The sequence below is a fragment of the Eupeodes corollae genome, chromosome 2 (genome assembly GCF_945859685.1).
Source record: "Eupeodes corollae chromosome 2, idEupCoro1.1, whole genome shotgun sequence".
Taxonomy (NCBI): Eukaryota; Metazoa; Arthropoda; class Insecta; order Diptera; family Syrphidae; genus Eupeodes; species Eupeodes corollae.
Window position 1 is genome coordinate 88232864 of NC_079148.1, and position 144179 is coordinate 88377042.

The 144179-nt window shown below is 31.9% G+C and overlaps 1 protein-coding gene and 1 long non-coding RNA gene across 8 annotated transcripts; one reads left to right on the top strand and one right to left on the bottom strand.

Moving 5' to 3' along the window:
• Positions 1-12720: 12720 nt before the first annotated feature.
• Positions 12721-30622, top strand: LOC129947964 (uncharacterized). The gene is made up of 3 exons (XR_008781797.1): positions 12721-12828; positions 12892-13217; positions 30492-30622. It is a non-coding gene; the product is annotated as an uncharacterized LOC129947964 (long non-coding RNA).
• Positions 18811-103226, bottom strand: LOC129947963 (insulin-like growth factor 2 mRNA-binding protein 1). Of its 7 annotated transcripts, none has more exons than XM_056058748.1 (7): positions 54226-54424; positions 52466-52719; positions 30502-30672; positions 29822-30196; positions 28996-29704; positions 27779-27931; positions 18811-26975 (listed from the first exon to the last, which is right to left on the bottom strand). In XM_056058748.1, the coding sequence occupies exons 2-7, from the start codon at positions 52477-52479 to the stop codon at positions 26757-26759; spliced, it is 1641 nt and encodes a 546-aa protein (XP_055914723.1). In that variant the 5' UTR covers positions 52480-52719; positions 54226-54424; the 3' UTR covers positions 18811-26756. The 7 variants fall into 7 exon arrangements, with proteins under 7 accessions (XP_055914723.1, XP_055914721.1, XP_055914720.1 ...); XM_056058746.1 differs by having other exon boundaries at positions 52466-52893; XM_056058745.1 differs by lacking the exons at positions 52466-52719; positions 54226-54424 and adding an exon at positions 102750-103226.
• Between the last annotated feature and the right edge of the window lie 40953 nt (positions 103227-144179).

A 144179-nucleotide genomic window follows, 5' to 3' on the forward strand; every position in this document is an offset into this window, starting at 1 on the left:
CGCGTTTTCGGCGACTCGACCTCTGCAGGATAAATGCGGTCACCTACATGTCTTTCGAAACTTTATTTGAAATCAGGGAGTCGTAGGCGTCAACATGCAATGAATTTGAAGTGTTTTCCATCACTATTTCAATTTTCGGAAAAGTTGTACTTTTGATTCGCTTTTTCTCAGAATCGCGGTCACTATGTGCTAGCAGGCTAACGATTCTGTTATCACCTTTACTAAGGCTACCTACAACTTTAATATCAACTGGTTTTCTTTCACGCCAAAAATTAGCCCTCAGCTCTACTAACAAATTAAGTGTGGGTGCAAAGTCTTACGACTCATTCTTCTAATTTGCGAGTTGTCTTTTTTAAAGATTCAAATAAGCATACATGCATACATACATAAGGGAAACAGCTTTGCACTTTTTTACCTGTATATCTATTTAAATAGACAGACATATAAACCAAATCGTGAAATCTCATAACTCACACTTTCAGTTAAGTCTATATTAATTGAATTATACTTAATTTATCTTAATGGCACGTTTGATTCACTTAATAGTTTAATTCAATCAACAAAGAATTATTGTTAAAATTTGTGTTGTTTATTCTTATTGTTTAAATTTTGATTTTTTTTAAATTTGCTCATAGCTCTGTCTGAAATGTAGATGTCGTAAGAATCATTCAAAAAATGTACTAGTACTAAAGTTTGTTTGAAATTAGGGTTCGGGTGTTGGGTAAGTAGAGACACGAATCATTTAGCTCTTTCGAAACTCGTATAATAATACCTTAGAATGTGTTTCTTTTTCTTTGTATATACGGTTTCCATATATGCAATGTACTGTCAAGAATTATTGTTAAAATTTGTGTTGTTTATTGTTATTGTTTAAATTTTGATTTTTTTTTAAATTTGCTCATAGCTCTGTCTGAAATGTAGATGTCGTCAGAATCATCCAAAAAATGTACTAGTACTAAAGATTGTTTGAAATTAGGGCTCGAGTATTAGGTAAGTAGAGACACGAATCATTTAGCTCTTTTGAAACTCGTATAATAATACCTTAGAATGTGTTTGTTTTTCTTTGTATATGAATATACGGTTTCCATATATATGCAAAAGTTTTCATATCCAAATACACAATAAAACATAGAATATTTTCCAAAAGGGTACCAACAAGTCTTATACAGCTGCGTGTGTTTCATTTAAGAGATTCAATTGTTCTTAAGACACGTGAATATAATATATGTAAATTCTTTAACAGCCAGTACCCGTGGCATGATGGTTAGTGCGTTGGACTGTCATGCAAGGGGTCTTGGGTTCAATCCCTGCCTGTGCCACCTTAATTTAAAAAAATTAATTTTCGCGGGTACTGCCTCTTGCGAGGAATTGACAAATCCTTCAAGAGTAATTCTTTTCATGAAAAAGTGCTTTCTCAAATTAGCCGTTCGGATTCGGCCTTAAATTGTAGGTCCCTTCCATTCCTGAGAACAGTACTCGCACACAGGAATGGTTGAGAGTTGTAAGTCACTAGGCCCTGGTTCACAACAGACTGTTGCGCCACCCCATTTGATTTGAAATTCTTTAACAAAGTTAAAATATGTATATTATTATAAAATTAACGCTATTTGTACAGTGAATGCAAACAACTCGATAACCAACAGGTCATTTTAATGAACTCAACTTTAAGGAAAGAAATGAAAAAAATATATGAAGATACTAAAAACAAGATTAAACAATAACATACGAGATTTGGTGGCCATCGTCAAAAGAAATCTTACGTTGTGCTGTAAACATTTTATCTGGAACTGTTAAATGATAGAAAAATGTGATGAACTGTCCGAAAAATTGAAATGAATGGAACAATAGGAGTTCCCATTAAAAAAAAAAAAACAAAAGAAACTCACAACTTTAATTCAGTTTTGTTTAATATTTGTTTATTGAAAGATTACATTTATATTTACATTGGAATGTACCGTATATAAAGCCTAAAGTTTAACAAACTATAGGTAAGTGTATAACTAATATGTCAAGACATTATCAAGAACATTAGATTTTCCTTCCTATTCTTTTCCGCCGAAAATAGGGGTTTAATTTTTAAACATGAAAGTTTTTATTTGGCTACTTAAGATAATTACATTCAATACACCATCACTGTTGATATTATTGTTAAATACTGTCTAGCTACTTGAAAACATCAATCTTCGGAATCAAGAGAATTAAATATAATTAAAAGGGCATAAGGGTAGTACCCGTGGCATGATGGTTCGTGCGTTGGACTGTCAGAGGTCTTTGTGTCGATTCACGGGTACTACCTCTTGCGAGCAATTGATAGATTCTCCAAGAGTAATTCTTGTCATTGAAAAGTGCTTTCTCAAATTAGCCGTTCGGATTTGGCATATAAACTGTAGGTCTTCTCCATCCCTGCAACTAGCACACAGGAATGGTTGAGAGTTGTAAGTCACTAGGCCCTGTTTCTCTACGGACTGTTGCGCCACCTAATTTATTTATTTAAAATATAACATATTAATGAAATTTTAATCACAAGCCGTATAGTATAAAAAAAGCAAAACGTATAGCATAAGCTAACAAGTAAATAACAATTACCGAAACGTGAAATAGCTGAGCGGCTTTTAGTCCATAAAACTTGGTATATTGGCGTTCCCGGCGACTAATTGGTTAACAAGTGAGAAAACCTCGTTAATACGTAACTTTTCTTATTGTTCGGTTCAATTTGGTAAAAACCTAATGTGAACTAATTCCAACTGGATCTGTTTGCCAGATCCTGAAAAAAGGAGACTGCACCAACTATAGAGGAATCAGTCTACTTAACATCGCTAACAAAATCTTCTCTGCCGTAATATGTGAACGTCTAAAGCCCAACAACCTGATAGGTGCTTATCAGTGTGGTTTTAGACCAGGAAAGTCCACAGTTGATCAAATATTCACATTACGGCAGATCCTGGAAAAGAACCAAGAACACCAAATCGACACCCACCATCTTTTCATCGATTTCAAGGCCGCATATGACAGCATCTACAGGGACGAGCTGTATAGAGACATGTCTAATTTTGGCATCCCTGCCAAACTCGTCCGTTTTTTTTTATTTTTTAAAAGTCTTTCCAATTGCTAGCACATGCTGATGACATTGACATAATCGGAAGAACTCAGCATGATGTAAATAGGGCTTTTGTGAGTATTGAGACAGAGGCGACAAATATGAGTTTAATGGTTAATGAGGCAAAACAAAGTACATGCTGTCGTCAAGAAAGGACCGACGCCTTGGTCAAAACGTCACTATCGACAGACGTATGTTTGGAGTGCAAAAATGGAAACATTTAGCTAGGGACCGAGCTAGATGGAGAATTTTTTTGGATATAGCCCTAGTTCACACAGGACTGTATCGCCACCTTAAGTAAGTAGTCGAATAATTAGTCGGTTGTCAGTATGTAAAGGGTGATTTTTTTGAGTTTAGGATTTTCATGCATTAGTATTTTACAGATCACGCGGGATTTCAGACATGTTGTCAAACAGAAAGATGCTCAGTATGCTTTGACATTTCATCATGAATAGACTTACTAACGAGCAACGTCGAATTTTCAGTGAATGGGCCCTAGAAAAGTTGGCAGAAAATCCGCTTTTTTATCGACAAATTTTGTTCAGCGATGAGGCTCATTTCTGGTTGAATGGCTACGTAAATAAGCAAAATTGCCGCATTTGGAGTGAAGAGCAACCAGAAGCCGTTCAAGAACTGCCCATGCATCCCGAAAAATGCACTGTTTGGTGTGGTTTGTACGCTGGTGGAATCATTGGACCGTATTTTTTCAAAGATGCTGTTGGACGCAACGTTACGGTGAATGGCGATCGCTATCGTTCAATGCTAACAAACTTTTTGTTGCCAAAAATGGAAGAACTGAACTTGGTTGACATGTGGTTTCAACAAGATGGCGCTACATGCCACACAGCTCGCGATTCTATGGCCATTTTTAGGGAAAATTTCGGAGAACAATTCATCTCAAGGAATGGACCGGTAAGTTGGCCACCAAGATCATGCGATTTGACGCCTTTAGACTATTTTTTGTGGGGCTACGTCAAGTCTAAAGTCTACACAAATAAGCCAGCAACTATTCCAGCTTTGAAAGACAACATTTCCGAAGAAATTCGGGCTATTCCGGTCGAAATGCTCGAAAAAGTTACCCAAAATTGTACTTTCCGAATGGACCACCTAAGACGCAGCCGCGGTCAACATTTAAATGAAATTATCTTCAAAAAGTAAATGTCATGGACCAATCTAACGTTTCAAATAAAGAATCGATGAGATTTTGCAAATTGTATGCGTTTTTTTTTTTAAAAAAGTTCTCAAGCTCTTAAAAAATCACCGTTTACATATAAAATCAAATGTACGCAGGTGATGAGTTCCGCCTCTGTAATTTATATGTACACAAGATAGCAAATGAGGTGCATCAATTTCACCATTATTGAGTTGATGAAGAGATTGCATTTCAAGAAGAAGAATACGATGGAGGCAGATCATAAGGATAATCCCAGGAAAGACTCTTTAGGGCAAAACGAATGGAATTATGTTGAATTGATTCAATAACGACAAGATGGCTTCCCTGGGCCATCATGTAGTTGACACCACCAGATTGAGCAACAAAAGGTTCAGAATAGCAATTTCTAAATTTAACCTCAAAGATTCTGTTTTCAAGGTATGATTTGATCCAAGCTAAGGAAAAGGCGGAAAGCCAAGAGCTTTAAGTTTAAATAAAAAAAAGGATGTATACAATACACAGTAAACTTCATAACCTTGTTCTTAAGCGTTTGAACATATGTTTGAAAATGTGAGAAGATTTGTAACGTTTGATCTTTTTTTTCACAAAACCATGTTGTTATATATTCACAAACAAGTTCTTCAAACAATTTAGGAATGCCAGAAAGCTATCGGGAGAATACAATGGGGACCGGGTGAGCAGTCATCATTCAACGCGGATAAAAAATCAGGGACCGTACTCTACAGCCCAGGGATGCGGCTACACTTAGTTTGCGAAAAGAGGGATCTATCTTCCCCAATTACTTAAATTAGAGACAACATTTTAAAACAAAACAATAGAAACACTACTTAAGCCAGAAGTTCGTTCCATAATCCGAAAGTTAAATCATATGTCAATATTTTTTGAAAAATTCGGGTGCAAACTCAAAATTTTGTACCCATGTATTTTGAAATAAAATTTTAATTTGGCTTTAATTATTAAATATTACTAATAATTCTTAATTAAAAACTTCAGACATTTATCCGATGCGATAATCATTAAGAAGAAGGCTTATGAATTTGCGCTGTATAGATCAGGGGTGGATTCAGAAATTAAGTCAGAGAGGTAACACACTTGATATAAAATCAAATTATAGATTATGAAATGAAATGTCTTGTGAAGGCAGCTGAAAGAAATTGGACTTTTATTTAAGTTAAATATGACGTATCTATGTTAAAAGCTATTTGCTATACAGTTTTTAGCTATTTGCTATACAGTACTTTGACAAAGTGAAATAGACCAACATATTCTTACGGTTAGGTATGTTACAGCTGGGGCTTCTGCCTCCTCTAATTTGGAGTAGGTGCATAGTTTCTTTGTATTTATGAAAAACCATACTGTTGAATGTAGAATAAAACGAATTTGGACTTTCACACTTTATTAAAGTGTAATCAAATTAACTGTTGGAAATTGGCTTTATTACTAAGGTAAAGTAGGGGTTACTTCACGGCACCAAATAAACTACTTGAAAAAGGGTATACAAAATAGGCTGGGATGCAACCCACACCGATAACTTCCCACCCCATCTGTCGATTTGTCTGGTTTAAAAGTTTGTAGCTTTTCGTGTTGGGTTAAAAAAGTTGTTAGTTGAATTATTTCTCAACATTTTAAAATTACCAACAACATTTTTCATATAAGGAAATAGTTTAGTTTTAAAATCTAGTTTTGTTAAATAGATTTTTTCTCGAAAACAAATGTTTACTAATTTATGTAACATTTCTTAAATTTTTAAAAATTGGATGAATGAAATTAGTTTGAGAGATATCAAGAACTGAATATGAATGTTTACCAAATTTGCGTACTATTTCTTGTAGATTTTATTTTTTTTTTTTGAAAAAACCGACTGTTGGATTTTTATAAAAAAACTAATGAATACCGAAAACAATATTTTCTGTGAAATAAAAATAGTTTGAAGAAACTATTCTTAATTTTTTAAAAGCTAGTAAATTTTTAAGAATTTTTTTGTATTGTTTTTTTGTTAGGTTTTTTTTTGTAAAAAAAACTGTAAATTAGATTGTTCTCAAAGTTTTGAAAAGATATTTGAGCCGAAAATCAATTTTTACCAAATTTTATAAATTCTTTTGATTAGGTTTTTATTTTTTTTAAACCTGTCAATTCGATTTTTCTCAAAATTTTTCCGAATGTTGAAAACAATATTTCTCATAAGTTGAAGCCATAATCCAAAATTTTTGAAAAGATATTTGAGTCGAAATTCAATTTTACCAACTTTGAGGAATTTTTTTTTAAGGTTTTTATTTTTTATAAAAAAAATTATCAATTCGATTTTTCTCAAAATTTAACCAGATGTTAAAAACGTTATTCTTCGATGCACACAATTGTTTTGGAGATAACATTTTTGGACTGAAAAATTTTTTGTTCAGTATTTTTGATTTATAAAAAACCGTTAATTGGATTTAAAAAAAAATATATGTTAAAAAATCACCCACGCATTTCCTTGAGAGCACTTTCTGCCTTATTATCTGTATAACAAAATTTATTTGAATTCGATATTTTTTTTCATTCTTGAGCTATAGACAACACGCACAGACATCTTTCTAAAAATCTTTTATTTCGACTCCAGGGACCTTGAAACGTCGAGAAATGTCAACATTTTCAACTTAACAAATCAGATCCATTACAATAACTTCCTATGCGAAGTTAAAAATTGATTCACTAGGTTGATATGCAAAATTTCAGAAAAAATATTGGATATGACTCCTTATTTTTTAAATCCTTTATTTATTATATATACAAATAAAGTTAAAATTTTAGTGGTTTTTACTTTGTGGCTTAAAGTGTAATTTTTATAGCTCACACAGTTTAGTTGTATGAACAAACATTTCATCTTCAGATTTTTTAATAATTTAATGCACCAAAAAAGCGGTTTGTCAAAAAACACTTATATATTTGTAATGAATAGTCTGAAACTTATTCAAAAAATTTTAGATTTCAAATTCATCCTTCCTCCGGAAAGTCATTTTTAACGTTGAAATATTTGATTTATTTTGGATGAAACGGGTCAAATATAAAAAAGTGTCATTAAATGGTATGTGTGTTATACAGAAACCAAGAATTCCATGCATGCATATGCCAAACGTTATGCCAAAGAGACACATCACACAATATGATTTCACCTTTGTATAAGAAAAATATTTAGTTTTCATATACAAAGATTTCATTAAACATGTCACATAATTGATCTGATTATAAAAAAGATGTTAGAAAATCGAGCCACGCAAATAACTTCCCATCCCGTCTGTAGATTTTTCTTATAACTTTAACAAAACATTCATAACAATATTTTGTGTGACTTAAGAAAGATGTTGACTTTAAACAATGTAGTTTAAAGTCAACATCTTTCTTAAGTCAAAAACCATTTCTTATCAATTTTTTGCTGTTTTGTTTAAAAAGTTGTTAGTTGAATTTTTCCAAGAAATATTTGAAAATTACCAACAAAATTTTGCGTTTGATGTTTCAAAATCTGTTTTTGTTAACGAGATTTTTTAGTCGAAAACGAATTTCTACCAATTTTAGTAGCATGTCTTGAAAGTTTTTATTTCTTATATATACAAAAATACAGATTCAAGAACTAGGCACTGAATTAAATCATTTTGAAGTCAATACCTTTATTCATTCACGAGATATCGAGAATCGAAAATCAATTTACGTAACGTATTTTAAAACTAGCTGTTGCTTTTTTAATAAAAAAAATATTGAATGTCAAACACAAAATTTTCTATGCGATAAAATTAGTTTGAAGTCAATATCTTAAATTTAGAAAAGATATTTAAGTGAAAAACTTTAAGTAATGTTTTTTATAAGATTTTTTTTTGCAAGAAAACGATTTTTCTCAAATTTTTTCGGAGACTCAATCGTTTTATGTTCATTAAGGTGCACTATTCTATAAGCTGTATAGTGTATAGTCTTGGGATATTATTGAAGTTTGGTCGCGTTCTTGAGCACCTATATAGAGGAACAAGGGCGGCTGTATGGCAGGTGAAAAACTCTCAGACTGGTTTGATACCTTATCGGGAGTGAGGCAAGGTTGTACATTAGGCCCTACCTTGGTTGCATTATTCATAGATGACATTTAAGTCTAACTACCCGTTGGAGTGGATTTCGTGGGGATACGGATTAAGGCACTTCTGTTCGCAGATGATATAGTCATGTTTGCGCATTCACCGGAAACTCTGCAGCTCATGATTAACAGGGTTTACCATTATTGTCAGCTATGGAATTAAATAGTAAATATAGATAAATCGAAAGTTGTGATTATTAAAAGTGATGGTGGGCGTAATGCATCAAATGAAAAATGGAGCTTTAATCGCGAATATATTAAATGTGTGCGAGACTGCAAATACTTTGGCATTACTGTTACAAATATTTTAAATAAGGTTAGGCCGAAAACTGCTATTAATATGACCTGGAAACAATGCTACATGAATAAGTATATAGCACATAGTAGCAAGTTTAAAGTATTTGAAGCAGAAGCTGAGATTGAAATCATACTTTTATATGGATCGCAGGTATGGGGATGTAAAAAGTACAATTCGGTTTTAAAACTTCTAACGCACTTTATAAAAAGAATATTTCATTTGCGAAAAATACGCCAATCTACGTAATAATGCTGGAAACGGGGTCTCTCCTTTGCCATACAAGATCAAAACAGTTTGTATGGGGGGGGGGCAAGAGCTTGCTGAGGAATCAAATTAATTTTAATTTACCCATCGAGAATTTAACAACAGCTAAAAACATCTTGTATGAAGTCATTTTAAAGGTTGATGAGAAATGTAGAGCTGAATATATCGCTGAACCGTCTAAATTCTTGTACATAACAACTTACAGCAGATTAAATCATAACCTTGAAGAGAACAACTATTTTAAGGATTCCAATAAAGTCCATGTGATTTCTATGATGGTCAGACTACGTAGTGAACTAATAGATTTGAATTTCATTCCACACCGACCTGATTTACCCCTAGAGTGTAATATATGCAACCTATCAGAAAGAGAGGATACTGTACACTTCTTGCGAAAATGCCCCATTCTCAGAGAAATAAGAAGGAATGTATTCAGAATAGACTTTTTATCGCAAGATCAAGTGATAAGTTCATTTAATGAAATGAATGTTGTCAATCTTTACGAATTTTGTAAAACTGCGCTTAAATGCACGAACATTTCTGATTGTGTTTCTATTCACTGTTTCTTAAATTATTTGTAATCTATCATGAACTGTATATAGTTAAAAAATTATAAGAGCCTTTTTTAATGTTGAGGTCTTTTTACATTCATTGTGTTTTGTTGTCGGGCAGACGGCCATCGCCATGCTATAATGATTTTTGTAAACATTTGTGAAGTGTAATGTAAATTTTACTTTAATCTATCTGTTCGTAAAATGTTCGATATGTCAGTTTTTTTTTTAATTATAATAAAACCGTTAATTGATTTTTTTGATTGTACAGTATAAAATATACAATTTAACACAAGTCGCATTACTGGTTCGTGAGATATTTTAGATTCCCCAAACCTTTCACTTTTTTTATTTTTATTTTTATTATTATTATTATTATTATTATTATTATTATTATTATTATTATTATTGTTATTATTATTATTATTATTATTATTATTAATATTATTATTATTATTATTATTATTATTATTATTATTATTATTATTATTATTATTATTATTATTATTATTATTATTATTATTATTATTATTATTATTATTATTATTATTATTATTATTATTATTATTATTATTATTATTATTATTATTATTATTATTATTATTATTATTATTATTATTATTATTATTATTATTATTATTATTATTATTATTATTATTATTATTATTATTATTATTATTATTATTATTATTATTATTATTATTATTATTATTATTATTATTATTATTATTATTATTATTATTATTATTATTATTATTATTATTATTATTATTATTATTATTATTATTATTATTATTATTATTATTATTATTATTATTATTATTATTATTATTATTATTATTATTATTATTATTATTATTATTATTATTATTATTATTATTATTATTATTATTATTATTATTATTATTATTATTATTATTAATATTATTATTATTATTATTAAATGTTTAACAAAAAGTCGATATATCTAGTGGTTCTTGAGATACGGACGTAAAAACGTACGTACGCACACGCATAGGCATCTTTCTAAAAATCTTTTATTTAGATTAGGAACCTCGAAAGGTCAAAAAATTTTGAAATTTTCAATTCGACAAATCAGACGGATTGCAATAATTACTTCCTATGGGAAGTTAAAAAAAACCTATAGATAGAGAAATTACTTGAGTTAAAAATATATTATTGCAAAGGAATATGTATACCGCCTACCAACAAATAGAAAGCCATACGAGATACCACTTTTAAAATAATTTTAATCATTTAATGTTCAAATTTTATTTTCCCAAAACATAATTTGTGTATATTCATATTTCTGACTTTATGAAGGTATAGTCAATCGGGCAGACGGCAGTGCCACACCCATAACTTTTTATTTATTGAAATTTTAATTGTAAATTTTGTAAACTTTATTATTGAAAAATAAAAATTTATCTAAATCTAAATCTAGTTAATATGTAATTAAATTTTGTGTATTCAAAACACAAACAAATAAAAAATGTAGAGTTTGCATAGCCCTGTTGTTACCGCCACTGTCAAAACCCTGTAACTTATTCTACTACATTTCGTTTCAAACTTTCTTATACCCTTTCTTTTTAATCTTTTTTAACTTAATCTTATATATTATATAATTGTCATTTTCATTTTACTTCCGATGTCTTGAATTACTTATAATTTAATCTTACAAATTCAATCCAAACTGATTATACTTTGTCTGATTAATAATCTTAAATTTGTGCTTTAATCCTTGGTTTCTAAACCATAAAGTAAGTTTATTATTAAATCATATTCTTATTAGTTTAAAAGCTTAACAATATATTTCAGGAATTTTAATCTTCTTTAAACCGAATTCATAAATAAAGAACCACTTGTTCTAAATTGCATTTGGTTGTCTTTTCTTACAAAGAGATTCAAAATCTTCAAGAGCCAAGCTGATTAATCCAACATCTGTCGTGTTCCTAAAAGTATCTTACAGAATTGACACAAAATAATACGAACATCTACGCTACTTATTGGAAGCAATCAACATGGTTCTTGTATTCATCGAATGTTTAAAAAACAAGTATAAACACAATTGTTCCGCAATATCGCAATATAAACAACATTGTGTATGGCAACAGAAAACATTGTGTATAAACCTCACAGTTTTGATACAATGTAGACAATTTACTTGGAAACCAAAATTTCAGCATTGTATCAGAAGCATGCTGAATACTACTTAACTTGTCAACATATCCCTTAGCAGTATGTTGCGTTCCACAATTTACCCATTGATAATGTTCCTACATATATTCGCCAAGCCACAATATTGACGAAACATGTATTGTTTCATTCATTCTCACCGTCTCTCTCTCGGAAAATGTATCACATTTATGAATCACAATGAATTTTTGCAAAAAAAGCTTCTAATAGAGGCTGTTGCTGGGCAAAAATTAAACAACTATTACTATTCTTTAAATTATACCACCAACATTTGTATAAAACAAATTCAAACAGAAAAGAGACAGAGAGCAATAATTTTAATCACCGAGCTTTATGTAGGTAATGTTATTGTTTTATTTTGTTGTATTCTTTTTGTGTTTAAAATTCTATCTTTTTTTCTTCAATAATTCAAAAAAAGTTCGAATAGTAACGCATTCTGCACTATATCTTTTTATTGTACACCTAAGTATCTTTATTATTGCGTTTGTTAAAATATTACAATAGATATGACGTACATTTCGAATGGTATCAAAAGTTCAATTAAAGAGAAATCATTATAAAGGCTATTATTTGAGTATGCCATGTCTGTGTCTACCCCTACATATTAAGACAAGCAGCCAAACGTGTATCTAAACTCCGCTCTACTCATAGACCAATCTATGAAATTTTAGATACACGCAAACAAATTCAAACTGAATTCTGGGAAACGAAATCCATTACCTATTTGCTGCTGCTGATAACAATATACTAACCCCCATAATATTAGTATGTCGGTATGTCTTAGTGCCGGTGCTTTATTAACAAAATATACATTCTCAAAATTAATTTAAACACAATATTATTTATTTTTATTTTATATATAGATAGGTACATAGGTAGGTATCTGCGGCGAACGAAGATGTATATTTTATATTCACTCTCGGTGTTCATACGAATATTTATTCCTCTACAAACTACACTTTTTGAGTAGAATAAAAATACAGTGTTTTTGTTTATTCTTTTGTACTTACTTGAAGAGACATATTCGAATCAAGAATACCTAGATAATTTTGTATTTGTGACGGTAAAAAACGTTTTCATACTTTTTTTTTCCAACAAATTAATAAGTTGTCCGTATGGGAAAATCAGTTTTATTAAATACATACCTACAAAGTATGTGAAGTTAATTATGTACGTTAATTATATTATATGTACCTATCCTTTGAATTGTTCTAGCTGTTTTCAATCAGTTGCCTGAAAGTTTAAGCTTGTGCTAAATATTGTTTTGGATTGATACAAAATTTTTGAATATACACCTTTGAAGCTATAAGGACATGTATTATTGCATTATTAAACTTAAACAGGAAGCTGTTGCAGAAATAAAAGCATGTCTTCTTGTGATGGACGTTTTTGCAATTTTTCAAGTGGATTATATTGTGAAATGTGCTTTCATTAAATAAAAATGGTTAAGGCTCGTTATTTAGAATTTATAAAAAAGTGGCTGGGATGCGACTCACACTGATAACTTCCCATCCCGTCTGTTGATTAGTCTTGCTTAAAAGGTTTGTAGATTTTCGTGTTTTGCTAAAAAAGTTGTCTGTTAAATTATTCTAAAAAATTAACTAAAAAGAGGCTGGGATGCGACTCACACTGATAACTTTCCATCCCGTCTATTGATAAGTCTTGCTTAAAAGGTTTGTAGGTTTTCGTGTTTTGTTAAAAAATTGTCAATTGAATAATTTAAAAAAAATCAAAAATTAATAACAATATTTTGCATATGATGAAATAGTTTGATTTCAAAATCTATTACTGTTAACGAGATTTTTAGTCGAAAACCAATTTTTATCAATTTTAGTAGCATTTCTTAAAAGTTTTTATTTCTCATATAAACAAATACAGATTGGATGAGTGAAATTAATTTGAAGTCAATACCTTCTTTTGTTCATATGATATCGACATTTTTAGATTTTATTTTTTTACTGAATGTCGAAATCAATACATTTTTATGTGAGATAAAATAAGTTTGAAACCAATATTTCGAATTTTTGAAATTTTTGATTTATAAAAAAACGTCTGCATCTTTCTTCATTATTATCCGTATAACAAAATTTATTTGAAGTCTATACATATCTCTTCTGGTTCTTGAGCTATGGACGACGAAAAAAACGTCACGAACGTACGTACACACGCACGCACAGACATCTTTCTAAAAATCTTTTATTTCGACTCTAGATAACTTGATACGTCCAGAAATGTCAAAATTTTCAATTTGACAAATCGGACATATTACAATAACTTCCTATGAGAAGTTAAACATTAGTAACAATATTTTGCATATGATGAAATAGTTATATTTACAAATCTATTTTTGTTAACGAGATTTTTGGTCGAGAACCGTTTTTTACCAATTTTAGTAGCATTTCTTGAAAGTTTGTATTTCTTGTACTTCTTGTAAATTAAACAAATGAAATCATTTTGAAGTCAATACCTTATTTAATTCACCAACTTTTAGTAATGTTTGTTTTTAGGGTTTTATTGTTTGTGAAAAATGAAATAAGTTTTAAGTCAATATCTTCGGGTTTAGGAAGGGTTTTTGAATAGAAATTCTATTTTTACAAAGTTCTATCATTCTCAAAATTTAACACAATATTGAAAACTATATTTTTTATTATTTAAAAAGGTATCTTAGTCGAAAATTAATGTTTACCATCTTTTAGTAATGTCATTATACATATTATATAATTGTATTCAATTCGCTAGCGTTACTGGTTCCTGAGATATGTTGGGTTACCAAAAATTATAACTTTTTTTTTAATTGTTATGGTAAAAAAACTGCATCTTTGCGCATTATTATCTGTATAAGAACATTTATTTGAAGTCGATATCTCTTCTGGATCTTGAGCTATGGACACACGCACATTGACTCTAGGGACCTTAAAACGTCGTGAAATGCCAACATTTTATGTTCGACAAATCGGAATATCATTGGACATTTTTGCAAAAATTATCCAGAAATCTATTGCATTTTAATTTTGTTATTGATGAATTTTGTACAAGGAGAGTTTGCTGTTCTTAATTTTTTAACTGGTTACAAAGATTAATAATTTAAAAAACAATAATTGTATGAAGACGAATTTAAATATTAATATATATAATAGACATTCACTAAAATGAGTTTTTCAATTTCAAATAGTTGTATTACTTCAAACGAATTGTGTTTTTACATTTACAATATGCTGACATGAGGTTCTTTCCAAATTATTACTTCTTTCGTTTACTTGTTATTTATTTATTTCATATTTTTTGTAGAGAAAAAACCAACACGACTCCATTAAAATTCAGTAAAACAAAAATTAGCTGTACATGAATCATAACGAATCAGTAGTCAATTTCACTTTATGCGCCTGGAACACCTTTCACGTAAAAACTAGATTTCTATTCTTCGGCTAGTTACTTTACTGTAATGTTTGATGAAAAAATTCTTAAATTATGTGTTTCGTTTAAGATTTAAATTTTGTCAGTCCTTTCATCTGCCGATTTTTCTAAATGTTTAACAAAATATTAATCGAAACAATTTTTTGTAAGATAAAAAAGTTTCAAGTAAATATCTTTTTTTTGTTTTCATAAAAATTGTGTGTTTTATAAAATAAAATGTGATTAGATTTTTCTAAAAACTTAATTTCTTATAAAAGAAATAAATTATTTTTGTGTATGTACAAAATTTTCAATTTTATTTTAAAAATATTGTTGGTATCCAGTTACTTAGAACTCATTAATATTCGTTTTACATTTGAATTTCGTAAAAAATTAATTATGATAAATTTTCAAGATACCGAATTTTGAAAAAGAACAAAAATTTTGATCATGAAATACTTTTAAACCAGTATATGGACCTGTGCAGAAATCTGAAATCGGTTGATTAATTCTTGAGAAAACTTAAAAAACTAAATAACGGTGGTATGGGGGTTACCATTCTAGAGCAATACAAACATTTTTCTTATTAAAGAAGTTAAATTAAGAAAAAAAATTGTAATGAAAGTACAAAAAAAAACTATCGGTGCAATTTTATACTCGCAGTTTAAGGCAGCTGCTTGCCGAATTTACAATTGAAAATTTAGAATGAAACAACAACAACTTGTGTGTGCTACCACCAAGTTCATAGGCTGGAGTTATAGCTATTTCACGGGGACCAACCCGATCATCAGACTCCTTTAGTGGTGCTTAATCGCTTTTATGTTCAATTTAATTTTTGAATTTTTTGTTTTTAAGAAAATTTCAGTTTTCGATTTCTTGCCTAACAATTTCTATGGGAATTGATATTACCTCTAGTCTTAAAAAATTAAAAAAAAAAACGCTTAACGCCAATCGGCTCAAACCCTTAATTTCAAAATTTGAAGTCAATCAAACTTCTGAAAAAAGTGGGTCCGTCTGACTTTTTTCGACTTTTCTACCAACGTAATTTCATGTTTGATTAAAATCTTGAGTTTGAAATTTTTTACGAATGCAAAACTTGCCATGTAGTTGCTATAAAGCGCAAGTAGTATTTTTAATAAAATAAAGTTAGTTTGAAGTTATTTATTGCCAAGATATTCGATTCGAAAATAAATTTTTATAAACCTTTAGTGGTATATTTTTCACTATGTTTTTTTCTAAAATTTGTATCAGATGTTACAAAACGTTATTCATTTAAGTAACAAATCATTTTTGAGCAAATATATTTCTTTTCGCAAAATATTCGAGGTGACAAAGATTTGTTTTTTTTTGTTTTATAAAAAAAACGTTATTTGTTTTTTTTCGAATTTAAACCAATTTGGTTGATATTTTCAAATTACTTTTATAATACAAATTAAAGAAAAAAAAATGGATTCCAATTACCTAAAATTTTATATCACCAATTGGATAAAATCGAACTTACTTGTGTACATATGTATTTGCCTGTATTTTGAGTTTTAAATATTAATTGATAAGTTGATAAATATTGACCCAATACAAAATGAATACCGACCTTATGTTCATCTGCTCACTTGTCGGATAACTTTCGTCACAGAATTATTGAATATGAATGAATTCATCAAAGAAAGATTATTTTTCTTCGATTACCACCACTCAATTTACATAAAAATATAGTTTCGCAGCTTCTTTACAAATTGTAACTTAAAATTAATTTCTTAAAGTTTTTAGTTCACAAAACAAACTGGCATAAATGCTGAAGGAAAATAGATACGCTAAATATGGAAACACTGCTTATTTTCTACACCGTCTTCTTACAAATCAGTAGGTTTAAATTGAAATATAAAGTCCCACCCCTGTGTCTATTTAAATTCAAGCTAGGGCCCAACTTGATAAAATAGATTTTTAAATTTCTTACCTTTAATGTCTCAGCTCAGGTCTAATTTTGATTTTGTACCATTGAAGTTATGGTTATTTGAAATTTCTGATTTCATTGCACTCGATTTATAGGAATCTATTTCATAGCCTTGAAATATATGAACGAATGAGTTCTTGTGATATAACCATGAATTTAATTTGTTTTATTGGTAGTAAACAGTTCCAAAATTACTACATTCAAGCATGAAAACTTTAACTCGGAAGTTTCTTTTTTTGTGTTTTGTTTTGGATTTAAAAGTTTGGTTTATTGTTTGTTTCTTAAATAAAAAGTTATTGAAAACAAATATTTTCTTGATATTGTGTTTATTTTTTAAATTTATTTCGCTTAGCAAAATTTCTATTGAACTAATTGTTCGCACACAAAACATCCCTAATACCATCAAGGATTCTTTTGGCTGCTGAACTCCAAGAGTTACCTCCAGCTGCCGCTACATGAAACACATGGTTTTAAAGAACATTGCGTTTTGGTTCAGGATGTAGTACATTGCGAGTGATGCATTTGTTGTGCAATGCAGCAAATACATTAATCATTTCCACTTCTCTTGTCGGATAATATCTTAATTTTCTTTCTTTTAAAATTATACGCCATCGACCTTAACTAATAAAATTGATAGTTTTAAGTAAGTGCCAAAATATTTGCTTTATTTCTTAAGTTGATTCTCAGCAATTGAACTTTTTTGTAGTCATCTTTTGTTCTGGGGCTCTGATAGAAAATTTGCATTGAAGTTTACTTCACTTTTTTATTATTTAACTTTTGATATATTTTCACTTTTTTCACTAAATTTTAAATTTATAGTGGTGCTGAAGTTCACACAAATTATCTTTCTCACAAAAAACAAAAATTTAAATATATGAACGTGACACCTAAATAGCTTTCGCTAATAACCATAGCAAAAAAGTTATACATAGTTAATTTGATAATCACCTTACGTGATGGTCAACAAATCACCCTACGCGTTTCCACCCCAGTATTATACCCACATAGGATCATACAGTATCATACAGAATTTTGACCGTAGAGTATTTTAAAATGCAGCATTACGACAGGCTTCCAAAAATTATATATTAAATATATATAAATCAACAAATTTATTGCGAAAGAACCTTTAAACCGAAGATTTAATTTATTTTATTTAACTTAAGGAATTTAGTGTGCTTGTGAAGTTTGAAGTCTTTGCGTTTACACATGCATTAGTGGCTATTCCTTCAAACGAATCTGATAAATCTGCACACACATGAAGACTTCGATATACAATATCAAAAATCATTTCATAAATGTCATCAAATTAGACACCTATAAAAAAGTGTGACAGAAATAATTAAGTTTTTTTTTTGTGTTACACGGGTTTTGGTGTTTTAGTGTCTTAACAAAATTCCTTCAAAATATCCATTAAAAATTTTTTATTCAGACTGTTTTTTTTTTTGAACAGAGTTACCGACTGCAGTAATGTAGTGTATTTACATTTATGAACGCAAATCTTGTATTAATGCTCTTTTTTAAAATTTCATATATAAAAATAAATTCAACAGAGAAAATTAAAATATGATTACATTAAGGTGCCCTTAAGTGCTCAATATCATTAGACAGGATTTCAAGAAATGTATTTTTGTCGGTAATTTTTCGCAATCCAGGACTACATAAAAATATTTGCTTCCATGGACTCTAAGCTTTTTCAAAAACAAAACAACATAACTGCTTTATTGAGCCTGTTTAAAAAAAATAATCAAATCTTGTTCCGTTTAAATAAAACTAAATATACTTTCATAAAAAAAAAAACTTCAATTTTTATTTAAGATAGCTTAATCAAATTTGGACATTTTTTTATGAATACAGTAAGATATTATTGATTATTGATTTTTGTATTTATTTATTTTTTAACATAGCGTTTTGTAGTAATTTTCTTGTTTGATTACAATTTTTCTGACCAAAAAGTATACTATTTTCTTTTTTATTTTATCGTATGTTAAACCAAATATTGATATATTATGCAATAATGCTTAAAATTTTTTAAATCCAATTATTTTATCCCAAAAACATGATTAGGTACTACTTTTATTGAATTTATAATTTTTATTGTTTTTTTTAAGTTTTTATTTTTTGTTTAATATGCTACAAATATCATTGCCAAACAAAGTATATTATATATGTATTTGCGTTTTTGAAAAAACAAAAAAACATTAATAAAACTCTTGATTTTTTTTCAAAGCAAATGCTGAAGTATTTTTTATTTTAGTTTTCTGTTTTTTTTTTATATTTTTTTTTGTATTTGTATTTTGACATTTGAAAGAGACTTAAATAAAACAATAACTCCAGAAACATAGACATACATAATATTGATATTACATTTAGAATCTAAACATTTTTGACTTGTTTCCTTTTTTATTTTCTTAGTTTATTGGATTTGTTTAAGAAATTATCATTTTTTATTTTATTTACTCTTAATAAACTGCATAACGCCTTTTTTCTAGTATATATAGTACAATTTAGATGTGTTTTTTGTTTTTATTTTTATTTTTGACTTTAGTAATATAATTAATATATAGACTTTTATATCTTTTGAGGTAGTTTCCATTTTACTTTTACTTCATTGTTTTTTTTTTGCATTTTATATTTTTTGTAGTTCTTTATTATATATTTTTGGCTTTATACATTTTGTTTTTTGTTGTATTTTCAATATATGTATGTATATTTATTTAAAAAAAATAAAAAAAAGACAAACACAATAAATTGTTACTATTACGGTAAGGAATTGGTTAGTAGGTTGGTTAAGAAAGATGTCGTATAAACATCTTTGTTGTGTAAATCGTTGTCACAATCAAGGAACATTTTCTTAAATAGACGCTTTTTTTATTTTATTTTTGAATAACCTTTTTACAATTTATATATGAACCTATAAATTCTATTGTATTTTTTTTTTTGTTTGTTTTATATATTGATCTATTGCAGATGGATATTGTGTAAACATAATTTTAATACAACAAAGTAAACAAAATAAAAAAAATCCATAGCATTTATATTAAAACTGTGAAAATAAAAGTAAGAAACTAGTACGTTTTAATTTATTTCTCGTTTATGTAAAATTAGTTTTAAATTAAAATTAAAACTTTCGTTTCGAAACATATCACATCAGAAAAAAAGATACGGCTGGAAAATAAACTATTATCACACAGGCAAGCCGCCCAATGTGAAATGTTTTGAACCGAAATTGCCCTCCATTTTGTTTTTTTTTTATTTTAATTATTATTCAGAACCAGTAAGCCTTCCTATTTTCTATTCTATAGTTTTAGTTTATAGTATTTTGCTTGTTTTATTCCTATTTTTAATATAAATGCTAACAACTATTTTCAGAATATCATTACGTCGTCGTGTAAAAGATAAATTGGGTATGGTGTTTTCTTTTCTTTGCTTCATCTTTAAAATATACATTGTTTAAATTAAATTTTATTAAAATACATTTTTTTCATTCTGTTGTGTTTGTTCTTGAAATGAAATGCTTAAATGATAAAACTAAAAAACTCATGTTTTTTGTTTATTTTGAAGTGCAAAGAATAGTCAAAAATATTATTTAATTTAATTGTTTAGAGGTACCTATTTTTAAAATAATAACAATTTTCTGCAAAAACTTAATTTGAAAAATGTATTTTGTTTTTAAGGTTTAACTGATTTATGTTTTTGTTAAAATTATAAGGTTATTTTTGTTTTGTTAAATTCTTGTTTTTGCATTACAATTGGTTATATAAAAAACAAGGTTTATTAAATACTTAAGTGTGTATAAAATAATTAGGCTTACAAACGAAAAATACATACAAAAGGTATGTTTATATAGGTAGAATTATTTTTTGTTTTTGTTATGTACAAATCTGATTATGGATTCATAAGTTGTATTACTATTTCTGTATACATAAAAAATATATATGAATAAGAAAATAATTCAAAACCACAAATAAAATAAATATGTTGTAGCTCAGTCTCCAAGAAATTATTGTGGTCTTGCATTATCTTCGATGTACTTTTAAATTTAATATTAAACATAAAGTGTTAAAATAGAAAAAAATATATATAAATATATATATATTTCGAATATTTACATAATTAAAAAATTAAAAAATAATCAAATAAAAACTGATAAAATAACATTATAAAAATAAAAAAAATCCATTTTATTGTAAAGGTTATTTGTTTTGATTGTGCGGCTTTTATATAAGGTATATTGAATATCTATTTATGTAGGTTTATGTATAAATTATTAAATATTTGCATTAATTTATTTGGATTTGGTGTATATGGGTGTTCTGTTGTTTTATAATATTTTGGAAATATTGGTTTATTGAATTGAATTGGAATTTTTTTTTCTTTTTCGTGTTATTATAATTTCATTGTGTGATTATTTCTATGTAAAATAACATTTAACATTATTTAGCTTGTTCTTACTATCTTATTTTCTAAATGAATAATGCCAAAAGAATTAATAAAATTAAATAAAGTGGACTTTACACAAGACATAATTCTCTTCTGCTTTAAGAAATTTATATTTTTGTTTTTTGAATTTGCTTTTTTTTTTTTTTAAACATCTTAATGTTTTACTTTCTTTTGTATATTAATTTAAACATATGTAAGTATATATATTATATTCTCATATAATACAATATATGTATTTATTGTAGTAGTCTGACTTTTGTTTTGCCCTTACAAACATGAATGAAGAGAATATAAGTAAATTGTATTGGTTTAGCATTCTTAAACTCGAGTGCAATCAAAGTGTTGCTATAGAATGGACAACATAGTTTTATTTATTTATTTTTTAGTTTAGTTTTTTGTTTCTATTATTGGTAAGATAGTATGAAAATTATAACAACTTTAACAAGCTTTGGAAAAAACAAAAAAACTAAATTGTCACGATTGTTAATTAAGTTCTTTTTTTTGTATAAAATGCCCGTTTAATTAAGCACATTGATTGCACATAATTCTATATTTCGTCTCGAGTAATTTACACCGATAAAACGTTCATGAGCTATTTTCTAATTAGTTTTTGTTTTTGTTTTTGTAGTTACGTGTATGCATATAAAATACGAAAAACCCACGACTTTTTACATAATATTTTTAATTGATTTTTTGTTTTATTTGTTAGGTTTGATAATTTTGGTTTTAATTTTAATATGTATCTTATAATCCTAAATGAATTTTTTGTTTTTATTTTCCAAATACCATAAAAGGTAATTGAAAATTCAAATAACTACTAAATTTTTCATCATTGTTTTGAAATTTGATATATATTAAGTGTTGGGCAGTGTGCTGTGTCTGAATTAATATTTTTTTTATTTATTTGTATTTTTATTTAAACTTGAAGCTTAAGTTTCAAACTTTTTTTTTGTATCGTATTAATTTGCATGTTGGCCGTTTTGTAGGAAATTGTTGGCTAACTTTTGGCTTAAGTAAATTTAATTTTTATTTTGTTGTGAATTTGCGTTTGGATTTTTTGTTCAAATTCATAAAATTGTCAAATCGAGGGTTTTTCTTCCTTATTTTTGTTTTGTTTTGTTTGAAGCAATAAGTAATGATTTTTAACATGGAATCTGACATGTGATATTTTCTTCAGAAATGCATTTTTGAAAAATAGTTGATCATAAAGATCGGCAGATGATAGTGCAAACTATACCATTCCCAGAATTGGAAATGAAACACATTCGTAAAATGAATATCTGATTTGTTCGAAAACCATGGTAAAGGAGCTTATATTATTTCAATTAGGTTTTTAATATAGACCTTTAAATATTTTGGTAATCAATTTATTTTTAGGGCGTGCTTTTTGCTTGTTGTTTTTGTTGTTTGCTTTAAGGCGCAAGAAAAAAATATTTTTTTTTATTTATTTATTGTGGAGTGGTTCTTGGTGGTAAGATTTGATTGTTATTCTTAAAACAAAAAAATATTCGATTGTTGTTTTTTTGTTTTATTATTTTATAGTGGATGAATTTCTCGTCTGCAAATCTATATCGTTATTTTATTTGAAATGCCTAGGTTTTTGTTGGTGTCATTGCATTTTTGCTGCTTTGATTTTGTGTTTTTTTTATTTTTGTATAATTTAAATTAAAAATTAGGAAAATTTAAAATGTATAATTTTTCTACTGATCAATTTGTACTTGAATTTTGTACCCGAAAAACTTTAAAATGTTCAAAAAAATGTGTAAGGATTTTATATAAAACAAAAAATTTAGACTTAATAATTTGTGTGTGTAGAAATGCATGAAATAACCAAAATGAATTTGGGATAAAACTAGTTTTTCTTTTGTTTTGTTCAATAAAATTTAAAAAAAAAGTAAGTTTGTTGTTTTCATTTGTTGTGTAGGATTTGATAAGCTTTTTGTTTTATATTAAGAGAGATAATTTTTTGTTGTATGTGTGCTTTTCCTTTCAATATTTTTCCCAATGTCAATAATTGATTTAACTCAATTATCAACTCAGTGTGATAAACTCCCCGCCATAATGATGATTAAAATCAATTTTATATTTAAATTTTTAGAACAAAAAAACCTTTGGCGATAATTTACATAAATTTAATTTTGATTAGCAAAAACACTAATTTTAAAGAGAAAAAAAACTATCCCAAAAATATCATATCTCATTTTTTTTTAATGTTAATTAAATAAATCGCGTCTTAAACAAACAATTATCACACTAATTTTAACTTTCTTTAACCAGTACTTGGCACAACTTACACTCTTAATTTACAAAACCTTTCAGGAAATAATTTCGAAATCGAAATCAATTAAAAAAGAAAACAACAAAATGTTCAAATCAACAACAAAAATTAAGTTAGTGTTTTCTTCACATTTTTTCTTTTAAAATAATAAATAAAAACTTTTTTTTTTACATTTTTTTCTTACAATAAAAATATATAACGATATAAATAGCCTCTAAACACTATAAATATTTAAAAAAGTTTTCTCTCCATAAGAATCGATTTTTTAGTTTTACTTTTATAAAAATACTTTTTTCTCTCTCTTTTTATTTATGTTAATAATATAATTTTTTTTAAATGTCTTTACTTAAGGGGCTCTTTCAAATCGATGGAAAATATTTCGAGTTTCGAGACAACAGTTTGAGTTTTTTCTGAAGTTGTGAATTTTTTCCCATTGGTTTGGGAGAGCCTTAAGCATAAAATCTTCTTTTCATTTTTAAAGAACTGGAAGATTTTTGTTGCTTCAAAATGATAGTCGCCGTTCAGGCTTTTAAGATGTTCTTTTAGAAACAAAATTATTTTGTTTGAGAAAGCAACTCCTCGATACATATTCTTAAATAGTTAAAATTGTTGTTTCTTTATATTTTTTTATTTTTTTTCATTAAATATATAAAATATATTAAAAATTTATTCTCTGAATATACGATTTTTCCAACAAAATAAAATCTTTATATAGAATATATTCATATAAATATAAATATATAAAAATGTTAAAAAAGTTATGTTTACATATTAATTTTTTAATTTTCATTTTTTTGTTTTTATATATATTATAGATTGAACCCCACTTCAATGCATTTTATTTTATAAATTTATGTTTTGTTTGTTTTACAATTTTCTTGTTTTCGAGCTATTTTCCCGAGTTTTCTTTTATTTCTGTTTAAACAATTTTGAAGTTTCATTTGAAGCCTTTTTTTGTATTTTCCAAATGTATGGACAATGGTTTTTAAAAAAATGGCCCAAATGTAATTTTGTGATTTTGGTATCATTTGAAGGAATTTCCAAAGAATTATTTTTGAAGCATGGCAAAGTAATGCATGTCTATGCAATGTTTTTGTGTTTTTAAATTAGATCGATATTTGTCCACGAAATGTTCGAATATTTAAAGTCCAATTATTATATTTGAAACAAAAAGACAAAAACTTCAAGTTTTCTTCAAAGTCACGGTCTAAGCTTAAGTAGTTTGTTTTACAGAACTGAATTTGAAACTTGATGCCTTCTTATTTTCTTAATTTATCTGCAAACTTTGTCTCAATTTAAAAATGAAACTGATATGCGTTTTTTTAATTTAATCATTATTATTTTTAGTGGCACAATTCTGGGACATGCATAAACTTTTTAAAATGTCTGTCTTTTTTGTCGAACCATTAATATTTTTGTTTTTATTAATTTATTATTTTATATAAGATAATGCACTTATATTGAGGTATTTATAGTTCATTTAAATAAGTTTTAATGTTATTGATTTTAAGTTTTTTTCGTAGAAATCCTATTTTAAGTGTTAATTTAATTTTTCTTTCCAAAATAAATTTTGATATAATTTTTATTCGCCCGTATCATGAAATCCGTCATAATCGAAATTTTACTATGATTTTACTATCACAGTATTTTTAACGAAAACGTTTATCAAATTTTTTCCATTTGGTTTGATCTTGAAATTTGTTTGTGTTTTAGTTTTAGTTTGAGTTTTAGTTTTATTGGAATTTGTAGTTTGATTATGACGAATAATGTGATAGGTAAGAGCTCTTTTTATTTTTGCCGAAATGTTTGAATGTATTTCATTGTTTTAAATTTAGTGCCGAAAATGTTTGTAAGATTTAAATTTTCTGATCTGATTGAACGGAATATTGTGTTTGGTGGTACATTTATTAAAATTTTATAAAGTTTCTATATGTTTAAAGAATTATTTTTAAATTTAAACAATTAAACTATTGAACAACTTTTTTTCCTTAGAATGAACATAACAGTGAATTAACAATTCAACTTTTTTTTAAAATGTCTATAGAACAACGTATTTGTATAAATAACTGTAGCTAATTGGAATAAAAGGAATACATAGTATAGCTTAAAAATTGTCGGTAAATTGACAAAGTAAAATGATTTTGATTGTTTACGGCAATCAAACCCAATTTACATTGAAACATTCTATTACTATTTTTGATTGATTATTGGCTTTGTTGATTTGGTGCACTATTTTATTAAAAGAAAGATGATTAACAGAAATTAAAATTGTTTTAATTAACTTACAAGAATCAACAACGGTTGTTTGAAAAAAAGAAAAGCTAAACCATGTTTAATATTTATAGGAATAGAAGTAAGTAAATCAATTAATATTAATTAATAAAAATATCATTTACATTTCAGCACCGTTTAAAAGGCAATTCATTTCTTTTTATATTAGAAAGGTTGTTTAGTTTTAATCATAGTTATATTATTATGTTCCTTTTTTTTAATATTAACAAAAACTTTTTGACATTAATATTTTTAAAGTTTAATTGATTAAGTTCTTGTTAGGGTGTTTCTTCTTTTTCGGTATATATTCTATGAAATTAGGGAATTTTTTTCTATGCAATATTAGTTTAACATAATTTACTTTTTTACGGGACTTTTTTAAATACCATTTAATTTTTATTTAAACAAATTCTGTTCAGTGCGTAAACCGTTATAGTGTGGGTTCACAGCAAATAATATTTTTTTTTTGAAAATACAAAAAAAAAATATATATATTTATATTTAAAAAGCATTATTACATATTTGCTATAGTATTCAAATATGCCAACTATTTAATATATTTTTGCGATTTTCTGGGTGGGGTATTTTTGAAGTGGTTGTTTTAGTGAGTGTTTGTTTTTTTTTTTAAATACATCTACTTGAGTTAATTTCTAGTTATAGTAATTATCTCTTTATTTTTTTGCGAATGTTTTAATTACTTATTTATAAAAAAAAATAAAAATAAAAAAAAAACTTCAATTTACTTTACTGACTCGAACTTGAAGATTGCTGATGTTGCTGTTGTTGAGGTGGAGAGGATTGTTGCTGTGGTAGCTGTTGTTGCTGCTGCTGTTGTGGGATTTGTTGGGGCTGTGATTGGGTCCCACTGGTTGATGATGATTGTTCTTTAGCAGCTTTTTGCTTTTTAGTGACTGGCGGTGGATTTGTTGACATCATCATCGCTCGAATTCTTCGTTGAGCAGACTTGAGAAAAATTTCAATAAAAAAATTAGTTTAAGTTAACTCTTTTTAAATAAATTATAATATAGTTTGATACTAAAGATAATTTTTGTAATTTTTTCAATGTTAGCTTGCAAGGCAAAGATGTAGCTAACTTTTCAAGAGTGTTATCAGAAGAAGAATTTTCAATTTCTGCTTAAAAAGAAGTAATAAGTACCTTAAGTATCTTCTGTAATAATATGAAAATATAAATAAATCAGGTGGCGCTACAGTCTGATAAGAACTAGGGCCTAGTGACTTACAACTCTCAACCATTTATGGGTGCGAGTACTGTTTTTAGGGATGGAGAAGACCTACAGTTTTAAATCGAATCCGAACGGTCAATTTGAGAAAGCACTTCTAATGGCAAGAACTACTCTTGGGGATTTGTCAATTACTCACAAGAGGCAGTACATTTTAAAGAAAAATCTAATATGGCACAGGCAGGGATCGAACCCAAGACCTTTGGCATGACAGTCTAGCGCAGTAACCATCATGTCACGGGTACCAAAGTTCCGAAAGATACAAGGTAAAAGAAATAGTAGGTGATTTAAATCCTTATCTACCATTCTTTGTGAATAAAAAGAATATAGCATATGTATCTTTTAGATCTTTTGAAAATATTCTCCGACAAGGAAATTGCTATATCTTGCAGTTTTTAAGCCATGTCTGATGAACCAATTTAAATTATTTTTTGTGTAAATTAAATAAAATTTGTATAAACAAATTATGTTCATTTTGTTTTCATCAGCGACTTTAATTCCATAAAAATGCCCAATAAAACTTACCTGTACACTAAAGAACGGCCCGATTATGTGAACAGTTGTTTCTTCTTCGCCCGTCACTGGAGTAACATTGTGTTCTGGAAGCTTAATAATACTACCTGTCACTCGCTGTAATTCACGAACATTTTGACCGCCCTTTCCAATTATCCTTCCAACCTAAAAATACAACAAACAAAATATTAGTAAGGATTTTAATGCATATGCAAACATGTTACAATTTGATTAAGCACAAATATCAAACATATTTTTATTAAAATTATGAAATATTAAGGTATCTTTAATATTGATATATATTAGTTGTTTATGTCTTTTCCAAGCCATCGTTATCTTCTATTTTCATATTGTCAAATAGACTAAAATTTGGAAACATTTGTTTTATAATTGTTTTTATTCTTTGTCAATATATTTGGGTGTTTCCAATATGCTATAAAATTATTAACCTTCTAAACTATTCACATAGATAAATGAAATACATAGCTTATTTAATCATTATTTTTTCAATGAAAACGTTTATGAAATAACTCTGGGCTCAGTTCGAATAGAATAGGTCGAGACATGGAAAGAACACGTTACAAACGTCTTTTGAAGTACTTTCAAAATGACACCAAATTGAATTCAGATTGTTGGATCCACTTTTGTGGAAAATTAAAAGCATTCAATTTCTTGATGAGATGAAGTACAAACTAAATCTCTTGAAATTGAACAAAGTCTATCAATTATTGAAGTATTACCTTTAATAAGCATTAATTCCTTAAAACTAGTAGTTTGATCCAATAATGTTCTTTAAAAAAAATAAATGGAAATAAATAGGGTCCACGTCTTCTTCTCTAAGGACTGTATAAACGGGCTTATCTGGGTAGACAATCCATTGTACATAACCCTACATAAAATAGTCTATAGGTATTAAGTCCTACGATATTGGAGACCATGCCATAGGCCACAGCGCGAGATAACTCGCTTACCAAAAGTTTCCTTCAATAAATTGTTTCATAGGCTCTATGGCATGCAGCACGAACAGTTGAGTGTTATTTAATTGCGGTTAATAAAATGACAGCTGTCAAAAAGACCAACTCCACACAAGTTTTTCCAGATTATATACAACTCATAAAAAAAACACAAAAACTGATATCTTAACTTCGTAAAAATGTCTAGAGTATTCTTAACATTTAAACTTTCTACTATTTTATAAAATCGTAAAGTGCAAGTAACAGCATATTTACCTGTGAGCTAGCTACCAATATCTCCACCGTTAACCGTACGTCATCGGTTCCACACATAAAGCCTTCTTCACGCATTTTTTCAAAAATCATATATTGTGCCTTCCATTGGCCTTCGGGTGTACCAATTATTGTAACCTTACGTTCGGTCTGTTGTTCCAATGGTTTATCGGTCTCCAGCGGCGCAATTTTCACTGATGCACCCGAAAATCTCATAATATTACGAATGTGTGAGCCTTTGGTTCCGATTATAGCACCAACTGCATTATTGGGAATATAAAGGTATGTTGTTTCTTGTTGATCATTTGGGAAGACGGGAGGAACAACTGCCGCTGGTGTCTTAGCCATTGGAAATGCCGGACATGAGGTGTAGGGCATGCTTGGATTGAAAACCATTCCATTGCCTGGTGTTGACATCATTGCCATCGGATGTAAACCAGGAAACATTAAGCTTTGTGGCGCCATTGCTTGAAGGTCATTTTCATAGCTTTGGCGGAGTTTCGAGCTTATTTGACTTTCTGCACGAGACATATTCTCGATTAAGCCTTTAACAGTTATAATGCGCTCTAAATTGTAGCTGCTTATATCATTTATTGAACTAACGGTTATTTTCGTATCAGTTTCTTGCATTATCCGTTTGATAGTGTTACCGTTTTTGCCAATAATGCGACCAATTAAATTGTTGTGTGCCAGGATCTTAAGACATATTTCACTGTAATTATTTTTAATTATTATTATTTCCTAAATAAAAACTATTCTAAAACTGTCATTCTTAATTATGGAGCATATGGAAGTTCAAAAACCACTCGTATAATTTATTAAAACTTACCCTTTGTTTGTAGAAATAGCTTCTTGCTGCATGACCTCAAGAATTCGCTTGCAAGCATTTGTGCAGTTTTCTGGATTTCCATAGATGGTGATTGCTTTTTCTACGCTGCCAACGTTTTCTTTTCGATGGACATCAACACGAGCTCTACTCTGTTGAGTAATTGTTCGAATCGTGCTTCCTTGACGACCAATTATGGCACCAACCATTTCACTTTGAACCAATATGCGCAGTGGAAAATCAGCTTGCCGACCCGGACCTGGCATCCCAGCGTATTGATTACGAGCGCTACGTGCGTTTCGGCGCAGATTTTTGTCCAGCTGCTCGGCATGCAACTTATTACCTTCGAATTCGACACCGTTAAGACCGCCAGCAGCTCTGAAAATATCCATACACCAAATTATTTAACATTCTTTTTTTTTACTAAATAAACAAATTAAAGGATTTTCATAATCAAAAAAGGGAGGAGAACGGAGAAATTTTGAGTTCAAAAATGTTCGGTTTTATAGCCAAAAATATTTATAATAAAATTTTGAAACATACATTTTTTTAAAATGTGTATACGTATTTTTTGTTTTTGTTTTTGCTTTAAATTTTTTTTTGAATTTGCCCAATCGAATTGTATGATTTTGATTTTTATCATTTTTAAACTTTTAACGCATTTATCTTTTAGAAAACGATACCTTTGTGCCTGATCAGGATTCTCAAACGTTATATGTACGGTCTGAGTATTTGGATCCTTACTAGTTACAGCCTCGCACTGTTTGACGGTGCCAAATGGCTTGAGAAGCGGTTCGATGTCTTCAAAACGCGTTTGCAGCGGAATGCCGCTAATCAAAATTTTTGATGAAACACTGTGAACAACAAGAAAAACAAAAGGATAACAAAATAAAAAAAAAAACAATAATTTTCATGTGTGTATCATCTGATTTTTTAAGCCTTTTGTGTATCTAAGTGTTTATGGTTATGTTCTTGTTTGAATACTTTTTTTTAATTTTTAATACATTTTTTTAGAAATTAGAATTATTTTCTAAGGAAATTATATGCAGTTTAAGAATGTTGCGTTATATAGATTAGGAAACTTCAAATCAAAGCGTTTTTAAAAGGCAAAAATATTATTTTAATCTACATACTTTCTAAGGATTTCAACAATATTTTTATTTAAAATTCTTAATATTTGTTGGCTGTTGTTTATGCAGAAATAAATTTGTATCTGTTTTTATCTATTTTCTAGATTTTGATCTACTGAATACAATATTATTTAATGCAGTACAAGCTTGAATTCGGAAATTTAAGAATCCATTGTATTTTCCAGCAGTATATTTTTAAACACAGTGCGAGCAATTAGGAAGAGAGAACAGGACTAGAAAGGAGATGCCGATGCCCATTAGTTTTGAATGTCTGCACATTGTAATGAGTGGGAAGTTTTGAGCCTGGTAAAGTATGAAACATTCGTTTAGTGCGGCTAAAGAAAGAATCTCTATACTTAACAGTTCGTCCGAAGATGGGTTCAAGGGTAAACTGATGATGGATCATTCCTAGAAGTATGGGTATTACGCCTGAATTGTTTGAGGGGAGGAATACAACTGGCTGTTTCTCTAGAACCTTGTTTGTGAAAATATCGATAAGACAATGATATATATGAGACCTTGCGGCGATGTTCAAGACAAGCATATTTCTCTCTATCATTTTTAAAGCTCATACCTAGAATTGAAAGCTGTTCAAGTGTACCACCCATGGATAGTGGAATTAGGGGAGTAGGCAGCATTGAGTTTTCGAAATTAATTCTACACGATTTGTGATTCCCCATTGGACAATACTGTAAAGATCGGAATTTAATGAGATTATCATACAGCGCCGTTGTTAGTCCACATCCACATCCAAACTACAACGACGAGAATCTAAAACCGAATACGAAAAACTGAGGGTAATATCATTAGCGAAACTATAGGGACCGCTATCTAACGTTTTTTCGACAAGTTCTTATTTCGTGAATGGTAACACTAAGGCCATCTTTGATTTGACAGATAATAAGTTTTATCCTTCCGCTGAACAAATGTGGTTATGTATATGCTTGAACAACGCTGGGAACAACGTTTAGAAAAGATGCTTTGCCAAAAAAATCATCTTTTCAGGTGAAGCTCATTTGATCTCAGCGGATTGTAAACAAGCAAAATTATCGCATTTCGGGGCACGGAAAAGCCGCACGTATACATTGAAAGGCCGATACATCAGAGGCATAATTGCGCTATGCAGCCGAAGCTACTATCGATATTTTTATAGCATTTTCAAAAAAAGTGGGTTCGAAATTTTAGACAATAGATCATTTATAAAAATAGGGAAGTGTGTCGGAGGCAAAACAGAGCCCTGAGAAACACAAGCATATATTTTATGAATTTCTGAATTGAAACCATCCAATAAAACTTGTATTGAAAGATTAGAAAGGTAATTACTAACCCAACGAAAAAGAAATACCGAATGCACGCATTTTCGATAAGAGAGCTTGATGCCAAGCGCTATCAAATACCTTTGAAATATCGAGTGCAATAATCTTACTTTCTCCAAAAAGATGCAAGGATTTGCTACACTATTGCTATGAAAGGGGTTCAAACTCACTTCAGTGTAGATGTAGGGAAGCTATGTATATGCTTGTCTATAGTCTGGAAGGAAGAAAGGCTTACTTGCACCTCCACATGTTGGTCCCTGGGCACAAGTTAGAGAAATCAGTGCACATCGATGATGAAAGATGCTGGTCAATTCATAGTTATTGAGCTTATTGACCTTACAGCTGAGAAAATTCTCAACTTGTAAGCGAACGTAAGAAGCTACGGTTTACTTCTCTCCTAAAATTGAATTTTATGATCGTTGGTAAACACAGGACTGTCGTCTTTCCTCTGGGCAGAGGTTGGCTTACTGATAAAAATTATACAAATATCAGTCGGGCCTCCACTTCTAGGGTTATCTTCCATAGATGTCACTTCATCAAATACTAAATTATCACACCGCAGTAGATGTGATACCGCGGGTTATGTTGAAGCCCCCTGGTTAATTCCAGGAACATACATACATGGGATGGCCACCTTGTGAGAGTATCGTGGTGGCTGTGGTTTATCCTATATGCATACGAGTAGGATATTGGTTTTTTATTACGCAAAAAATCAATTTATAGATGGACTAAGCCAATATTGAAGGTTAACAAATAAGTGAATTTTAAATGTTTTGCTAGCTTAGAAAGAGGAACTCACTCGAAGCATTTCGCCAAAAAAGGGAGAGTAAATCTTTGCGTAAATTGTTTTGGTTATTTTCAAAAACTAAGCGATAAAAAAATCACCTGGCACACCAAACTAAGGCTTACTGGCACGTGTTGGTGTTGTAAGTAATTATTATCTTAAGCTGTTGCTATGAAAACCGTGTTGCTGTTCTTTAAAAAAAACTCGTTCTTCAAGATATTTCTTTAGTTAAAAATTGATTAGCGTTTCCATGACGTTGGAAGGAAGGGACGTAAGTAAGTGCAATTAGACGATGTTAAAAGGCTCAGAATGATTCGTCTTCTTTAGGGACAGACTGGAAAAATGCTGTTTTCTAAAACAATTTAATTTATTTGTCTTAAATTTATGCAACAACAGAACCATTAAATCTGTAGTTCTTTCCAAAAATTCATAAATCAAAAATAACATGGTTGTAATTGCAGAACGGACATTCAATTTTGTTTTTAGATTTCGTGTCACTTATGCGTACATCAAAATCCTATGTTACACATTTTTAACGAAACAAGCTCCAATCTTGCTTAAAATATCAAATAATAAAATATGTACCTATTTTTAACCTATTCTGTACACTAAGCAGGAACTTGTACTTAATAAAAAAATATATAACAAAACCAATATGTTCAATACACTTCGAGCAGTAAAGCTGATTTTTCGAGTTTGCTGTCGTAAGCAACACAGAATAAAAACAAAAATTATATATTTAAAGTTTTGCACGAAACAAGGTAAATGTAAGATTATGTTCGTCTTAAGAGCTGCATATGTAAGCAAATGTAAGGGAGCGCTCTTTCCTACAGAAACAAAATAATATTATTTTCATTACGCTCACTAAGGAAATTAGCGCAATTTCCTTGACTTATACCGTCATGAGGTTCACACAAAACTTTGCGTACCTATGTATCGTTTGTTTTCATTGGATTATGGCACATTAGCATTTCAAAGCATAAAATAGGGGATGTCTCATAGTAAGGCATTTGGATAAATCGTAAGATCTATAATATATAATATGTACATATTATAATACTATTTGTTTCTTAAAAAAATTGTAGCTTCGTTAAGAAAACACACTTATTTAACCAAGTAGGTTCTTAATTCGGTAGTGAGTCGGCTTTAAATCGGTAATATTTATGATTCAAAAAATATTAGCTGATTTATTATCTGATGAATGAAAAAGAAAATAATATAATTTGTGAAGATATCCATATATAAATAAAGTAAGTATACGCCTGGGTTGTCCAATTTCAAAATTATGTTTTTAAAGAATAAAAAAGAGAACTCCAAAAATATTTTAAAATCAAATAATCATCGGTTTCGTATTTGGACAAACAATGTTGTTAATATTATTTCGATCTTTGTATACGGCTATTTTACACTAGTCAGTTGAACATAGGCTAATAAATATTGTTTTGAATGATAAAATCTATTCACAAAGATATAACACGACATTATTTCAATCTTTATACTTTTGTGTATTTGGTCTCCTAACTATGGGCAAAACTGATGTAATTTTGATAAAATTAGGTGGCGCAGAAGCCCGAAGAGAATCGCAAGAGGCAGAACCCATGAAAAAAGGAAACCCTCTAAACTGCACGAACTATAGAGGAATCAGTCTACTTAACATCGCTTACAAAATCTCTGCGTAATATGTGAACGTCTAAAGCCCATCGTCAACAACGTGATAGGTTCTTATCAGTGTGGTTTTCGACCAGAAAAGTTCACAGTGGATCAAAAATTCACATTACAGCAGATCCTGGAAAAAACCCAAGAACACTAAATCGACACCCAGGTTAGAAACATTTTAGCAGAACCTTTCGATGTCAAAAAAGGTTTTAGACAAGGTTTTTTTTAACATCTTACTTGAAAGAATAGTGCAAAGCTCACACGTCAACACTAGAGGCACTATCTTTCAAAAGTCTTTCCAATTACTAACACATGCTGAATACATTGACATAATCGGATGATCTCAGCGTGATGTCAAAGGGGGTTTTGTGAGTATTGAGACAGAGGCGGCAAAAATGGGCTCAACGGTTAATGAGGGCAAAACAAAGTACATGCTGCCGTCAAAAAAGTACCTACAACACGACTTCTTGGTCAAAACGTCACCATCGACAGAAGTAACTTTGAGGTTGTCAAGGACTTCGCCTACCTAGGCGCCGCTATAAACGCAGAAAACAACACCAGCGCTGAGATCAAATCAAGAATAGCTCTTGCTACCCGCTGTTTCTTTGGGCTAAGAAAGCAATTGAGTGGCAAAGCCCATTCTCGAAGGCCCAAAGTGTCGCTATATATCCCCGCCCTGCTATACGGTGCAGAAGCATGGACTATGATAAAAGCGGATGAAAGCACCTTGGGTCGTTTCGAGAGAAAAGTTCTTCGTGTGATCTACGGTCCCGTATGCATCGAAGGGGAGTTGAGAAGAATATGGAATGACGAGATGTACAGGTTGTACACCGACGTAGACTTAGCCAGAAGGGTAAAAGTCCAACGACTTAGATGGCTGGGCCACGTAGAGCGCATGAAAACCAATGCTCAGGCTCGAAAAGTCTTCGAATCCACATTCACAGGACGGCGCAGTAGAGGAAGACCGCGAATCAGGTGGTGCGCACAAGTGGAAAGTGACCCCAACCAACTTGGAGCGCGAAACTGGAGACACCTAGCAAGGGACCGTGCTAGATGCAGAAGTTCGTGGGATGAGGCCCTAGTTCACACACGACTGTAGCGCTACCTTAAGTAAGTAAGTAAGTACCCATCAAAAAACTTTTAGGAGGCACAGGCAAGTATTGAACTTAAGATTTTAAGGAAGACGGCCCACGGGTGCTGAACAATCACTAAGCTCAAACAAATTGTTTATATATTTTTAAAGTACCAATAAGATGCTTTTAGAATAACAACTCACGAGAACATATATTCAAAAATAATAGGACTGTTATATTTTGAAAATTTCAATGCTTGGTTTTCATTCTAAAATTTGATTCAATGCCCAAGCAATGAACTAAAACACCAAGTCAATGTCCTGCCGCGGACACTTCTCAACTTAAAGCGCTTCCACGTCTGTTAAAAATAAAAGAAAAACACACAGAACAACCAACAAAACAAATCAAAAACAACAAAATTAATACAAGCGGCGACGACACAACATCCAAACAAAACAAAACTTAAAAATAATAACAAGAAAAACTCCAACGTCGCGTCGCGTCGGTCGTCTTCGCGCCAATGAACCTTTATTTTCAAAACAACAAACATCCTTGTGCGCCCTTCACTCTTCTTATTATGCCCACAACTATCTAAAGAGGAATTTTTCCAAAGAGCAGACTAATACACAGTTTGTAAAGCTACAAAAAATCATTGGCCCAACGCTCAGCAGACATCAGCAGTTGGGTCACACTCGACGCTTCTTTTTACTTTTTAAATCTTGAATCTTGGATCTTTTGGATCTTCAACTTCATTCTTGTTTTGCTAAAATCGCTTTGTATGGAAGTTCAGCTATCCACAGTGGAATATTTAATCAAAAATATGATCAGTAATTTTATTGATTTTGTGACTAAAATGCCAGTGAACAATAAAACCAGGTATCTTAATTTTCTCGTGAGAGAAAAGTCTTTACCTTTTACACAGAAAAATTAAGTGAAGTGTTTATTTTAGTAATTAAAACATAGGAGGAAGAATAACTTTAAGTTATTGTTAATTTAAAATACATTAAATACGTCGATTTCGATAAACACCGTCACCGTCACGATCTTTGAAATTGATCCTAACCTAAATGGTTTAATTGCAAAATGGTACTATTTTGGGACTCTCGATCAAAGATTTGATTTCATTTGGAACTATGTATATTACCTACATAGCACTTTCATTTTGTTTCAAGTGTTGTTTCTTGAGTAGTTACAAAAACGGTTCTAAAAATATTAGCATTATGAAAACACGCTTGATTTTTAAGGAGATAGGTTCACTAAAATTGTATATATTGCAACTTAAGAATGGAATGGAACTCACAGTCCAAACCTCACGCGTATAAAGCCTTGTTGCAAAGTTAAAAATTCCACTGTTAAGTGTCACCGCCAAGCACCAAGCAGTATGCATGCAGTTATGCTATTTTGTTATAACCAACTGGAAGGAAAGACGTTACAATTTCCTCCTCAAAGTGCCAATGCTAATGGAATTCACCGGTCGTACGTCGAAGTTGTTTTGGTTTTGGAAGATGCGCTTCTTTTTGCGTTTCATAACTGCCCCCTTCTACTTCAAGAACCCACATCACCACTTCAACATTAATGTTGTTTTGATTCTGCCAGTGGCTTTTAGACTTGTTTTTTTTTTTTAATTTTATTTGGTACTCGTATATCGCAGGCACAAACTGCACCGCACTAAATAAAAACAAAACAAGCAGCGTTCAACCCAACCCACTGCTCGGCTCGAGTGGTTGCGGCAGTTGTAATGGCCAAACCGTAACGAGGGGACTTCGTAGACGGGGAGACGGGGAAGACGGCATACAAATGCTTATAAAGACAGATTCAGTCTAAATTGAAAGCATACACCCAACACACGCTGCCATAAAGAGAACCCTTGATTCTTATTCTTGAAACTGCAATCCACAATATCCTAAATGATGATCAAGAAATATTCAAAAAAAAAAAATAAGAATGAGTTCAAAACAGCGAATAGCCACGCAAACATTAAAAACAAAACAAAAAAAAACCAGAACCGATATTATTTGTTTATGGTTCTTGGCTCCAGAAGAAGCTAATCAGACAACTATCCCGAAAGCGCTTCATCTGAAGTCGGAAGGAATGAGTCGGTTACTATTGCAAAAAGTCAAAACTCTCGTAGTCGGGTTTACAGTGGGCGTAATTGCTACTGCTTCGAGCAAAATTATAAACCAGCTGAGGTAAACGATTTGTTATTGTTCGTCTGATGTGATTCGGTAAAAAAAATAAAGTCTCCTTGTCCAAGTTCCAAATAATTCTCATAGTCAAGAGGTAAGGAATTTGGAATTGAACACACATTTTCTTTTCTACTTTATGCACACAATCAAATTGGTAACAAATTAGAAATATGTAAGGTGGTTTGGTATTTCTTATTTAATTCTAAGGAAGATGATATGCTATTTACAAAGAAACAGAATATCAGCCAAATGACCACCACGGCTACTTTTGCGGCACCATATTCTTTTCAAAAAATGTTTCACAACCATTCGCAGACTTGCGGTTGCATGTCCTCAATAATTAACACTCTCAGACTTTTCTTACGAAATTACAGCTTGAAAAGTTAATTTTTAGTATGTGGCTAAGATCTCACGCTTTTTTTAACTTTGGTTTTAACAAACAATATGCTCAAGTTTTGAACCATAACTCTTATTTCCAATACCCGTGTTTTTTTGCATTCTATAAATAGTATAGTAGAAAATTTCCAAAAAAATCATCGGCAGTAGTCAGATTTTTGTATTTAAAAATTGGTACAACTGAAAGAAGATCTGTCAGAATACTAATAAAAAACGAAACAACTTAGCAAAAAAAATTCCTAGAAGAAATGGTAAGAAAACATCTGGAAATTGAGATTCTATAAAAAAGTTCATTTAACAATTGCTTAAACGAGGGGGTTTGTTCGTAGACTACTACATTAACATGTGGTATTGAAGCGAGCTTGAAGCTCGTCTTTATTACCTTAAACGAGCTGAAATGAGCTTGATTTGACTCAATTCGAGTCGAAATTCGTGAAGAAAAACCTGTGTGGAGGAGTTGGTTTTACAGATAATGCATTAGGTCTAATAATTTCCGTGTTTGTTCACAAAAAATATAGTTTTGTTTTAATCAAATTAAACAAAAAAATTGCACATGGAGTAGGAAGCATATTTTTATGTGGTACTGAACTATTCAGTTCTTCACGAATCAAATTATCTCACTTGCACTTCTTAAGAAACATCGAAACACCATTTTTTAGAAAGTGCTTTCAAAATTAATCATTTTTAAATCTTAAGTTCAGTAAATCCATTTTCACTTACAAAACAAAATAATATCAACTAACAGTAATAGATTGATTTGTTTCCCAAATCGAAAACACATGATTCCGAATGCCCAACTACTCAACGCACACAGCCATCGAGATACAAATGCAATATCAATCTTACCAACATTTGAAAACGAAATCACATAAGATCCATACGAGACTCGTATAAATGTCAAAAACCCATCCCTATTAAGATTCTACTCTAAATTTTATAGCTAGTATTCATACTATGCATATTGTTTCTGTTATTCGTGTAAAATCTTACTATACTATTGATGGATTCTCCAACAAACCACGGGTATTATTTGTATCTTTTTCTTAGGATACCTGATTGAGTATTATAGAAGACTTTAGCCAGATTGTTGATTTTATTTATATTTTATAATGCACCATTTTACGGCAGAATACAAAAGTCAGTTGATGTTTCTTATAAATATAATAAATTAATCTAAGGTAAACTAATAAGATTGTATAAAACTAATCGAATTTATATAAAAATAAAAATTAGGTGGATTTAAGGAAAGTTGCCTGGCTCTAAGTTGTTGACAAAATAGAAACGCATATTTCTTTCATACAATAAAATTTCTAATACAAATAATATAGATACGTATTTATGCATGTGTGAGTAGTTGTAGATACACACAATTGCAATTTTTAACTTTTTTATTTGCGATGACCGACGCGACGCGAACTACGACGTCGAGGTTGCTGATGTCTACGTTGTCGAGACGACCGACACCCAAGAAGTTATACCTATCTACATACATATGTAGAGGCATTTTGTGTTCCGCCAATATTGCAAAACAAACCTCGAAAACAACTTTTAAAAGAATGCAGTTAAGAATGAAGCTCCAGCGAGTGCAAGGCAAGCATTATACAAGACACACATGTAGTATTTTATTATATACTATACATTTCCAACATTCCGACGAGGGTATCGGAAAGAAGTCCCCTTTACGCCCATCTTCCTGCTTCGGCAGCGGCATATATCATGGTGGCATTCTTTAGACTTCCTCTTATTGCAGATCTGAGCTGAGAGCATTTCATAAAGACTCTTTCAAAGTTGCCACTTTAAGCATTTTATTGTTTCAACTATAGGCGCATGATTTTAAACGATGACGATAACGGTTTTTACATCTTACTTAACATCGTAACAATTTTCCAAAGTTAAAATCACGGAATCGCTGATACTTTAACTTTTAGCAATTTGTAAAATTCTTATGACTAATGCATGGATGGAATGATTCAGTCAACAGTTGGGAATTCCAATTAATAGGTCCGTTCTTTTGTTTATTTTAACGAACTGTCATTTTTAAGACATGCTCGTTTTTTAATAAAAGGCACAAGTAGCAAATTATTAGTTAACAAAGGTTAAAAATTTTAGACTCCCTTAGCTAATTAGTAAATTGTTTAACCTTTAGAAATAGGTTCATCAAAATTTTGCGTCATTCTTTTCAGAACTGCAAAATTATGTCCCAACAGACTTACAAACAATCCAATTATCTTATAAAGAGTTTGAATCAAACTGATGTGTTTACGAGTACAATCCAATTCAAATGCGACTGAGACAAGAAAATACTAACTCATTTCAATTTCGAGTTTCCAAAAACTAAACCGAAATTCTCAGCTAAAAACTGACTTTAATATTTGTACTTCTCTAATGAAGCAATTTCATCGGGTTCCCTCATAATTTAATGACGATTTTTATGACACAATCGTTAAAGTAGTGAGTACATTTTTATTCACGGACGACAATAAACTCATTTTTAACTTTGGCATCACTGATTTTGTATCGGTTCAAATGTTGTTGATAAAATTGATCAGTTCAGTGCCTTCGTGAGTGTGCTGGTCTTCCCGCTCCGGATCCCGCTCCCGCTGCCGTTAGCGCTCTCGCAGTATCATATCATTCAATTCATACAATCGCATGATGTTGGACGTTGGAGTGCGGTATTATTGTATTATGGTGGTATGTTGCATTTTCACCCAGATGAAATTTTAGGCAGGCAATCAAAAAGCTAAGCTCACCCGCATCCGCGAAAACGATAGGTTTAAAAGAGAATGACGACAATAACAACAACGCTTCCATCTCATCCCGTCCCGTACCGTATCGTATCGTATTGTATCGTATCGTACTCGTACCGTGTTAGCGCGGTGCGGTGGAGGTGGCGGTGGTGTGGCGTTTGTTTTGCAGTTTGTTGTTGCTGGGACTTTGTGTACTGATTTGCATTGCAACATCTTGAACGTGCATTTTCTGTTTCTTTTTCTGTTTCTGTTTTTAGTTTGTATCTATCTCTGTTTCTTTGTTGCTTTGCTTTGCTTTGCGAGAGGCTTCAATTTAAGCGAGTATATCTGTAGGAGTATTTGCGCGAGGTGCGGTTGGACGGGGTTTTGTTTTCTTGGAAGTAATTTTCAGCACGTTTTGTTTTTGTTGCTTATTCTTTTATATTTGATTTGCTTTTTTTAATTAAGAGGGTCATATATCCTCAGTTGCCACCACACCCTCCTTTCTCATCGGCATCACCCTCTCGCCTATGCATTAGAAGCACACGTGTAGATAGACTTATCGCTATAGATTTTCAGGTCGACTTTCCTTCTTGCGAACTCTTTATGTTGCAGAATAGCTTGGAATGTGTTTATGCCATGTTTTATATGTAGTTATGTTTTTTATTTTATATTTTCTTATTTTCGTTCACAGAAATTCCAAGGATGTATAGATATAGATTAAGATGCGGATATTGAACTCAATCTGTGTTTTATCCCAATATGGATAAAGGATAATTCAAATGAAGTTTGTAAGAGTACCGCTCTCAGTCAAATCAATTCAATATGTTTTGCACTAAGAACAACAGTTTCAATTCATATTTTGTAGGCAACTTTTCGAACATAAAGGGACTTTTACAAAATCCACCATTTTTGTAGCGGGATAACTGATTTAATTAGAGTTATAGGTACGGTGACCATATTTTCCGAGACAAAATTATGAACAGTACACAAAAAATATTAACCTGCTTTCATGATTGTTTGTACTTCATTGAGTGATAGTAAATAAATATAATATAATATAAATGAATTGATAAATATAGTATACCTAGTTAGGTATATTTATAAAATAAACAAAAAACAAATTTCATCGATATTAAACAAAACAAACATAAAAATAACACAGACTCTTTCATCTCTAACTTATTAACAAACAAAACCTTAAACTCGTTTGTATCTTATTTGCTAGTTAAACAACTTTGACATCGAATTATAATATATTAATATTGTGTAATTAAGTACTTTTCGGAAGAATAATTGTTTTTAATTAATTCTGGCTTTCCTTTTAAATAATTCATAATTGCATTTGCAAATTAAAATAGACCTGATTGTTTCATATTTCATATTGTTTTTTGCGTTTGTCTCTAAGATCTCTAAGATTTTTGAAATGTTTTCATACTGTATCATTTTTTTATTGACAAACTTGAAAACTTCGACCCACCTATCTGCAGCACTTATTTGGATCTCTTTCCATTACATCATTTTTTCTGAAGAAATATAATTTTTTACACACTCGTCGAAAACATCAGAGTCATCAAATGAAATGTTGCTTCTCTTTTGCACGATATACATACATTAAACTTAACTCCACTTTGTCTCCGGAAAGATTGAAATTCCTGCTCTTCATATATTTTTGGAGTGAAGGATTTTTCAACAATGCAATAATTCCAACAGTCGGAGTGCACTCTGAAAATTGCTTTTGGAAAATACCATAACTAGTCCAAATGCCAAAAACATGAGTTTGATTCACATTCACTGAAAGTTATTTTTACTATTGTCATGGTCAGTAAAACTTAATGGTAAAATTAATACAGTGGTGAAAGTCATCCTGTGCGCAAGTGTAAGGGTACTTTAATTTTGTTTATCCAAAAATTAGAACTCGATTGAGTAGCGTTAAAACTCTGATTTCGATCTTAGTTTAAGATAAAACTTTGATTTGTTACACCATCTAATTTGGGTTTCCAGGAAATGAGAACTCAAATAAGCAATAATTTAACTTCAATACACGACTTGACGTTAAGGTAGTTTGTAAAATTTAGGTAAAATCCAGTGGTTATTCTAACTGGAAATAATCCAACAACGATAAAGGTTTAACTAACACGAGCATTACCATCGAACATTTATTAACCAAAAAATTCCAATAAAATCTGTACACAGAAAAACAAAAACAAAAATTAGTTTAAGTCGAAAATTTATAAACTGAAATTTGGCAGAATAGTTTCTGAAACAGCAAACCTGACAAACATTCAATATTATTCATTGAAAAAATGATAAGTTTCATTCAAAGTAGTAAATTACTCATATAAAACCAAGAACTAACAGACCTATTTTGCTATTCATCGGGGGGAATTTTACTTGAATTTTTACAAATCATTATTCTGCTATTTGATTTGAAGTGAATCTGTGTATGTCGGTAACGTCGGTAATACTGCGCGGTATTCTTCTATTCACCTGAAAGCATTCATTCTATGCAATTCAGATCCGCATATAAAATGCAGCGAATTTTTCATTTGATGTCTGGTTTGTTAATTTTTGTAAGCAAAATGTAAATGAAAACTAATTTATTGCTAAATTTAGAATATTTGTTTTATAAATAAAAGAATATTAACATTTTTAGGGGAAGGAAGACACTTTTTTACATTTCTCCGAAGCTCTCTCTTTTAGGATTCCCTTATTCCTCTGCTTACAATTGGAATAAAAAGTTCAATACTGCCTTTTTCCAAAAATTACACAAATTATTCTGATTAGGTGGATTGATTGAACTTAATTTAAGTATGAATCAAAACAATTTATCCAATATTCCCAAGATTTGTACATAAACAGCTGTTTATTTGAATGTCAAATTGGTATGGGATTATACAGTTCACCCAATGGATAGCAGAGCGAAAGGGACGAATATACGATCCACGTGAATAGCAAAATAAGGCTGTAAGTCATTGAAACTCAATTATAAATTTACATCAGGAAATTATGTTGAGAGTGAGGAAATGCTCGAGATCTAAATATTTTTAAAAGCAAGTTCCAATGATTGAATTTAAAACTTTATGAAGGACTTAGAAGAATTATCCAATGTAACTATTGCGTTTTTGAGCTAGAGCAGGGCATGTACTGAGGAGGTGAAGAACGGTTTCCTCATCCATTCAGCTTCTGCAAAAGTTATTGGAGAATACACTAAACCGCGTGGCGTGCTTTCCTATCAGAAATCGTCCGCTTATGTCACCTATTATCGAGCTTATATGCGATCTGCTTAGAGTTAGCAAGCACCTTGAGCACCTTAAATATAGTGTAGGCCAGATGTTTTTGCGACCTGACACGTGGTGATGTTATTCCAATTGATGTTAGCCTTCTTTATAGCGTGTTGCAGTAGCAATAGTTTACATATAGGGATTGTTATGCCATTCTAACAAAAGTGGTAGAATGGGTTGTACTAAAACATTTCTGGCGAGTTCATCTGCCTTACAATATCCTGGAATGTCTCTATGGCCCGTCAGCGATCAAAGGTGAATATTTAACCGTTGTGTCATCCCCAATATAGATGATCGACAGTTATGGACTTTTATAGAGTTTGTAGAGACAGAATCCAGAAATTTGATAGCGGCCTGACTATCTGAGAAAATTGGGATATCAGATGTTGATATCACGTTTTTTTTTAAGCCAGGACAAGACTTCTTTTATTTAATATAGCGTCTAAAAAAAGGTGTAGTTTAGGCCATTCATAATCGCGCTGTTCTTTTCTAGTTTGATTTTGTAATGCCAAGGAACAATTTAAATTGGCGCAATCTGATCAAATTCTTGCGGAAAATGGCCATATACTAAAGTTGCGATAAATGGAGCCCAGAAAAAGAGTGAATCATGTTTTTATAATTCTGAATACTACACACAAATTAAGTGAGCAAAATCTCCAGCAAAGTTCCAAGAAATATATGTATACTCGAACATGTATATTATGTTTATTATACCTAACCAGGCAGCGCCAGCAGCGCAGCGTATATGTTTAGCAAAAATTTAATCAAAACCAAATTCCAGAATGGAAAAAGGAATACAAGTTTTACTTAAACGCACTCACACAACAAAAACACAACAACAACATAAAATATAAGATAGTGTTTCTTTGTCATGCTAGCACACATCCCGCAAAAGGGTAAAAATACAAACATCGCATCAGCCCAGGCATAAAAAGAATCTACAAATCCATGAAAGTATCTGTACGATACGTATAGAGATTTGAAAAGATGTGATGAGGATGTTGATGGGGGAATAAGGGGCAAAGTCCGATTTGTTGAACCGAACTCGACAATTACAAACAAATAAATAAGCTCAAAACATCAGGCAAAAGATTGGGATGGATAGGAAAGACCTATGTGCTCTCGGTCTTGATCCGGACGCGATCATAGTTGGTCTGGATTTGCTTTCTAAATGATAAAAAGTAAATTATATATTTTAGGGTAAGATCAAGAGATGCTGGAGGTGCCTGCGCGAAAGGTGCAGTTCTAATCGTTAAAGTAGCATCGTCAGCTTATTTAGCTCCCCAATAACCAAGGATTTGATATTTTATCTTCTTAGGTGCATTATCCATACCAAAATAGACATAGATGCAGTATTATGCTTCTACAGTACAACTTCAGTAAACTTAACAACAGTTGCATTCCACATGACACATTCACAGGAAGTGTCGAGAGTAAAAGTCATTAGGACAGACTTTAAGTATAGACACATTTCTTTATTACAATATTATAGAAGAACTTGATTTCATAATCTTTCAAAAAGGTTATAGAATTTGTATATAATTTCTTAAATATCCCGATTAGAGATCTCCTACTATAATGTATTCCAACAATTAGTTGGTCTTGCCAGCTAAATTTTTATGAATGAATGTGTTTTTTTTTTTGGTTAAGTTGCTTTGTACACTCTTTGTGCACATACATATATGTATATTCTCCGTCATCGTCGTTTTTCGTATTTAAATGTAAAGTCTTGTTTTTTTGTTGTTGTTTTAACATTGCTCGATTTGAACAAAGATTCCTTTCTCACTCTTTTGCGTGCTTGTGTTATCTTCTTTCAAGGAATCATTATGAGCAGAGTACCCCAAACTAAAAATTGTGAATGGGCGCTCATTTTAAGTTCCCGGACGTCGAGTCGTCGCGTCGGTCAACGACGCCGCCGCGCCGTCAACGTTGCCGTTACATTTTTTTTAACATTTTTTTTTTTGAAATTTGTTTATTATTCTATTCAGCAGGAAGAAACGTTATCAGAACGATGTTTTTTTCAAAAGTGTTGTTATTATTAACTCACTCAATTTTATTTAGTTCAATATTTAAACGACTTATCGACTTGGATTATAAGGGACTCCTCTTTAAAAAGAGTGCTTTTGGAAAACACTTTGATTATGGTATATCCGTTTCATTGGTGTCATCACCAATGACGTATTCTGGTGGGAATTTTATTCAAATAAATAATAATACATTTTTGAGCAAAAACCAATATACGTTTAAAATTTAAAAACAAATTGGTGGCGCTACAACTCGTGAAGAGCCCGCGTAATATCAGAAGTGGAGGGGACCTTCAATTTTATACGACGAATTTGAAGGGATGATTTGGGAAGAAATGTTGATGGTATGTTCAAAGTGCACATCGCCGTCAATACATACCGCACTAATTATCAATGGCGGATCCAGGGGGGATCGTAGGGGTGATAACCCTCCCCCTTGAGAGGTTATTTTGTTTAAATTATCGTAGGAATTCAAAACTTATCGTATTGCGTTAATGGATATGACCCCCCTTTAAATATTTAGTTATTTATTTTATATAAATGTAAATGAAATTTGTATTTTACTGCTTTAAACTTTGTTGCTAATAACACTACTTTTCACTGAGGACTGGACCAAGTTTCGGAAGTCCAGCCCTATTTCAATCGTTCAGCACGGATTTATCAACTTTTAACATATGACATATGAACCTTAAAGTTCATACAGTTTGTAAGGCTTTGATTGAAGAAAAACCTGTGTGGAGGAGTTAATTTTACACATAATGCTTTATAGTTTGTTTATTTGCATGTTTGTGTACAAAAAATATAGTTTTGTTTTAATCAAATAAAAAAAATTGCACAAGGAGTAGGTAGCGTATTCTTGTATTCTTATGTGTTGCTGAACTATTCATTTCCTCATTGTTTAACACGAATCAAACTATCTCACTTGCACTTCATAAGAAACATCGAAACACCATTTGCATTTAAGAAAGTGCTGTCAAAGTTAACATTTTTAAATCTTGTTGTGTGGTGGAAAGACCACGAAGATTTATTTAATCTAAACTGAGATAAGCAAAACTTAAATATCTTTTCTATTGTTTTCTCTTGAAAAAATAAGCCCAGTAACAGATTGATTTTTTCGCCAATGAAAAAAACACATGATTCCAAATGCTCAACTACTCAACGAACACAGCCATCGAGATACAAATGCAATATCAATAGTACCAACATTTGAGAACGAAATCAAATAATATCCATTCGAGACTCGTATAAATATCAAAAACCCAGATTTTCCAACAAAACACGGGTATTGTAAGGTTTACTTAAAGTCTAATTTACTATTAAATACAAAAACTTTTAAGATCTTCAAGAGATTAAAGAAATGTACTTTTTCAAGTAAATTTGCTTTGGATTTCAAGAATATCAATTTGCCAAAAACAGCTAAAGTGACACTTTTGCTAAATTTATGGCTAACTGTAAAAACAAAATAAACGTTCCAAATCAATTAATTTAATATAAAAGCTTTAAATCTTTTGATAACCGAAAAGAAAAGAGATTCCGCAACGCGTAGTTTTTTTAAGTGCAACACTGAAGTTTCTTCTCAACTAATTTGTTAACCTTAATTTGTTTTTATTTATTTTATAGAAAAATTATGTGCTTATTTCCTTAAATTCAAGAACCAAACATTTTTCTGTGTACAATTTTGTTTTCTCTCTACAGTTGTTTTCATTCTTTTAGGATCAAAATATTTGTTTGGCTTTTAGCTTCAGTTCCCACCTACGAAAAAAATGAGATTAATAATAGATCCTCGAAAATTGAGTCCGAAAAAAGCAAACTTAACGATTAAAAATTAAGAGTTGTTTAAGAGTGATTTGACTAAATACAAATAAGTAATTTAAATAAATTAGGTGGCGTTAAGAACTAGGGCCTATTGGCTTACAACTCTCAACCATTCCCGTGTACGAGTAATGCCGTATCGAAACGCCTAATTTGAGAAAGCACTTTTCAAGACAAGAATTACTCTTGGAGAATTTGTCAATTCCTTGCAAGAGGCAGTACCCGTGAAAAAAACTTTATGTGGCATGGCAATAATTGAACCCAAGACCTGGCCTGATAGTCTTACGTACTACCTTTTCAGAAAAATTAGCAAACCTTGCGGTATTTATAAAATTTGGCAAGGACTAATGAAAACCATAATAGGGTCAGGTTGTAAAAACAAAGCCTTATGCCCATGATCTGCATTTCATTTATTGTGAATACACTTTGCGAAAGTGAATTTCAGTGTTCCCAATTCGTTATCGTGAATTGGATTTTCGAACTTGCAAATGGATGTTCTATATTTCGGTTTGTTCCATTTTTTTAACGCATGTAAATCACATTTTTTATAACTGTGAATTGATCTTTTATAGCTTCCTTCCTCTTGGAATCGGAGGATTGCAGCAAGTTTTTGAAATGAAGGAATCGATGAAGGTAAAAAGGATAAAAGATTCTAATTCTCTTAGAACACATAAAAAAGCGTCTTTGCTTAATCTAAAATTATCTTATTTATCAGAACATTTGTACATAATTTTCACATGCTTACATTGTGCCAGGCAAATCCAATATATTTGATTTGTCTTCTTATTTTTCTCTTGAATTCTTCTTCCTATTTTTACTTAAAATTGCCAATAATATTGCATCCATTCAAAACAGCAAAAAATTTACGTCAGAAACAAAATAAAAATGGATGATCCTACAGTTCTGACAGTTCGAAGCAATTTCGAAGTTTTCGATTTTAATTCGCTTTCTATCGAAATTCGGAACATGGGAGTTAAAGCCAAAAATCACAATTCAGTTTTTGTGTTTAAGTAGTAAACGTTGATGCCATTTGGCTTTTGCTTTTGTAAATTTGACTTTGGGTACGAGATTTCATATGTCCCTAAGCCTATATAATACACCTTCAATCATGCGTAGCAAGCAATATATGTATGTGTAATAAAAGAGTCTACTTGTGCGTTACTTTGTTTTCATTGGAAAATCTACTTTTGTAACAACAAAAATGCTAAACTATATACAATATACCATCTCTATTATGAATGGTAAGACCTTCTTCCTTAAGATGTCTTGATTTTTAACATGTGAGTAAATCTATTTGTAAGGTGCTTATGTACTTTGTTCCTTTTTGTTTTTAGTTTTATTTCTTACTTACTATAATAAATTTAGTATATTTCCTAATATTTTTCTTTGAAATTTTAGATCTTTGTCCAATGTTCCATTGAATCATTTTTGTCTTCCTGTTATTTTTGTATACCTACACTACAGGTCTAACAATTAAAATATAGCCAAAAATTCACTGGAAAAGACTTAACGGTCACAAATCTTTTAAATTAGGGATTACTTTTACGACCCAAACTCGAGTGTGCAAAAATCTTTTTTAAATAGATATGCACTGAAAGTCATCCTAAGAAATAGTAATAGTATTGAAATGAGTTTATGTATATATAATTTATGACAAAGATGAAAGTATTTCCAGGAAAAATGAATGGAAAATGCCTTTCTCTACACATTTCAAAAACAAATGTTAAAGAAATTAAAAATGATTCTCTTAATTTTGTTGAAACAAAACATTGCAGGTTTCATTCGTATAAAAATCATGTTGATATTATTCAAAACACACATTTTTTAAACACAATTATTTTAGGCGCATTTCAAATTGCGTTTCATAGATTTACAAACGTTCACTCAAACCGTAACAGTGAATACAACGGTATGAAGGTCTCCACCATCTAAATACTATTGATTAACTGTTTAAATCAACAGGAGTCAATAATAAGTCTGGAATGCATCCTTTTTAAAAGAAAAAAGCATTCCTTCTAGATAGCTTAAGGTTAATATCATACTCTTTCCTACTATGATCGTTTCGGTTTGACTAATATTTTAAGGACTAAAAGGGCACACACTAGAAGATTGGAGTAGAATGGTTGGGATACATAAGCATGAGTTTGAACTTGTGAATGTGTCGATTCCTCGACGTTCTCAGGAATAAGGACTGTCTTACGGCACATTATAGGGTATTTTGCATTTGGACCTACACCTACATCCATATAAAGTCCAGTTCACACAAAAACTGAAGCCAGCTGACCATTCACAATGTCGTAGATACGTCGAATGGGTACTTAAGCAACAGGCAGTGGACTGCGATTTTTCGACCAAAAATTTCTTCAGCGATGAAGCACATTTCTTACTCTGTGGGTATGTTAAAAAAAAAACAAAATTGTCCTATTTGGGGTTATGAGTATTCTCAAGTAATTGAGGAGATACCATTACATCCACAAAAAGTTACTTTTTGGTGCGCTCTTTGGTCCAGTGTTGCGATTGGACCTTACTCCTTCAAAAACAGCGATGGAACGTCTGTCGCCGTCAATTCGGAACTCTATGGTCCTATGATAACCAACTTATTTGTTGCCTGGTATTTAAGAATACGACTTAGAGAATATGTGATTTTAACAAGACGGTGCCACATGCCACACAACTCGTACGAATAGGGCTTTATTGCATTTCCTGACCGCGTAATTTCTCGTCGACCCGCCAAAATCATGCGATTTGACACTTAAAAATAAATAAATTAGGTGGCGCAACAGTCCATGAAGAACCAGGGCCTAGTGACTTACAACTCTCAACCTTTCCTGTGTGTGAATAATATTGTCAATGATGGAAGGGACAGTTTATATGGCGAATCTTTTTCATGACAAGAATTACTCTTGGAGGATTTGTCACTTCCTAGCAAGAGGCAGTACCCGTGAAAAAAGTTAGGTGGCGCAGGTAGGGATTGAACCCAAGACCCCTTTGCATGACAGACCAACGCACAAACCATCACGCTACGGATACTACGATTTGACACTGCTGTCCTTTTTTTGGGGCTACGCGAAAGACCAACTTCTTCGTCAAGTTATGGATAAGATACGGTGAAAAAAAGTGGTCGAAAATTACCTCAAAAGAATCGATACTTGCAACAATTCGCGGTGTTGTCATTTAAATGATGTAGTGTTCCACACATAATGTCAACGTTAAAGTTTTATATTAAAAAAGGAATATCTTGAAAGAAATATTGTACTTCAAAATGGATAACCCTGTATTTAAAATTTTTTGTCCGATAATTTTATAGTTTTATTTAATTTAACGTTCAATGTTTTTTGAATGAAATCCATGTCAAATTTGAAAAGATTAAAAATAATTCAGTTGATGGTTGAAATATTTTAATTTTCAGCAGGTACCTAAATCTTCCGTAAGGATTAACTTCATTTAGGTAGATTTAATTAGAACTTCGCTTAGGTAGAGTTAAAGAAGCCTCAGAACAAATAATATTTAAGCTATATTTCAGGCTGTGACATATTAAGTATTTGAAGAGAAAACCATGAATTCTTTGACTAATATAAGTCAAGGATACTTTTAAAGGGGATTATTCTTAAAAAGGATAATCATTTTTTGCCACAGGGTGTACATGTTGCAATACCCATATTCTTACTTGCATTTCAAACTGCACTACATAGTATTTTCAAAAAATAAAAAAAAAGAAAACAACAAATGTAAACATTAATTATTATTTATATTAGAACTAGTACCTATTGCAGATAAAATAAAAACATAACATTTGTACTACATCACCAATACAATATTATGTACATCTATCCATCTCATAAACAGACGAAAGGGAAGCCCACATAAAGCTATACTAACATCACACATAATACTTTTATTTAATATGTATATATGTATACAACAGTAAATATACGACCATCTCACTTTTACGTTATTTTTCTTTGCATTTCAAAAACACCGCCCGCATTTCTCTCTTATGTATATTTTTTGTTTTGTGAGGAATACAAATGCAATAGAGTGATTATTATTAGATTTGCAAAAATAAAACACACACCCACAAAACGTATTGGTATGTGTTTGAATTTGAATGTATTTGAAAGTGATCGTCAGAATGTACCTATATCTTTATTTTTTTTTAGGTAAAAAGTGACATTAGAAATAGAAATAACACCTACATGAACATCAGCACAGTAGGTAAAAACTCTTTAACAAGAAAAAAAAAAAGAATAATTAACTCACCGAAATCTTGACATTTTGCTGATATTTTTACTTTTCTCTTTTTTGAATAAAAAGTAATTATTCTTCTTCAATATAATAATTCCCACAGACTTTTGTTCTGTTCTTTTCAAATGTACCACCAACAACCGAGTTATTGTAAATGTATTTTTATTTTTGACAGATGTCAAATTATATAGGTACTTGGTATAGATTTTATAAAACTTTCTCTTATTTTGTTCACAATCAATTTTTGATATTAAACAGAAACAGGGACACTTAACAAAAAATCAAAAAAACAAAGTGACATAAATGAGTGTACATGTAGATTGAACTATTAAAACATTTCCTTGGACTTTTTTACAGTTTTTTTCTTAATTACACTTAATCTAATTTGTTACGAAATTTCAATAAATTTAATTTTATTGGCAAGTAGGTACTCTTAGACGACACTATGATGAAGAGAAATTAAAAAAAAAAATATTTTCATTCCCTTTTCACAACGAAATTGTTTTTATTTTGTTTTAATTAAAGATGACACAAGAAAAGGAATTTAATAATTGAATATGATTCACATTTTATTTTTCTTCTCTCTATTCGGTTCGGTTATCTATGACGTTCTGTGCAGTGCAGAAGAAAATTAGGAATCACGACTGACAGCAGAGTTGTAACACTACTGAACATGAGAGCAATGTACCTCTAAGCACAAATAATTCTCTTCCGTCACACTCGCGTCGCAGCGCAGCTCGCAGGTAGAAAAGAAGAAGTAATTAAGAAATAAAACGGTAAAAGGTAATAATATTACTGTGATGTATGGAAAAATAGAGAGGGAGATAATATATTTGCTTGAGTTTGAGTCGGATTGTAGTGTAATCGAGGTGTAACACGTCTATGTGCGATGATAACTGACAAGAGTGACAATACAATCAGCAACAACAATAACAAAAACGATCCCAAGAATGAATGAATTATAAAATAAGACGAAAAGAAAACGAACGCAAAGGAAAATTCACTGACATTAAATTATATCGGATTAGCATAAGCTTATCTCGTTATCACTTGAAAACGCACGACAATACAAAAAAAAGCTGATAAAATAAAAACGGTCGTTTACTGGTATGAAAAATATGCTATTTCCGCTTTCATCCCCAAACAAAGAATTACCGATTTACTTTCCGCGCACAACTGATAGGCACACCGATTCCAATTTACCAAATCAAACTGAAAATGAAAAAGATGCGTGATCTATTCTCGATTCGACGTCGCGTCGTCGTCGTCGTCGACCCAATCGCAATCGAACGAAACGCGTAATATACTCTTTTGTTATTCGCAAGCTTTAGAAGTCTGGTCTGGTCTGACTCTGGCCCGTCAGCCCGTGCATTAAATATATGAACGTATAATTCTAGGGACAAATATAACAAAATGAAAAAAAAACAAGTTCAAAATTAGTGTCGCGATATTTCGCACACAGATAAAACAAAACAATACTCTCTCCTCGTGTGTACCTACATGAAAATCCGCAAAATAAGTTTTTTAGATTTAATTTTTCATTGAAAATAACAAAATAACCGAAACTATGCACATTTTTGAATGTCTTCTTATTTTGATTTTTGACAGTAAGGGTATAGTAACATTATTTTGTTTTGGATATTTGACAATTCGTCGATTAATTATGTCTTTACACACAAAAACAAGTATTTCAATTTTTTTTATTAATTTATGCACACCACAATAAATATTCAGTCCGGAAGCTCGAAAGCAACCAAAAAGCTAAAAAACATTACCAAATGTAGAATAATGTTTCTTTTTGTTGTTATTGCAATAATTGAACGCAACAAAAATTTGAAAGAACAATGTTTTTTGAATGTTGTTTCGATACAAAAACAATTTATGTAAACAAAACGAAATCAGTATGAATTCAATTCAACACGCTGGCGCTAAGCTACTGGCTGTTTAATGCCGCGATTAATTACAAAATAAGCTACCACCGACTTTAGTAGTGAACAAACTAAGCTAAACTAAAAATTCATCCAAATGCCAATATAGAAGTGACCCAACGATATGTTCCGCAACAAGAACTTCCTTTGCAACATTCATTTTGAACTTGAGAAAACAACATAAAAGCGACTGGACGTGACCGGGCCGGTAAAAATTTCTCACTTTGTCAAAGCACAGAAGCAAAGAGATAAAAGAAAAACAATATTTTTTAAAGAAATAAATAAAAAGACAACAGAATTTATTTTCTGGTGAAATGCTTAACGATTTGTTGATGAGATTGTTAGGCAATTTATTGGAAGAGATGGCACTGGCATAATATAAGAAACAATGTATCGGAGTTTGCATCCATTGAGGTATTTTTAAGAGTTTCAATTGTGTAGCAACTTTCTGAGCTCTTATAAACTTTCCAAAGGAAGAGTCGATAAATTTGGATTTTAAAGAGAAAAGATCAGTGTTTCCACTTTTATACGTTAAAATGACAATCCTATTTATCTTCTTTCTCTTTTAAATTTTTACATTTCGTTTTAAATACCCGCTCTCGGTGTCGAAATTTCACTAGAAGGTTATAACAGATATGTGCATTTCATTCTAATTTCTTCTACGTTAAAACAGCTGTCATTTTTATCTATTCATAATGTGTCAGGTTTAGGAAAACTTTTAAAAACCAAATGGTTAATATGTACGTTCTTTTTAGAGCTTGATGATTCTATATAACCCCTTTGTGCGTTAAACCTATAGTACTATAATCATGGGTCTTAATTGGGCCGACCACCTTGGGGCTAAGGCGATTCATGCACATAAAACTTTCAACGCCACATTGACGCTAAGGTGAACCTAAAACACAAACAGCTCTATGATAATACTATAGCTTTTGTATACAATGAAGGCACTTTTTTAATTTTCAAAATATTTGGCATGTTTTAAAATACCCCAAAAAGACTTTTGTTGTAGTACCCGTGGAATGATGTTAGTGCGTTGGACTGTCATGTGAGAGGTCTTGGGTTCGATCCCTGCCTGTGCCACCTAAAGTTTTTTTTCAAGGGTACTGCCTCTTGCGAGGAATTGACAAATTCTCCAAAGTAATTCTTGTCATGAAAAGGTGTTTTCTCAAATTAGCCGTCCAGATTCGGCATATAACAGGACTGTTGCGCCACCTAATTTATTTTATTTGAAGAGACTTTTTTCTAAAGAAACAACAAAGAAACAATTCTTCAAAGATTCAGAAATTTTAGCAAATAAATTGATTGAAATGTTAAAAAGAATAAGGATATAATTATCCGAACAGCTCAAATTTGATTACTCAAAAAAAAAAATATTCATACAAATCTATTTGATATTTTTTTCTTATAAAATTTTAAATTGTTAAATAATTTTTAATATTTATAATAAGAAATAATTTCTTATTGGGTGGGCTCCTTTGAATACTCCATCACATTAATTTGTCCCAATCAAAACGATCGAGATAATTAATTGGTTTAAACAAATGCGCATGTCCATCAAATTTAAATACTTAAAAACAACAAACAATCTAGCAATACAAAAAAGTATCGCCAAAATTTAAGAGGAAATTTAAGAGTATTTTTTTGAGAACAATAATCTAGTTTTATATTAAAAAGAAGAAACATTTGAGTATTTTGTTGTCAGATAATGAATAGAAACAAATAAACCACCATTTTGAATAATGTTGACAAAAGTAAAGATAATGTTTTTCTTACAACTTGTATTTGTATATAGTGTGGACGAGTGACTATAAAATTTTGTTTCAGTTGGAAAGTTCATTCAAGTTTAAAAGTTCATTTTTTGAAGGCAAGATGCAATGTTGTTTCATTCTTTAATAAATATGCCTTTGCAACTTTTTATTTCTAGATTCTTTCTTGATACCAATTTCACATTTGTGTTTTCTTATGGATTAGTATAGTGCAGAGTTGGTTAATAATGATTACTTTTTTTTATTACTTTTTTAATTTATTTAAACTTTCATTTAAATTACAAGTAATTAGTTCAATTAAAATTAATTGTAATTGAAAAAGAAACAAACATTTACATTACCTGTAATTGTAATTCAATTGCAAATTACATTTTATTGAAAATACTAATGAGTTATTATTATTCAATTGCAAATTACATATAATTGAAAATGAGTTATTGCAAGTAATTAAAGAAAAATGCGGTGTTAACTACATTTAAGGTAATTGATTTGATGAATTTTAATTCATTACAAGCCTTTTTATTAATTAATAACAATAAAAAAAGTAAATAAAAATTAAACAATAAAACAAAATTCGATTCAAAATATATTTAAACGGATCTTAGTTTCGTCGCGATCTCTAATTAAATAGTGCGAAGCCTTTTACTTGGCTGATATATTTCAATTTTTTATACGTAGAACTTTTATTATTAAAACAAAAAACAACTTCATAATAAATAATATAAATTTAAATATTATTTATAAAAATGGAAACTAAACTATTGGCAAAACAGTTGGTTAGCCTTCAACAGGACTTAAATTTTAAAGTTAGCGTCATTGGAGTTTTGTCGCCGATGAGAAGCAACAAGAGAAAAAAGCCTCTCAACGGGTGCTATGATGAAGATGTATTCGACCTGTCAAACACTTTTGACACTACTGGATATTTTCTCAAGTTGTTGCATAAAAAGGAATCTTTACTATTATTTGTATTATTATCTTTTTTTTTTTAAATTAAATTAATGTAATGTTGTCAATTACATTTAAAAGTAATGGAAAAAAGTCGATTTTCAAATGACTGCGTAAGGAAGATGAGATAATTTACAACTTCTATTTCCCACATTTGGGGAAGTATATCGGTCATAACTTGAGTGATATTGTGGCTCGATTTTCCACCCTCATGGGAGTACATATGTTTATCGTCCAAGTTATGATTTTCAATCGCGCACGACATGTTCAATTGCTGCGGATCATATCGTCAGCAATGCTGATGAACTTGCAACAGCAATATTTTCGACTGAAACCACGAAATGAATGATCATATAAATGTAATTTTTCTATAATGCAAATATTAGCTTTTGGCTAAACATTTATGCAAATATTGAAAAGATATGCATCACAATTAGGTCTCAATATTTTTAAAAATAAGACTTTTAAGTTTTAAAATTAAGTGACTTAAGTCGTTGTTTATTTTTTGAAATACATGATGGAGGAAGCCGTTTGAAGCCTTTCTTGTTATTTTATATTTAAATTGACGGGAATTGTCTCCTTCTTTCATGGTGCAGCGTATCCACATGCTCAACAATATAATTTCTACCAAACACCAGAAGGTAATAAAAAGAAATTAAAAAAAATAAACAAAAATTATCCATGCAACATGAAAACATCATGCGTGCGCTTTCTTATAACAGAATACAGAAACTTGTCTGAGGAATAACATACCCATGGTTCTTCCCCATTCGCGACTCCCGACTACGGACTCCCGATTCCCGATTCCCGACTGCCGATTCCCGGGTGCGTGCACTTTTTGGGCTAATGTGCAACAGCCAAAAATTTAAAAAAGGGAACCATCAGGCTGTTTGCTTTGTTATTTTTTTTTATTTTTATTTTTCATTCGAGTTACTGCAACCTGCCTTTCATGGTAGTTGCGCGCGCGCGCACTACCTTATAGTTAAACAAAAAACCTGAAAGACACTATTTAACTAAATGACCGGTGAATTAGGGCATTGAACTTCCGAAAAATATATTGTTATAAAATTCGGCTGAATTAAAAAAAAAAACACACACATGATAGCAATTTCGGCCGTTGGGCCTCTTTTGAGTACACCTTCACACTTTTTACAGTTTATACTTTTCAAGCATATGTTGTAATTAAAGACTTTTTGTCTCTGGTCAAATTTGAAATTATGATTAAAATTTGAATTAATTTCTGTGGTACTTATTTGATTCGAATGTCATGGTAATGACTTTTATATCTATACGAATATGTTGGGTATACTCCAAATAAGGATTAGGGCTGAAGGAGGGGCTATAATGATGAAGTTTAATCAACAATTTAAAAAAAAAAAGATATAAGAAGTGTTCTTTTATTACATTTATCAAAATGTATGGACTGTTAACAAGGATTGTTTTTATAGCTTTTGGATTACCTTGTCATTAAATGGTTATTATAAGTTCAATTCAATCAGGGGTTACCAGTAAACCATCAAGGAAATTAACGCAGCTAAATTTTAATACTCTTACTTTTATGTCATAACACATGAACTTTGAACGTACACAACTTAACTTTATGGTCTACAAACAAAAAGCAATTCAAGGAATTTCGATGATTTAGATAACCTGACAATGAAAACTGCTACTTTACTCTGTTGTTCCTTTAAAATAAATTAAAAAGTCAGTCAATTTTTAACAAGGTTATTACATATGGGTTGGGTCTGCTCACCCATTTCGGTATATTTGCTTAGAATGTCGAATTGACTCAGCAATTGAAGGTGCTGATATTCCTTATTATAATCGCTTCTAATTTTAGTCCTTAAAGCAGTTTATCTAGCCGGATAAAGTTATTAGGAAATTGTTAAAGAGCCAACACATCCAAAGAGAGAGGAAATGAGGCTGGGAACAACGTTTGTAAAAGGTGGGCCTTAGAAAGCCATTAATATTATACAAGCAATCCGTGAGCCATCGAGATTCTACTCAAAAATAAAATTACGATATGGTAGAGCAGTCGAAGTCGTCTATCTGTATTCACTCCTACAACTTCAAGCTTCGAAATTGAGGTTTCAAGCAGATTTACATTAAGCGTTTTTTTTTTTAATTTTAGTTTAAGACCAATAACAACAATACGAGTTCCCTTTATAATATTTTTGGTCAAAAATGGAAAAGTCGATTTTTATGAAAAACAGTTCGATATGTTTTTATTAAACTTATGTAAAATGTTTGCCTTAATTTGGATTGTTTCCATATACAAAATTGCTTGAGAACCAATTGAAAGGTTGAAATAATTTTTGTTTCTGAACAATCTGTTGTTTTTTTTCATAATGATTCATAATGATTAGACATAGTTCGAGCAATCAGGAAAGAAGGATAGGATTAGAAAGGAGAAACCGATGCACATTGGTTTTGAATGTCTGCACATTGTAATGAGTGGGTAAAAGCATTCCAAATTCGTGTAGTGCGGCTAAAGAAAGAATATCTGTACTAAACAATACGTCCGAAAATGGGCTCAAGGGTTAACTGATGGGCATTCCTAGAAGTTCGGGTATTACGGTCGAATTATTTAAGGGGAGAAATGCAACTGGCTATTTTTCTAGAGCATTATTTATAAAATTAACGATGCATTGGGCTTTTTTTCAAATGCTAACCCAAAGACTCAAGTACGTTATTGGGACACTTGTCCAAATATGAGATTTATACTCGAGTTTGGGACGAATAAAAGCTTACTAAATTATGGCCAGATTAGAGGGGGTAAAGAACTTCTTACATCGTCGGAGAAAACCTAAAAACTTAGTAGCATTTTTGGCGGTGTCACATATGTAATCACTCCACAATGAGTGGTTTGGGATTTGCACATACCTATAGAACTGAAAGCTATTTATTCTCCTCGATGCAAGTACCATCCATGGATAGTGTCATTGGGGAGGTCAACGCCTTTGCGACAGTAGACAATATTTTTTTTAGATTTTTTAATCCCTGTTGGTATTTTTAAGACAAACTATTGCAGGTAACTTTTTAAATCTTAAAATATATGTGGCTCAAAATCACCATGGTTGAAAATTTCAAAATTGGTTTATACTGTTTTAAAATGTGTAAATTAATAAACTTTGACAGGGCAGCGCACAGAATTCTATCGTTGATTAGAAATATTTTTTAGTATTAAAAAAAAAACTATATGATATTGAAAAGTAAAAGTATGCATCATAAATCAAATAGAAACTATATTGCTATCGTTTTGTAAAGAATTTGTGTGGAAATATGTCTTCAAACGTGAAGAAACTCACATTTTGTAATTCCTTAGTCGTTCGTTGGTCGCGGTGATGTGAATACTGCTTTAAGCATCTTGCACATGATATTTTGAATTTTCTTTCACATGAGCTTTATTTCTTTTCGCAGACACCGACGAATTGTCAATTAATAATTATCCTTTTCAACAGCCAAAACAAGGGTGGTATAAATTTGAGGTTAAGTTGAACGCGAACAATTTATTCGTTGCAATGTGGATGACAGTTTGACAGTTCGTAGCAACCACACTGCGATTCGTTACTACCAAATTGCTTTTACAAGATTTTCTTGTTTTACAGAACAAAATGAAAATTTTATTATCCTTAAATAATTGTCAATTGATTTTTTATAATTTAAATGTATTTTTGTTTGAAATTGACTTTTTGAAATGTGTAAAATCACGTTTGTTCGACCATTCGTTGTTCGCTCTCATGCGCAAGGCCCTTAAGACGTTACTTTCTGGTCAAAAAATTTTATTTTTGTATGCAAGGAAATAAACTTTCCTATTAAAGCTTCATGCTTCGAAATATATATGAAAGTGTTCTTCTCCTCAAGCCCATGAACACCAAGAATAAAAGAATACCAAAGGCAAAAGTACATTTGTCTTAAAATTTCTTGACAAACTAAATTTTAAATCCGTTTGATTTATAATCCAATTAGCCATTTACATATAAAACGACAGGCAGCTTATCTTCTCAAATCGGTATTTAAAACTATCCCCAATCAAAAATTAAAAAAAAAAACGAAAAAATTAAAAACCACAGAAAAAAAACCTTTCGAAATTCGACCCAATTTTCAAACGAGCGCGAATTCCTATTTTTGTATGGGTAATTCTATCCAGGATTGAATATTTAGAACACAATCAGAGGGATCTATACTGCTTAGGTACATACGAGTACATACTTATGCATCGTATATGGGACGATTCGGTTTCAAGAATTCAAACCATAGAATCGCACCGAATTCGCCGCACCACCTCCCTCTTGCCATTCGGTAGGTATATGAAATTATTTGCGTGTTGCGCCCGCGCTTAACAGCATCACTAATAACTCAGGTGAGGATTTTTTCCAGGAAAAAAACACACTTAATCGGTGCTCCTACTAGGAATGATATAGGCTACCTGGTGGATATACATACATATATATGTATGCATATATATATATGGGTTTGGGTATTATCAAGAAAATTCGGTTCTCAATGAACGTAAATATATATGTGTGCGCAAACCACACATACACCTTGATTTTTAACACACATACATGCAAAGTATTTCTGCTTTATTATAGAATGCGTGTCGGCATAATGCCCAAATTTTCAAAGTGATTGTCGTGTTTTTTTTTTTTTCCAAATATAAGCCCATTTGGTTCCCATTCTTTTAGTTGTTTCGTCCTCATCCTCAATCCCTTTCTTGATTTCTTGAGCGGCGATAAGTACCTATGAGGTTTATATTTTATTTTATTTTATTTTACTTAGCCGTTCCGGCTTGAATTTGGTGTTAAAATGAAGGTTAGGTAGGTTAGGTACCTAACCTACCTCTAAAAACCAAACACACACAACCAGATCAAAGAATAGAATAATAAATTTGAGGCTGTGTTAGAGGGTAAAACACGGAGAGCTCAAAGATTTAAGAAGCTGTATTGAGAAGCAGATTCTTAGATAATTTTTCTGAGACGTGGCGGTGCACATTGGGGTCAATTAAATCGAGATTAGGCAAAAAATTGTAAACTTGTAAGAAAATTATTCACCATTGTAATGAGTTAATTAACTTATATTCCTTTTTCTATATATAATTCTTTTTAACAAAGAATACATTAAGAACGTTTTAAGCAAATAAAGTAAATATATCACAAATATGGTTCATTTGGAAAACAAAACTAAAACAGGATATTTTATAAATAATAAGTAAGTAAGTGTTGTTAATGTATAACTAAGGTTCTTTAAGATTTAAATGAAATTTGACCTTCGAATAGAAAGGATAAATTGGGGAGGAACAGTCGTAAGCTTTACTTATACTTACTTGAATGTTATACGAAATTATGTGAACATTTAAGCTACAAGTTAGAAACAGTTGTTTCAAAACTGACATTATTTACAATACAAATTAGGGCGTATTCATAAAAAATTACTAAAGTCGTGATTTCTTGATCTATAGTTTAAGGCTTGTTGGTGTAATAAACACAGCTCTTATTCATAAACAATTTTTTAGCTATGTTTAGTAAAACCCAAGGTTAAGGTTGTATTCTACTAGAATTATACTTCAAATGACAGGTCAAAGCAAAAAATTCTGCTAAATTTTCAAACTTGTTATTTAGTGCTGTCATTTCTCAAATTGGATGCATAAAATAATAATAATATAAAATAAATGTGACTGTTTGTTTCTTTATCCAAACAATATCATTGGTAGAAAATCATTTTCGTTTTCTTAGTGGCATATTTTGCAGATCACCAAATAACTCAAACTCCTATAAGATATCCATATCTTCTTCAATTGCGATATCAATCGACATTTTTCTGGACTGCAAGTTTACGTAAAATGTATTTTATATAATTTACTTTTTCAATTCACAAACAAAAATCAAGTATGACATTTGTCTGTGATAATAACAACTTAAACACAGAAATTCCTTTGTTTATAGTTAAACCACAGGTTCAGTCCTAAACTTAGGTTTAAATTTATTTTTAAGTAGCCTTAACTCTGGACTACTTAATAACAACGTAGCAAGAGTTTAGCAAATATCTATGAATATGCCCCATTAAGTTTACGATGAAATAATAATTATTCTTTTTCTTACTTGTAAAAACAAAATATTGTGATCGCAGAGAAATAACGAAAACACTCTATAGTATAATAAAGAAGCGAAATCTCGGTAGCCTTTTATTTTGCTTACAAGCTAACAGCAATGTGAACAAATAAGTTTTTAGAGTTCAAAAGGTAAGAGGGGTTTTTGATATTCGTATAAAGAGTTTTTGATGAATTTTAAAATAGACACGATATCTATATCAAAAAATTCCAGTATCAACAAATTTCGACAACGGCTTTATTTCAAATAGTTTTTTATATTTCTTTCGTTTACTTTCCAGTTTTTGAATTCGTCTAAAACTTTGGATTTCTACATTACTCAAACCGACATTTCTAATTTTAGACTTTTGGTTATAAGTGAGGGAAATCATGAATCAGGAAGTGTCTATGCACATCATTACTGCAGTACATTTTAAGACTTGTAACAATATGAAAAGTACTTGAAAATGTACTTGGAAGTACCACGGTACCCGGTTAAATATACTTAAGAAGTACTTGAATTTATTGGAGTACCCGGTACTTGTACGGGTATCGGTACTCATACTTGAAAATTTACAAGTCATATCAGGTACATCCCTGACAACAGTACTCGCATACACTCGGTTGAGAGTTGTAGTCACTAGGCCCTAGTTCTCAACGGACCGTTTCGCCACCAAATTTATTTTGTATCAGGGACAGAGATTTTTTCTTCAGCCACACTACACCAATGTAGAATGCTTTACTTGGCCCAAATTATTATCCCACGTATTTTTCGGTTCATAAGGTAGAGTTTTTAGAAAAGAACATTGATGAAATCTAACACTTTCATCTAAAAATCGTACACAAAAGGTCTGCGTCTATCCTTAAATGGATTACATAAAAAGTAAGAGCATGATTTGTTTTAATTTAAATCAAAATAACCCACTTGTTGATGATATTACTAAAACACCTCAAATTGTACGCATACTCTGATTAAAGATATTCTACTGTATATAAATTCTAAATTTCAAATGTTTTATCTAAAATGGATGGATGTTGCCCGATGCTGAAGCTGATGTGGATTTCCCCAATTTCTGCTTCATCTACTCCAGTATTTTGTCGATGATGCATCCGAGCAGGTAATAGGTTATGTAGGTAAGTTCTTCGGGTCTTACTATGTCGTGGGACACATTAGGTAAGTGCTTCGCGCTCGATGCGAACAAGAAACAAAATCCAAATCCAAATCCAAAATCTCCTTTGCTTCCTTTTTTCCCTGCTCAGCTCATAGCGAGCGCTGCTGTCCCTTTCAGTATGGGAAGCGCCTTCTATGCTAGTATATGTTTTTAAATACAAGTTTTATTGAAAAATGGCAGTGTGTGCGTGCGTGTGGCAGATTGTGGAAGCGTTTTGCTTAGAAAATACCTGGCGACGGAGTGGCGATCAGAAAAAAAAGGAATATGCATTTTGAAATTTTATTTTTTGTATGCTTGCCTGGTTGACTGCTGTTTGTGCAAACACCTCTTCTTTTATGGGATTAACGTTGTTTTTTTTTTATTTAATTTTAATTTTTTTTTCATCCCGTGGAGATTTCCGAGAATTTTACAAAACGGGACTTGGAACCTTGATAATGTGTTTTGAGGTGTTCTTATGTTTTTTTGTTTTGTTGGGTTTCTTGTACATTCCTTTGGTTTGATTTGCTTTTACTTCATCGTTTTCGGCGTTCTTTGAATGTTAATTCTTTTTCTTACTTTTTTTGTTGTTGTTATTATGTTTTATTTTATTTGTTATTGATAAAGTTTCTTATTTAAGAAATTCGTTTGGGTTTTATTTGTATTCCAACGATGGATGATACGTGGTGCTGTACAGAAAGTATGTTTCAACGTGGTGTCCAGGTTCATGAATGAGAGTGTTACATGATGCAGATTATTTGATTGGAATATTTTTTTGCGTGGCAATTCCAAATGGATCATAAACAAATACCAACTAATTTTTTTCTCTAAAACATTGACGTATTGTCAAAATATGTTTCAAATCCTTACTTTCTCAAAAATAATGAATAGGATATGGTTAGTCATGACATGATACAACGCTTCGTGTTCATATATACCACCATCTTTATTGGAAGAAGAAAAGACATTTGATAATCAACCTATCAAAAATTTAGTAGTTGAGAAATATAAGTCTTAGGTTAGCACATTCAAATTATCCTGCACAAGGTTCTCAGATAATCCGCTTGCCATGTCCAATAATTGACTCAGCAATTAAGACCATCCGCTTCTTTGTCGCTTTGCAGTTTAGGCTTTAGATCAGCTTTATTTGGAAAACAATTTTCGTTTGGTGGCTACATTGACAAACAATATTGTAGAGAATCCAATGGTTTTGAGAATAGAGCGTTTAGGTGTATGATGGGAATGACATCCGGATTTTTTTATTTAATGAAATTGAAAACATTGATTTGGACAAGAACTGATTCATAGAGGATGGCGCTTTATGTTAATGTCAAAATCATGTTATTAGCCGTCTCGTGGTGATGTTAATTTGCTTCCTCGGAGCTACAATTTAATTTTTTTGGACATATTTTTACGAAGAACCACGAAGGACCGATGCTATGCCAAAAATCCGGGAGGGCTTCTAGCACTTTAGACCAATATCAACCTAAACATTGGGCAGGTTCATCCAACATAAGGGACTTCGTTTGCAGTCAACTTCATTCTTGAACTCACATTTTGACCAAGGCAACCAGTTAGTTTATCAAGCGTCAAGAATTTAAAATTCAGAACTTTACTTCGCAAATCTCTACTTTAAAAAAGTACCAACAAAATTACTGTATTTATAACACTCCTCAGGCAAATATAATTTGTATTTAGTATTGTAAAGAAATATTAGTCATTTCTTTTCCAAATTGACAAGGAACCCTTTTGCAGAAAGCATTAAATAAAATTTGGCAGAAAAGAAATAAATCATAGAGTAATAAAGTTCAGCTTTTAGTTGAATGAAAAACATTATCAACTGTTATTATGATAGAAGCAGACTTGACTTGATAGTCAGGGAAATTTGTCTTGACTAAATTTTCAGTCAACTTTCCATTAAAGTTGCCTTAATTGGAAGTCAATTTTTTGGCAGCTGGCCAATCAGATACTAGAAACTTGCCTACCAGTAGAGTTACGCGGCCCATAGACACCATACTTGTGATGGTTTGCAGAAATGTGTGCTGATTGTGGTCTGAAGTAGACACCGATTTGTGGTGTCACACACGGAGCGAGTAAAATCAAAAGTTTTTGATTTGTCTGCATCTCGATCATTGTGATGTGTATGCAGATGCGAGCGCACAATTACTATATGCAATTTCATCTGAATCGTTGTTGAGTGTAGTGCGTCGCAAGTTGTTTCAATAAAAGCTTCAAGAGTCAAAGTCACTCATTCTGAATTGTCCTCTTTGGGATCTTTCTCACAATCAATGTGTTTACGATTAAGTTTCGGGTGTCAGTACACCGGTGTGCACAAAAGTGCGGTTTCTACGGGTCGCTTTAGCCAAACTTAAACGACCGAGGCGTTGTGTTCCAAGTATGGAATTTATGGTTTGATCTTAAAATACCATTTTGGAAATTTTGTATTTGACCCACCCTTTACAACCGTTCTACCTTATTTAATGTTATTTTCACTACAAAGTTGAACGTATAGGTTTTTTTTAAATTCTAGCAAATCATGCTTTAAATATTCGCGCAACAAAATAATTCCCTAATTTCATGCACATAACATATTACTATGTACAAACGTATTATGTGCAATGTTAGGTTAACATACATATCCTGTCAATCAAATGAGCATCGCTACTATGTTTTTGTTTGCTAATTTACATAATCGATGGGAAATAGATATCATAAATATTTTCTCATTTCTTTAAGGCTTTTTTACGAGTGCTGCACCTCTTCGACCTACTTGTTCTAACAATCAGGAGCATCTTTTTATTTTTTAAAAAGAATGGAACGTAAAAGAACGTAGTTAGGTTTGCTGAAAATGTAGCAAAACATCATTTGCTTTTCAACACACAACAATAAGCATATATACGAAAAAGTGATATTTTTGTATACAAATTCCCTTAGAATTTAACTGAATAATCCATGTTGACAAGAGGAGTATCCTTTGAATTATATAATATTATGTATCTACAGATGTAGGTATAGAGGGGGGTGATCTTGTATAAGATGATGCTCACCACCAGCACGTACGAATTGAAGATACAAATTTTTTCTGTTCATATAATATATAGTTGGAAAAGGGTTAGAAGTAAAACAGCATGGACATTCAGAACTAGTTCGATCTTAATCTCCAGCATCTTTATTGCCATTGCCATTTCCATACACTTGGTCTTGAATCTTTGGAGATTTTTTTCAGTCAGCATATTAAGCTTGTAAGACCTTCTTTCTAATAACCATCAACTTCAGCAGCCCTAAACCAAATATCTTGCTAAAGAGATATCATATTCCAACCCTTATCAAAGTGTAAGAATGTTTTCAAATAAAAGGATCTACTGAATGAAGTTCTATCTTTTGCTATGGTACTAAACAAAGATACATTTTATATCTATGCGTATAGGTTTGTACATATATTGAATAACAGCAAGTTACATGTATCGAGAGTAAAATGAAGGGGTGAGCGCCTGAGTATAGATATAATAGTTAAACGTTAACGTGAATAAAGATAATCGCGATCGCGAGTGAATCTTAGGCTCAACGATACTTGAGATTTGAGGAGCAGAGGGTGAGCCACAGTGAGCTGCCTAATAAATTTTCTTTACGAAAATTAGCTCATTTTAGCAAAGTTATTTCTCGCTTTAGTTCCTTTTTTGTATCAAATTAGAAAAAAAAATAATAAAATAATAAACAACATTATATAATATGTAAGTGTGTTCAAAACTGGATATCTTATGATTGGAAAAGAGTAGCGTTTAGAATTGTTAGCGAATTATTTTGCAATAAATTTGATATGAAGGGCTGAAGCTTCTGGTATAAATACCTTGCATGGCTACAGAATCAAAAAGAATGGGTGGATGGATAGATGGATGATAAGCTTTCTTCTCCTAAACACTTAATGGGATCTTAAGATACAGAAAGATCGTAGTTCGGTGTATTGAGGAAGAAAAGAAATGTTTCATAGGTTGAAATAAGACTCTTCTCGACGAAGAAGTGTTTCAGTTGTTGAGTGAAAGTGTTCATTCTGCATTCTGTAGCTTACTTTAAAAATATATTTTAAGGTGATCGATATGAGATCCTAGAATTCTTTCAAATTGTATGTTTTTTTTATACCTATTCGTTATATTTTCCGCGATAAAGAGGAAAGATGTTAACGTCAATCGTGTTAAATCAAACATGAAAAAGAGTAAACAAATTAATTATTCAAAAGAATATGGAATAATAGTAGTTTCCTGTCAATGACAGTTGTGTTTACTCGATAATTGTTTCTCTTTCTTAGTGTAATTAAATGTAAAAGAGCTTTGATACCTTTTTATTTCTTTGTCCTTTCTTTCAATTTTTCATGTTTTAATATTAGAATATAAAGCTAGAATAATCTGTTGCATTTAATTCTGTTGCCAAAACATTTTTAAATTGTCATTATTCCATAATTATTAATTTGAGATCATTTAAATTAAAAAAAATTAATTGTTTCCCGGTGATCAAGCTCAATGCAATGTAAGACAAAACGTTCAGGGTTAGTACTAAATTGAACTCTCTTTTTAATATTTAAACGACGAGTATTCAAAAATGTATCAATTCAACGGAAACCAAATTTCATGAGAATTGTTTTGATTTTGTTCTTTATATTAAGAACAACCTTTACCGAAATCAAAGTTTTTGTATTCTTAGTAAGTACTTGAAAGGAAAGATGCAAATAACTCACATTAATTGTCTAAATTACCTTAAGTTTTCCAAGTATTTAAAAAATCCATTTAAGGAAGACCTAACGTACTTTGAATTCACTTAAGAACTGGGACTTAAAATTTTTGGTATAATGGTTAGTGCGTTGGACTGTCATGCCAGAGTCCCTGGGTTAAATGCCTGCTTATGCCATCGGGTTCACGGATACTGCCTCTTCCGAGGAATTGACAAATCCTCCAAGAGTAATTCTTGTCATCAAAAGTGTTCCTTAAATTAGTCGTTTGGATTCGGCTTTAAGTTTAAAGTAAAAGTTGGTCACCTCCATCCATGGCAACAGTACTAGCACACAGGAATGGTTGAGAGTTGTAATTCACCTAGTGCCTAGTTCTAAACGGACTGTTACACCTCATAATTGTTGTTGTGTTGTTAATGCTTCAAAAGAATGCTAGGACCAAAATTGAATGCAAAGTCTTCAAATGAATGCACGACCTCATAAAATAACCTTTATTGATTGCAATATTCTAAGTCGAAATTACTTACTTATGTAAGTCAGTGCAATTCTAAGCAGTATTGAATAAATGATTTATAATGATTGCATCCACAAAAGACTGCATTCTTTTACAAGCCTGTTGTCTTTACCCTAAATTCCACTTCCGCATGCAATAAAGCTTACAAAAAAACACTAATTTTTGTTTTTCCCGTCAGAGATACAAGTAGACAATAATATAGGAAAAGTCAAAATGAAATGTTACTTAAACTGTAACCGAGTTTGAGAATAGAGATGATTAAGTAAAAATAATTGAAAACCACAACAAGAAACAGTAATCAAAGAACTTTTGAAAAAAATGATATTTCTTTCTCGGATCTCTGGTTTGTAGGCAGTATTTAAAAAATTGATTTTGTATGCACATAAGTTTCGAGAGTTCTATCAACAGTTCTCCATTTTCCGCTTTTTAAGTGAACTATTCTTGTCAATTCGGAATGTTATCAGTATGCTATTAGAATTTAAACATTCTAAGTCTTCAGGCCCTAGTTGGCACAGGACTCTTAGAATACCCTCCATACATAAGAATCCTGTATTCAAAAGAAAAACTTTCAATGACGTTCTAAAACTTATAACCTCATTACTTTAAGATCAAACATACCACTTTTTTATTTGACTTTTTTGAATGTAGACAAAATTTCTTTAAGAAGTTGTTCTATAGGGTAAATTAATACGCTTCTAAAATACACAATCATAAGCACTTAACTCTTTTGTAAAGTTTTAATTTTAATACCATGGCCTATCATAAACTTTTTAAGTTAATAGTTGTAATTACACATAAATCTTAACTCATCTTTTTCAGTATTGAGTTGAGCATTAGTAATTAAAGAACTAGGAAAATAAATTAATACAAAGCCAACAGGACGTTTTAAGATGCAAGACCCTTGCAGAAGATTTTAAGGCATTCAACTCCTAAAGCGACAACCAAAAACACGAATTTATCGATCTAATATTTCTTCAAAAATTTACTTTTAACAGGGTCTCATAATTTCAAATTCAAAATACAATTAAAAAAGCTTGTAAATGTTTTTCAACTGAAATGAAGTCTTTTTTTAACATTGGTTAAAAACTTTATTAGAAACTTTAAAAAAACAGTATTCCTTATATTATCATTTAATTTTTTTTAAACTAAAGCAACTACATAGAACAATTTTATCAAATAAGCAAAAGCTTTTTTTTAAATATATTATTATTTAGTCTACTATAACTACCCTTGGTTTTCTTTTGCAAAGAAAGTCTTTTCTTTTTATTCAACTTAAGTAATTAATGAAAGCTAAAGTCAGAATTAAACAGTAAAAAGATAGAAAGATAAGATGATTTTTTTTTCCCATGTTTAGAAGAAAATTGAGACCAGGTTTCAGAATCTATGCACATAATTGACAAATATTTGATACTTCATTGTCGTCTTTAAAACTTTATTGTCAATGGTTTCATTTTACGTTACTGCTTTTGTGCTGATGTTAGAAGTTAGAAAGCCTATAAACGGGAATAAAGTTTAACACTTTCAAAATGAACGAAATAAAATGCAGAAAAGATGCTTTTTGTTTTGGCTGAATCAAATTGAAATTAATTCAAGGCAATAGTTTGCATTGCAAGAAAGCACCAAGAAAGTCAGATATGAATGTGCAAATTGCAAGAGTGCAAATTGCAAGAGCCAATCCTGTTTAAGAATTGTATCGACTTCAAAGTTAAGTTAAACATTAATATTCAGTCTTTTAGAAAAACAAACATTTTATATCAACAAATTGAACAAATTTGTTGAAGTGATATTTTCTAGTGAACGATCAATTGATAAATAGATATAGAAAACTGTTCCTTTAAAACACACATCAATCTCAATCGAAATGTTTGTAACTATGTAAACCATGAAGTTCTTTAAAAAAAACAATCAAACATTTTAGGAGATGTTACTAAATGTCAATCGACTTTTGAATCGAACATAATTAACATTGGACAATTGTATTTTAGATTTGCAGAACCTTGTTCTTGGATTCAATTTCAAATTTAATGATTTGGTTGGTACCTTCTATAGATACCTTCCTATGGTCGAAACTTTATTTAAAAAATGAAAGCGAAAGGATTTTATTGTTTACAAACTAAATCCATGCAAAACTTTTTTTTTAAAGGTAGGTAGGTACATAGAAGTAAAATTAAATGGAAATTAAAAAAGAAAAGAGACAAAAAATCAGAAAGAAAAATATAAATAATTTGTACCTTATGGCGCCAGCACCTTCCATCTGCTGTCGATCTAAGGGTGGATCGAAAATCTGTTCACGATCCTCTTTGGATAGTTCCAAATCAGCAAATTGGTCTAATTCGGATGTCATTTTGTGTTTTTTTTTTAATTATTTTTTCGATTGTCTTTTATTTTTTTTTTTCAAAAATTTAAATAATTTCAAAACCGCTAAATTTTCACTTTTAATCTTAACTTTGAAAAACGAAATAAGTTTCCTTGTTATTTGATTTTTATGAACAAAAATTTATAAACAACTCTGAAGTGACACACTTATTTCTAATCTTCAACTCTTTAAATTGTATTGTTTCTTTTTTAATAAATATTTTCCTTTTTTTTAAATAACTTTTAGTAAACCAATTTTTATCAAACAAAAACTAGTATTAGGAATTTACAATATTATAATTTACAAATGAGCATTTATTTTGATGTTCATGTTGTTTTTATAAATTTAATTTTTTTTTAAACGTAAATTTCGAAAAAAATCTAAAATGAAACAAAAATAAAAAGAAAAATAGTTTATTATTGATTGATTGATACTTGGGCACAACTTGAATATTATTTAAAAAAATATAATAAAAAAACAAATGTTTAAATTTGAATTTAAATTTTTGATTTTTGTCACCAGTGTATACAACAAAACAAAAATTGAAAAAGAAAAATAAAGTAATAAAATAACGCATACACAAGAAAGACGACAAATTTTTAAATTTCGAGCCAAAAAGTGGGAGGAACAATAAAAAGTAAAGTCACGTTCTATTGTTATTTTTGTTCTTCTCTGTTGGGCGCCAGTTAGAGAGAATGAGAGTCGGCGCCATAATGAGATCTCTTCTTAAAATTTATTAATAAAGTAGGTTTTTTGTACTTATTTTTTTTTAAATAGTAGATGTGTTAGTAGATTTGTTGTTGATATCTATACTATACATATACACTCACACCTAAGCAAATAATAAAAAGTCGAAGAGAACAAATCAAATTGTTTATACAAAATAAAAGCTAGATATCACTCAAAACAGCCCGGTGTGATGTGATGTGTCAAAAAAACGGAAATCCTCTTTGATTATAGGTAGGTACATATTTGACAAAAAGAATAACACTGACAGTAACTGTGATAGCGATGATAATGATAATAGTGATGACTGATGAGAGATCCCAGTTGAAATAGTGATGATGGTGGCAGAATTGAACTGTCAGATCAGATCAGAATCGCTGAAAAACCTAGGTAAATGGAACCTTCCTCCTTAAAGGCTCTCACGTCCATTGATCGATTTTGATTTGGGTTTTTTTTAATCCTTGTTTGAAGTTTGACTAAAAAGTCTTTTGATGGGACACACCACTTATCTCAATTTTCTGTGACTCTGTTCATAGATTGATGATGACGGGCATGACGAAAGAAATTCAAATTAATGGTATGTGGGAGACAACAGCGACGACGACGACGAAAACGACGACGACGAGGTAGGTATCCCTTTCTCTATTCTTTTATTACATATTTTAATGTATGAGTTATGAGAATTTACCGAATTCCCCTACACTTTTGTGTTATACTACGAAGGTATTTTATTCAAACACACTCTCACTTTTACTTGGCCCATCAACATCAACTATATTTTTTTGAAGAAAACGCGGAGAAGGATTTTTGGGTCTTGTTAAATATTTCAAGAAATAAGAAAAAGAATAAATTTAAACAATTTGTTTGCGTAGTTTTTCTTTTATAGGTTAATGGTACTATAATTATTTTTTGGATTCTCCCGACTTAGAAAAAAAAACCTACTTATGTTTCGATTCCTCTAATTTGTTTTTTTTTTCGTTTTTGGTATAAACTTTTTATTAACAAACAATAAACCACAAAACCCGAAGTAATAATTTATTTTTATTTTTTAAACAAAACAAAATTACAAAAATGGTTAGCCGGAGAACGGGGGAAATGTGAATTTTTTTTTTGAGAAATGAGAAAAAGAGGCACACGGAACTGCGTTTCGCACGCTGCTCTCTGTTAGGAACGTTTTTTGACACTAAACGAGAGCGCTCAAATACAAAACTCATTGGGCTACCAAACTATACGAAAATATTGGTGGTATTTTATTTGTTGTTTTCTTTTCCATCTTCACACGAAGTATTTTTGACAATGTGTACATTTTTGGAATCTCCGGGTATGTGTATAGTCTTTATACATACCTCTATACCGCTCCGCTATACACTACAGTCGCCATCCATCCAAATGTGCGCTTATAAGTATTTGTGACAAAAACATATTAAAATAAAAAGACTAGAGTAGAAGAGCTGTAGAGTGTAGAGCTCTCCATCTTCCAGTTCCACATTTTATTATTAACCACCATAGCATATATTAAACAACATTGCCAAGAGTGCCCATGCTCTGCTCATGCCTTAAGCCTAAAGCTAGAGCCTTAGTGTAAAACTACAGAGAAGAGCGTGAAGTGAAGACGAAGACGAAGAGGTTAACCGAATAGAAAAATGTTAAAACAAGTAAAAGTAAAAGAAAAAGAAGAACGGTGGTTCTTCTAAGCACTGACAATTTTTGGCAACTTCCCCTCAATGTGTTATGATAGTAGTTGTTCGTTGAGCTCACCAACACACCCTTATTTATCATAAGTAAAGTTCTCTTGCCTTGCTTTCAGATATTACTACGATACTGAGTTAAATTCGTGTCTTTGAAAAAGGAACAAAAATAAATTGTGAAGGACTGTGCTGCCATTTGTTTTACACGCCATCATACACCCGAAATTTGTCGATCTTAGAAGAAGAAAGAATTAAAGGCGAAGAAAACCACTGCTTACACGAAGCCGAATGCTGAACCCGAACCCGAAACCGAGCTCGAGCAACGAGCAACGCCACATCATCACATCATCGTTATCCTTACCTTATCCTTATCCTCGTCTTCCTAGCTCGTAGATTGTAGTTTGTAGTTCGTAATTCGTATTTGTTTCGTGTATGTATTTGAATTGAAGGACAACAGAGAGAACGGAAAAGGAAAAGGAACCCTTGGCCTTAGCCTTAGCCTTGTTTAGAATCAAAGTACTTCTTGTAAATTGTATTCCCTTTGTACCCATATACACTACACTATACCTACCTACCTTCCTTTCCTACCTAGTTGATAATTTGTTCTTTATTTTTCTTCGTTGGTATCTTTCGTTCTTCCTTTCGCCTCCTGTTTTATTTTACGATGGTGGTGGTCTTGTTTTCTAAGGCCCATTTGTATTTTTCTGTTTTAGAAAACTCGTTGTGCGAAAAATAAGAAGTAATACAAAATTTTTGGAACTTCCTTGCAAGGATTATATTATACTACCTATGAAGATGTATTTTTTCATTTAAAATTGATGTGGAAGATACGAGTATAAACACTTTTTGGTATGGAAGAAGATGTTCAACTACAAGTTGCAATCCGTTAGATATACAAATTTATTGGAAATTAATTGAAATGTTAGATATTAAGTATAATAATATGGGTAATATTATTATTTTTTTACACTTCAGAATTTCAGAAAGTAGTTAGCTTAAAGTAAGTTTCAAACTACGATCAGAGGTCATCATAGGGGCTCATCATTATTGAATAAAGAGTTTATAGTTTTAGGACAAAATGGAAACGATTAAAAGGTCCCGAACCAGGTATGATCCTGAATGCATACTATAGAAATACTATTTACTTAAATTAACAATGATTACGTGCGTTTACGTTTTGATTTCGTTGGGATTGGTGTAACAAAAGATCTAATTTTTTAATATAATCGTACCTTGGTACCTACTAAATATGCTATTAGAAAATTTAAAGAAGGTTATGACCTTTTTTCCGCATTCAAAACGAATATGACAAGTCTTAGAATTAGTTAGAATTCCGCTAAATACACAAGTATTTCAATTTTATTTGAAGGAGGTTTATCTCCTAAGTAAAAAGTAACATACGACACTTGATAAAAGATATTTACGAGTAAAGCTATTCGTAAACCTTAAATTTAAATTAAATCATTTTATTTATACAACTTTTTAAAGGATTAAGTTGTCCTGAATTGGAGTCCAGCCTTATGGTTTTCTATCATATCAGTTTTTTTTTTTTAAATATGCTTCTCTAAAAATAGTGTATTTTTAAGGATATGGTTTTTCCTTTTTGTTCTTAAAAGAAAATAAAATAAATTATATAAACGGTGTCGTGAAATAAGGTCAAGGAACAACTTTCAAAAATTGCCCTATTTTGGGAAATAACACTAACTTATTTACACAGTGAGGTATGTAAACCAATTTCGCTTTATTTTACTTTGTATAAGAGTAATAAGACAAACATTTGGGAATTGGCTTTAATAAACTTAAAAAAGGGAAATAATTCAAGGCCAATCTTTGAAGTTTAGCCTTATTTCACGGCACCTATATATAAACTTTCTAGACATTGTTTAAATCATTTTTATATCCCACTTTGATTCAAATCTTTATTTGACTCTTATAATAATGTTTTGAGAAACCTTGAATCTAAATGCTCAAATTAAAAAAAAATAAACGTTTTTAACATAAAAAAAGTACTAATGAGAATTATAAATGACTAAATATTGAAGCTTTTGAAAGTTTAATTATTAACTTCATAAAAATAAATGTATGAACTATGAAAATACAACATATTTTGCTTGGATTCTCTTGTATTTCTAAACCAGTTTAGCTCTTAAAAAATATAAGACTATTCTACTAAACTCATCGAAAAATGAGTATTTGAAAATAAAACCATTTTTCAAAACAAATTGCAATTTTAATTCCGTTCTTTCAAGATAACTTTTTCTACAGACTTTTCTAATCTGTTTCGTTATTCTCAGACTTCCGAAAGCCAGCATACATCTGTGTTGCGATGCCAATCCTTAAATGTCATTCAAAACTAAGTGGTTTATACAGGATGCGGCAAAAAACCTCCCATATTTTTAGACGTTTATATTTAAAGCTATTAAGACAAAATGGTAATGTTTAAAACTAAGTAATAATTTTATTTAATGCAAAATGGCATAGTATTTAAAAAAATATGGGAGATCTTTTTCCCTAACCAATCTCTTTGCCAGAGCCTATATATAAATTTTCTAATCTGTGTCGTTATAAGTTCTAACAAGTTCACGCTCTTTAGACGAATTCTAAAACGAACCAAGCGAGCAGTGTGTAACATTTAAATATAAAAATAAAATGTATTTGAAAAACAAAATTTTATTAGATTAAACTCATGAATAGCAAACTTTTGAAAACCGATTATTGAAAATGGATTTCCCTTGAGTTTGTTGGGTTTTGATTGAAGTATGTACCCTTGTACACTTTTAAGCTTTTATTTCACCTCAACTCCTTTTTGTGTAAATTCAATATGTTTTAATATAAGCATTTTCCCCCCATTTGAGTTTTGTTTGATTTTTCATTTATATAGAAAAATATCAAACGTATACAATATTTAAAAAACTTATGCTTCCAAAATAGTTTGTTTTGATTCATTCTTAGAGGCTTTTCACAATAAACTTCTAAATGTTTAATGTTATTTGCTTTAATTTAATATAGCTATACACTAATAACTTTTTAAACTCCTCTTTCTTCAAAAATTTTAAAGAAGAAAAAAACTAGACTATTGGATCAACCAAATGTCTAAATTTAAATATACGCACTGATATTAGTGCAATGACCTCACAGACTGGATAAGGAAACACATTCCTCGCTGTTATTTTGTAGCCTCTTCAAATGTCTGTCTCCCCCCAATTTTCATTTATAATTTCTAAAAATATTCCCATTTCCGCACTATAAGTTCCGCTCCTGAATGGCCTCCCATTATAATGAAGATGCATCAATTATTTTTCTATGCGTTTGCTCACGCTTTAGAGATCATCTAGCGTTGCCGGACTAATGAAATTTTAAAACATTTTCGACGAGTTTTTTATATTTTTAGTTAAGGCTGTCAAAAATATCCATATAAATTACATGTAAACTAACAGATATAGGGTGTCTTGAATACTCTTCGAACTATGGGTTCTCGAAGTACTCGGACTTGGATATTTAACAATTAATTTTCCTATTTTCTTTTTGTAGAATTGATTTAATTTGATTTGTTGTTTACAAGAAACATCGTTTTTATGAATCAGTAAAAGATTGACAATGAAATTAATTCACACTAATCGTAATCCATCTCAGGACTAGAACATCTCTCCTGAGGGTTGTCTCTAATAAATCGTAACATACCTTGTTTGCCATATTTTTGAAAACAGTTTATTAAATGGCAACGCTGACCCTTTATACAGAATTCTTTTGCAAAAGGGAATACAATGCTTATAGGGCCCCCCATACTCTATAATTAACAGAAGAACAAATTCCTTTACAAAAATAAACAAAATCATCGAAATATAAGCCTGCACGATCGCAGCTGAAATACTCTCTTGTCTATTTCCCGAAGTAAATAAGACGGGCGCATAGTACGGTATTGCACATGGCAAACGGCAGGTGGCGGTGGCGGCTAGCGAACAATAATAGTAAACAAAAACCACGTGGAGGGGGAAACTAAAAACGAAAAAAAAAACAACTTTGGATTTCAATTTCATCAGTCTAGAGATTCAATTTTAAATCTACTTTATTTTTGAGCTAACAGAAAAACGCACTATACTATTTTCGACATAGTATGCAACGAGATATGATGCTAGAAAGAAAGTCTGTTTATAAAGAAGGAACCCCAACGAACAGACGAATGTATTTTCAAGGCACATTTTATTCTTTTCTAATATTTGTATTTTTAATTATTTTTGTTTTAAGTTGCAGGGGAAATGAATGGAAATACCTGGACTTCTTACGTTTTTGAAACTTTTGAGTAATTGGTCATTGCCAATTTAACTGACCTCAAATGTTGTTGTTAGCATTTCGATAAAAATGTTGACTAAAATAAATTCTGGAAAAACATCTTTTCCCTACTATTCAGAAATAGGCCTCAAAAAGGAAAAGACTTGATGAAATATCCTTAAAGAGGATTACGGCCCGTAGTTGCTAAAACCCTACCAAAGACTGTTTTAAGAGCCTTTTTTGGCATTTATGTTTATCTCCGAAAATGACGAAAATTTTAAATAAATAAAATTCAATTTCTAGAAATAAATGTGTAGGTTACAAAATAAACATCAATTATTTAAAAAATAATTATAACTTAACTTATATTTAAGCTATAATAACAGGCTTATTATTAACTACTACATAAGATGTCCTATATACAACCTTAAACAGTAATGGCCTTAGGCTTAAGGCTCTTGGAGATGCATATAAATTAATAAGAACGAGTAAGTTTCTACAGTCAACGAAACTAGAAAGAATGTCAAGAACAAACATTACGCCAAAAATTATATTCGAAGAAAGTAGGAAAGTAAGAACGCATGATAAAATTTTGACATTTAGAAACGTGTAAAGATAATTGATTTTTCTTACACCATGCACTAAGCATGTTTAGGTCATCTTGCAAGCGGAGGTAATCATCAGTTTGATTTATGCAACTATAAAACTTAAGATCATCAGCAAATAAAAGTCTAAGAGAATTGTGAAAAATATCCGGCATGTCATTATAAGAAATAGTAAGGGTCCCAGGTGACTAACTTGAGGGGCTCCTGATGACACATGTACAGAAGTAGAGAGAACATTACCAATGGAAACAAATTGAATGCGTCCTATAAGATAAGATTTCAACCATTGCAAAATATTTGAATGAAAACCAATTCTTGATAGCTTGTTTAGCAGAATAGTGTGGCTGACTCTATCAAAAGCTATTGCAAAGTCAGTATAGATGACGTCAACCTGATACCTCAACCTATAGTTTGTGAAAATAGAAAGGTTCCCCATTCGTTCTTTCCAGCCCAAAATTATCCTCACCTTAACTCACTTGACTTGACAATATGTGAGGATTCAATTGTTCGTTGTGTCTCAGAACTTGATGACTGTTTTCACCCTGGCCCTGATGGAGTACCATCATGTGTTTTAAAAAAATGTGTGTCTCATTTATCGTACCCTCTGTTTGTTTTGTTCAATGAATCTCTTAGAAGCTCAGTTTTCCCACTATTATGGAAAAGTGCATTTATAACTCCGATTCATAAAAAAGGATCTAAGAATGAAATAACGAATTACCGGCCGATTGCCAAACTTTTCGTTATTCCCAAACTATTTGAGTCCATTATCTGTAAGATGTTATCCTTTAATTGTAATTCAATTGTATGTGAAAATCAACATGGTTTCGTCCAGAATAAATCAACGATTACAAACCTACTTTACTTCACTTCTTTCTGCCTTGACTTTTTCGAAGATCGTAAACAAGTAGATTCCGTATTCACAGATTTCAGCAAAGCCTTTGACAAATTGTGTCACAAGACTTTAGTCCATAAACTTAAGGCCCTAGGGTTTAACGACAAATTCTTGACGTGGATCGCGTCTTATCTAAAGAACAGAAGTTATAGCGTTATATTCAGAAATGAATTCTCCGACCAATTTTACGTCAACTCTGGTGTTCCACATCCACAGGGTAGCCATTTAGGTCCTTTATTATTTATCTTATATATAAATGACATAACATCCGTTATAAAAAACTCCTCCGTTTTAATATACGCTGATGACATTAAAATTTTAAAATCTATTAGTTCAATTAATGACTGCTCACAGCTTCAAGAAGATCTTCATAGTTTTAGGGAATGGTGCAACACAAACCGACTTTTATTGAATATTGACAAATGTAAAACTATGTGTTTTACACGCAAAAAAACAATTATAGATTATAACTATTTATTAGATTCTTCCTCCCTTTGTAAGCTTTCCGTTTTCTCTGATTCAGGTGTTATTCTTGACAGTAAATTAACGTTCTGTGACCATTATAACTTTATAGTTAAAAAAGCTAACAAAATTCTAGGTTTTATTAAACGTTTTTCTCGTGACTTTCGTGACCCATACGTCTTAAAACTTCTTTATGTATCATTTGTAAGGCCAATACTTGAATACGGCTGTGTTATATGGGCACCATACTATTCAGTCCATATTGAAAGACTTGAAAGTATCCAAAAAAGATTTATGCGTTTTTGTCTTCGTTTTCTTCCGTTTTCCCAAATATTTACACCACCTCCTTATTCTCAGAGACTTTTGCTAATAAAGCTCCCTACACTTTCACAACATAGACAATATCTCCAATTTTGTTTTATTTTAAAATTAATTAATGGTTCTATTATATCCGCAACAGCTCTGAATCGTCTAAATTTTAGCTATAGCCAAACTAGCATAAGAAGACAGATAACTTTATGTCCGATCTTTAGCAGAACTAACTATGGTATGAATAGCCCTTTAAATCAATTGATTTCAGTCTTCAATAAATTTTATAATTTAATTTCATCTGTTAATGACAATGTTAAAAGTAAACAATTTAAAGAAAGATTTTTTAATTTGTTATAGTATTTACTTATTTCTATACTAATTAAAATTTTAAATTAAAAATTATGTAAATAGCTATAAGTTTATATTAACGTTAGATAATTAACGGATTAAATAAATAGTTGTGGACCTGCCCGATACGAAGCCATGCTGGAAAGGCGATATTACTTCCTCAAGCAAAAATGAAAACTTATCACATACAAGTTTTTCAAAAAGTTTTGGAATGGTGGACACTAAGACATTTCCTGTTTGGGTCCTGCTTTATGAATGGGATTTATGAAAGATTTTTTCCATTCAGAAAGAAATTCACCTTTAGAAAGAGAGAGATTAAAAATATAAAAAAGAGTTCCAGAGAGTACTGCGGCACACATTTTTAAGACAATTGGAGCCACACCATCTAGACCTGGACAATAGTCATTATTCACATTTAAAAGTGCTTCTTCAACTTCCGACTCGCTAATAACTAATCTTCCAACATTGATGGCGGTAACCGGATTGTCGTTGCCATAAACAGATTGTTGGTGACCAATGGTACTTGCATAGTTTGATTCAAAGTATTCAGTAAACAAATTAAAAATCGGAATAGTTATTGGTATTTGGTATTTGTAATTCCACTGTTTTTTGTTTTGTTTTTAATGAACGTCCAAAAGCATTTACTATTTTCTTTAAAAGTACTTTCAACCGAAATAATTTACATTTTATATAGAAACTTGTTAAGAATATTAAATTCCCTTTCAAAATGAATACACTTGTCTTTAACCAAAGAGTTATTAGTTAACATTAGAAGAAGCTTATAAGCTTTGTTTTTTTTTTGTTACTCAAATTACAAATCATTTTATTTAACCAAGCAGGTTTTGATTCTTGATATTGATATAAAATCACGTCTTGACGTCTTGTTTTGCTACTCTTTTAGAACCATTAAAGCGACTTTTCAATGAAACCCAGAGAACAGTACAGTTTTTAAGCAATTGGAAGGTTTCTTACAGTATATCCATTCACATATCTGGACCCAAGAAGGTGTCACCAATATACAACCTGAAACAGTAAGTAAGCTCTCAGCGATTCCGAAGTTGTTTTAGAGAAAATCGTTTATTATAAATTAACTTTTAAAATCAAAGATCTCATTTCGCCGTTTTAACATGTCTCTTAGCCTTTACCTTTACCTTTACTTTTTCTTGTTTTTGTTAATGTTTTTTCTCTCATCAATAAATCTTCTATTTGGCTTCTGTTTACTGACGACATTAAATTGCTAAAATGTATTAAACTTTCATCTGATCGAATTATTTTTCAAGGTAGTTTAGTTAGCTAGTGTTCCACACCAGTTATATCTTATAAATCAAAATAAATAAATTGGCGCAACAGTCCGTTGGGAAGCAGGGCCCAGTGACTTACAACTCTCAACCATTCCTGTGTGCGAGTAATGTTGTCAGGAATGGTTATATCTTATTGTGTCTAAATGTGATTATATAATCTTTCGTCGTAAGTTTGAATTATCAAATTTTACTTATTGAATAAATGGTGCCATTCTCCAAATGTTCCCCAAACAAAAAGATCTTTGATTCGAAACTAACTTTTTCTCTCCTCATCGACTTCATTGTGGCGAAATCTAGCTCCTAACTTGGTCTTATATTTCCTAGTTTTAAAGGATTTTTTGAACCTTTTACTCTCAAGGCGTTATATTACGGCTATAGCCGATAACACGGTTCCTTAAACAGGCAAATCTAGCATGTATTTATTGACTTTTAAAATATTAACAGTCTTGTTTTATTTTTTAAAGAAATGTGATGTATTAATTAAACATTCTTTATCCTTGTATTTACCATATTGTAAAGCACCGCATGTTGTTACCATTTTTCCTTTTTTTCAATTAGTCTACAAGATATTATATTATTAATATTATAATAATATACTAGCTTTTACCCACGACATCGTCCGCATTTAATGTTTTTTTTTTTGATACTAGTATGAAAAAACCTGAGCTGTACTTTTTTGTACGTACAGATATTTGAATTGTGTCGAAATGGGATGAGGCCATACTAAGTGTGATTGTCATAGGTTAGGTTATGTTAGGTTAATACATTTTAAGAAAAAGATAGGTTACTGCAATACATTTTTATATAAGATGTTTTTTGTTTTTCTTTCCTTGGCCAGAACTTAAAGATTTTGTGGGTTTGAGACTCGTGAACACGCTACATATAATTGTCCATGGGAAAACAGTTTTTTTTTTTCAAATTTACACCTGCAACTTTCAGCGTTTGCCCCTGAGCTTATAAATAAATTCATTTCCCATACAAATTCGTATGCTTGATAAATAAATAATTAAATACATTTATTATCTTCTAGAGAGTTAATACAGAAGCTTGCAAGTATAGATCTGCCCTTCTAAAACCTACGTTGGAAAACACACACCCAAGATCATTTATGTGATTGATAAATATAATATCTTTGGAATGATGGAAAGTTTAGAAATGGGTCTTTAATTTTGGACCTCAATTGTTACCAAAATTTTGCACTTTTTTAAGAAAATTCGAAATTAAAACATATACAAAATTTCCTAACCTAATAAAGGAATTAGTATTCGTAAGAGTATTTAGGGTATTGCGATTCTTTTCAATTGTTACTACTCGTAGTTTCAAAGCAGAAAGAAAAGTAATAAACTACTTTGAAATCTGTTTTTAAAATCATCATCCTGTGTTCATAAATACAAATAAATATCTATTAAATTAATATTAAATACCATATATAGCTTCTTACAAAAACTCCCAAAATCATTCGCGTGTGCAATAGTAATGTCAGAAACCTAACTATCTACTTCCATTTTTGAAATATCGTGCTGAAAACTTCCACTTACTTATTTATTTTCTATTCATCATTATACCGAATTTACTAAAAAAGTCAAGATTACGATTGGGTGTTTTCATATGTACCTATATGGATATTTTGTGAATTGTAATTCATCCAATGCACCTTGCACATGCCTTCCAAGTTTTTTTAATCTATTCTTTTTTTCCTGAACAACGCAACGGCTCCACCTACAAACAAAAAATGACCACTCAATTAAACCGTAGTTGAAACCATACCAATATACAGAATGCCTCTGGATAGGTCTTCAAAAAAGCCTTTGCATTCAGGTAACTATATGAACCCTGCTTTTTTTTTCTTTCAAAAAAGGACTTACAAAATGCAACATGATAGGAAACAAAAGCACCACACGCTATACACATAGTCACTATACAATTCTTGCACTCAATCTGGCCAAAGGCACAAATGTCCAATAGGATAAAAGTCAGTTCTCTCCGTACACGACCAGTGTGGTATGTCCATACAATCAATGCCATCAACATCCCTATATTTCATGGTTCGCATATGCAAATCCAATGTTTCCCCCATCAAGTGCAGTGTTATAGCTTGCTGCTGCCACTGCCACTGCCACTGCACTTGTATCTATGTAAGAGTCTATTCAATACGCAACTATACTGAGGATAGCGATGAATCTAAAAGGACTATGCTTCGATGCGACACCGAGAACGAGAACGTACAGTGGTGGTGCGGCACAAGACGCATGCGTGCCAAGTGCAAGACAAAAAATGCATCGGCATTCATCCAAGTTAGTTGTTGTTTTTGTTGTCGTCGACATCGTGGTCGTCGTGATCCCTTTGCAAAAGAATACCCTCAGACCTTTTTTGTACCTTTTAATTGAAGTGGTGAAGATGCGATAGGACGCCCTCGAATGCATTAATCGTAAAATGACGACTTGTAACTGTATGCGATGCGCATACTTTCAGAAATTATGCAACCAAACGTGTTGTACTTTTGGCACCATCGCATCGCAGTATTCAAGGAATCACAGCATCTTTAGTTCCAGAGTGCAATGGTGACATCAGTCATGTTACGTGTGTTGTTGTTGTTGTTGTTGTTATTGCTGCTGATTCTGATTCTGCTCTTGCTCTTTCTCCTTTGGGGTTTGAGCAAAGCATTCGCCGATTCATTTATGGTCTCGTGCCATCAACCACCTTGTTGTGTGTAGACTGTAGACTGTATAGAGTGTAGAGCATCATCATTCATGATTTAAGATGGTGTCCTACACTTCAATGTGATACTGAAAAGTGCATTTTTATGAATGGAAGGAGAATAAAATAACTTTTTTTATTTTTTAAGGAGAACGGAACGAAATCAAGGTGGTTTTTTCTCTTTTGATGGCTCATATTTCAAGGTGTAAGCATCATCATCGTAAGGGAACAAAAATTGCATTGTTCGTGGCCTCTTGTCAATTGAAGCTGGAGCTAAGGATTTTGGGGTTTCTTTTCTTTCGAAATAGGATTCTGCCAAAACTTTGCGGATTTATAATTCGTTCGTATTTATTAAAATATAAGTATATATTTTATTGGGATTGGAATCCCCGTCTAATTTGTAGAAGGACAAGGAGAATGCAAATTAGAAGGGATTGTATGAAACAACATGTTTGACAACTTTTTTTGAAGTTTGATCATTCAAACTCATATACTTTCATTTCATCGAAAGACACATAGAGCTATATTTCGTAAGATGCGTTTGCTTGATGGTTCTGTTTAAACAAGAACGTTTAGGGCCTCCTGCTTTTTACAATAGACACACAAAATTGAATAATACAAAAAGTTTCGCATACGCCTAAGTGTACCTAAGAACTTTACCATTTTATTTTATTATCGTTTGAACAGATTTTTCTTTTCAATTTTTTTTTCTTGAAGATTGCTTGTAAAACACCCAGGTTGTATTGATTTAAGACTTTCATCTCTTCTTGGTCATAAAAGTAGGAGAAAAAATAAGATTTTCTTTAAAATCCAAAAAGACTGCAGTACTGCGATTTTTTTTTATAAAAGACAAACTTGAAGAATTTAATAGAAAAGGATTTGAGCTGGGTGCGAGTTTGGCTATATGCAAAGTACGTTTTGTATTTCAGCACTAAAATCAAAAAATCCCTAACAAGAAAAAATCAAGTGTAACACTGAACAAAAAACGGAATAAATGTCAAAACCAACCATTTAGCCGTGTGTTACATGTGAAAACGTGAACTTCGAAAACTAATATAAAATAGAAATAAATGTTTCCTCGCTCTAAAACTGCTTTGTTTATTATTAATTTGCACATTCTATCTATCAAAAAAAATCCTGAGTTGTTTAACCCTAAAATGCACTTCAACTACATTTTGTGTGCGAGGAAAATTATTTTAGGACAATCGGCAACTGACTTTAACTCGGGTTCATGCTTTCTTTTTTCCGCATCTAGAAAATTGGTTTTAAATAAGAAGTAAAGTTTTGAAAAGTCGTAATCTTCTGAACTTTAGCTTAGCACCGAAAAGTACACTTAAATGATGAAAACAAACATGCATTGACGGAATTTGAAATTTGTGGATTATACACATGGGGATTTAGATCCTGGGGATTTTATTTTTGGATATTTTGTACTTGGGTATAATGATTTCGGGGATTTTCAAAAGTGTTGGGATTATGTTTTTGGAGATTTTGAACTTGGACATTATGTCGATATCCCGTTCATATGTAATTATTTGTTGAAGTATTAAGGGATGCATTTACCTTAAATAAACCTAACCTATATTCTATTTATAAACTAAAGACGACACAACGTAGGAGCTGCTGATTGACATACAACCTAAATCACCTACTTCTCAATTAAAAAGCCTTAAAAACTAAGCTTAAATGCCTTAACGTTTTAGCGAACTTATTTTTGTTTATAAAAATTGAAATTATAAAATAGCCATAAGCATGCATAAAATTAATAAGGCTTCTTTAATATTCATACACACGACATTGTGTGTCATATCTATAAATTCATACGTCAAGAAGTCCCGCGTCATAAGATATCGCTCAAAATGTCCTATATTTATTACATAAATTAGAGTTAATAGTTTACTCAAATAGACTAATGAATTGCACAAGTTTTATTTAAAATAATATATTAAAAACTATGAACTAAAAGTAAAGAAAAATAGGCTGAGCATATATTTGAATGTATTTCTATTAAGATGAAAATTAAAGTCAATATAATTTGATAAGTTATTAATTTCTCTAACACTTCGAGTTAATGGTTCGTTGAAGGCATAGTTCACCCTATGAGCGTTTTCGCGAAATAAGAAACGATTTCTCAAATCACGTAAAGGAGCGTATAGATCTATGAGAGCAAATAAAAAACGAAAGTCTATGTGGTAAGATAAGATGTTATGAATGAAAGTTATCGCATACATCTTCCTTTGGTTCCCTAGTGAATGAATACCAATAAGTTGACATCTTACAATTTGAGAGGGCATTTCAATGTTCCACCTTAATTTATTAAACATATATCGTGTGAAGCTTTTTTGAATTGTTTCTATTCCGATTATGGATGTTATAAAAAGGATTCCAAATGATGCAGCAATATTCTAGAACTGACCGTACATAAATTATAAACAAACTCTTCAACGTATACGGATTATGTAAGTCAACAGAGTTTCGATAAATCAAACCAAGCATGAAATTCGCTTTGAAATAAAATTCAATATTTTTGCGAAAGTTCAATTTATGGTCAAAAATAACATCAAGATCTTTTTTTGTAATAACTTTTTTAAGTGCATGATTTCCAATGTTATAATTGTAGTCAATCGAAAATTGGCGGCGAGTGAAAGAGGGTGATTGACTTTTAGGAATATTGAGATTTAATTGATTTATCTTACACCAGTCAGAAAGTCTTTTGACCTCGATACCAAGAATATATTGAACGCCCCTCGTATGTACATAGTTAAATATATGATTTTAAATGCATATTTTCCATTTTTAAGAGCATATTTTAAAGCCCTTATCATAAGCATGCTTAAAATTAATAAGAGTTTGATTTTATAATTAAATTGTATTTAATTTTTTTTTTTTATTTTTCGGTAAGTAAATATTTTACTATTTAAAGTTTTAAGTATATTTGTAACATATTAGCATATAAAAAATTAATAAATATTAGCTCAAAAATAAACAATGAGACGGTCAAGACACTGCACTGAAGAAATTCGAAAACTTATTAGAAAATTCCGTTTGGAGGGAATAACCTACCAAAATAAGACATCCAAGGCGGCTCAGCAAAAATGGTCAGTAATGCCTTAAAATGGCAAAATAAACCGAAAACGAGAGTGAAAATTCTCGGGGAGGCCATGTTACCCTATGCTGAAGAGGAAATGCCGTTGTTGGGTATACCCACAAGACCCAAAGCATACGTCAAAAATGCAAAATCATGGTTTACGCAGAAGAAATCATCAGTTATAAAGTGGCCTGCTCAATTATCCGACCTTAACCACATCGAAAATTTGTGGGGGTATGTTGAGTACGCAGTTCATAAAGCAAAACCCAAGAATTCGAAAGAATTGTAGGAAGCAGTGCGTGATTCGTGGAACGCAATACCAGTCGTTTTAGTAGACTCGATGCCACGTGTAGATGCGAAGCAGTAATAAAAAACAATGCTTATGAAACAAAGTACTAATTGGAAACTAACATTATTTGTATAATTTCACATAACTTATAATAGTTTTTATTACTCTTAACGTAATAGATCCAGTACATTGTTATGCACTGCTATTTTTATGAACAGCCATATATTTAAAAAACCGTTTTTACTGTGACAAAGCTAACGGTAAAAAATCTATAATACTTATCTGCTGTTGTTATTAGAAGGTTAATGATATATATTTTAACTTTGATATTGAAGGCCTTTTTGTTTTATTTGGAGAGCACTGTTTTTTTTATGAACACAACTGTATATCCGGCTCGAAGGACCAGATAATTCAAAATACCCCATAGTTTGAGTTAAAATCAAAGAATTGATTTTATTTGATTAGTAGCAAGAAGTACAAAGCGAATTCTTCATTTTCATTTCAAAAGTACGACCATAGATATAAGTTTCGAGACCTTCTGATATGGGTTTGGAGCATATTTTGTGTGTTTCAAACAATGTGAAAAACAACCGGATGCAAGTTCAAACAGTATCTAAGGTCACAAAAACCAAACATACATTTATGTGACCTGGAGGAGCCCTAACTATACAATATATATTGTAATTTGATTTTCTAGTTAAATCTTTCGAGTTTGAAAAATATGTACTTTATTCTTTGAGAATCCGAAATTTAATTTATCTATAGATATGTTTAAGAAAGTCAGAAATTTAAAAAAAAATATTTTCCTTTAATAAAAAATGAACTAAAAATATGTCTTCTTTATTCATAAGGTAGATAAAAAATATTAAAATAATTTTAGCCGCTTGGTTTTTTGTGCCGTAATTGCCCAGACATTTTCGTGCCAACCCTTTTTTGCAGAGCGGATAGTTGGAAAATTTTTCATTAAATAAGCTGCCTCTATAACATCCATGGCTCAAGCGGATACCCTATAATGTCCTATGAAATATAAAGCTGATATCGTAACTTTGGCCTATTCTGCTATTCATCGAGGGGAATTTTACTTGGCTTTTCACTAATCATTATTCTGTTATTTGATTTGAAGTGAATCTGTGTATGTCGGTAACGTCGGTAATACTGCGCGGTTTTTTTCTATAAACGTGAAAGCATTAATTCTATGCAATTCAGATCCGCATATAAAATGCAGCAAATTTTTCATTTGATGTCTGGTTTGTTAATTTTTGTAATCAAAATGTAAGTGGAAACTAATTTATTGCTAAATTTAAAATATTTGTTTTATAAATAAAAGAATATTAATATTTTTAGGGGAAGGAAGACACTTTTTAACATTTCTCCGAAATTCTTTGTTTGGGGATTCTCCTATCCCTCTTCGTATAATTGGAATAAAAAGTCCAATACTGCCTTTTTTTCAAAAACTACACAAATTATTCTGTTTAGGTGGATTGATTAAACTTAATTTTTGTATGAATCAAAACAATTTATCCAACATTCCCAAGGTTTTTACATGAACAGCTGTTTATTTGAATATCAAATTGGTTTGGGATAATGTAGTTCACCCGATTTATAGCAGAATTCAAAGGTAGTGCGAAAGGGAATCGAATGGGTGAATCGAATCTACGATCCACGTGAATAGCAGAATAGGGCTTAAAGTCTTCGTAAAGTTTCAATATTTCCAAAATCTCTTGTATGCAATCTGCATAAACCTCCTCAAGTTCATAAAAAGCAGCAACAACTTCATAAAGACAACAAAACACTACGACATATTCAACATTATAGGTACAACCCAAACCCAAAAGGTTGAGAAAATTAATTGTTTTTTTTTTTTCTGCTCCATATCAAACCCGCAAATCACTAATATTTTTGTTAAAAATATTATTTTTGATGTGCTTTGAAAACTTGTAGACATTTTGCATTAGTAGTAGCTATGTAACTAGATGTGTCATTGTATTTGTGAGATGTTTCCTACAAAAGTTATCTCAACTTAGAGCGAGCTATACTTAAAAAGATATTTTCATTACGCCGCGCCGCCACCAGCCGGCCGTTGACTCTGCTTTTACTTTTGATTGTGCTTATGGAGGTTTACATCATTTCAGTATAGCGTATTGATATTACACCATTTATAGTTTTTCCATGACCCTGACAATGACTTTTTTGTAAAATGAAATTAAAGAGCATTACTCAATGAAAGCTGCATAAAACACTAATCATAAGTCCCTATCTAGAAATAATATAGAAAATGTATACCTACTTTATATCTTTTATCTAGCTAGAGCCGACTTATGAAGGATTTTCTATTTTTAAACTAATCGACACTTTCTATTGTCAGCCAAGTTCTAAGAAACGCCAAAGCTTTTGTGTCAGATTCACATTTGTGTTGAATGTGTGTAGGTAATATACTTTTTATGCTGGGTACCTGATCGAAGCGGTGTACACATATTATTAAGTGTGGATTTGCATATGTATGAATTTTCTGACACATATGCAGATGTAGTAATGATAGAGGTACACTACACCAATATATCGCATTGTTAAATCTCATTCAAATTATACCTACTTTACTCTACTCAAAGTTCAAAAACCTTAAATCAAGAGAATGAGTCTATTTTGTATTTAAGAGTGTACCTATAAGCTTTAAAGAAAAACGAGCGAACAAAGAGAACAAACTTATGGTTGTCATGTCACTCATATTTATACGTAGCTCGTTTCGTAATTTTGTATTTTGAATTGTTTTATAAATAATATATTTGTTTTTTTTTTGAATAAACTACATATTATATCGAATTCAATTAAATTCAATTATGAAATATCGATATTTATGCTTTAAATAAAGATAACTAAATAATTAAAATTGTTGGAAGTATAGGTACATAGGTACGACTATATGATATGAAGATATTTTCGCCATTTTATCGGAATTTAAGAGTGTTGCCAGTGCATAGATATTTTTTTAACTATTGTTTAAAAAAAAAATGCATGGGCTCTAAAGCAATAAACTCTATGGCGCAAAATTTTAAACGATTTTGTAAATTGTTAAATCGATGTTTAGCAATTTACTAGGATAAAAAAGGCGATTCAGTTAATTTTAAAATCTTACTAAGTATCTCCTTACAATTTGCTTAAGTTAAAATAACGAAAACGCTACTTTAACTTTTAGCAATTTGCTAAATCCATATGACATACAGCTGTGTTCAAAATAATAGGAGTGCTCAAAAAATTTGCTCAAGTGTTTTTTTTTTACCATTTCTCTACCGCTAAGTACAACGGGACATTAAAAATGATAAAACAATGAACTGGTTTGCAATTCATAACCGTTTACAATTTGTAACAAGAGATCAAATGATTTTTACTCTCAATCAGGCTATTCAAAATAATAGGATTGTGACTTATATTGTACGTTAAAAAAGAAATCAAAAACTTTAAAAAAAATAAACAGTAAGCATCTAAATTAATTTAGGAATATAATCTATAAACTTCACCGACGAAAAACAGGAAATCATAAAAATGTTGCGAATTGAAGTTGATGTTTGGGTGCTCTGACCAAATGATCGCCAATGCTGTAAAATATGAAAAAAAGTCGAAACCCGGGGACGGAAACGAAAAACAAGTGAAAATGACGATCGTCGTATTGTTCGCTACAGCCGGAAATGATCTTTTTGCGTCCTCTACGATGATCCAGGACTGACAGTAAGTAGCCTAACATGAAGAAGGCGATTGTTGGAACACAATCTTTCCGCTCGCAGTCCACGAAAAGTACCGATGCTTACCTACAAAAAAACATGAAGCCGCTCGTTTGAAATTTGAAAGAAACCATCTTAATTGGCCTGCAGAGAAATGGCGAAACACTTTGTGGACTGACGTGGCCTAAATTGTTCTATTCGGTGGAACTGGCTCTAGGCTATACGTCCGACGTCCAGAAAATTCCGAGTTTAAGCCTCGGAAAACTATTAAAACAGTAAAGCTTGGAGGTGCTTTACTAAGTGATAAATTGGAGCAGTTCTCATATGCTGGTGTTGGCCCCATACTCTAGATCATTGGCACGATGGATCAGAGCGTTTATGTGGATATAATGTCCAATGTGATGTTGCCTTATGCGAGTTGAAATATGCCGATTAAATGGGTATTTCAACAAGACAACGACCCAAAACACACCAGTAAGTCTGCCAACGAATGGTTTCGAGTCAATAGAGTTGAGATCATGGATTGGCCAGCTCAGTCCCCTGACTTCAATTCCATAGAAAATGTATGGGCAGATTTGAAAAGGGGAGATTCTCGACGAAGAATCTTGAATTCGAGGCAGTTGTGGGATGCAGTCGAGGAAACATGGAACCAAATTCCAGTTGAGCATTGTCAGGCCCTTGTGAACTCTATGCCACGCAGATGTGCAGCAATTATAAAAAACAAAGGGTTTTTCACAAAATACTGAGGCAAAAATCTTAATATTAAATATATTCTTTAGTTTTTTATATGTACTTTATTTTGTGCACTCCCATTATTTTAAATAATTCGTTTTGGCCTTATTTTGATAAAATTCATGTTTTTACTACCTTATTTGTTTTAAAGAAAGTAATCTCTAAGCATAATTAATAAAAGACTGGATTTCCTATTTTGTACAAAAGAAAAATTAAAATTTAAAAAAGTTGTACAACTTTTGAGCCACGATTTAATCTAAAAGAACAGGCACTCCTATTTTTTTAACACAACTTTATGTACAATTTTTGTTATGGAATGTGGAGTGGATGGAATGTTCCATTCAACAGTTGGGAATTCCAATTAATAGGTCCGTTTAAGATTGTTTGTTTTGTTTATTTTCACGGACTGTCACTTTTTAGACATGTTTGGATGCTTGTTTTTTTTTTTTTTAATAAAAGGCAGTAAGCAAATTAGCTACTAGTTAGCGAAACTGAAAGAAAGGTTTTAAAGTCTAACCAATTTACTGTTAAGCTAACAATAGGTTCTTTAAAATTTTTGCGCCTTTGTGTCTATTTTTTAAATATATTTTTCCTAACCACTTAATTATTTAAAATCGATACAAATTTTTACAAACTATTGCTGGACTTCTTTGCCCTTCTTTGATTTTTCTTCTAAGAAAATTCAAAAATAATGATCAAGAGCGTTTTGCAAGCAATAATACAAAAGCAGAAATTATTCGAAATAAATAAAACTCCTGCTTAAATGAAGGGTTTTGACAATTTTTCTTTTGACATGGTTATCGCATGTTAGATCAGCACCCAACCAGTTCGGGTAATCCGCTTGGCTCTTGAAGATCTTTAATCTCTTTATAAGGAAAGACAACCAAATGCATTTAAGAACAAGTGGTCCTTTATTTATTAATTAAATTTAAAGAAGATTAAATTTCCTGAAATATATGTTATGCTTTTAAGCTAATTAGAATATTATTTAATTATAAACTTACTTTATGGTTTAGAAATCAAAGGATTAAGGCACAAATTTAAGATAATTAACGAGACAAAGTACAATCAGTTTTTGATATACAGCAGTAATTCAAGAAATCGGAAATAAGATGAAAATGACAATTTTATAAGTAAAATTAAGTTATAAGTAATTCAGCACATTTAGAAAAAAGGGTAGAAGAAAAGTTTGAAACAAAATCGAGTAGAATAAGTTACAAGGTGTTGACAGCGGCGGTAAAACAACCATTTACTCGAAAACTGTGTGGCCACTTTTTTTAACACGTAAATTTGCGTTAAAAGGGAAAGTATTGTATATAATAAAATACTGACAGGACATAGTTCTATTTTCTGGGGTTTAAATAGAACTCGATTTAGTTATAACTCATTTCTTTATCAAGCTCTCAAGCGTTAGAACTCTGATTTAGATCTCAGTTGGAGATACTCCGATTTTTCTTCGACCCTTAAATTTGTGGTTGTCTTGGATATTAGAACTCGATTTAGCAATGTATAATAATGTATATACTTTTTCGAAAGATCTAGTTTTTAGATTCATTTGGGTTTTGGATTAAATTTCAAACTACAAGTTTTTTTTTCTAGTGTTAAATGTCGTGGGCGCTTACCTTTTCATAAAGCGTAAAAGTAACATAGGTGTATGCATTTAAACCCATTAAGCTATTAACTTTTCGTGCGCTTTATTTTAGTTTAAAATATACATATTTCAAATCAATGGGTGAGAGAACAAGCACCTTTTACTATCCAATATCAAATAGGCAATATTCTCATGGACAACATGACCAGTTAAAAGTGTAGTTAGATTTTTTTAAAGATGACAAGATGTCCGTTTTGACATTATGTACATCTGAAGAAATATTTTAAAATAATAAACTTTTATAAATTTGTTGCATTTTTAATATCGACAATGATCTTTTGAAACTCTTTAATATAATACTTCCTTTAATTGAAATTGCATGCATGATATGATATTTTAGAGACTGCAGGACTTGAAACCAGTTTCTTTTTATCTTTATTTTATTAACCAATTTCTTTACATCTTTCTTCTAGTAAGATGCTTTATTTAAATTTTGTTTGTAAAATGTCGGAATTTTAAGTCAGAACTATCTGCACTTAGGAACTCAGTTCCATTCAAGAGATATCTAAAATTCCTAGAACACAAATATCATTTTAAATCGAGTCTTACACATATAAATAAATATGAAGAAATTCTCAATGTTTTTCAACCTTTTACATGAAATTGACCTTTTAGCACGAAAAAATATCGATAGCTCCAACTTCGATAACTCGAATTTTGTTTAATTATATAATAATGTGGCAACATGTCTTTTCTTTCATACATTTTAACTTTGACTTCTCGACCTTTTTTGCTTGTATATCTTGAATAAAAGTCTTCAGGGCGGGATGAAAATGTCATCACTGCTAAAGACAAAATCCATGACTTTACAAACAAAATTGAATTTTGGTCATCGTCTCTTATTCAAAACCACTTAGATTCATTTTCCTCGACACAATCTTTTGTTGAAGAAATGGGATGTGAGATAAATATCAAGGAATTTATACCTGGTATGAAAATGATGTTAGAAAAGTTGAAAGAAGAAATTCGTCATTATCGAAGAATATTGGGCTAATGTGGATCTTTAATCCGTTTTTAAATGCAGCTGTAAATGAGGTAAAATATGGCAATCAAGCTCAAATAAAGTCTGCTGGATCTATCTGCCGATGGAATGTTGCAATTGGAATTTAAGTCTTTCAATTTGGATGCCTTTTGGTTAAAAAGGAAATTAGAATATCCTGGATTAACATTAGAGGCTTTGAAGTGTTTGATTCCATTTGCCACCTCGTACCTGTGCGAGGTAACATCTTCAAAACAGATAAATGTCAATATCAATACCCCAATAGTTACAGATCCCACCCGAACCCCTCATATACCTCCAATATTAGACGCAAACTTAGCTTTCAATAGAGACTCTGTTACTGGGGAACAGTAATACACAATTTCATCCCTACCAAAGCTGCCTCGAAACCAAAAATAATGTTAAAATCTCGTCTGGACTCAGTTACAACCCCAGAAGATATAATTTCTCATTTAATATCCAAGAGCATATCATGTAGCTCACCTATCTGGTGCACTATGATCAGTAAGCCAAACTAACTTTGTTTCCTCTTTATCCCACGTCTTTCCCATTCTATTTGCAATGCTAATATGTATAAGACTTTAATCAAAGAATTTACACAAGGTCAACCACAAGGTGTTTCTTTGAAAAAATCTAACCCCTTATACCAAAACTTCGTGTTCTTAGTAAGACTGCTGACATCTTTTTCTTGTTTTAAAGATACTTGGTTTAACTCAAGCTTTTCGACACAGACATTTTTTAGTTAAGAGGTCGAAGTTTACAAAAAGACAATGGTTTAGGCTAAGGCCATTTTCATTCTGGGAGAATTTTGAAAGTGAAATTTCTCTAAAAAAAATGTATGGATGGTTTAAAAAATTAACATCATATTTAACCATAGTCAATAAGGAAAGTCAAATATGTATATTTTTTAAAACATGCAATCAAACATTGTAATCAGTGCTTTATGGCGTACATTCTTTTAATTTAATTACCGTCTCAAGGTGTCGAAATATTGAAGAGTTCTTAGTTCAATGTTCCTTAGCAAATGAAAGCTTTTCTTTTCTATTTTTTCACTTACAAATGGCTTCTACACGAGCTACACCAACATTCAAATCGTGTTTTGGTAGAACTCTTCGGATAGTTTCGTTCCCCACTTTCTTATTTCTGGTATCTTTCAAATAAACCTTGAAGGATTTCTAGGATAAGAAAGAATTTTCCTTGACTTCCTTTCCCGAACAAGTAACTCTTCCTCGTATGTAGTAAACCCTGTCCTATCCTACTTACATTAAGGATCCTACTTTCATTTTTAGAACGTAAAATTATGTCCTGATTTTTTGAATGGCTCCGTTTGTCAATTTAAGCTACATCAAGAACTGATTGTTCATCCTGACTATGCTTTAAAAGCAGTTTTTTATTTCAAACAATGTTTGCCTTTGGGGACCATTTCAACGTTTATCGAAAAACTTAAAAAAAAAACTGAAAATGGGCAGGTTCAGACGCAATAAGGGACTTGAAAGTAAGGCCAAAGAATTACCTTAAAATTGTCAAGAAAAATCTCTCTAACTATTAAGTCAAGTCTACTTCTATCAAAATGGCAGTTTCTCTTGCTTTTTCATTTAACTGAAAGCTTAATTACTCTATGATTTATGATTTATTTATTTTCTGACAAGCTTATTTAATGCTTTCTTTAAAAAGGTTCCTTTTCAATTTGTAAAGTCTGAATTTGAAATTCACGACACTTGAAAAACTAACTAGTTGCCTTCGTCAAAATGTACGTTCAAAGAATGAAGTTGACTGCAAATGAAGTCCCTTATGTTGTCTGAACCTGCTCGATGAGTGACGAAACAAGAAAACGTAAGCCTATCACAATTTGACGGGAAAAGTACTGTTACTAAGAACTCTACAGTGCATCAATAACAAGTGGCCGATTATGTTTGTTAGACGAAATAGTAGACTTGTTTTTATTGTTTGCATACATTTTTATATTAATTAAGATCAAAATAATACAAATTATAGTAATGCGGATTTTTACTTAATAAATCTGAGGTAAATTTCTATACTCCTAATACATTTTCATAAAAACATTGCACTTCCAAAATTCTTTTATTTTACGTCCAATTAGTCGTGGGAGCCACTGCACATAGATAGATTTCATAAGAATTGCTCAAAGTTGCTTTGAGGGCAATCAACAGGAGTTGCTTCGAGTTCGAAACAATTTCCGGTAGCCAACGATGGAGACTCCTGATATTGCTTCTTAAAGGTTCTATATACAATTTTATTTTATTTAATTTAAACAATACAACTTATAACTTGTGGGCTCATTTTCCTACATTGCTATATTACAATAGAAAGAAAGTCGTTATTTTTTGTTTACTTTCGCAACATAATAGTAATTAATTTTTGAATTTATAGTCATACTTAAAACATTTAAGTTTAACTGATATCTACCTTATTCAAAGTAGAATTTATGAGTCCAAGTCTATCAGTCCCCATTTTCATGAACATTTTTAATTTCGATAGCTTTAACTAGTTAGCTTTTAGGATTGAAATACTGTCTCAAATGTAGAACTTAACATATGGACCGATTAATGAATGATCAAACTCTAGAGTTAAGACGGCCTTCTACACAAGATTAAATTGTGCTTAAAAATAGTACCTTCTTAAAGATTTAAAAATATACCTTCGAAAAGTTTAAATGCCATTTAATTCCTCAAAAAATTGTGTGGTCCATAGATTTAGTTTTATTAATTATTTACATTTAAAATTGTGAAAAGGTTGAAGTTCTGTGTGCTCTCTGATTTTTTTTAAAATAAAACAATTATTGTTTTTTAAAGTCACAACATATATACATAGATAAGTTAAACAAATTTGATCAGCTGCCAACACAAGTTACGATTTTTGAATTTTTTTATTATTGGGGATACATTGACCGGTACCATGTGAACGTACTGCATATGCAAGCAAAACGAAATCTGCAAGAAAAAAAAGGTGATCCTCAGCGCAGCGCCCAGACAACTACAGGGGCATATCGATTTTGCCGTGCCTTCGGAAAATATTCACCCATCCATTTGACGAAATGGGTTGAAGAGAATCAACTACTTAGTATTTTCCAAGCCGGTTTTCGATTGGGTCTATCAACAACTACAGTTGATCATATATTTGCACTCACTACTGTAGTCAAAATGTTTTAGGGAACAAAAAAACTTTACGTTTTTGCTGGTGTTCCACAGGGTTGTGTATTAAGTCCATTAATGTTTGCACTATATATTAATGATGTATCCAAAGATTTCCTTGGTGGTATTAAGGTTGGTGAAACCTTAATAAAAATGCTCCTATACGCTGATGATATTGTACAATTGGCTGATAACATCATAGCTTTGCAGTTACAAACAAGCAAAAGCGTTTTTTGTGACTTAAGGAATTTAAGTATAAATGTTGCAAGGTCGAAAATCATGGTTTTTGAAAATACTCATCGAAGAACAACAATAGTAAATCAGTTCAAATACTTAGGTTTCTTAATAACTCGTAACCTTGTTCTTTGCACACATATAAAAGAATAATGCACTGAAGCCAAAAGGGCAATAAATCTTATGTGGTGTAATTTTTTCTGGAACAAGTATTTGGATGCAGCTGCTAAATTTAGAGTGTTTGATGCAACCATTAAAACATGCCTGTGCTATATGCAAATCAAGTGTTTGGCTATCAAACCTTAAAAGAGTTTGAAGTAATTCAACGCTTATTTTTCAAGCCATCTTTAAATTGGATAACTCAACACCTACATGTGCAATCCATACTGAATCCGGTATGCCACAAGTATTTTTAAAGAATCTAAAATCAAATGCTGATTATATGATAAAAGTTATGAAAAGGCGTAACTCAAATCTTTAAAAACAAATCTTTAAATATGCACCTAGACGTCAAATATCGCCTTTCAAAGAATATAATGATCTAGCTTCTAGACACAGCGTAAACCTCAATAATACAGCCTACCAATTGGCAGTCAGACTTATTCTACAGCTGAAATAGATGATTCCCTGTTTTTTGCAACTGCAATGTCTGAATAGAGCACAAACATCAACAACTAGGCTTATATATAAAGAATTAAACCACACACTTTTTATTCTAAATTATTTCAACGGAAAACTCATTCTTAATCAAATAAGTGTTATCTTTAAAGCAAGGACTGAAATATTTTGTTTAAATTATGGATTTTATAGAACTAACCTTCGCCCGATAAAAAGTTTGAGCAATCGCAATGAAACCCAAAACGTGTATCATTTTCTAGCTGTGTGCCCAATCTTACAATAAATTATTTTAATAAAAAAAAAACAAATTCAAAGAATAAAGTCCGTTTTATGAAACCAAAAAAAACGTGTACACTTTGTAGTTACAATACTGTATAGAACCGTTATCCAGTAGGCTTGTTCAGATCATCTCTCTCTTTTTTAAAAGGTTTAGTTTTTTCATGTTGCCAGAGTAATACTTTGTTAAAAATTTTAAGAGAAATTAAAAAAAAAATGGAAACAAACAAACTTCACTTGATATGAAGAAAAATTCAAGACAAATAGCTGATATTGTGAAAAAGCAACATTCCTCAGTTTAGAACGTTAACAATTCTTACAAAACAACGGATTGTTAACAAGACCAAGTGGAAGTAGGCGACCGAGGAAAATTGATACTAAACAAACCAAGAGGCGTATAGTAAGGATTGTACAAAGTAACCCCAAAATTTCGGCAGGCGAAATAGCTTAAGACCTCAATAAAAACAAAGTTGTCCAAGTTCATACACAGGCGGTAAGATATTTTTTACATTCGGAAGAGTTTAGAGGTTTTACGGCTCCAAACAAACCACTTTTATCCGCCATAAATGTAAAGAAGCGCCTACAATATGCCAAAGAGTATATAAATAATCCGATAGAGTTTTGGAATTCGGTTATTTATACCGACGAATCCAAATTCAAAATTTTTTGATCCGATGGGCGACGTTTTGTTTGGTAAAAAAAGGGTACAGCCTTACATCCGAAGAAAGTAAATTGGACAGTAAAACATGGCGGTGGCAGCGTTATGGTGTGGGCTGCGATGGGAGCAAATGGAGTTGAACATTTTCAACTTGTGGAAGGGACAATGAATAAGTTTGATTAACTGAGTATCTTGAAAAATAGTGTAAGAAGTACTGCATCAAAATAGGACCTTGGAGATAATTTTAGTTTCGTTCATGACAATGACCCAAATATTTGGGCTCATGTTAAAAAAAAATTTAAGGGAAGGGAAAGTAAAAAATAAAGAACAGTTAAAGATGCAATGCAGAGGATATGGATTTAAATTACGTCAGATGTTGCAAAAAAAATTGTCCCTTTTAATGCCAAAGAGGTTGCAAATGGTCTTAGATGCAAAAGGACATTATAAAAAATATTAAACCATTTGGGTGTTGCGGTTTTTGAGTTGAATTTTTCAAATGTACAATTTTTTTTGTTTTATAAAATAGACTTTCTTTGTTTATTTTGGTTTTTTTTTAATTAAAATAATGTATTGAAAAAAATTTGTTTAAGTTTATCTGGAGATTAAAAAAAATACCTATTTTTGGTAAGTATTTAGTTTTTTTTTTATTGCAATAAGCTCCATAGATAATTGCCATTTAACAAAAGAAAATCGACTGTACAACTTTTTGTTTGGTTCACTGTATGTATTTATAACTTTAACCTTTTCTTCCTATTTACTAAAAACTCTAAATAAGTCAATTAGACAGCTGGCAAAATTTGTTCAAGTTTAACAATTCTTATATCAACAAAATTAAAAAAATTATCGAGAAATAATAATATGAATTTAAGGGTTTTCCATTAAGTTTTGAAAATGATATCGGCCAAGTGGCGTCGTCAGAGACACCCAATGTTCGCCAAACTTTTATTGGAGCCGTATATCCACGATTACAAGTCAAATAAGCTCTTCTAAGGCGTCAACCGTATCAGGCTTATCTGCGTAAGCAAGTAACATCAAATACGGCCGCAAAAACTAATTTATCGGTGCTGAATCTTGGAGGCTTTGCGAAAGGTTCCGTGAACCGAACCATTATTTTGGCAATACATTGGCACAATTTCCAAAAGCATTATAAAATGGCAAACCAAACTGAGCATAAGTCAAGCTACAGTTGTCAAAAAGACCAACTCCCAAAAAGTATTTGCCAAGCCACAAGTCTTAAATAAGCCTATATATATTTATTTAATAAAAAAGTTTAACGTTTCAATAACACGTAAGATACTTTCAAATTCTCAAAAATAAAAGCAAAAATTCTAAACATTTTTGAGAACCGTTTTCTTAGTTAATTTTTTCACAGAATGTTGAACATAAGGCCTCAAATAAAAACGAAAATGTATGTATATAATTTTTAAATTTGGCAATTTTGTATTTTAATACGAATCATAATATGTTGACAATAAAACCAACCATTGATATTCTAAAGGCCCTCTTCAAATTAAAATATTTCACATGTACTTTAAATTATTTTTGTTTTGAAGACCTACGAGAATGGTAGCTTTAATTATATTTATAAGAGGATATAATTTCATTTAACACGAGACACATTTTTAATTAGAAGTGAACTTATTAACATTATAGGTGTACCTGTATATTTTACTTGAATGCATAAATCCTCGGCACACCAATAGTTTTCTATATATATGTATTTATATTCACAACTTGGAAGAAAGCCATCTTTTTTTCATGAAAGGAAGGTCAAAAATTTGTGTATAGGTAGGTACCTACGCTCGTAGTAAAAATCGGTAGTATAAGTCTGACACATTAAAAGCACAAAAAGGTAAAAGGACGAATAAAGCTTTCATTCTATACAAAATTTTCTAAATGAAAAAATGTATACTCGTATATATATTTTATGTTTTATATAATAAAGTTATAGTAAAAAAGCGAAATGCGAAGAAGAAAATGGCCAAATAAAAGAAACTTTAATAAATAATCGATTTTTCAAGGTTAAATTCAATACTAAATAATGCATCAGGCTGTTTTGTCATTTCAGAGGAACAAAATTAACCTCAAAAATATATATTTGAACTAACTTAACTTACCTTGAACTTTCTGAACCAGTCGAGAATGAATCTTGACGTCCGTCTTCTGGAAAATCAGAATTTGATGGCATAACCTAGCTTTTTGACTATTGTATCCAAAAATTCAAAGACCTATGTAAATCCTTTTTATTGAGTTGATCGTTGTTTGGGCTTGATAATTGTAAAAATATAATTTTGCAATATCAAAAAAATTCCAAAATAGACTTGGAGTATGTTTATTTTATGAGTACCGTTATACACAATTTACACATATGGTCACTGACGTGATAGATTGAAATTTTCAAATCGGACAATTTTAAAAACACCGCGGCAAGAAGTTCTTAAGTTCTACAGCTGCAGTTTAGAATTGTGAACATTTAAATATTGGATAGGATAGAGAAGGAACGAAAAACGACCGAAACGATTTATCTGATGGACGAACACGAAAACAATTTTTGAATTTCCTCAATAAATATTTTCTATACTTATTTGAAATTATTTTGACTTTACTTTCATAAGAAAGAAGTTTTTTTTTAAACAAATTTTCTCTTCTCACTAAGTGTATATTCGGAGTTTTAACATATTTCTTGTCCGGCCTGGTCACACACGCGTGGTATTGTTCGGTTCGGTGGCAATTTTTTTTTTTTATAAATTTAAAAACCCATAATGCGTATTTTTCAAAAGGTCATTAATCCAATTTGTTTTTGACTGAAATAAACTTCAATAATAGAGCCAAATGTGTTTCTTATTCTTAATTCAACATATTTTCTTAATTTTTGTTTTTAATTTTTCAAAAATCCGCATTAAGAAAAAACGTGGAAAATCCAAAATGGCTGGAAACAGATTCTCGTTATTCTGACTCTCCTGTGCCGTTTCGCTGATAACTACAATTCTCGACCAAAGATGAAAAAGAAAACCGGGATGAGAGGAAAATGTGCGTGAAAAGCGTCCTTCTTCCCAACAAAATGCGTATGTCTTTGTGGTGTATGTATATGTATATTTCTATATGTTTGTTTATGCAGTGAGGAAAATCCATTGAACGACATCAGACTGTGTGTGAAAATCTTACTAGAAGGAAAACTTACTATCGTGGTGGTTGTATATTTTCATAGAATGAAAATTCTATAGTATCTCACTACCTCCATAGAAAGAGAACCATTTCCCCTAAAATATATCGAGATGATGTAGTATCCGTATGGGTACCTATGAAGGAAAAAAGAAAAACACAGAACTCAACGAACTTCTTGAAAAGTTCAGTTCAGTTTTTCCATCATCACACATGGGATAGAGAGAAAGTGGATTCTCACATGGAAAATGTGTCGTGTCCCTGTCCCGACCGTATGGTCCCGGTGTTGGAATAGAAACCTTTTTATTGATCGTTTGTATGTATATATCCACGAATACATAACTGAGGGGAATGAAATAGGAATTAGAATTAGAATAAGAATTATTAAGCAACAAAAAAAAATGCTACCCTCGGTTTGCGTATAGTTCTTTCACCCCTCGTTATAAGGAAGGTAGCCCTATAGAACGCACATCATCATATCAACTATCAAGAGCAGCGTACACAACTATTTCCATCGACCGGTGTTCCGAATTCTATTTTTTTCTTGTCCGATCTGTGGATTGAGCGTATAGCCAACCTTCTAGGAAACTGGTTATCCTTTTGTCTATTGTTTTCCTATTCCTATTTCTATGACTATTTTTGAAGGGATGCAAAAGCATGGATTTTGTTATTGTTAGGTCGTACTCTAGCTCGTTTGACAAGCGTAAGGATTGGGATTAATAGATGGGTTGATTGTCGCGTTAGTTATTATATTTATATGTTTGTGTTGTTCAAAAAAATGTTGGATAGAAAACTGCGACGGGAAGCCATTATGTGTGCGATGTTCGTGTTATGTTGGCATCCCCTATTCGAACAGGGTGCGTTTGCTTTATAGCCGCATGATTCATCTATATATGTAAAACCTAAACCTATTCCGGAGGACTACATACATATAAAATGTCCTGGGACGGTCGGTGGTGTCGATGACGGTGTGCTAAACGTATAGTATATAATTGTCTTTTAGTACAGTTATAAAGTTAGAGCACGTGACGTGATTGCCTGACCTATTTCAATATTTCACTCGTAAGCCTCCAACTCAGGACATCGTAGATATCAGTGTGCACATTGCTGAGGTAATAAGTATCGAATACTCATAAAGATAAGAACATCCAGAATTTTAAAAATCTAAAAAAAGACCATTTCTTGAATTTGATCAATATTTGGGAAATGCCTTTTAATGTGTGTACAATTTTAAAAAGAGTCAATGAATTTTTGATTTTTGAAATAATGTATTTCTTATGAACATTGTCAGAATTCCCAATAGAAAATTTTTTAAAACATTTTTTTGTTTTTTGTATACGATAAATAATTGTAGAAAAATACATATCCGTTTTATTCAGAACTATGATTTTAAATATATCAACTACAATAGAAATCTAACTTTTTGTTAAATTTAAGGCATGATATTACGTAATAAAATTTATTAATTTATATAAAAAATAATTTAAATAATGAATCATTATTATAATAAAAGTGAAAAGCATGCAAATTCAATAAAAGTGGACACAAATAGAGCACACAGTTGCTCCCAAAATTGAGCGTAGAGAGTTAGTTATTTGTTACTTTTCATATTTAAGATTCAAATTTTTGAAAAATTCTTTTTAATTTCTATTTTTATTATTTTTTTTCTTACGAATACATAAAAAGACATTACTTAAACAATAAACAAAAAGTAATATTAAAAAAAACTTCATTATTTTAACATTTCATCGCACAAAATTAAGCGTACACTTTGTATTTAAATCAAGTTTTCAAAAATGCGCTGCTACATTTGTTTTTTTTTTTAAACCAATGTTCGTCACAGGAATAATGTTCGTTTCAATATTCACTTCCTCATTTTTTGTGGAAATGGCAGAAAAAAGAAAAAAAAATGTATTGCTACAAGCCAATTAATTTTAAAACTACATTCAAACAATAAATCCTTACGTGAATATGGCGAAATAGTCGGGCAAACACCTTCAACGGTCCAAAAAATACTTAACAAATATCGGTGTGAAGGTACGACACTAAACAAACATGTAAGAGGACGAAACAAAATCTTTTCTCAGCAACACGAACGAACAATTTAAAAAAAAAATTCGAGATAAACCTCAACGAGTGTACCAAACTTAGCAGCCGAAATGGCGACACTTATTGGAAGACTAGTTTCAACCGAAACTGTTCATCGCGTTCTTTGGAAGCATTTAACTGCAGAGTTGCTCAGAAAAAAACACTTGTTTCCAAAATTAATAAGCGAAAACGTCTTGAGTTCACTAAAAAGCACCTCAATAAATCCCAAAGTTTCTGAGACGATGTTTTGCTCTCGGACGAGACCAAAATTAACATATTTGGGTCTGACGGAAAGCAAATTGTTTGGAGAAAGCTCAATACTCAGTTCAAGGCAAAGAATTTGCTTGCCGCTGTTAAGCATGGGAGAGGAAATGCTGGCAAATGGGGTTGGGAACTTTGAATTTATTGACACAATCATAAACAAGTGGACATTTTTGGACGTTCTTAAAAGAAATATGCGTCAGTCTGCAGACAAACTGTATTTATCAGCAACATTTTACTTTCACCAAGAATCAAGATAACGATCCAAAACACACATCGTTTTTTGTGAAGGAATGAATACAGTATAATGCCACAAATCAGCACAACACCCCACCTCAGTCATCGGACCTCAACCCCATCGACCATTTGTGGGAAAAAAAATAAAGCGAAGATTGCAATTCTGCGTCAATTAAAAGCGAAGATCACGGAATTTTGGGAAAATATACCCCCGTCTTTTACTAAAAAATTGTTGAATCAATACCAATAATCAATACGACTACTTCAATTGCGTTTCACGAGTTGCTCCTCTTTGATCTTGTGTTTGCACTGGGTCGGTCCCTGTCGTTTTAAAGCTAAAACGCACTGAATTAAATACAAATATGTTACGCAGCTAAATTACATCCACTATAATGAATTCTCTATACATTTAAGTATAACAATATATCTATTCTTAACAACGTATTGTAGGCTTGACCTCTAGGGCGATGTAAAAACGTTTTTCCGTCAGGTTAGATGTGGTTTATCTTAGTTTCATTATTTAAAAACTGTTCCAAAAGTAAACATCTTTCCTAATGTGGATTTTCTTTAAATCCAATCAAGCCTTGGTGTTCTTCTAACATAGCAACGTTTTTAACTTCCCATAGAAAGTTATTGTAATGGGTCCGATTTATCAAATTGAAAATTTTGACATTTCTCAATGTTTCAAGGTCTCTAGAGTCGAAATAAATAATTTTTAGGAAGATGTCTGTGCGTGCGTGTGTACGTACGTCCGTACGATGGAGATGTTTTTTTTGTCATCTATAGCTCAAGAAACAATAATAAATGAAGCTCAACTTCAAATAATTATTTTTATACAGATGATGCAGACAGGGTTCTCAAGAGAATTGCGTTGGTGGTTTTTCTACCATAGCAGTTTAAAGAAGGTGAAAATTTGGGTTAACGCTGAATATCTCACGAACCAAAAACGGTAAAGACTTGAATTAAATTTTATATTATATATTGTAACGTGGCACCAAACAATTAAACTTTTGAAACAAATTAACTTTTTTTTTATAAAACAAAAAAAAACTGAAAAAAAAAGTTTGTCACCTCGAAAATTTTTCGAACACAAAATAATTTTATCTCCAAAATAATTCTTTACAACGAAAAATAACATTTTTGACATCTGGTAATTTTTTTAGAAAAATCGAATGGACAGTTTTTTTACAAAAAAAATAAAAACCTAAACAAAAAAATTAATAAAAGTTGGTAAACATTGATTTTTGGCTCAAATATGTTTTCAAAACTTTGAGGTACTCGCTTAGCACTACTTTTACCTTTTAAAAAATATTGTTGTCAACATTCGACCAAAATTTAAGAAAAATCTAATTGACAGTTTTCTAACAAAAAATAAAATCCTAACAAAAAAACAATACTAAAACTTGGTAAAAGTTTACTTTCAACTCAAATAGCTTTTCGAAAATTAAAAATATTGTCTTCTAACTTTTTTTATTTCACTAAATTATTTCATTAAATTAAAAATATTGTCTTCAAACTTTTTTTATTTCACAGAAAATATTGTTTTCGATATTCAGTAGTTTTTTCTAATATAATCTAAAAGCCCGTTATTTCATAAAAAAATAAAATCTACAAGAAATCGTATGCAAATATCTCTCAAATTAATTTCATTCATCCAATTTGTAAAAATTTAAGAAATACTTCTTAAATTGGTTAAAAATTTGTTTTCGACTAAAAATCTATTTAACAAAACTAGATTTTCAAAATATATTATTTCCTTATATGAAAAATATTGTTGGTTATTGTAAAATTTTTAAGAAAATTCAACTAACAATTTTTTTAACCCAACACAAAAACATACAAACTTTTAAGCAAGACAAACCGACAGACGCGATGGGAAGTTATCAGTATTACAGCCTCTTTTTAACAAAATATTAAAAAACTATAACGGAAATTTTTGTTTCAATGTTTGTTCCATTAGATGTGCTATTTTTCTGTCCATGGCTGTATATCTTTAGGAAAGCTGCATTTTTATTAACCCTGACCTTAAATGGAAATCTAAAGATAGGAGAGTAAACATTAAAAAAATGACAAATAATGGTCAAAAAATTATATGAAATGATATGAAATATCAAACTAAAAATCTTAAAAATCGGTGGAATCGTTCCCGATAAAACCGAACCCAACCACCGTGACAGAAGATTTAAAAATAAAATATAAGATAATTTATTAAGTACTAAGCTTGCAGAAGAAAAATACAGATCATATTTTGGAAGTGATATTTTTTTAAACTAATTTTCAAAGCTTGAACATCTCTCTAACGAATAAGAGGAAATGATACAAATTGCAAACGTCACAAATCTTAAAAGTACATTTATTTTTATAGGCACCTATTCGTAAAATGAAACCCCTCAGGTGTGATGTGTGAAAAGCTCTTTCTTCAATAAAATAAAATAGTTTATAAGCCTCATAAGTAAGTACATAGTTAGCCGACATACAAATCCAAAATCTGGATAAATGGAAAACTTATTCTAAGTATAATAAATAGATACTAACCACGATTCAAACAATATTCGCTCATAGCTTCAGGGGAACAATCACATCAAAATCAACCCCAAGATGAGTGTTTTCAGCTTAGGGGAAAGTATTTATCGAATTATTTCTTGGTACCTACTTTTAATGACGTTGATGTCTGCAAGGACCTTAGATTTTGTGCTTTATACGCGCATGTGCTATATTTTTTGTACCTACATACCTACATAATAATGTCTATAATACATCAACACATATATGTACCTATATATCCATTATTACAAAGCCTGTATCTATCTTTGTATCTATTTTATTTTTTGTGGTTGAAAATATATCTTATAGGTAGGTAAGGTACTGTTTATGGATGTATTATTATAAAATAGAAAAATACCTAAATACATATTATGTGGGGCTTTTTTTAAAACTTTCACTTATCTTTCTTTGTAGGTACCTACTAGATTCGCCATGCTTCGTAATATGATTTTTCAATGACGTCAAATGGTCCTATGTTTCGAGTACGTATAGTATTGTATTGTTTGGCAACGCACGTTATCAAATTTATAAAAACACGATTTGCTGACTGTCGAGGTTACACACGTGTCGGTCATTTAACTTCTTAGAAAAATGTAAGGAAATTGTTAAAACTAAGTAAGGGAAAATGTCCGAAGTGGTATGAGTAAGGAATTCTGAATATTCTTGTTCCATATTTCGAAATTACTCTAGTTTTTTTTATGGAACTTTTGTTTATTTTTTTTTTAAATAAAGGTTTTCCCAAAAAATAAGTTTTATTTTTCTTTTTTAAAAAAGAGTATTTATCAAGAGATATTAATGGATGTAAAAATTAAGGTTTTGCTATTAACAACAGAAATGAAACCGAGGGAGTATCTGGAGACATAAACGCCCTATGACAGAAGTGTGGTATGCCAACTAAAGACTCTCGAGGAAGATAAAATACTCGAGAGCTGCGAGACGACCTCTATACGAAGCTAACGTGGGAGGTTCTCCCACCTTCAGGAGACCAGGACACAGAGGCATTATTCCAGATGTTACCTTTGTGACGGGCACCGCATTTCCAAAAATCAAGAACTGGAGAGTAATCGAGGACTATACAAGCAGCGACCACCAGTACATCATTTTTGATCTGGTGGGTAACCGACGAGCCCTAAACCTACGTCACCAACCACAGGCCTAAACAGACTTAATGCGGATGTTTTCAAGGGCGATGCAAGAAGTATTTCACCCCTTCTGATCTTACTGTTATCTACAAGACTTATATACGTCTAAAGCTTGAGTATAACTCCAAGCTCTGGGTTCTACTTAAGCCTCTTGGATAGTATTGAACGTAGAGCATTTAAATTCATAGATGATTATATCATCATAAGTTCATTAACTTCGCTTGAACATCGTCGTAAGGTCTCTTGTCTGACCTTTTTTTACTGTTATTTTAACGGCTTATGCTCTAGTGAAAACCCCAGGTGCATTGCTCTCCTTAAACAGTTCAACTGTAATACTCGCGCTTCTAGGAATGCTCATCAGTATACCCTCGAGCTGAACTTCGGCCGTACTGTCAAATACAGAGATTGGTTCTTTAGCCATACTACGGGATTTTGTGGACTGCCTTACCACACTCTGTCTTTCCTAGTCATTGCAATATTCAGGAATTCAAAACCAATATGCACCAACATCTCCTTTTAAACCCTCTTTCCTCTTCCTAGAGCTCACACCGCGCCTCTGCATACTAAGGGTAGTAATATCTCCTTAATTGTGTGCTTATTATAAAAAAAAGGAGGAAGGTGCAGATGCTGTGCTGCAAATACAAGGATCTGCTGAAACCAAAGCTAAAGTCACGATGAAACTAGTTCGGCTCGGCTGCGATTCCTCAATGCTCCAAACGAGAGGTGCAAACAGAAACAGAGATCCAGTGTTATGATGGACAACAAAGATTGCTGCGTTACGCCGAAAATGTTCATAACTTCGACGAATAGTCACCAGGGTAAGAAGGAGAAGAAACGCTAAGCCTACGAAGGATGTCAGAGGGCAGAACCAAGACATCCCAGCTTAAGAGGGCCATCAATTCGACCAAGAGAGAGATGCGAGGATTTCTTCTGTGATGTTAATAGTGACCCCTGGGGAGTAGGCTACGAGATGGTTACGCGTAAACTATTATCTCAAATGACACCCCCTGTTCTTAGTGAAGTAAAAATAGATCACATTGTGGAAACTCTATTCCCAACTTCTCTTATCAGGCCACTTGACAACACACCGGTAAACAGACAGGATATCCCACTGTACAGTCCCTACAAAATAGAAATGCATCTGGTCCAAACGGAATCCCCACAGAAGTCCTGAAAGTGACCACCCAAACATGTCTCTAATTACTGCTGAACATGTATAACAGCTTCCTTGAAGAAGACGTCTTCCCCAAGAGTTGGAAGAAATAGCGGATAGTACTCATCAGCAAATGCAAAGGCAAAAGAGACCCGGAAACCCCATCGTCATACAGACTGCTCTGCATGCCAGAAACTGCGGAAAAACTGTTGGAAATGCTTCTGAAACCACGGCTTTCAGCGGCAGTAAAAACGTCAGGCGATCTATCAGAGAGGCAGTACGGTTTTGGAGCAATACAAGAAGAAGTGCACGCCAAACAAGTTGCCCAACAAAGAAACCACTACTGGAAAGAGATCATCTTATTGTTAACAACAAGTTGCCCAACAAAGAAACCACTACTGGAAAGAGATCATCTTATTGTTAACAACGAACAAAATCATGGTTTGAAGAGCATGGACTCAGCCTAACCACGAAAAGAGGATTCCCACACAAATTGAATGCCAAATCGGGGCCGAAATGAAGTACTTGGGATTGAGGCTCGAAAGCTACTGATGGCGACAACTAATTCCATACGTCTGTACGGCAGCCAAATATGGGCGGACGCACTTTAGCTGGAGAATTACCTTAAACAGGTGGCAGGTAAAAGATGTGACAAGTTCTTACCAAACGGTGTGGGAACTAGCTGCCCTTGTAATCGCCGGAGTGACCACAATAGATCTCCTGGCGACAGAAAGGAAGTACGTCTACGACAAGAAGACGGAAATAGGATTTGAAGCGACATTCGAGGAGGCTAAGTAGCTGACAAAACAAAAGTGGCAAGAGCGCTGGAGCGCGGAGAGCAGAGGTCGATCGACGGCAAGGCTGATCAGGAATGTGTCTGACTGGAAGGACGATTAAAATTAAAGGGACGAAGAACAGTTACGCGTTTCGTATCCATATCTAAAGAACTAGTAGAGATATCGACTTCAAATTAATAATGGAGAAAGAACTTTCAATTTGGTTATGTGTAAAACACTTCATAATTTAAATAACCACCACGCGAATTGTTGCAAGCATCGATTCATTTGATGTAATTTTATCCAGTCTTACAGCACGATATGTTGCTGTGACAGAATCACCATTTTTGTAGTAGGTTTTAACAATTTGTATGCGTTGTGCGATAGTTAAACGATCCATTTTCGTAAATGTCAGACTTTCAACTGACAACAAAAATTGTTTAAGAACTCTGTAAGTTTCAAAGAGATCGAACTCCAGACCTATACTTTCGAAATCGCAAAATGGATAACCCGTGACGCGATAACAAATTAATTCAATTTTGAAAAAAAAAATAGCTTTTTGTTGTTAACGTATTATATTATTTTTAGAAAAAAACAATACGTATTTGTTTAAAATTGGTAAAAATTGGTTTTTGATTTAAACCTCGTTAGCAAAAATAGATTTTGGAATCAAACTATTTCATCATATGCAAAATATTGTTGGTAATTGTTAATATTTTAGAAAAACTCAACTGATAACTTTTTTGAAAAACACGAAAATTGTTATAAACATTTTGTTCAAGTTTTAAGCAAAGCAAATCGACAGATGGGATGGGAAGTTATCAGTGTGGGTCGCATCCCAGCCTCTTTTTTATTATTACTATTTTTTTTAAATAGATTGCAGAACAATTTTAAAATTGCATGAAAAGTTTTCACGTGTTAATCAGATTTTGCCAGGTTTAGATTAAAGATCCCAATAAAATAGAGTTATGAATATATTTTCCTTTATGTGTATCATAATTTGATATGTGTATATGTTCCTAACTAAAAAGATAAAGTTGTACGTTTGATATTCGTATTGAATAGGTACTCCAGGTAAATTTTTTAACAAAATTCGTCATGAGTAGGTACATAGAAATTCCTTATGCAACGTAGTAAAAGGAACACAAAATGATGGCAGATGTATTCGCTTCAAAAATTTCTTTTGCTTTTTGAAAAAAAAAATATACAAACACAATGTATAGGTACCTTACCTACCTACCTACATACATATGTGTGCGATGAGAATAAAGCAAATTTATCCTTTAGGGGCAGAAAAAAAATCATCGAAGAGCCTTCATTAAAACTGAATGTTTCTGTTTTTGTATCCAAAAGGATCTCTGTGCTGACGATGGCATGGCATGGCGTGCGTCGTCGTTGTCACGTCGCGTCATAGCAAAAACAAGAAGACCAAAATTAGCGTAAAAGAAGACACGTGCCATTGAGGATCCTTTGGAGATTTCATTATTTACACTTAAAATAAAAAAAAAAACAATGTCAGACGCCAACATTTTATAATGTTATACTTTTTTATTTGTTATTAATTATAAGCATTGTAAGATGGTTTTTTTCAATGAAGTATATTTTATTCCGCAGTTTGATAACAGGCAATTTTAATCATACTTATATACACACAAAAGTTTTTTATATTTACCTAATCTGAAGTCATTGATCATAGGTGATTAGGTGTAAGCTAAAATAACCTGAACCCTGAATCATCACACTCAACTTAAAATAATAGTTACCTTGGAGGAATTAAAGTTCAAGCTGACACCTCTCCGGATACCATGACTGCCAGGATCTCCGGGTACTTCAAGTATTTACCGGGCAAAGTCAAGACTGTTTATTTTGAACTCATTGAATTATTGAAAACATTCATAATCCAAATGGATTGTAAATAATTTGATGACTTAGTTGTTAAACTCAGCTACGAGCATGATGGATTTAATATTTTGCTTGTTAAACGTTTAGTCGTGATGGGTTCAGTTGACCCAAGTATAAAATCTGAATGTCTATTTAAAAAACACTGCAGTCGCGCATTGTTTTAAAATAAAGATTTGTTCTGGACTTTCCATAGAAGTTTACATAATTGCAAAGGTTAAAATATATTTCTATGAATGCTTTGACTGTCCAATTTCATGACAAGTTTCCCATAGAACGAAGGGTTTATGCCAAACATATATATGTATAAAAACTCGAGCTTAAAATATTGTTTTATCTGTAAAATCCAAAAATATAAAAACGAAAAAATAGAACAAAAATAATTCGCAGACATCAGGAACAGATGTTCTTGAAAATCTCCAATTTAAAGGATTAGCTCATCGCCGCCGATGGATCGTGCTGGTCGACTCATATAAAGTGTGCACACACATTTAGTTATCCTGCGTGTGCCAAAGCCGCGCCCCGACCGTAAAGGTGCAATTTTTGTGGTTGATTACACATCCGAACCAAAGAAGACGACGCAGTCGACGAAAGTCCTTTGACGAAATTCAGCTAACCCTCAGACACAACACTAGCAAAACCCCAAAACAAAAAGAAAAGGACGAATCAGCCTTAGGTGTCTTCTCGATTTGGATTCTTAATGGAATCGCAACCATGACGCCAAACATATTATACATCAATATCCCTCTGTGTGCTTTGCACCCCCATAGCAATACTATCCCTTGATACCAATAGCAATTATTGTCCTGTCGCGTCAGACCCAAAAGCCGAAGCCAAAGCCAAAGCCAAAGCCAAAGACAGAGCTAAGCCTCACTTTCCGTACTTAATTCCATGAAGATATAGCGATGGCGGTCAATACCCTTTAGTTATCCTTGTCCGCTGAAGCTGAATACCAAAACACGAAACGAAACAAAACGAAATTTTGGTTGCACCTTTCACATCCGCATATCGAACTTTGGAAGAATTTTTTGGCTTTTGATAAGTGACTGTGTTTTCGGCTATAAAACTCATTATTTTCAAATGGTCTATGTCGTTTACCAGACCAGGGTATACAATTCGCAGATTGCACCCTTCTTTCAATTCCCACCCGTCTGGCAATCGAAAATTGTTAAAATTGTTGGTATCTAAATTTCTTCTTTGTGTTTTGTTTACAACTTAGAAGTTGAGTTGCCACTGCAATCAAAATGGGGAGGATCAGCAATACTTAAAAACGAAAATGTAACGTTCACATAGTGAAATCACTTCACAAAAAGAAAGACTTCGAGATATAGCAGCTCTACCCTTCGATTCGCTCTCCAAATGAAGAAGACGCTCTCCAAATGAAGAAGACTGTTAAAACATAACTTTGGTGGTGACTTTAATGCTAAACACACCAAATGGGGATCTAGATTTATAACGTACCCTTTGTCGTTATAAGACTAGATCCCCATTAGACTATAATATATAGCTCTGCGAATTTCATTCTTTTTTCCAAAATTTATCAAAATACCAGCCCGTATAGACTTTTTCATTGTTAAATATATTTAAAGAAACCATATAGGATTCGGTTGTTATTAGGAAACAATAGAAAAATAATCCTAAGCTCGTGGATAAATGAACAACTGGAACAAATTCAGAGCAGAGTTGTTTTCGAAACGTAGTATTTGTACATCAAACTACGCTTGCAGTGGAAAAGGCATTTGAAGAAAAGCATGTAAGCTCGACTGTATTTTTAGACGTTGCTTAAGTCTTTTAATATAATTTGTCTCTTGAGATCTGAGATGTAACAAACTGATTCCTTAGAATATGATACGATCAAAATAACTCAGAGCTAAAGAAAATCAAACCTCATGAGCTGATGGTAAAGTTATGATAAAGTATTGCCAAGATCCTTTGGTCTGGAGGAAGTTGGTAAAAATTGATTTTTGAACCAAATATCTTTTAAACAAATTTAAGATATTGACTTTAAACTTTGGTTATGTTTTTTTTATGGGTTTTTATTTTTTGTAAAAAGAAGTCTCAATTCGATCTTTCCCTAAATGTTCCTATATGTTAAAATCTAAAGACGTTATTAGTGTGGATCTTATCCCAGCCTCTTTTTATCGTTGATGGATTGGAAGTACTGTTTCCCTCTAGAAAATTAGTAGCTTGTTGTGTTTATTTGCTGTGGTGAGTTCTATTTCTTCCAATGATGGGTTCTTCTTTTCCGTAGCAATATTAACAGCTTTGTGAGGAATATAAAAGACGGTCAAGTCTCTTGTCATGTTATCAGCATATGAAGTGTTGCAATTATCTTTGGTACAGACAAAAACGCAGTATTTTGGAAAATCTCTCTAGGGTCAGCAATTTATTCTTCATATGTTAAGCCAGAGATCATTTTTTGTTTCAAGAATTTACATCTAGAAACAAGCACGTGCAGTTTGCATTCAAAATGTTAAGTTAGTTTCGCATGAAGTTCTTTGAATATGAGTCTACTTACATCTTCTTTTTCTACAAACTGCCTCAGCAAGTCGTTAGTTTCTGTACCACATGTTGATAAAAAGTGTGCCTTTTTTATGTTGTCATCTTCCAAAGAATTTGCAGTACAGTGCTGTTGGAGTTGAAAAAGGTAACTTACCCAAGATTCTTTTTCGAGGTCAAATGAATGGAACAGGGGTATTGTGACTTTACTACTGGATGGGCAATTATTCATCAAAAGCTCCAATGTTGCTTAAAATGTGTTCCTTGCACTGTTTTTGAGTGTCAAGAATTTCTCTCAACGCTGAGAGTTTTATGTGCTTAATAAATTCAGGATCTTTATTTATTTCAACTAACGACGAATTTATTTATTTTAACGACGAATCAAAGTATAATGAAAATATTGTCAATTTTAGTTTACTTATATGGAACAAAATGCTCGTAAAACGAATCTCCATTTCGCACCAAGAATATGACAAGTATTATACCTACAAAATAATATTTACATATTTTGACATACTGTCACTACTTGAACTTGCATGTGCAATAATATGATGTTAAGTACAAGGAACAACAAGATTTAAATCGATCGATGGACAGTAAAAGTTACATAGAAAGCTCATTATACTTAGAGTTTAATTCTTCACACAGTTAATTTTATGGAGGGCAAAATGTGTAAAAAAAAAAGGTGATGAGCTCTGCCTCGGTAATTCAGGCTCAGCGTATTCTTGGATCAGTAACAAATGTTTGTAACCACTGAATATTAAAAGATCCTCGTTCAATATTACGAAATGATTTATGAGGAATGATCAACAAACAAGTAACCAGTCTAAAATAAAGCTCTCTATGCCTGGGACCTGTCTACCTGTACGGGTTTTACCTGGGTAGTTCTCTACCGACAAAATAATGCCATATATTAATTTATAGACAAATTCTTAATAATTGAGAATATTTAGTGATGTTATCTTTATTTTATTGTCTTATTATAAATAATATTTAATTTTTATTCTAATGAGAATCAACAAGAACGAACATGTCTAAATAAAAATAAAATTTGTTTAACTATTGAAGTCGATGAACTAAAGATGTTTTTTAAGGTTATTTTTGTCTAATTGTGAAGGAATTTTGAGTACCTATGCATTATAAAGTGAAGAAAATAAAAATTCAAATTCTCATGGCGTTTTTGTTGTCGTGAATAATTTGCCATTTTCCTGTGTTACTCGTATGATTTAATGATACATTTGTACCATACCTATTCAAATACAGGTACCCGTCCAGTTGTCAGGTACCCGATGATTTTTGGGATGCAAGGGTATATCTGACCCCGTTTCGGATATCCGTAAATGCATCGGGTACCTCGAACTCCAGATATTACCGGGTGTAAAAATCTAGTTTAGATGTTTCTGTGAGCTTTTTTCTTGCCGGGGACACAATCCATAGGCGTTTTTCGGGGTTCTTTGTTTGGTTACTTTTGTGTCACTTAGTTCCACATCCAACTATTTTAAGCCTTATCCCAAAATTTCTAATTGAATTGAAAATTTGGATCGTTGGCAACGCTGCTTTAAAATTAAGATAAAAGAATAAGAAAACTTTTCAAGAAGTCCATGCGCGACTGTGCAGTGTGCTGTTGCAAAGTCTTTGCTATGTATCCTCTTCAAAAATTTCTTTCTACTGCTGTCTGGTGGTTCTTATAATGCGCTGCCGCCGCGCCGATGAACGTTATTAAAGTGCCTCCTTCCTACACTTCCATGCTGTCGTCATCGCTCTCTCTATCTCTCTCACTCTCTCAAAATGAGGACAGGTGCATTGATGGTGAAAATTTTTGTATGCTGATTTTTTTTTTTTATTGTAATTGGACAACTGTTTTGAGATTCTGATCGATAAACAGTGTTTCGTTATGTGAATTGTTATTTTTTTATTTGGTTTGTATTATTTTGGTTTTTGAATTGGTTGTGTACATTTTGGCAGTGCAACGCAACGGTAGCGAAGTATAACTACGAATGTTTCCTTAGCGTGCGTTGACTTGATGATCTGGGGTTGCACATTTTATTTGAACGCGACGGGCAGGAGGCGGTGGCGTAAGGTGGTAAGAGGCCTGAAGTAATAATTTTGTTTGAATAAAGTTTGATAAGCCAGTATTTTTTGTATGCGCCTTAGGATCATTTTATTTAACATTAAATATTTTGTACGAATCTAAGTAGGGATATAACATTTTTGATTAACGGTTAAATAGGTACGTCTTCAATTAATTATTGAAAATTAATACAAATAACAGTGTACAACTGGTCATATCTTTGGCTTAGCTATTAAGTCTTACTGGGTTATCAATTTATATTCAATTATTCGCAAGAATGTAATCATACACTTGTACTGTTAGGACCAATGGACTTCCTTTGTTCAGGTATAAAATATCCTTTTTTTTTATTTATTAACATCCAGTGGCTTGAAAAAGATTATCAGCTTGTGGATACTAACTTATACTTTATAATAAAAAAAGGCAAAACAAGGATTTCAAAAAATTATTATGTGTGGTGCATTCACGCAAATGAAGCTACCTACCTGGTTATCAACTTTTTGGAAATGAAATGCTGTACCCACAAGTATTATACCTAATTGAATTGGGCCAAATGTATAAAAAGTTAATTAGAAACTCGTTGTCGCAAGGATCAAAAGCAAAACGAAGACAGAAGGTATATCCTTTGTCCGTTTTATTAAAGCTTGTTATTTTGGCACGCGTCCTGAATATGTTAAAAAGGAGATCAACAGTGTATAGGTAGATACACATACCCTTATAACTATACATGTTGAGTATACTTTTACAAAAATGTTAAAATTTTATTGTTTGTACCTAATTTTTTTTTGGTAAAAAGAATCTGTTTTTCATAAAAATATGACAAGAGACTGAAAATGTGAACGAGGTATCATACTCACCCGTACATATAGTATAAAGGAAGATGACAGCCACAGCAATCATACGGGTACATCAGTGTATATCGTTGTGTTGTCCAGAACCTTAAAATTATGCTTAAACAATTGGCGTTATGACTGGAATGACCACTAGGCTTGGGTTTCGATATACTCGTAGTGAGGGTATATGGCGCAAATTAGATCGCTATATATGTGACAATGACGAACGAACGTCGCGCCGCCGGCGCGGCGGCCTGCAAGCGCCAATCAAATATCTCCATCCATACAATGACGCCAAGTGCGTAGGTACCTTTTGTGCAGTTCTTGCACATAATTAGTTTAATTCTATTTTTTGATTAGCAGATTTTTACTTTAATACTAAAAGTTTATTTTAGAAAAAAAAATCTGCTGTGTTCTTTAACAAACAGTAACGAAAAGTAACACAGGAGTTTTAGCGCCCTTTTCACCGACAACTTCATTAGATAAATTTTGTACAACCTATGCGTTTTTATAAGTCTTAAATAAGTATTTAAAACAGACACAAATTCCATGTCACAATTTTCTTTTTAAAAATACTATAACATTTACAATTTTCCTATGCATTATGGATTCATGAGTAAGAGCATACATTCCCGTTTATTTTATAGACTACAACTTAATTTAAGTGTCTGCATCAGCTGGCTTCATAGCAGCGCATGCTGTCACTTCAATTTTCAAATACTTTTGTTATGTTTTCGGACCTTAGCTCACGGATTATTTGGATAATTGTTTCCATATTGTTGGCATAACATTGCTTCTTCACCGTTCTTTACTCTGTTGAGTGACGTGCCATCCTAAAAGCACCATTGATTAGCTAAATTCATGTCTTAAATTTAGTCAAATGTCTCTCAAACCCTCAACGTTAACTGAAACGTAATTTCCTATTTATATGTACATTGTACATATATCTATTTAAGAAGTAATAATATGTAGGTTTACTTATTTAAATTCTTAAGAAAAGATACCTAAGAAAGATTAAACGAAGAATACAGTTAAAGATAAACGAACCTAGAAATGTCACTATTATACTATTTTGTTCTATGATTGTTGGTAGTCAAATTTAATTTTAAGTCTTATGATTTTTACTTTTTAGTTCTAGAAACCTTATCATAACTTCTTAGATACTGCTAAACAAGACGATATTTCTGGCAGTATTCACAAATGGATCCGAACAGTGGATGCTTATTAAAACCAACTCTAAATCTTTTGTTCATTTTGGATAAGTTCTTTGTTGAAATTTTAGCTTAGAGGCTAAACACTTTATGCACACAACAGAATTTAAAAAAGGACTTATTTATATATTTGTATTAATTTTAACCTTTGATCGATAAACATTAGATCTTCATGTAAGAAATATTGTATTTCTAAAACTCTTTAAAACATCCAATAATAAAGTAATTTATATCATTAACTATATTGCTATAGTGTTAAGCTACAATAAAAACAAAGGTTGCTATTTCTAATTTCAACTAAAAAATATGGGTAGGCCAAACTTATTGAACATTATTTTCTTGATTTAGAAACGGATATACAAGCCCCCTTTTGCCGAATGAGTCACACAAGATGTGAATACCTATCATCATACAAACATAACAAGTTAATACGTAGCAATTAAGTTAACGAACCTGTTGTTATTTATCAGTTCATTGATATATTCTTAAACCATTCACAAGACCGAAGCTCTTTGGAATTTCCGAAAAAAGTTCTTCAAATTTATCATATACAACAACTCTCTCATGTCTAAATTTCGCATGAAAAATGTCAACTAAAATGCATTCGTAACAAACTTAAAGAAATTAACATTACATCAATATTCGCTAATAAAGTGGTGGAAAAATAAATAGAAACGATAAAACACAAAAAAAATCTATTTTTTTTCTTTCCTTAATTTCGGCCACAGCCCTGTATAAACAAGGGCTCTTGTTTTCTGCCGGGAAGTAGCAGTGATAACCGATTTTCCGGGTACCCGGGTGACGGGAGTTCCTGATAATACCCGGGTATTCGGGTTTTATAAGATGTTGGGTACCCGAAATAATTCGGGTTACCCGTCAATAAGTTACGTTTAAGAATACAGTTTTGTAATAACCAACAAGATAAATATGACAAAGAATTGACAAATTCTCCGAGAGCAATTCTTGTCATAAAAAGTGCTTTCTCGAATTAGCTGTTCAGATTCGGCTTTAAACTGTAGTTCCCATCCATCCCATACAACAAGAATAGTTGAGATTTGTAAGTCTAATTGTGAACGGATTGTTGCACTACCAAACGTATTAACTTCACATTAGAAGATATTATAATGGGTCCGATTTGTTAAATTGTACATGTAAATTTCTACACGTTTCAAGGTCCCTAGAGTCGAAATATAAGATTTTTAGAAAGATGTATGTGCGTGCGTGTGTACGTACGTACTTCCGTACGCCCGCGACGTTTTTTTCGTCGTCCATAGCTCAAGAATCAGTGGAGATATCGACTTCAACTAAATTTGGTTTTACAGATAATAATGCATAAAGATGCAGAGAGGGCTCTCAAGAAAATTGCGTGGGTGGTTTTTTTAAATAAAGCAGTTCAAAAAAAATGTGAAAATTTTGGGTAACCCTAAATATCTCATGAACCAAAAACGGAAGAGACTTGAATTAGATTTTATAAAATATATTGTTACGTGTTAGCAAACAAATATATTTTTGAAAAAAAATCCAATAGATGGTTTCTTTAGTAATTAAAAAAAAACTAAAAAACAATCGTCACCTCGAAAATTTTACGAATAAAAAAGGATTTTATCTTCAAAACAATTTTTTGTGACGAAAAATAACGTTTTTAACATCTGGTATAATATTGAGAAAAATCTAATTGACAGTTTTTTTTTATAAAAAATAAAACCTAAAAAACATATTACTTAAAATTGATAAAAATTGAATTTTCACTCAAATATCTTTTCAATTTGAGATTATGGCTTCCAATAATTTTCAAATATAAGAAATATTGTTTTCAACATTGAGTAGAATTTTAAGAAAAATAGAATTGACAGTTTTTTTTATAAAAAATAAAAACCTAAAAATAAAACATTCAGTAAAAACTGAATTTCGACTGAAATATCTTTCCAAAACTTTGAGATTATGGCTTCCAACTAATATTAAGTTATAAGAAATATTTATTTCAACATTCAGACAAATTTTGAGAAAAATCGAATCTACAGTTTTTTTACAAAAAACAAAAACCTAAACAAAAAAAATTAATAAAACTTGGTAAAAATTCACTTTCGACTCAAATAGCTTTTCAAAAATTAGAAATATTGCTTCAAACTTTTTTATTTCACAGAAAATATTGTTTTCGATATTCAGTAGTTTTTTGTATATACATCCAACAGTCCGTTTTGTCATAATAAATAAAATCCACAAGAAGAAGTACGCAAATTTGGTAAGAATTAATGTTCGGTTTTTGATATATCTCATATTAATTTCATTAATCCAATTTGTAAAAATTTAAGAAATGGTATTAAAATTGGTAAACTTTTGTTTTCGACTAAAAATTTATTTAACAAACTAGATTTTCAAACTAAACTATTTCTTTAAGTGAAAATATTTTTGGTAATTTAAAAGTTTTTAAGAATAATTCAACTGACAACTTTTTTAACCAAACAAAAAAACCTACAAACTTTTAAGCAAGGCACATCGACAGACGGGATGTGAAGTTATATCAGTGTGGGTCACATCCCAGACTCTTTTTTATATTATTACACCTACAGTTTTCTGGTAACCCTTGCTGTTATTTTTTAGGTTCGTCATCCGTATAAAAATACTTATTTGACGTTTGAGTATAACAGGCAGCAGTAGCTTTGTCTTAAAGCTAAGTAAATTGTTGCTTCAAACATTTGACAAAACCCGAGTAGCCTTAGATTTCACTGTATGGCTAGAGATATCTTGTTCGGTTCCGCCTTCAGTAGAGATAATACTTCCAAGATACTAACAATTTTCTACTTTTCTACTGTCAAAAACAATACGTTTCGAAAAAAAATTAAACGTCTATTTAAAAAAAAATAAGGATGTATCGAAAGTAAAAATATACCTTTATTAATATGAGATGGGAAATGTTATACATTCTAACATTTTCCAAAAGCACAACGATCCAAAACTCGTGATTAAAAATGAGTGTTACCCTACCAAGTACATACTAACATTTCAAGTTGGAAAATTCGGTAAATCAGAAAGCTGTTTCTGATTACTTTCCCATCTGAAAACATATTTTCTTGTATGTTATATGTATGTATAGCATGCATCTTTTTATTTAAAAAGATAATTGTTTATGTTCAAATAAATTTAGAGAACATGATAATGAAACAAACAAATATTATTTACTTAATTGCGACCAGTTTCCAAAAAAAAACTTCTTATCCATTTTATACCACTGTAGCTTTATAAGTGAAGGACAATTTCAGCTTTTTTCTCGTCTATTTTCAAACAAACACAAACCATCAAATATATCAATGAACGGCAAACAGAAGACAAAACTATGAGCAACTTTAAAGTATCTTCTCAGAGACGCTAAAACAAGCGTCATTCACCAAATTCAGTTTAGCCAGGTCAAAACCAACAAAATGCCAACGAACAAAACGAGCTTGCTGCCAAGCCAAGCCACATGAACTTACTAAAACGACAAGAATGAAAACAACACAAAAAGATTACCTAATAACAATCTAAAAATCGATTAATTTGGATTCCATTCAAATAAAGCAACGAACATTTTATTCTCAGAATCTCGAGACATACTTGGCATTCCTTTGGCTTTCTGTTTCTGTTCTCTGTTTTTATAGAGATCTGATCCAACCATTATCGTATGATAGGTATAGCATGGGATCGGTATGTCGGCTATAGCTATAGTAAGCTTAGAATTATGGATATACCTTAGGTACGTTTGGTTTAAGCCGGGTATCGAAGGCAACGAAGCAGGTAAGTGAAGCAACTGATATGTCATTAAAATCTAAGCTCTAAGTTATACTTATTTAAATGCTATAGTATAGACATACATACGAGTATATGAAAAAGTTATAGTCTGAGAGGTAAAGGTGGTAGGGTTTCTTAAATAAAAGAACTTAGTCTTACTTTAGAATTAGGCCTAACCATTGGCACCGGATAGCGGATAAGAGATTCTTCAAAAAACCTTAAAATAAATTACCTCTTATTAGTAAGTTAACTAACCTAAGACCCGATACAATGTTTACATATAAAAGACTACATTAACATCTGATCCGATAGACCCTTCAAATTGTAATTTAATAGAAAATCAGAGCTACATCCATTCCATAATCCTGACTTAGAGAACTATTAATATTTTGTGTGTCGCGAGGCCCTACATAAGCGGCATCTAGTGGATATGGCGTTAAAAATAAACAACACTATTTCTCGGATCATAAACAATGAAAACGTGCCGCACAACTGAATGTTATTATGGCTTGGTTTTGATGTTTTCTATTAATGGTGGACTAAAAGAGGTACTGTCTTAAGTTTTGTTATAATTAATGAATTCCACTTCGATTTACCGTTAAAATGCTCGTGTACGTAATGTAAATTATTGTTGTTTTAAAGTAAGTTTTAAATTAGTAGGATTTGTAAGAAAAGTATTTGATTTGTAAAAATATTCAAGAAGATTTCAATAATGATATTATTTGTTTATTTTCTGATTTTAGCTCAACTTCAGCTTCAAATTTGAAATTTAGTAGATACTAACTTTACTTACAGACCTGTTAAGTCCGCTAGGATCCCCTTAAAACTCATAGGGCCCTACTACGCCTACGTGGAGATGTGTATCAGCTTCCTCCAACTTTTGAATAGTGACGCTGATTCTGCCTCGACCGTCCTGCGCTATGTGCTTCTGGATCGTCCAGATCTTCTTCCTTCTTGTGTGAGCGGATTCCACTGCAATGCATTACTTTTACCTCCGAAATGATATGACAAAATAGCGATCTGAGAACCGGGGTTTCATGCGGTTCGATGACGATTCCTTGGCAAATGCCATAATCGCTGAGCAAACGGGACCAAGTCCCTTGTTAGTAACGAATGTCGAGTTTCAGCTCATCTGAAACTCAATAAATAAACAAAAAATCAGCAGGTGTGGATAATATATCCAACGTTGTACTAAGACATTTACCGATGGAGGCAATTGGCATTTGCCCCACGCTCTTCAATAATGCACTGAATAATGCATACTATCCAGTGTATTGGAAGACCGGTGTGGTTCATCCTCTCCCGAAAAAAGGAAAGGACAACTCCAACCCGTCAAATCTTCGGTCGATAAGTCTTCTTCCGAGCATCAGCAAAGCTTTTGAAAAGATTATCAACAGGGCTCTGACTAAGTGGGCTGCGGACAACAAAATATTTCCGTCATGACACAATTTATGGTGCGTCTAAACTCGTTTCTGATATCCAATGGAATAAATCAAAACAACAATGCACGTGTGCTGTTCTGGTTGATTTGGAAAAGGCCTTTGACACCGTATGGTTAGAGGGTCTTTACCTAAAACTGATCAGGCTTGGCATAAACAAACCATTGCTTAACGGTAGTTTGTTTGTTGGCAAAAGTGGCAATGTTACTTCTACCCCAACATTCTTAGTTAAAAATGGTCTTCAACAGGGAGCGGTGAATTCGCCGATTCTCTTCAGCATTTATACCAGCGATCTGATATGTAGTCTTACAAAGGCAAACGCGTACGCTGACGATCTAATTGCGTTCAGAACGGCCCGGAAGGTTGAGGTTATTAGAATTCTCTTACAGCGTGATTTCGACAAGATTCAGCGATAATGCGATGGAAACTGCAAATAAACGTCCAGAAGTCGAAGCAATTGTGTTTCGTACTCCGTTTGACACGAGGGATACGTGCAAGAATTGGCGGAAGATGGTCATAGTTGATCTTCCCGGGCGATCAGCGAAAAAAAGTGTAGTGAAGCACATTTGTATCTGATTAGATCAGTCTTTATATTTCGACAGACATATAAATGCTGCACTGACCAGGGCCAGAGAAGCCTCCACTCTGACGAAACGGCTGTTTTACAGCAGTCGGCTTGACCGCAGAGTGAAGGTAATTTGCTACATGGCCTTTATAAGGCCGATGATCATTTATGGTTGTCCTGTGTAGTTCAACGTTGCACCTTCTCAGATGGGGAAGTTGCGGGTGTTCGAGCGGCAGTGTTTACGACCCTGTACCAGTTTATATCGAACAGCCGAATCTTCTTAGGTGCATTATTATTCCAACGAGGTCCTATCCAACGGGGCTTGAATCAACAGAATTGACATTTTCGTGATAAAACTCGTTCAAGGTCACATTGCAAGAGCTATATCTTCGACCAAGAATTTAATTTTCGTTCGTTTTATCCGAACGATTAGTATTTTGAGAGTGCACGCTTGAGCGGCTTCATTCCACCAGAGGCATTCCAGATTCGGTCTGATACAGGATAGATTGGCAGTTCCGCTAATCTACTACGTCTGACGACCAACGGTGGATAGGTGACTCCTTTACAATTGGGACGTCATAGCGGAGCAGAGCTCCTTCCATTCAGTAGGTCTGTGTCCGAACGGGACCGAACTGATGGGGTGAAGCTGGAGAACCAGTTTTGGTGGCTTCAATCGGCACTTGATAATGGGTAGTGGGGATGGGGTTTTAAGCCTTGGCCGGCTTACATACTTATTTTATAGTTTAAGGGATTAGTTTTAAGCAGAATAGGCATGGTGCATAAAAAAAAATAATATAAAAAATTAACCAAAAAAAAAATTGGAATGAAAAAAAAAAGGAAAATAAAAATGGAAAATGAAAAAAAAAATGTAAGATAGTTGGATTTGCTGCTGTGGTTGTTCTAGTTTTAAGTAGTTTATAGTTAGAATAGGAAGTTAAATTTAATTTATGTTTCATTTTAAGGAAGTTTTATTAGTAGTTTTTAAATAAAAATTGAAATTAATTTTTTTTTTAGGCTAGTTTTATGAATTTTTTTCTAGCTTTAAGATAGTTTTAAGAAATAATGAATAAAAATTAATTTAAACAAAAAGTGGACACGAGGTATTGGGTTTAATCCCTGCTTGTGCCATCTAAAGCTTTTTTTCACATTTTTTCATTTCACGAAAAGTGCTTTCTCAAATTAGCCGTTCGGATTCGGCTTAAAACTCTAGGTTCCATCTATTCATGATAGAAGTACTCGCATAGGGGAATGGTTGAGGGTTGTGAGTCACTAGACCCTAGTTCTCAACGGACTATTGCGCCACCTAATTTATTATTTTTACCCAAGAGAGCAACATGGATTTATTGAAGGATTCTCAACAACAGTCCATTGAAGGCAATGAATTACCTAATAGATGCAATGAATTTAGACTACCGATTTATTTTCTATTTATTGACTTTAGTAAAGATTTTAATTTCGGTGAACACCAAAAGAAATGGTCCTCCCTGAAAAATAAAAAAATATTGTACAAACGATTAAAAACATTTACAAAAATAACATAGCACGAATAAAAACAGAGAATATTTACAGACAATATAGTACTTATTTCTACAAAAGCTACACAAATTCCAAGACATTTTGACGGATCTAACTTTCTTGGTGTAAAGGATTGGAATGCCAGAGGTTCAATCACTGCCTATGCCACTGGATCTGCGAGGAATTAACAAATCCTCCAAAAGTAATTCTTGTCATTAAAATTGCTATCTCAAATTAACCGTTCGAATTGGGCTTAAAACTGTAGGTCCCCTCCATCCCTGACAACATTACTAGCACACAGAAATGGTAGCAAAGTTGTAACTCACTAGGCCCTAGTTTTCATTTGACTGTTTCGCCACTTAATTTATTTTATTTTAGATTATATTAATTTAATTTTGTATGTTCATCATAATTGATTGCGTATGATCAATTTGAGCAATTCATACCCACCATAGCCACAGGTTAATTTACTTTAAAGTGCGATGACACCCAAAATTTCGGTTTCTGTATGCATTACATGCTGTGCGCGCAAGTAAATACCTTAAGGGAAACCTCCACGTTCTACCGCGCAGACACTAACTAACCAGTGGGCATGGGCACTTCTACCCTTTGACAATTTGCCTTTTGTAGCCATAATAACTGCATATTAAGAATTAAAGATCACTGCAATGTATAATCAATATAGGTAAACACTCTGCGTCTGCAACAAGATACCCGACTCGACTCGAGCTCGAAGTATCACACACAGTAAAGAAAGGAAAAGGACTGCTGCGTGCTGCAAGCATGCAACAGGAATTACCGCAACCAAGTTTCATTATAACAGTAAACAACAAAATTGCATCGCCACTCAAATTGCATTTCCACACAAAAAAAAATCATAAAAATGAGATACAATAATAAGGGTGGACGTTGGACGTTGGACGATGAATCCGCGTTGCATATTGCTTGTTCCGAAAAGACATCTGTTGAATTCCTTTTTCATTTTAGGTACTCGTTTTATCGGGCGTAAGAAATTCACCTTTGCTTTTGTTGTGTACCTGCCGCTGCTGCTACCGCTGCCAATGTCAAATGGTTAAATCGCGTGCCACTACAAGAGTAAGTCATAAAGAGGATCACGTTGCAACTTACATAAGAAGAAAAAAAGAATAAAAAGGAACAAGAAATGCATCACAAGAATAATGCAGTGCTGCTGCAGTGTGTGTTGTGTACTTAAACGTGCTACAGAAATACGGGATTGAAATATTTTATCTAAATGTATGTGATTGTGAAAATTCATTATTATTTAATATTAATATTTAACTTCAAGAGAAGTTTTGTCTTTCTATTTTTAAAATAAAAATTTGGAAAAGTAACATTTCTTTCACCAGTGGAATTATAAAAAGGCTACATTGGGTAATTGTATCTAAGTTCTTTCATTTATGATAAGGATTTATTTTATTTCCAAACTGCAATTTTAAATATTCCTTTATCCAACATAATCCTATACTGATGGCTACAAATGCTTACGCCTTTTTTCCTTACTATTTTTTGTAATTTTATAGCAGTGTCATATCGATGTAAGACTTTATGAACTTTTATAAAACGTCTCTATGGGCAAAAATTTATATGTATCTTGTTCTTGGAAAGGCGTTTTTTAGTTATGCAATTCCATTTTTATATTCAAATTAAAAAAATGCTCATTTTCGGGTATGTAGTCTTATGTTACCGAGGTTCTTCTTTCTTGTTTTCTGTTTTTGTCTACCTCTTTTCCTTGCTGAGATAATCAGAATCGTTTTAACGTACATATGTATATCCATCGAAATCATCAAGTTCACGTATTGTTTTGAAGTAAACGCCAAATTTGGGCATTTACGTACAATTTTTCATGCAATTTACGAAACAAATTGTTTGTGAATTGTTTTGACGTACGTCTTATATGTTTGCAACTTAAGTTATTAGAAATCAAATGCTCGTTCAGTATTGACTTGACGTATGCGCATACAAGATGCAATATTATGCTTAGAAATCTTATACATAATATATGCATGCTCCAAAATCTCAAAAAATATTTTATTTTTTATTTGTGGTATGTGAAGACAAGTCGAGCTGTATCGATTATAAAAGTATAAATATCAAAGCCGACCTTTTTGAAGAAGGTCGTGGTGCACTATCGCTTAAAATTATTTCTCCATTGTCCGATATGAGTCCGGAAGTTCTTTTGCAAATCCAATGGATTGAAGTTTTTTTGAACTATTTCACACGTTTTAAATTAATCGACGAGGTGGTCCACTTCGTTCAATAATGAGTGGCTGCTTTCGTTTGTACAAAGAGTGGCTGCAGTCCCGTTTCCAACATTATTGTATAGTTCGGCGTATTTGGTGCCAGTCGGAAAACTCTTTTTACGTAGAAGCCCAAAAATTTTTCCAAATCTTCATATTGCTTCGCTCTCCATACTTCACCTGCATAGAACAAGATTGATCTGCTACTGCCTTAAAAACAGTGTACTTACTACTGTGTGCTATACTTTTGTTCCAGAAACACCTACTCCATGATGCGCTGATGGCGGAGTTTGCACTTGTAAGATTTTCTCTCAGATGCGTTTTGATATTTAAATTTGTTGTCAAGTTTACTCCAAGATATTTGGATTCTTCAACTACATATCTGTTTATTTTCACCACTTTAGTACCATTTTTCATTAAGACAATTTTTACCTCCTCCGTTCTTAAAAATAATGATCTTGGACTTTTCCATGTTTACTATTAGGTTCCATATCTTACAGTACTATAAAATCCGGTTTATTATAAGCTGTAGTGATTCTGATAGTGACGCTTGAACCACAATATCATCCGCGAACAACAGTGCTTTAATTAATTCTCAAGCGTGTTCGATACCAGCAGGTAACAAATCGTGTAAGTCTTCGATAAAGAGAGCGAATAGTCTTGGGCTCATAGTACAACCTTGTCTAACAGCTGATTTCGTTCTGAACCATTCCGACCTTTCTGTACGATTGCAAACTGATGCACTAGTATCCACGTACAGGCTTTGCGGGACTCTCCAAAACTTTAAAGACATTCATATACCAAAGAGCTTATAGAAAAGACCCTGCATATTCAACATGGCAGACTTAAAATCTTCGAAAAACCCGTATAACTTCTTCCTTCACAGATTTGATCGTTTGTTGAGTAACAGAATCTAAAGCCGGCCTGAAATTCTTTCAATTGAGCCGTGTTTGCAGAATAGCTGTAAAAATTTAAAAACACGAATCTAAAAATGCTCTTCCCCTGAGTGACGATAAGCTCTTAACCATCCAAATGAGAAGCATCATCATTTTTCTATAAAAAAAAAGTTAATAAATAATAAAAATAGGTGGCACAACAGTCCGTTGAGACTTACAACTCTTAGCCGTTCATGTGTGGTAGTAATGTTCTAAGGGATGATTAAAAGAAAGTTAAGTGTTTTTAATTTGACGGCAACGGTCTATTCCTCCGAAATACCATATATTACTTATTGTACCATTTGGAGTTAAATTTAAAGTCGTAGAACTGCCGATGTTCTGACACTTTGAAGTGATTCTATAGTGTGCCTCAAAACAGGAACAAAATTATGAATACTGCATTAACATTATCTGTTCCTTGCCATTCCCTTATTCAAGAGGTAAACTCTGTAAATAGTGTCATAGACAAGCACCTCAAAAACATTGAAGTCCACAGCCCTTTGTCACTATTAAGACAGCTCAAGAACATAAACTATCCAAACACAAACAACTTATTCAAATGCAACCTGATGATTTCAAAGCACACTCTGCAAATACAGACCCTAAATTATGCAGTTATACCTTTTTATACAAAGGAAAGATATATAAAAAGTATTTTCCCTTTTATGTCTTCCGAAGATACATTTTACTTCGAAGCTTTATTTAAATTATGTAAAAAGTTATTATAATTAATTTATTTATTTATTATTTTTTTTTGAAGTATTATTAAAAAAGTACAAAAATGTATGAAGTCACTAATTTTAAATTTATTTTTATTTTTTCTAAATTTGTCAACTTTAAGTGAAGCTTTTATAAAACTTTGTGTGCACAACGTTTTGATAGTTTTAGATTAAAAAATAGACTGAAGAAACATTAAGAATTTTGAAATAAAATGTATTTCTCAACTGCGTCTTTATTATGAACAATAATATAGGGTGTTTAAATTGCCGAGGGTAGATTTTGGCCCCCAGTGGCAGCCATTTTGTTTGATCATTCATCAAATCTTTTGATTCTTATTTAACAGCACGATTAAATGATAAAACTTATTATCTTAATGAGCGTTCGTCAACACAAACGTTAAAAGCATTGAGACTCTTCAAAGTTTGGTGGCCAAATTTGAGACGACCGGTGCAATAAACAATCATCCAACACCCGTTGGTTCAAGGAATGCAATATCGGCCGAGAACATCGCTGAGGTCCGTGAAAGTCTACAGCAGAACCCGAGGCTGTCTATTTCTTGACGTGCACAAGCGTATTTTGCTTCGGGACTGGGGCCAACACCCGTACAAGATCCAATTGACCCAGGAGCTCAAAGTACATGAATATAGACAACGCAGTTTGTTCGCTGGACTGGGCTTCGAATCGTTTGAAAGAGGACCCCAAATTTGGCCGAAATATCATCTTAAGTGATGAGGCGCATTTTCGGATGAACGGATCTGTTAACAAGCAAAATTACCATGTATGGGACGACACTAACACACGCCAGGTTCACCAGGAGATAATGCATCCTCAAAAGTTACCGTTTGATGTGGATAACGTACTTCTTTGAAAACGACAGCGAGCGCTACATAACGATGATAACTAACTTCTTACAGCCCAAATTGATCCATATAGACCTAGAAGACATGTGGTTTCAGCAGGACGACATTAGGTGCCACACAGTAAACGCCATGATTGACATTTGTATCGCCCTTTTACCCGCCTTATTGAAAAAGTGAGAATACAGATTTTTAATTTAGTTCTTTAACAGTGGATAACGACATTTAAGAATTTGGGGGCAAGTATTTTGTATGTGACGAGGCGCTCCATTCTGCATGTACCAGAGGTCGTCCAAATCCATGTCTTCAAAATCGGTTTTCATTACTCTCTACCGTTTACCGAAACCATTGAATAATTATGTAATTATGTAATTATTCAATGCCGAAACGTTGTTCCCTGGTGCAATTCTTGATAATATATTTCAGCCAAAAATTCATTTTAAAAACGCATTTTATGGGCTACACAGTTTTTACTTAGGAAATATATATAAATGTGTGTTTTTTAATGTTCACCTGTGAATTGAAAAATGATAATGAACTTCTGTCAAGAATTCGAGTTCAAAACGGCTGTCAGTGTTAAAATAACTTATAAATTCAAAAAGAAACTACTAATTGGCCAGCTTTGTATTCAAAAAATTGAACATCTTTTCAAAAAAGAGAGAGAGAGAGAAAAAAAGAATAAAGGAAAGAAAGCGATGATTAGTCTTGCTATACCCATTGATGTAACGTACAAAAATGTTCTAAGAACAAAGACATATAAACTACTCAAAACAAAATAGTGCCCACACAGTTTTTTGTTTTCGTCTTAAGAAAAATAGTGCTTATATATTTTTTGTTGGTTATTATGTTTCAGCTAAGTTTTCAATAGGATTGTAGAGAACAAAGGTATGATAATATTTCGAGGAAATATTCTGGTTTGCAAGCAAGATTAAAGGAGAAATGCGAATTTGCTACCTTTGTACCTGTGCAACACATTCTCTTGACTTAGTAGGCCTTCATACGGCTGGTTGTGTCCAGGAGGCAACAAGTTTCTTTCAAGTATGTTGTATCTATCCACCGCTGGAATAAATTGAATTAATGTTTAGGTTCACATAGAGTTCTAGCCGTTCTGAAACATGATGGTCTGCACGAGCTAATGCAGTTAACGCGCTTTATAATGGTTATAAACAAATTACTGAAGCCTTGACATCTATCTCTAGAGATCCAGAGCAAGCTCCAGACACGAAAAGCGAAGCGCTACGCGAAGCCTATCTTAAAAAATGTCAAAACCGGAGTTCCTCATTTTAACAGAAATTTTGAGCACAATATAAGAAAGAATTCATAAAACCAGCAAGAGCCTTCAAAAAGAAACAATAACGATTGACGTTGCTGCCAGTTTGCTTTGTTCACTATGTTTTTTCATAAATGATCTAAGGAAGAATTTTAATAAATTTGAAGCGTATGCCAAAATTTAGAATCCGGATGCTAATTATAAAGACTTAATGCAACGAAAAAAAGTACGAAGTTCGCGTGCCACATATTTTGATGGCGCTCCACTATCCGTCCAGCTTATTGGGAAAGAAAAGTTCATATATCAAATTGTTTGGCTTTTTTGTCGATTGCAATATCTGACTTTAGTGGAGTTGCAAAATTCTTGCGAACAGTTTAAAAAAATACCATAGAGATGTTAATGCAGAAGAACTTGAGGTTTATTGCCTGCAGCTGTACTAAAAGAATTCAATAAAAATGTAAATGAAGATCTTATTACAACATCAAAAATGAACAGTCGAATTACAGTGGATGAAACTGGGAACACATTGCCAAATGTCGACAATGCCTTAAGATTTTGTTTATCTTTGATGGTTTCAAACTGCAGTGGAGAGCGTTTATTTTTGAATTTGAACCGGATAAAAAATGAACTTCGAAGCGAAATGCTATAAGATCGACTAAACAGCTTGTCAATTTTATCAATTGAAAATGAATTACTGCAAATTACTGCTGCTATGATTTCTTGTTGATTCCTTGATTTGAGTAGGACCTCTTTTACTCCATAAATACTGCATAATCATAACTGGTACACTTTCGATCAGATGCCTTAAATTTTGTTCGGCTATACGCTCCCAAAGTGTTTATGAGCTCCTGTTTAGTGTTGACACTGATTCTTCTGCTTTAGGCTTCTTTTTAACTGAACGAACCGATTGAAGTGTATGCTCTTTGCTGGCCATGGCAAAAGTGTAATATTGGGCGAGCATAGTCTGGCATAAGAACAAACCCATCGCCAACTTTTTGTGAAAATGGGATCACAACAGGTCGTATTACTATTTCAATGTAACTGGAGGCAGTAACGTTGCCCTCATCCAGAATAATCAGCTCTGTTCTGCCTAGCAAACTTATTCTAACCCATATCAAAACACTTGGGCCCACAAATCGGTCACTTCCGTGAATGCACGGGTCTCTAAAACGTTCATCTGTCCTTCTCCAGACTCGTACTCGTTTATCATCACTCAAAAATATTGTATTCGTCCGTAAAGTATACAGACCTCCAGTTGTCCATGGTCCCATTTGAATGCTCACGGGTATATCTAAATCGCGCTGCCCAATGGGCCGGTGTAAGTTTCGGCCGAATAGCACACAATCTGAAATGTTGACCATCTTCGTGGAGTCGATTGTGAATGGTTTGATTAGTAGCTTGAGTGCCAGTGGTTACAGTTCGCTCCCGAACTTGCAGTTGTTTAAATGTGCCGGTCTTCTTGTTGAGTTGTGGCTCAAATTTTTCCTGATCCTGGTCTCCTTGCTACACTCCCTGGAAGCTTTCCCACAAGTTTCGGATAGCTCATCGTGATCGATTTGCAACAGCCCTTTGAAATACTCGTTGCTCCCGCATATTTGCCGCTTTAATTGCGTATCCAAATGGCGTCTTGGACAACAGCGCTAGAACCGAACTGAGAATTTATTGTTTTTTCGAACGATCGGCTTTTTTATACCTATTCACTTGGAGGTAACGGTAAAATTTGTGTTGAAAGCTATGATATGCAATCATACACATGTAAAACTTAAAATATAATGCTGGTCTTCCATAATGTTTACCAATTTAGTATTTTTCGATCAAAATACAAAGTAAATCTTGAGTGGCCCTATTTTGTTTTAAGTAGTGTATTTGAATACATATTGTATACTTGCAATCAAAAACTTGTGTTTCTGAATCAAATAATAAAAAAAATCAAACTCATGATACGAGAAGTGATAGTGGACAATGCGTCAATGCAGTTCTAAATAGAAGTCAGTTACGTTCATGCCTGACATTTTCTTTCGTTGATAACTTTTTTATTGCTTTTTTTAAAGTTATTTTGTTTGTTTGTTTATTTATTTATTTTTTTCCCCAAATAATTTTAAATGTATGAGTGCATTGTTACTCGTATTTGTTATGATATTTTGAATTTTTTAAATTTTTTCTGGTTTTCTGTTTTGTAAACAAAGCTATTTGGGCCAAGTCGTTTTTGTATGTTGTGTCTAATATTTCTACTACTATTTGTAATAGGCTTTAAACCGAAGACCCAGCAAGTTGGAAAGAAGATAGTTTTTATTATTTTGTAACGTTAAGATACAGTTTTTTTTATTTTTCACCTCTTGCTTGTGTGAGGTGCCTATCTATCTGTTGGTATATTTACTCATACAATAATGTACTGGGAGTATCTATGGAATGCACAGATACTACAAAAAATAACTATAGAGTTTAAAAGAATGCACTTGAGGTCTTTTTTATGAATGGAATGTGTTTTCATTGATGTTTACGTTTTAGATTCTTTGTAAAGTTAGTGTATACATATACATATGTACATACGTTGTAAGTGTAAAAAAATCATTATCGGAGCAAGTGTAATAAATTATGGAATTTAGGTTTATGAGTAGTAGATTAGAATTATAGATAGACAAGCGTCATTTTAGTAAATATAATTCTTGGTTAGAATTTGGAAATTTCATCGAACTTGAACTTTTCAATTGCTCGCAGAATAATTTTTGAATTCATAAGACAACAGTTCAATTGTATGTAGAATGGAAGAGCATTTTTATTATTAACAAGCTATCTATGCTACATCTAGATAAATTCATGGGTGTCTTAGTTGAAGTCCCAAACAATGAAACAAATTTTAATTAACTGTTTCCATTTTTACTTCAATTCTTATTCAAGCATCTGTAGGTCTAAAAGGACTTACAGCCGTGGATCTTATATTCGATTCAACCAATCGATTCCCTTCACACTGCTTTTGCATTCAGCTATCCATCGGGTGAACTACATTATCCTAAACCAATTTGACATTGACGTAAACAGCTGTTCATGTGACAATCTTGAGAATGTTGGATAAATTGTTTTGATTCATATTGTTGCAAATTGTTTCTTGTGTGTCGTTCTTCCCTTAAAAATGTTTTATATTTTATATATATATATAAATATTCTAACAAACAAAACCGACATGAAATGAAAAATCCGCTAAATTTCATATGCGTTTCTGGATGTATAGTATTAATACGTACCGACTTTACCGACATACACAGATTCACTTCGAATGAATAGCAGAATAGTTATCAGTGAAAATTCAAGAAAAACTCCCCCGATGAACAGCAGAATAGGGCTGTTAAGTTTGGTATATTTATTTATTACAATAACATAAAAAACATGTATAAATTATTAATTTGAGGCATCCGTGCAGCCAGTCTTAAATAATGTTGGTGCAGTCTCCGTTGTTCGATAATAAGGAGTTAGCGAGTAGGGTTTTTCGCTGCAAGATCAGAGGCGTCATTACTTTCAATGCCACAGTGTCCGGATATCCAATCAAGTATAATATTTGTGAGGTGTTACAAGAAGTTGCTTAAAATGACCTTATGAGATTAATTGTCCTTTTTTTGCTGCCTTTTCAAAAGATATGCAACCTGCTTCGGCTCTTAGGGCTCTCATGTTTGGCCTTGGCGATTCGAAGGACTGTTTCGGTCCCTTTCGTTTTGAACAAATAATATTTAATAAGTTGTCCCGAAATTTTAAATCGTTTGTAACGTTCTTAAAGTGCCTATCCCATTTTAAATTGCTTTTAAAAATAGTTTTCCGAGAATTTTAGTGTCTTTCTTTGAGGGAATAGTGGTGTTACGAAAAGAGATGTAGCATTTAAAATTTCGGTATGATAGCACCTGTTTTTTCGTGCCAAACATTTACACGTTAAGTTCTTCAAGAGTAGCTTTAACCTGATTAGGGAGGTCTGATGCAACGACATAGATGTTATCGGCGTAAACTTCGATAAGATAGATTTTGTAGTTTTATATTAAATTTCATTTAAAGCTTATTGTTGGAAAAGCTTTATTCTTAGTTTTTGTGAAGCTCCGAATTTGGTGATCCAATCTTTGATATTACCTTCAACAAATTATTTGAAAACATAAATCAAAATAACTTATTCTAAAAAATACCAAAAACATTTTAATACTAGCAAAATAAATATAAGAACTATTTCTGTGATATCTTTTCTAAATCATGAGAGCATAAGATTCAAGTTTTCTCAAATCTTCATACAAAAGGGTCATGTGAAGGCTCATAGTCATCTCAAAATTCATCAACATTTCTTAAAGCTAACTGAACTCTAAATAGACGAAATAGACTTAATTATATTTAGAAGGTATGTGCTGTTATATTTTAAAGTCGAAATTCTCACGATGTTGTGTGAAACCCTATTTTACTGTTTATATTTATAAGTAGCTTTTTTAAAACCACTCGAAATAATAAATTAATTACATAAAGGGATATCTTTTCTTAAAGAAGTGATACTATTCCATAACAGGACAAGAAAACCTTTTTATTCAAATTAGCGTACAAGAATAATTGTTTATTGTAATTTTTACCGTGGGAATTCTCTTCTGGGACTGCAAAACACGCGTTGATAATTTTTGTTTAAAGTTCCATGCCGAATTGAATGGATTACAGAAGGTAAAAAGTCTTGTGCACAAGTTCAAAAAACTAGTCGTATAAACTTGTTCTTATAAAGCACTTGGATTGATTATATATGCAAGAAAGAAAAGGTCCGGTCATTTGAGTTATGATTTTGTTACAAACAATACAAGCTTAAATTTATTTGAGTAATATGAAAAACAAGATTCTTGGTTGAACAGGACTTTAATTATTATTCAATAAAGGGCCCATATTCATAGTACCCACCAAATTTTAGCTCGTTTTGTTTGTGGCAGAATCTAATTGGCTACACACGAAGTTCTTAAAAATAACAAAACTATGTTAATTCCTTAATTTACTTGGCTCCAATTTATGTTAAACAAATTTAGAGTTAGAGTTGTGGTATAAGGCTTAAGCACAAATGTGTCTTCAATCTCCATTAAGTAATGTTTTCGAAGTAATGTTTTTTTGTAATGTCTTGAAACCACAAGGCAGTTACACAGAATATTTAGGTCCGAATGACATTTTTGCTGTCGAAATGTTGAAAATATTCGACTTCGGTGAACAAGTTCTATCGAAAACAAGAGTAGTATAAATAGGCCAAAGAAGGTCAATTAAATAATTGGTGTTGTTTGACTATACACCATTTTGAAACGATAAAGAAATTGAAGATTATATTGACATTTGCAAAATGTTTTGAACATAGAAAAAATCATTGAAATAAGAGTATTGGGTTATGGAAACTACTTTTTTATTGAGGAGGGCGAAATAATTGTCGCAGATTTGTATAGATTTATAAACAAGTTCTCGGTTTTGTTTAAGCCTTTACTATATTATTTATTAAACACACCTTACTTTTTTTAACTGATGAAATAAGAATGGCAATGGACAGTGTCAAAGGCTTTTGATACTGTTAACCACTCAATTCTTTGTAGAAAGCTGCGAATTTAACTTTGGGTTCTTTTAAGAGTCCTGTAAGCTTGTTCTTTTGTACCTCAGCGGAAGGCAACGTGGTGGCCAGTGGAAACTCGTCCACATTTATCAATATTTTGAGTGGAGTGCCACAGGAATCTATCCTTGGGCCAATCCTCTTCTCACTTTACATAAATAAGTTACCACAAGTTACTAAACATTGTTGTTTAATTCATCTTTATGCTGATGATGTGCAGCTCCTGATAAGTCGACCTTTTGGGGCTGAAAATGATGCGTTAATGAAGGAGGATCTGCTCCGTATTTCACAGTGGTCAAAAAAGAACGATCTCCGCCTGAACCCTGTCAAATCAACATACCCCCATCTATCGCAAACATTTTTGCCACCTTAATAGTGGCATTGGTAAAGTCTATGGCTATGGTGGAGACTCCACCTTCTTCAAGTCACTCGAAATTTCATCCCGATCAAAATTAAACTGCTACTTGCTAAGGCCCTTATACTACCAATTGTGCTGTATGGGTGTGAAATCTTTTGGAAACTAGACTGTGTGACTAGCCGCAAATTAAATGTTGCTTATAACAATATTGCCCGCTTAATTTATAATCTACGTCGTTATGATCACATATCCATTTTGGCGGTACTGATTTCTAGTTGTAGCCTAGACAGCTTAATAAATGTTCGCTCTCTGAGTTACCTGCATGAAATCATGCACAACAACATGATTATCTATACGTTAAGCTGAATTTCTTTTATTCAACAAGGTCATTTTCTTTAATACTACCCCGATACAATTTTCCAAATACTGACCGTCAATTTTGTATTCATATTGAATAAGAACATAAGTAGATTTAAATTTTTACTTTTGAACTTAGAATTCTAAGGTATATAATTGTTATTCGAACTCTGAAATTAATGTAAAGGCTTGCAACACTTTATAAGACTCATATCCTACCTTGTAAGCGATTTTTTAAATAAATAAATACAATTACAAATATAGTATTGAAATTGTTGTTAAAATCCAGTTCTAGTGCATCCAAACTTTTGAAATCTTTAAAGTTTTTGTATTTAATAGAAAATGAATTTTGAAATTTAAAAAAAAAACCACTTTAAGAAAGCCTTACACTATTTATGTGCAGCGTCACAAAAAAATATGCAGGAGTTGAAAACGAGTTTGAGGAAACTTAATATCAGATTGGTGATTTCTTATGAGCAATTTTTCTTCTTAAGAACCTGAATAATTGCTCTTTTTCTCAGAAAAGACGTTAAGAAGCTAATTTAAAGCATAATTAAAGTTTTTCCAATTTCTAAATTGTTTGAAAACAGAAATTTTAGTTGTTTTTGCCAGCAAACCTCTTTTTGTGAATTTCGTTAAATAACTAACAAATATTTAGATGAAATCTTAACTTATACTACTTAACTGCATGAGCTTTATGGCCCATATGATCGCTCCCTGGATTGACCATGGGTCAAAAGTTGATGAATGTGTGCTGCGTTATTGGAATATTCCGATTAATATTATTTTCCTGGACCAGTCCTTCGTTTTAAGTAGTTATTTTGGCAACAAATTTTAAAGCAGTAAAGTACAAATTTTATTTTCCTTTATAAAAAATAAATAATTCAAAATATAAGGGGGTCATATCCATTACCGCAACTACTTTGAACGTCAAAATTGTCGAGTTGTAGAAGATGAGTAAGGTCAATGATTCTCGAGAATTTTCTACAGATGAGTCCTAAAACTAAAGGACGTTCTTACCCTCTACCTTTCCAGAATCATCACCCCTTCCCACATAAACAAGGCATACAAGCGAACGCTTATGTCACTAACTCCCATCTTACCTCCCACGTTGTAATGGCGAAAAAGCTAGACAGGGCTCCTCTCTCCGGTTCTCCTTCCCACCCTAGGTAACCAAGCTCAATTGCTGTGTACCGATACTAATCATTTCCTTACATATCAGAACGGTGTTCTTAACATCAACTGACTCCCTACCCTATCTCTTCCTTCCCAACCACCTCTAATCATTATTGTATTGGATTTAAGTTATTAAACGACCGATGATCAGCATGGCTAACTGAGTATGCGAAAACTGGTGACCTCCGGATTAACTAGCCTTATCTGTACATACCTAACACCTCTTGACATATTTAGCAAACAAATAGCTGTGTTAACCACTCAATTCTTTGTAGAAAGCTGCGAATTTAACTTTGGGTTCTTTTTAGAGTCCTGTAAGCTTGTTCTTTTGTACCTCAGCGGAAGGCAACAATACGTGGTGGCCAGTGGAAACTCGTCCACATTTATCAATATTTTGAGTGGAGTGCCACAGGAATCTATCCTTGGGCCAATCCTCTTCTCACTTTACATAAATAAGTTACCACAAGTTACTAAACATTGTTGTTTAATTCATCTTTATGCTGATGATGTGCAGCTCCTGATAAGTCGACCTTTTGGGGCTGAAAATGATGCCGTAGCTTTAATGAACGAGGATCTGCTCCGTATTTCACAGTGGTCAAAAAAGAACTATCTCCGCCTGAACCCTGTCAAATCAACATCCCCCCATCTATCGCAAACATTTTGATAAAAACCTCGGAGTAGTATTAAATCGGCCTCTCACTTAGGATGACCAGGACCACCTTAATAGTGCCATTGGTAAAGTCTATAGAAGTCTCCACCTTCTTCAAGTCACTCGAAATTTCATCCCGATCAAAATTAAACTGCTACTTGCTAAGGCCCTTATACTACCAATTGTGCTGTATGGGTGTGAAATCTTTTGGAAACTAGACTGTGTGACTAGCCGCAAATTAAATGTTGCTTATAACAATATTGCCCGCTTAATTTATAATCTACGTCGTTATGATCACATATCCATTTTGGCGGTACTGATTTCTAGTTGTAGCCTAGACAGCTTAATAAATGTTCGCTCTCTGAGTTACCTGCATGAAATCATGCACAACAACATGATTATCTATACGTTAAGCTGAATTTCTTTTATTCAACAAGGTCATTTTCTTTAATACTACCCCGATACAATTTTCCAAATACTGACCGTCAATTTTGTATTCATATTGAATAAGAACATAAGTAGATTTAAATTTTTACTTTTGAACTTAGAATTCTAAGGTATATAATTGTTATTCGAACTCTGAAATTAATGTAAAGGCTTGCAACACTTTATAAGACTCATATCCTACCTTGTAAGCGATTTTTTAAATAAATAAATACAAATACAAATATAGTATTGAAATTGTTGTTAAAATCCAGTTCTAGTGCATCCAAACTTTTGAAATCCTTAAAGTTTTTGTATTTAATAGAAAATCAATTTTGAAATTTAAAAAAAAAAAAACACTTTAAGAAAGCCTTACACTATTTATGTGCAGCGTCACAAAAAAATTTGCAGGAGTTGAAAACGAGTTTGAGGAAACTTAATATCAGATTGGTGATTTCTTATGCGCAATTTTTCTTCTTAAGAACCTGAATAATTGCTCTTTTTCTCAGAAAAGACGTTAAGAAGCTAATTTAAAGCATAATTAAAGTTTTTCCAATTTCGAAATTGTTTGAAAACAAAAGTTTTAGTTGTTTTTGCCAGCAAACCTTTTTTTGTGAATTTCGTTAAATTACTAATAAATATTTAGATGAAATCTTAACTTATACTACTTAACTGCATGAGCTTTATGGCCCATATGATCGCTCCCTGGATTGACCATGGGTCAAAAGTTGATGAATGTGTGCTGCGTGTTTGGAATATTCCGATTAATATTATTTTCCTGGACCAGTCCTTCGTTTTAAGTAGTTATTTTGCCAACAAATTTTAAAGCAGTAAAGTACAAATTTTATTTTCCTTTATAAAAAATAAATAATTCAAAATATAAGGGGGTCATATCCATTACCGCAACTACTTTGAACGTCAAAATTGTCGAGTTGTAGAAGATGAGTAAGGTCAATGATTCTCGAGAATTTTCTACAGATGAGTCCTAAAACTAAAGGACGTTCTTACCCTCTACCTTTCCAGAATCATCACCCCTTCCCACATAAACAAGGCATACAAGCGAACGCTTATGTCACTAACTCCCATCTTACCTCCCACGTTGTAATGGCGAAAAAGCTAGACAGGGCTCCTCTCTCCGGTTCTCCTTCCCACCCTAGGTAACCAAGCTCAATTGCTGTGTACCGATACTAATCATTTCCTTACATATCAGAACGGTGTTCTTAACATCAACTGACTCCCTACCCTATCTCTTCCTTCCCAACCACCTCTAATCATTATTGTATTGGATTTAAGTTATTAAACGACCGATGATCAGCATGGCTAACTGAGTATGCGAAAACTGGTGACCTCCGGATTAACTAGCCTTATCTGTACATACCTAACACCTCTTGACATATTTAGCAAACAAATAGCTGTGTTAACCACTCAATTCTTTGTAGAAAGCTGCGAATTTAACTTTGGGTTCTTTTTAGAGTCCTGTAAGCTTGTTCTTTTGTACCTCAGCGGAAGGCAACAATACGTGGTGGCCAGTGGAAACTCGTCCACATTTATCAATATTTTGAGTGGAGTGCCACAGGAATCTATCCTTGGGCCAATCCTCTTCTCACTTTACATAAATAAGTTACCACAAGTTACTAAACATTGTTGTTTAATTCATCTTTATGCTGATGATGTGCAGCTCCTGATAAGTCGACCTTTTGGGGCTGAAAATGATGCCGTAGCTTTAATGAACGAGGATCTGCTCCGTATTTCACAGTGGTCAAAAAAGAACTATCTCCGCCTGAACCCTGTCAAATC

Bases quoted from the DNA above. Each gene is read 5' to 3' on its own strand.
- LOC129947963 (XM_056058744.1), bottom strand. From the start codon at position 71,906: ATGACATCCGAATTAGACCAATTTGCTGATTTGGAACTATCCAAAGAG. The intron at 27,932-28,995 runs GTAAATATGCTG...TTGTATTTTTAG, and splicing joins TATTGGTAGCTAGCTCACAG to GTTGGAAGGATAATTGGAAA. The intron at 26,976-27,778 runs GTAAGTTTTATT...ATTTTTCTCAAG, and splicing joins GGCCGTTCTTTAGTGTACAG to TCTGCTCAACGAAGAATTCG.